The sequence below is a fragment of the Ornithorhynchus anatinus genome, chromosome 21 (genome assembly GCF_004115215.2).
Source record: "Ornithorhynchus anatinus isolate Pmale09 chromosome 21, mOrnAna1.pri.v4, whole genome shotgun sequence".
Taxonomy (NCBI): domain Eukaryota; kingdom Metazoa; phylum Chordata; class Mammalia; order Monotremata; family Ornithorhynchidae; genus Ornithorhynchus; species Ornithorhynchus anatinus.
This window is the reverse complement of record NC_041748.1, coordinates 1,502,613-1,609,762: the sequence shown is the minus strand read 5'-3', so window position 1 is coordinate 1,609,762 and position 107,150 is coordinate 1,502,613. Positions and strand designations below refer to the sequence as shown.

General features: G+C 63.6%; 4 protein-coding genes across 5 annotated transcripts in view; 2 read left to right on the top strand and 2 right to left on the bottom strand.

The window, feature by feature from the left end:
* The first annotated feature begins 8,175 nt into the window (after nucleotides 1–8,175).
* TGM2 (transglutaminase 2) lies at nucleotides 8,176–31,619 on the top strand. The gene is made up of 13 exons (XM_029048753.2): nucleotides 8,176–8,437; nucleotides 10,653–10,832; nucleotides 16,201–16,443; nucleotides 18,417–18,535; nucleotides 20,017–20,145; nucleotides 21,169–21,349; nucleotides 22,541–22,676; nucleotides 23,365–23,468; nucleotides 23,604–23,846; nucleotides 24,685–24,957; nucleotides 27,894–28,054; nucleotides 29,572–29,708; nucleotides 30,570–31,619. The coding sequence occupies exons 1-13, from the start codon at nucleotides 8,428–8,430 to the stop codon at nucleotides 30,724–30,726; spliced, it is 2,073 nt and encodes a 690-aa protein (XP_028904586.1). The 5' UTR covers nucleotides 8,176–8,427; the 3' UTR covers nucleotides 30,727–31,619.
* On the bottom strand, nucleotides 22,464–76,111 carry RPRD1B (regulation of nuclear pre-mRNA domain containing 1B). Of its 2 annotated transcripts, none has more exons than XM_029048756.1 (7): nucleotides 75,900–76,111; nucleotides 66,788–66,917; nucleotides 62,452–62,588; nucleotides 61,364–61,479; nucleotides 57,007–57,133; nucleotides 54,217–54,392; nucleotides 22,464–22,750 (listed from the first exon to the last, which is right to left on the bottom strand). In XM_029048756.1, the coding sequence occupies exons 1-7, from the start codon at nucleotides 76,048–76,050 to the stop codon at nucleotides 22,727–22,729; spliced, it is 861 nt and encodes a 286-aa protein (XP_028904589.1). In that variant the 5' UTR covers nucleotides 76,051–76,111; the 3' UTR covers nucleotides 22,464–22,726. The 2 variants fall into 2 exon arrangements, with proteins under 2 accessions (XP_028904589.1, XP_028904588.1); XM_029048755.2 differs by lacking the exon at nucleotides 22,464–22,750 and adding an exon at nucleotides 46,112–46,569 and having other exon boundaries at nucleotides 75,900–76,110.
* A 460-nt stretch (nucleotides 76,112–76,571) lies between these two features.
* On the top strand, nucleotides 76,572–92,040 carry TTI1 (TELO2 interacting protein 1). The gene is made up of 8 exons (XM_039910060.1): nucleotides 76,572–76,597; nucleotides 79,837–81,915; nucleotides 82,126–82,384; nucleotides 85,112–85,260; nucleotides 86,200–86,340; nucleotides 87,229–87,433; nucleotides 88,291–88,378; nucleotides 91,653–92,040. Exons 2-8 carry the CDS (start codon nucleotides 79,855–79,857, stop codon nucleotides 91,834–91,836), a joined length of 3,087 nt encoding a protein of 1,028 aa, XP_039765994.1. The 5' UTR covers nucleotides 76,572–76,597; nucleotides 79,837–79,854; the 3' UTR covers nucleotides 91,837–92,040.
* A 6,816-nt stretch (nucleotides 92,041–98,856) lies between these two features.
* The window catches only part of VSTM2L (V-set and transmembrane domain containing 2 like), an 18,187-nt gene continuing 9,893 nt past the window's right edge, over nucleotides 98,857–107,150 (bottom strand). Inside the window, exons 2-4 of the mRNA XM_029048681.2 lie at nucleotides 102,010–102,182; nucleotides 100,883–100,933; nucleotides 98,857–99,196 (exon numbers count right to left, since the gene is read on the bottom strand). Coding sequence (XP_028904514.1) covers nucleotides 98,894–99,196; nucleotides 100,883–100,933; nucleotides 102,010–102,182 — 527 coding nt within the window. The 3' untranslated portion in view covers nucleotides 98,857–98,893. The remainder of the gene's footprint in view (nucleotides 99,197–100,882; nucleotides 100,934–102,009; nucleotides 102,183–107,150) is intronic.

The window sequence follows — 107,150 nt, the reverse complement described above, 5'->3', positions numbered from 1 at the left end:
TACCCGCCCACGATGAATTTAGGGTCTGGGGGGGTGGGGGCCACTGATAGACATCGGGTGACACTGTAATAATAACGTTGGTATTTGTTAAGCGCTTACTATGTGCCAAGCACTGTTCTAAGCGCAAGGGGAGATACGAGGTCATCAGGTTGTCCCACGTAGGGCTCAGGGTCTTCATCCCCATTTTACAGAGGAGATGACTGAGGCGCTTGGGAAAGAAGGCTAAGGCAAGCTCCTGCTCACAAGGAGCTAGTGGTAGTCGGAGCATTTACCGAGCGCCTACTCGGTACGGAGGACCGTACCGAGCGCTCGGGAAAGTGTAACAGAAGCGTACTAAGCGCTTGGAAAGTACACTTTGTTCCTGGAGGAGTAGCTGGAAACGAGAGGAAGCTACTCCTCTTGTGGGTTTGAGAGGGTTTAATCGCCTGGAGAACAGGGTTGAAAGCCCGACCCAAGGGGTCTTGTAATAATAATAATGATGGGATTTGTTAAGCGCTTACTGTGTGCGAAGCACTGTTAATGATCCCGTGTTGTACTTTGATTAATTTAGACGCTGTCCTGGGTAAAAGAAACTCTGGTTTATCCCAAATGGAACTGGCCTAGACTAGTAGGGGGAATCTCTGCTGCTCTGACATACCCTTGCGGGCAGGGGATGTGTCCGTTTATTGTTCTATCGCCCTATCCCGAGCGCTCAAGACAGTGCTCGGCACATGGGAAGCGCTCGGTAAATACAGTGAATAAACGAATGAAAGGTCTTTAGTTTGAGCGATAATAAGCGCGGGAGAAATCAATCTCTGCTACTGACTGAGCGCCCTTGTAGACAGGAGAAACAACGAGGCCTAGAGGAGCGAGTCGGGGCCTGGGAGTCGGTTCCCTCATCTCTAAAAGGAGGATGAGGACTGAGCCCCACAAGGAACAACCTGATGACCTTGTAATAATAATAATAATGATGGCATTTGTTAGGCGCTGACTACGTGCAAAGCACTGTTCTAAGCGCTGGGAGGGATACAAGGTGCTCAGATTGTCCTATGTGGGGCTCACAGCCTTCATCCCCATTTTCCAGATGGGGGAACTGAGGCCCGGAGAAGTGAAGTGACTCGCCCACAGTCACACAGCCGCCAAGCGGCAGAGCCGGCATTCGAACCCGTGACCTCTGACTCCCGAGCCCGGGCTCTTGCCACTGAGCCGCGCTGCTTCCCTCGTATCTCCCCCAGTGCCTGACACTTAAGAGGCACTTAATAAATACCAAAATTTATTCTTCTTATCATTACATGAGACGAGCCGATCGACAGGGTGGGATGATGAAGGGATAGTTAGAAACAATAACAATAATAATAATGGTACTTGTTAAGCGCTTACCACGTGCCAAGCATTGTTCTAAGCACTGGGGTAGATAGAAGTTAATCGGCTTGGACACGGCCCCGTCCCACATGGAGCTCGCACTCTTATCCCGGTTTTACAGCTGAGTAACCGAGGACCAGAGAAGTGAAGTGACGTGTCCGAGGTCACCCAGCGGACGAGCGGCGGAGCCGGGATTTATAATGTTGGTGTTTGTTAAGCGCTTACTATGTGCAGAGCGCCGTTCTAAGCGCTGGGGGAGATACGGGGTCATCAGGTTGTCCCACATGAAGCTCACGGTCTTAATCCCATTTTACAGATGAGGGAACTGAGGCACAGAGAAGTGCCCGGGTCCTCCTGACTCCCGGGTCCGGGCTCCACCCTCCCAGCCGCGATGAACGAATGCGTCAGTAATTATTAGCTTTAATTTATTCTCCACCGATAAATACTATGATTACTACCAAGTCCCCTCCCACAGTAGGGGGTTCTCAGGCCAAGAGGGACGGAATCATGTACAACCTAATGGAAAGAGCCCAGACCTGGGTGTCAGATGACCTGGGTTCTAATCCCGGCTCCGGCACTTCCCGGCTGCGTGAACCTGGGCAAGTCACTTCCCTTCTCGGCCCCTCCGTTGCCCTTACCTGTCAGATGGGAATTCGATCCCTGTTCTCCCCCCAACGTAGACTGTGAGCCCCGTGTGGGACGGGGACGGGGTGTTCTGATGATCTTGGATCTGCCCCAGCGCTTAGTACAGAGCCTGGCAGAGAGCTAGCAACAACAGATTATTAGCAGCAACAATCATGACACAATTACCGGGAAATCAGCGTGGCCTGGCGGAAAAAGCCCGGGCCCGGGAGTAAGATGACCGAGGTCCCAGGCCGAGCCCCAGCACTTGCTTCCCGTGTCACCCTGACCGTGGGCAAGTCACTTCACCTCTCTGGGCCTCGGTCACCTCACCTGTAAAAAATGGGGATTTCAGAGCGAGTCCAGTGGGGGACAGGTGCTGCGTATCTCCCCGAGCGCTTAGAAGAGTGCTCGGCACATCGTAAGCGCTTAACCGGCACCGTACTCGGCATTATTATTCCCCCGTGCCTCCATTTCCCCCTCCGCAAATTGGAGATTCAATGTTTGTCCTCCCCGCTCCTTAGATAGGGATCTCCATCGGGGACAGGAGCCTGTGTCCACACCTGATGATCTTGGATCTCCCCCAGGGCTTATTCAGTGCTTGGCACGTAGTGAGCGCTTAACGGAAATCGCAGTTATCATCACTGTTATCATTGGCGGCTGTCTGGGTGTCACTCTCTCCGTAGTAAACAAGTCCGGAGCCTCACGCTGGACGTGGAAGACCAGAATTCAAGGGGTCAGGAGGGTTGAGAGGCTGGAAGAAGAGGAAATAGCCTCGGAGTGTTACATTCCCCCGGAGAACGCTAGCCAGGACCGGCCTCCGGCCTCACGTCTGCCTCTCGGGCCGAATAAATAAAGACGGAGCACGGCGTGTCACCTTCGCTTCCCTGGGTCTCGGTTTTCCTCCTCCGTGAAGTGGGGGGTTCGATCCCCGTCCTCCCTCCCCCTCAGACCGGGAGTCCCAAAGTGCTCCATAGATGCTACCGACTGAGAAACTGGTCGTCCAGACTGTCAGCTCTTCGTGGGCGGGGAACGTGTCTCCCAACTCTGTTATATTGCGCTCTCCCAAGCGCTTACTACAGTGCTCTGCCCCCGATAAACGCTCAATAAATCCGATCGATCGATTGTCAATGACGGCCAGCGGGTCACCCATTTTCCAGAATGCACCCGGAGTCGCTGTAGCTCCGTCAGCCAAACTGGGAACCTGACGAGCCAAGCTGTAAAAGTCTTTCAGTCGGTGGATGCATTTTACAGATGAGATAACTGAGGCCCAGAGAAGTGAAGTGACTTGCCCAAGGTCACACAGCAGACAAGTGGCGGAGCCGGGATTAGAACCCACGCCCTTTGACTCCCAAGCCCGGGCTCTTTCCATAAAGGCAGGTCGAGTGTGAGCCCCAAGTGGGACAGGATCTGTGTCCAATCTCATTAATTTGTATCTATCCCAGCGTTTAGAACGGTGTTCGGCACATAGTAGGCGCTTCGCAAGTACTGTTATTATAATTATTACTGTTAAGTGGCAGAGCCAGAATTAGAATCCAGATCCTCTGACTCCCAGACCCGGGTTCTTTCCACTAGATCACTCAGGTTCCTGGATGTGCCCCTCCCTCAGTGGTATTGTGGTCTAATGGGTAGCGCCCAGGCCTGGGGTCAACTCCGCCACTTCTCTGTTGTGTGACCTTGGGTAAGTCACTTCACTTCCTCTATGCCTCAGTTCCCTCATCTTTAAAATGACGATTGAGACTGTGAGCCCCACGTGGGTCAGGAACTGTGCCCGACTCAATTACCTTATATCTACCCCAGCGCTTAGTCCAGTGCCTGGCACACAGTAAGCACTTCACAAATGCCACAATTAGACAAACTAACCGCGTAAATGCTTCCCGAGAGATGATTTCCTTGCGGTGCCTGGGCAAACCCTTTAAATAAATAATAATAATTTAAATACATAATCTTTTCAGCTCCGCCAGCTCGCATGTGCATTTTCTGGTTCCTTCTTCCTCCTTTCTGTAATTTATAACGGCGTCCGTCGCCCCCGTAATAATCACGGTACTTTTTAAGCGCTTACTACGTGCCAAGCACTGTTCTAAGCCCTGAGGTAAATACAAGTCAGGTTGGACGCAGTCCCTGTCTCACGTAGGGCTCGCGTTCTTAATTCGCGTTTTCCAGATGAGGGAACTGAGGCCCAGAGAAGTGAAGTGCCTGGCCCAGGGTCACCCAGCAGATGCGCGGCGGAGCCGGGATCAGAACGCATGACCTCTCGATTCCCGGGCCCGGGCTCCATCCACAGAGCCACGTTGCTTTTCCGTGAGACTGAATCTCGTCTACTAACTCTCCTGGATTCTTCCAGGGGCTTAGTTCATCCTCGCGGGCTTTAATTCTGCCCTCTCTTCTACCCGACAACATCGTTTCTCCCTCCTTATTGCCCTTATCGGTCGTTCCAGACGTTTAACTCCCTCCTCAATCCCCCCGTCCCCGGGCCTCCCCCATCTCTTGCCCCCGATGACCCGGCCACCTACCTTACTGAGCGAACTGACGCTATCAGGCACGATCTCCCTAAAATCTCCCCTCTTTCTCTCCAGCCCCCCACTCCTGCTCCTCTTTCAACTCTCCCATCTTTCCCAGCAGTAAGTATCTCTAGAGGAGATCTCCTGCCTTCTCTCAAATCCACCCCATCCACCTGCACATCCGACCCCATTCCTTAAAGCCTTATCCAAACGCTCGCCCGCTCCCTTCATCCCTCCCCGACTGCCATCTTCAACTGTTCGCTCTTTAACGGCTTCTTCCCCGTTGCTTTCCAACGGGCCCGCGTCTCCCCCAGCCTAAAAACCCCGTCCCTCCACTCCACGGTTCCCTCCGGTTCCCGCCCCATCTCTCTCCAACCCTTTCCCCTCCCAACTCCTCGGGCGAGCCCTCTCCACCCGCGGTCTCCATTTCCTCTCCTCCCATTCTCTCCTCAAGCCCCTCCAATCTGGCTTGGCTAAGAGCAGTGACTCGCCCCAGGTCACGCAGCAGACAAGTAGCGGAGCCAAGATTAGGACCCTGGTCCTCCGACTCCCAGGCCGGGGCTCTGGCCTCTAGGCCACGCTGCTTTTCTAAGAGAAATGACCGGCCCAAGGTCACACAATAAGCGAGAGGGGAGCCAGAATTAGAACCCGGGCTCTTTCCGTTGGGTGACGTCGGCTCCCAGGTGAACATCGCCAACGGTGGGGTCTTAGACGACCGACAGGTCTCCGCATAAATGCTTCGCTAGAAATGATTTCCATTCGGCGGTGGGACAGAGCCTTTAAATAACTTAATTCTCTTCTCTACCAGCTTGTGTTTCATTCGTTCGTTCGTTTTTTCATTCAATCGTACTCATTAACGGCTTCCTGTGTGCGAAGCCCTCTACTAAGCGCTTGGGAGAGAACAATATAACAGTAAACAGATGCATTCCCTGCCCACGACGAGCTGACAGTCTCTGTTTGCAATCCCTGGCTCCCTTTTTTAATGGCATTTGTCAACGGCTCACCACAATACCAAGCACTGGAGTAGACACGAGTTTATCAGGTTGGAAACAGTCCGTATCTCACGTGGGGGCTCACAAGCTAAGAAGGAGGAAATAGGATTTAAACCCCATTTGACAGTTGAGGAAACCGAGGCTCCGAGAAGGGAAGTGACTGGCCCGAGGTCACTCAGCAAGCGCTTGGAAGAGCGGGGATTAGAACCCAGGTCGTCTGACTCTCACTTCCGTGGTCTCTCCGCTCCGCTCCGCTGCTTCCCGCTGGTTCCTCATTCCTCCGACCTGTAATTTATTTTAGCTCCGGTTTCTCCGACCTCTCTCTTAGGACAGGGATGGTGTCTACTAACTGGATCGGACTCTCCCCAGCGCTCAGTCCAGCGCTCCGCACGCAGGAGACAATCAGCTCCCTGAGGACAGGGATGGTGCCTACCGCCTCTTTTGAACCCTCCCAAGCGCTCGGCACAGCGCTCTGCACACAGTAGACTGCCAGCTCCCAGAGGGCGGGGATCGGGCCTACTACTGGACTCTCCGAAGCGCTCAGTACGGTGCCTTGCGCACAGTAGGTGCTCAGTATATATTATTGATTGATTTGTTGATTCAAAACCTGAAGGCAGAGGTCTTATCTGCTTGAATTCTCCCAAGGCAGAATTCAGTCAACATTGCTAATGGATTAGTTCTCGACCGCGTAGTAGAGTCCTCCGCCCACAGTAGTTGCTCAGTAAATAGTACCGATTAATCGATCCCCAAATGCTACCAGTTTATCAGTCGGCAATATTTACCGAGCACCTATTGTAATGAAAACACTATACTAAGTGCTTGGGAGAATACAATTTCTCCCCGTAGCGTGGCCTAGTGGATCGAACCCGGGCCCGGGCATCAGAAGGACCTGGGTTCTAGTCCCAGCTTTGCTACCTGTCCGCTGGGTGACCTTGGGCAAGTCATTTCACTTCTCCGGGCCTCGGTGACCTCATCCGTAAAATGGGGATGAAGACTGGGAGCCCCACGTGGGACAGGGGCTGCGTCCAACCCGATTAGCTTGGATCTGCCCCAGTGCTTGGAAAAATGCTTGACCCGTAGTAAGCATTTAACAAACGTCATTGTTGTTATTATTATTATTATTACTATTACTGTGGGCTCCTTCTCAACAGGGCTCGTGGCCACCGATTCTATCGCACTGTAATAATAATAATAATAATAACGTTGGCATCTGTTAAGCGCTTACTATGTGCAGAGCACCGTTCTAAGCGCCGGGGGAGATACAGGGTCATCGGGTCGTCCCACGTGAGGCTCACGGTTCATCCCCATTTTCCAGATGAGGCCCAGAGGCCCAGAGAAGTGAAGTGACTCGCCCACGGTCACACAGCTGCCGAGGGGCAGAGCCGGTATTCGAACCCATGACCTCTGACTCCCAAGCCCGGGCTCTTTCCACCGAGCTACGCTGTACTTTTCCAAGCGCTTAGCTCAGCGCTCCGCAACCAGTAAGCGCTCAACAAATACCCCCGAAGGATTGATTAAAGACAAAATGTACCAAGGAGGCGATGAGATTGTTGGTTTTTCGGATAGCAGAGGGCTGAAGCCCCCTCCCCATCTCACATCCCCCACGGTGAGTGGCAGAGAAATTTGGCCTCCTGCCCCCAATACCTCTGGGATAAGACTTCCTGTCTCAAGCGCCTGAGCAAAGGTTCTGGCTTAGTGAGAGAAAAAGGGGGATTTCCTTTACTTTGATCTTCCTCAGAAACCAGTGCTTGAGAAAGAAACAGAAAGAGATATTAGTTGCCACTGGAGGGACGAGCTGTAGTCTTATAGTGAGGCCCCGTGACAATTCTGGACTCTCCATCAATCAATGGTATTTACTGAGCGCTCACCGTGCGCGGCGCGCCGGAATAAGCCTTCGCGGGAGCCCGATAAAGCAGAGTTGGTAGACGCGCTCCCCGCCCACAACGAGCTGACGGTCCAGATGGGGAGACGGACACGAACGGAAATAAAAATCTGACCGACTGCGGACGTAAAAGTTGTGGGACTCAGCGTGCTGGGAAGAAAGGACGCAAAGCGTCGATGGGAACGGGCCGGGTTGGGCGCGTGAGGCCGCTCTATCTGCCGATGATAACAGTTTGTGAGTGTGGTTGTCTTACGGGATTTCTTAAACTCTTACTACGTGGCAGGTGCTGTACTGAGCGCTGAGGTAGATACAGGTCATTGAGGTTGGACACAGTCCCCGTCCTACATGGGCTCACGGTCTTAATCTCCATTTGACCCATCAGGTAACCAAGGTGCAGAATAGTGAGACGACTTCCCCCAGGTCACACGCGAGACTAGGGACGGAGCCGGAATTAGAACCCAGGTCCTTCTGATTCCCAAGCTCCGGGCTCTACCCACTAGGCCCTGGTTTCTCATCCCGGCTCTCTGCCTCAGTTTCCTCAACTGTAAAGAGGCCTTTCAATCCCTCTTCTCCCTCCTGCTTCGACCGTGAGCGCCCGTGTGGGATCTGACGATCTTGTCTCTCTCCCAGCGCTCAGTACAGTGTCTGGCGCGTAGGGAGCACGTAAAAAAAAAGGAGGCGTCCTGTAGAGAGTTCTGCCCACAAGGAGGAGTCCAGTAGATGGAGCTATTGTCTAAAAGAGGGCTCCCCCCAACGCAAAACCACCCGTCCCGCTCGTCCCCCCCTAAACCCACCCACAGGCCTCGCTGTTCTTCCAGGAGATAAATGAAACCTGGACGACATCAATGCCGAGTTGAGAAAGTGGGTGGTTTTCCTGGAAGCCAGAGACCTCCTCCTCTGGGTCTCTGGCCCTCCTCCTCCTCCTCTTCTTCCTCCTCCTCCTCTCCCCCAGTGGGGTGGCGGGAGTGGGAGGGCGGAGGCCGGCAAGCCGAAGGTTTATAAGCCGGGGCCCCGAAAGCTTCACCTCAGTTTCCCCCTCAGCACCGCAGAGAGACAGGAGTGTTCACAGCTCAGTGTCGGAGGCGTCCAGATGACTGAGGGTGAGTCTCGGGGGGCGGGGGGGGGTCCCCAGGAGGAGGTTGGGGGGGGTCTGTCTGTCGACCGGCGGATGGAGGGCATTTACTGGGGTCCCGCTTTTCCCTCCCTGGTCCGGATGGGGAAGGCTCCCGGACTAGGCCCGGTCAGGACCTGAGGCAGAGCCGGGGTTTGCGGGACAGAGGCGGGGGGCGGTGAGAGGAAGGACTGGGTGGGGGGGGGGGGTCTCTATCATTTTGGGAGGGTTCTGGAGGGGCTGGGGGGGGATGTCAAAGGCTGAAGTCGGACCTGGGGGGGGAGGAAGAGAGGGGAAGAGGAGGGGAGGGGGAGAGACAGAGAGAGAGAGAAAGGGGAGAAAGGCAGAGATAGGGAGAAAGAGGGGGGAAAGGGAGAGATGGAGAGAGAGAGACAAGCAGAGGGAGACGGGAAAGGAAAGAAAGAGAATGAGAGAGTGAGAGAGATAAAGGGAGGGAAGGAGGGAGAAATGGAGAGAGGGGGAGAAAGGGGAGGAAAGGGAGAGGTAGAGAGAGACACACGCAGAGGGAGACAGGAAAGGAGAGAAAGAGAAAGAGAGAGGAAGGGAGAGATAGGGAGAAAACGGGGGAAAGGGAGAGATGGAGAGAGAGAGAGAAGCAGAAGGAGACAGAGAGGGAGGGAGAAAAAGAGAAAGAGAGTGAGAGAGATAAAGGGAGGGAAGGTGGGAGAGGGAGAAATGGAGGGGGGAAAAGGAAAGAGAGAGAGAGAGGGAGAAAAGGAGAGGGACAGAGAGAGGGAGACAGGGAGAGATAAGGACAGTCAGAGAGAGGGCCCAAGGAGAGAGAAAGAGAGAGAGGAGAGAGTCAGACACAGTCAAAATGAGAAAGAGAAAGACCAAATCGAAAGACAAAACAAAGAGAAGCAAACTTCACAGGAGGGGAAAAATACAGACAACTTCTCATTCAAGCCTTTCTTCCTGTTCTTGAACGGGTTCTGAACGGACCGATCGACCAATCGGCCAACAGCATTGACGGTCTCCTGCGGGCCGTATTATAATAATAATATCGGTATTTTTTAAGCGCTTACTGTGTGTCAAGCACTGTTCTAAGCGCTGGGGGAGATACAAGATAATCAGGTTGGACACAGTCCCTGCCCCACGTGGGGCTCACAGTCTTCATCCCCATTTGACAGATGAGGTAACTGAGGCGCAGAGTAGTTGAGTGGCTTGCCCAAGGTCACGAAGCAGACAAGTGGGGGAGCCGGGATTAAAACCCACGTCCTCTGACTCCCAAGCCCGGGCTTTTTCCACTAAGATACGCTGCTTCACTGTATTATTCTGTAATGAACTCTGTGCTGAGCGCTTGGGGGAGTCCAATAGCGTCGACACGATCCCCGCCCTCGAGGAGCAGAGCATCCGTCAATTAATCGATCCATCAAAGAAGTTTCTCGAGTTTCTCACCTTCGGAGGTTAGGGCTTGGGGGAGTCCGACAGAGTCAGGAGACACAGTCCCCTCTGGACCGTCAGCTCTTCATGGGCAGGGAACCTGTCTGCCGATTCTGCTGTATTGGACTGTCCCAAGCGCTTAGTACAGCTCTCCACACATAATAAGCTCTCAATAAATACCATTGATTGATCGATTAACTGACCCCTGGCCTCAAGGAGCTTTTACAGTCTATCAATCAGTAATTTATCAGCCGAGCGCTCTGCGCGCAACAGGCACCCAGGACAGCACCCTGCACACAGTGGGCGTCCGGTACAGTGCTCTGCACATGGCAGGCATCCAGTACGGAGCTCTGGTCCCGGCAGGCATTCAGGACAGCGCTCCGCACACCTGAGGCGATGGACAAGCGGTGTTGCTGAGTTTTAAGCTGTCGGGAGGGAGCATTCATTCATTCATTCATTCGATGGTATTTACTGAGCGCTTACTGAGCGCAGGGGACTGGACTAAGCGCTTGGGAGAGTCCAATCGAACAATAAACAGACGCATTCCCTGCCCGCGATGAGCTGACAGTCTAGAGGAGGAGAGGGACGTGAATAGAAATGAATAAATGAGGGATGCGGACGTAAGCGGCGAGGGGCTCGGACGGGGTGACGAAGAAAGGGAGCGAGTCGGGACGACGCAGAAAGGAAGGGGACAAGAGGAAAGGCTGGGGGGGCTCGGTCAGGGAAATCGGCCGTCCGGATTTGGGGGACCCCCCCCAGAAGGAGACCCCTGACCCCCCGCCGTCTCCGCCCCTCCTCAGAACTGCAGCTGCAGAGATGCGACCTGGAGTTGGAGAACAATGGACGGTGCCACCATACGTCCGAGCTGTCGGCTGACCGGCTGGTGGTCCGCAGGGGTCAGTCCTTCTCCGTCACCCTGCATTTCGAGGGCCGGAGCTACGAAGAGGGGGTGGACAACCTGACCTTCACCGTGGAGACGGGTAAGGGCGGAACCAGCGAAGACACGAGGAAATGGGTCCAACTCGGGGCGGGATTCGTTGGAGCGCTGGGTGCTCGACCGAGCGCTTGGGAGGGTCCGGTATGACAGGGTTAAGAATAATAACTGTGGTATTTGTTAGGCGCCTACTAAATAATAATGGCGTCTATGTGCCGAGCAGCGCTTACTAAATAATAATGGTATTTGTTAAGCGCTTACTAGGTACCAAGCACTGTTCTAAGCTCTGCGGGAGATCCAACCTAGTCAGGTTGGACCAAGTCCCTGTCCCATGTGGGGTTCGCAGTCTTCATCCCCTCTTTGCAAGAGGTGGAAACTGAGGCAGAGAGAAACGAAGCGACTCGCCCCGGGTCACCCGACGGGCCGGCGGCGGAGCCGGGATCAGAACCCATGACCTTCTGACTCCCAGGCCTGTGTTCTATGCACCACACCGTGGAATAGTGGTATCGGTTCAGTGCTTACTGCGTGTCAGGCACTGTTCTAAGTCAGGGCGCGGCAGAAGGGAGTGGGAGGATGGGAGAGGAGGGTGCAGTCAGGGAAGGCTTCTTGGAGGAGGAGATGGACCCTCGGGAAGACTTTGAAGGTGGGGAGGGTCACTGTCTGTCAGATTTGAGGAGGGAGGGTGTCACAGGCCAGAGCGAGGACGCGGGCGAGGGGCCGGCGGCGAGATGGACGAGCCGGAGGGACGGGGAGGTGGTCGGCGTTAGAGGGGCGAAGCGTGCGGGCCGGGCCGGACTAGACGACCGGCGAGGTGAGGTCGGAGGGGCCGAGGGGATCGAGGGCTTTAGAGCCGCCGGTGACCGTTTCCGTCCGCTGCCGAGGTGGACGGGCAACCGCCGGAGGGTCTCGAGGAGCGGGGAGATATGGACTTAACGTTTCTGTAGAAAAAAGGATCTGGGCAGTTTACATCTGCGGGAAGGGTAAAAGTCCAGCTTTTGTTCGTTGTTTTTATGGTATCTGTTAAGCGCTTACTATGTGCCAGCCGCTGTACTAAGCACTGGGGGAGGGTCGGACCCAGTCCCTGTCCCACGTGGGGCTCACCGCCTCCAAACCCATTTTCCAGATGAGGGAACGGAGGCCCAGGGAAGTGAAGTGACTTGCCAAAGGTCACCCGGCAGCCAAGAGGGGATTATTCATTCAATTCGTGCATTCATTCGATCGTATTTCTTGGGCGCTTACTGTGTGCAAAAGAACCGTACTAAGCGCGCGGGAGAGTATAATACAACAACGAAGACTCTGCCCCCGACGAGCTCACAGTCTAGAGAGGGAGACAGACACGAGCATAGGTGCAGACGTACATGAATAAATTAGATTGGGATTAGAACCCAGGTCCTCTGACTCCCAGGCCCCGGCCGTTTCCCCTGTGCCGCGCTTGCTGGTGAAAAGGCACGTGTCATGTGAAAAGGGAATGTAATGGTCTGGGATGAAACAGGAAGCGGGAGACGGACAGGAAGCCGGACGTTGGAGGGAAGTGGGTCCGTTTGCTTCTTTGCCCTCCCGTCCGGAGCCTCCTCGCCCGGCGAGTCGGAGAGAACGTCAGGGAGAGCGAGCGGGGTGGCCCGGCAAGCGGCCAGTCGATCACTGCTGTTTGTCCGGCGCCTACCCCGTGCTAAGCGCCCGGGAGGGTCCAGTGCAGTAAGGGAGCCGACAGTCCGTCAGTCCATCGGAGGGACTTACCGAGCGTCTACTGGGTGCAGGGCACCGAAGCCAGCGCTCGGGAGAGTCCGTTACAACAGAGTCGGCAGTCGAGGAGCCCAACTGTACTTTGCAAGCGCTTAGTACAGCCTCCGCGCACCGTAAGCGCTCAGTAGGTCGAATGAATGAATAAAGGAGTAACGTCGGCCGCGTGGACCCCCGCCAAACCGGGAGGCCGGGGCTCTGAGCTGACCGCGGACCGGGACCCCCCTCCCCCAGCCCCCACCCACCCCCAGCTGGATTGGCTCCTCCTCGGGGCCCAGGCAGAAAGGGTCTCTGATGGAGGCTTATCTCCCTACCTCAGGCCAACTGGTCTGGCACCTAAGTCAACGGAAGCAGAAGAATTATGCCCGGCTTCGGGGGGGAGGGAGGGGCTCTGGGGGAATAGTAATAATAATAATGTTGGTATTTGTTAAGCGCTTACTATGCGCGGAGCACCGTTCTAAGCCCTGGGGTGGACACAGGGGAATCAGGTTGTCCCCCGTGGGGCTCACAGTCTTCATCCCCATTTTACAGATGAGGGAACTGAGGCCCAGAGAAGTGAAGTGACTCGCCCGCAGTCACCCAGCTGACGAGTGGCAGAGCCGGGATTCGACCCCACGACCTCCGACTCCAAAGCCCGGGCTCTTTCCACTGAGCCACGCTGCTTCTCAGCAGTCTCAGGGAAGACTGGGGGGCACTGGGAAAGGACACGGAGCACTGGGGAAGACTGGGGGGAACTGGGGATGCTGGGGAGGGAAAGTGGAAGAGAGGCACCCTGTATGCTCCGAAGTCGAATCTCCGGGAAAGGCCTCCCGGGAACGGCAGGAAACGGTGGGGGGCGGGCGCACGAACAGATGGACGGACGGAGAAAAGGGGTCCGCCCTGACCCCTTTTTATGGTATTTATTAAGCGCTTTCTGGGTGTCAGGCCCTGGGGTAGATGCCAGCATGTCGGGTTGGACACAGTCCCCGTCAAACAGGGGGCTGACGGTCTTCACCCCAGACTGAGCCCTCCCTTTCCCTCTGCTCCCTTCCCTCTGCTCTTTCCCCTTCCCCTCCTCACAAATGATATTATTTATTACTCTATTTTATTAATGATATGTATACATCTATAATTCTATTTATCTATTTTGATGGCATTGATGCCTGTCTACTTGGTTTGTTTTGTTGTCTGCCCCTGCCCGCCCCAGACCGTGAGCCCGTTGTTGGGCAGGGATGGTCTCTACCTGTCGCCCAGTTGTACTTCCCAAGCGCTCTAAGGTACAGCGCTCTGCACACAGTAAGCGCTCAATAAATACGATTGAATGAATTGTGCGGATGAGGGAACTGAGGCCCGGAGAAGTGAAGTGACTTGCCCGAGGTCAAACAGCAGACAAGTGGCAGAGCCGGGATTAGAACCCATGGCCCCTGACTCCCAAGCCCGGCCTCTTTCCACTGCAGTAGAGAAGCAGCATGGCGTAGTGGCTAGAACCCGGGCCTGGGAGTCAGGAGGTCCTGGATTCTAATCCTGGCTCTCACACTTGTCTGTTGGGTAACCTGGGGCGAGTCACTTCACTTCTCTGGGCCTCAGTTCCCTCATCTGGAAAATGGGGGTGGAGACCGTGAGCCCCAGGTGGGACAACGTGATGACCTTGTCGCTCCCCCAGCGCTCAGAACAGTGCTTGGCACGTAGTAAGCGCTTAACAAATACCAACATTATTATTATTATTATTGAACGAATAGCAGCGCGGCAGCAATAGCAGCAGGAGGAGGAGCACTTTATGATTTTATTGCATCGACCTCGGTGCTTGGCACACAGTGAGCGCTTTGCGGATCCAGTGGTGATTGATTACGACTTCCGAATTACGACAGGGACACCGCCCCTACCTACGAGGAGCTTCACGCGGTAACAGCGGAGACAGACGTAGAAATATTTTCAAATCAAACGGTCCGGGTAATTGAGCGGAACTAAATCTGCGAGGTAAAATAAGTTCTCTACCCAATCTGTCGCAGCGAGCTCTCCCAAGCGCTAGGTACAGTGTTGGGCACACGGTAGGCGCTCAGTAAATACCATCGATCGATTCTCCGGCCTCAGGCTCTCCCTCTGAAAAACGGCCCTGATTCTTTGCCCTCGAGGTGTTTACAGTATAGCCCGATAAATAGGCACTAGAGTAATTTAGGGAGGAGGAAAAAAAGAAGATCGGAAAAATGGTTTACGCGGATGAGTAAGTCGTTAAATAAGAGAGCGTGTGAGTCAATCCGTCCGGCCTTGTCTGGTGGAAAGAAACCGGGCTGGGAGTCGGACGACCTGGGTTCTCGTCGCGGCTCCGCCCCTTGCCTGCTGAGGGACCTCGGGCAAGTCATTTCACTTCTCTGGGCCTCGGTGACCTCATCTGGAAAATGGCAATTAGGACTGGGAGCCCCACGTGGGCCGGGGACTGGGTCCAACCCGTGTCCCTCCTCCTCCGCACCTTCTCCTCCTCACATCTCCCTTCTTCTCCTCCCTCCTCCAAGTTCTCCTTCTCCCCTTTTCCTTCTCCCTCTCTCCTTCCTCCTCGGCCCCCTCGTCCTCCTCCCCTCTGCACCCCCCGACCCCCCCCCCCCCGCCTTCCCTGCGGTCAGACTGATCCCCGATTCTTCGGCTCCGTCTGTGTGGGACGGGGGGCTCCCCTCTCCCGGGGCCGTTTGGGGACGGGAAGGGGGATCTGCGGTCCCCTCTGCTGTTTGCCCCCCCCCCCCATTCGCTCCCGGCCTGTCTGCCCCGTCCTCGCCCCGACCATCTGGCTCTTCTGGATCCCGGCCGGCCTCTCCTCTCCTCAAGGGCTTCTGTGAAAAGCAAACTGCGACAGCTATTTTAAGACGGAGGGGAAGCCCCCTCCCCTCCTCCTGCCCAGGAGGGTGGGTTTTGGGGAGCGGCGTCTGTCCGGGCTGGGGGTGGGGCGGGGAACATCCCGTCACAGCCGGTCGTTTCCAGACTGGGGCCGGCCCGCGGTCAGTTGGCCAACCTGGGCAGAGGGAAGCTCGGTGTCACTGCCCTGAGGTCACGGCTATTCTGGGACGGCCGCTGGCCTCTCCCCCACACTGCACCGGCCCGAGGCCCCGAGCCGGACTGACCGTTACTCACGTGGGGAAGGGGCGGGGTTACCCAAACCACTCCACTTGCCTGCCGTGTGACCTTGGGCCAGTCTCTCCACTTCTCTGGGCCTCAGTTCCCTCATCCGGAAAATGGGGATCGAGCCCGTGACTCCCATGTGGGACAGGGACTGGGTCCAACCCGATTTGCTCGTATCCACCTCGGCGCAGAGCGAGCCCTTAACAGAGACCACGGTTACTATTATTGTCACTTCCAGAGCACTTGGGAGACTCCACTAGACCAGACTATAATGTCCCCGGGCCATTCCCGCTTAACCAGCGAGGCCTAGTGGCAAGAGCACCGTCTCGGGAGTCGGAGGACGTGGGTTCTAATCCCGGCTCCACCTACTCGTCCGCTGAGTGACACCGGGCAAGACACTTCACTTCTCTGGGCCTCAGTTCCCTCACCTGAAGACCGTGAGCCCCACGTGGGACAGGGACCGTGTCCAACCCCGTCGCCTTGTATCTCCCCCGGGGCTCAGAACAGTGCTTGGCCCATAGTGAGCGCGTAACGAGTGCCGTTATTGTTATGGTTTCTCTGAACCCGCCTCTCTTTCCCCTTCGCAGGACCCGAGCCCAGCACGGAGACCGGTACCAAGGCCCGCTTCGCCCTCTCGGCCGAAGAGCCCGTGGGCTGCTGGTCGGCCTTCCTGATGAACCAGGACGACGCCAGCCTCTCCGTGGCCCTCTGCTCTCCGCCGGACGCCCCCGTCGGGCAGTACCAGCTGACCCTGGAGACGGACATCGGGACCCAAGGGAGCCGCTTCCCGGCCGGGAAGTTCATCCTCCTCTTCAACACCTGGTGTTCCGGTCAGCTGGTCTCCCCTTCCCCAGGCTCCCTTTCCCCCCGAGAGAACCACAACTCCCCTCAGGCTGAAGCTAGGATGGGGGTGATTGATAAAAATAATAACAATGACGACGATGACGGGATCCGTTGAGCGCTTACCATGTGCCGAGCACCGTTCTAAGCGCTAGGGTGGATACGAGGTGATCGGGTCGTCCCCCGTGGGGCTCACCGTCCTCATCCCCATTTTCCAGATGTGGTCACTGAGGCCCAGAGAAGCGAAGTGGCTTGCCCAAGGGCACGCAGCAGATAAGCGGCAGGGCCGGGATTCGAACCCACGTCCTCTGACTCCCCAGCCCGGGCTCTTTCCACTGAGCCACGCCGCTTCTCTGTCGCTTAGGAGCGACAGAGCGCGGCCTGGCCCACTGTGCGACCTCGGGCTGGCGGCTTCACCTCTCTGGGCCTCGGTTTCCCACCCTGTACGACTGAGGTAGGAGAGACTGGGTGACGAGGCCCTTCCGAGCCAATGGCCTCGGATCCCCCCACACCCCGCTCGGGGTTTAGCACGCGGTGAGTGCGGGATCCGTGCTGTAATCGTCCAACTTAGACGGGGAGTCCTCCGTGGGACGGGGCCCGTGTCTGACTAGATCGACTTGTGTCTACTCCAGCGCCTAGTACAGTGCTTGGCACAGAGTAAGCGCTTCCCAAGTCCTATTAAATAAGATTGGGGGGGCAGGGGGTTCCCCATGACCTCTGACCCACCCTTGGTCTCAGGCCTGGGGGACACGTCTGCCCCTCTCCTCGCGCATGGGGGTGTCTCTGGAGGTTTAGGGGGTCTCCCACAGTCTCCCTAGTGACCTCGCCCCCGGCCACTGTCCCGTCCACCGCCTCCTCCCGCGGGGTCCAGTCAGGGAACGGACAGGAGGGTCACCCCCCGGGGGGGGGAGGGCAGGGGCCGGCCGGGGGGGGGGGGGGGGGTCTCCGTCCCACCCGTCCGCCTTCAGTTCGTCCGTCCGTCTCCGTCCTCTGAGGGCGGCGTCAGCCTAGCCCGGCGCGGACAGAAGAGATGTGACCTGTGTCCGCGGCGGGGCGAGGGCGGGGGTGGGTGTCCGCCCCCGGCCTCGGGGCGCGGCCCCAGCCGGTCCCGGGCGTCGGGCCGGGCACGGGGGCGGGCCGGACCCCACGGGGGGGGGAGAGGGAGGGGCCTCCGGGCCACCCTCCCGTCCCGCGTTGACCTCTCTAGCTCTGCAGACCGGTCCGGCTCCGGCCGGGACCCCGGCGTCCCGAGCAGACCGGGGGGCTCTAGACCGGTGAGGCCTAATGGTTAGAGCCGGGGCCCGGGAGTCGGAAGGACCTGGGTGCTCATCCCGTCTCCGCCGCTTGTCTGCCGTGTGACCCTGGGCGAGTCGCTTCACTTCTCTGGGCCTCAGTTCCCTCATCTGTCAAATGGGGATTAAGGCCGTGAGTCCTACGTGGGTCCCGCCTGAATAGCTTATATCTACCCAGCGCTTAGACCAGTGCTTGGCACGTAGTAGACACTTAACAAGCACAATAAAAATAATTAATATAGTATATATACTATGTATGTAATAATTATTATTATTAGGTCACACCCCAGGTATCCAAAACAGACCCCCCCCCCCGGGCTCCAGGACAGAACCCAGTGATCCAGAACGGACTTGGAGCCCCCGAAGAGACCCCTCCCCGCCCCCAAACTCCAGAGCAGACCCTGGGGCTCGAGGATAGACTGCTCTCCCACCCCTCGGGTTGGGTCCGGGCCCCGAGCATTTAGAGGACCGGCGTTTAGCGGGTCGGCTCACTCACCGCCCATCTCAGACGGTCACCACGGTCACTCGGCCACCGGTTCGGCCTAGTCCGGGGCCCGGAAGGACCCGCGAATGTTTTTCTCACCCGCCTGGCGGGGCCTAGGCGTCCCAGACTCAGGGGGAAGGGAGGGAAGGGGCTCTCTCTGACCACCGCCCCTTTCTCCCCCACACAGAGGACTCGGTCTACCTCGACGACGAGAGGGAGCGGGAGGAATACGTGCTCTCTCAGTATGGCATCATCTACCAGGGCTCGCACAAGTTCATCAACCCCACGCATTGGAACTTCGGCCAGGTGAGCCCGGCCCGGACGGAGTCCCGCCGCCCCCTTCCCGCCACCCCTCTCTGAGCCCCTCTGGACGCCGGGGAGACCCGCACCCCGGGCCAAACGCTGTGCCGAGCGCTGGGAGAGATACGAGATCGTCGGGTGGGACACAGTCCCCGTGCCCGTGGGACTCCCGGCTAAAGGGGGCGGAGGAGTCGGGGCCGAAAGCTGGTCTGGATTATCCACAACCTGGATAACCAGGAGAAGCAGTGTGGCTTAATGGGTAGAGCACGGGCCCAGGAGTCGGGAGGTCATGGGTTCTAATCCCAGCTCCGCCACATGTCCGCTGTGTGACGTTGGGCAAGTCGCTTCACTTCTCTGGGCCTCAGTTCCCTCATCTCTAAAATGGGGATGAAGACTGCGAGCCCCACGTGGGACAGGGACCGTGTCCAACTCGACTGACTTGTATTGACCCCGGCGTTCAGAACGGTGCTCGACACAGATTCGCTTAACGGGTGCTACAATAACAGTGACAACGATAATAATGATAATCTACAATCTGGATAATCCACAATCTGGACAGGCCACAACCTGGAAAATACACAACCTGGGTAATTCACACTCCAGATAATCCACCACTTGAAGGGCCCATTCTCTGCGGAGCCGGGCCCGGCACCCGCGGGTCAGGCTAATCACAGATTCCAGCTCCTCCCCGCCTCTGCCGGGTGTTTTCCATATTTTCATGCCAGCTGCCTCTTAGTTATTGGCGAGCGTGTTGTTCAAAGGTGGATTATCCACAACAGCCTCCCCATAGAGGGGAGAGAGGAGGAGAAAGAGAAGGAGGAGGAGAAAAAGGAGGAGGAGGAGGAGGAGAAAAAAGAGGAGGCAGAAAAGGAGGAAGAGGAGGAGGAGAACGAGAGGAGTAGGGAGAGAAGGACGCGGAGGAAGAAAATGAGGATGGGGGAGAGGAAAAGGAGGAGAAAGGGGAAGAGGAGGAGGAGGAAATTGAGAAGGGGTGAAGGAGGAAGAGAGGGAGGAAAGGAGGAAGAAGAGGAAGATTAGGAGAGGAGAAGAAGGGGAGGAGGAGGAGGAAGAAAAGAGGAGGCAGCGAGGAAGAGGAGGAGAAGGAAGCAGGAACTGCAGTTGCAGTCCCTCTCGGATGTCCCCGTACCGAGGATCGGGTATTAATATCGATGAGGGAGTGGCTGGCGCCTATCAATATTGACGGGTTTGGCTCCCTCGGGTTGAGTCGGTCCCGAACGATTCCCCCAACATCCTGGGGGATGGTGGGGGTGGGGAGGGAGGAGGGATGGATGGTGTGGGGGGGGGGGGTTACGGAGCCTCGGCGGAAGAGATCTCTGCGGGGGGGGGGCGGTCTCTCTGCGGTCTCACCCGTGTGGCCTCCCTTCCCGTCCTTCTCACCCCTCCTTCTCGGCCTTCCTTCTTGTCCGTTCCACCCTCCTCGCCCTTCCTCCTCACCCTCCTCGCCCTCCCTTCCCTCGCGGCTCCAGTTCGAAGACGGGATCCTGGACATCTGTCTGCACGTGCTGAACCTCACCCCCAGGCCGCGCCAGGACACGGAGGGCAACGGCTTCTGGAGGCAGAGCCCCATCTACGTCAGCCGGGTGGTCAGCTCCATGGTGAGTGGGGACACCCCCGACCCCGGCTTTCCCAAAGCTGGACCTCCCTGGGGGGGCCCCGACCTCCTCCTCCTCCTCCTCCTCCTCCCCGCTCTCCCCCACCCAAATGAGGTCGCGATGGAGTTTATTGAGCTCCCCCTGGGAGACGGGGTGGGTACGAGGCCCGGCTGGGGAAGAACGGAATAGAGAGGGGCCCCGGCCGCTGCCCACCGGGAGCTTCCGATCTAACCGTCTAATAGGGGTGATGGGATTTTTTGAGCACCCCCCGCGGGGAGGGAAGCAGCGTGACCTAGTGGCTAGAGCCCGGGGCCTGGAGCTCCGAAGGACCTAAATTCTAATCCCGGCTCTTCCGCTTGTCTGCCGGGTGACCCTGGGCAAGTCACTTCACTCCTCTGAGCCTCGGCGACCTCCTCTGTAAAATGGGGACGAGGACTGTGAGTCCCATGTGGGACCGGGGCCGCGGACAACCTCATCAGGTTGGATCTTCCCCAGCGTTCAAAGCGGTACATAGTAAATGCTTAACGACCACCCTCGTTATTTATCCGTTCATTCAATCGTATCGATCGAGCCCTCCCTGCGTGCAAAGCACCGTACTAAGCTCTCGGGAGGGTACGACAGCAAACGGACGTATTCCTGCCCACAGCGAGCTCACATCTTAGCAAAAACCATCCAGTAGGGGTGACGGGATTTATCGAGGGTCCCCCCCATCCCCCACCCCGGGGGCATCTACATAATAAACGCTTAACGAACACCATCGTTATCCGTTCATTCGATCGTATTGCTCGAACGCTCCCCGTGCGAAGCACTGTACTGAGCTCTCGGGAGAGTGCAACAACAAACAGACGTATTCCTGCCCACGACGAGCTCACAGCCTAGCAAAAACCATCCAGTGGGGTGACGGGATTAATCGAGGACCCCCCCCCAAACCACCCCGGGGGCGCCCGACCAACGAGCCGGTCGGCCCGGTCCCCCCGGAAACGCCAGAACGCAGCTGGGCGACCTTTCCCCCGCCTCTGGTTCCAGATCAACAGCAACGACGAGGACCACGGCGTCCTCCTGGGCCGCTGGAAGGAACCCTACGAGGACGGGACCAATCCCAACTTCTGGACCGGGAGCGTCGCCATCCTGCGCAAGTGGATGGAGTCGGGAAGCCAGCAGGTCCGATACGGCCAGTGCTGGGTCTTCGCTGCGGTCGCCTGCACGGGTGAGGCGGCCCTCTCCCCTCCCGGGCCCCGCCCCTCCTCGCCTCAGGCGATCGATCGGTTATCGGGATCCGGCCACACCGCCACCTCCCTCCTCGATCGATCGATCGCACTTACTGAGCGCTTGCTGCGTGCGGGCTATCGGGCTGAGCGCCAGGGAAGGTCCAGCGTAACCGCGTTAGAAGACGCGCTCCCCGCCCACAACGAGCTCGGGGTCAATCGGTCGATCGGTGGCACTAATTGAACGCTTACCGTGTGCAGAGCACTGCACTGAGCGCTCGGGAGAATACGACAGAGATGGTAGACACGTTCCCTGCCCTCAAGGAGCTTCCGGTCTACGGTCCTGAAAGGGAGGCTAAATGAATCTGTGCCGCCTCGCGGAAGGAGCCCGGGCCTGGGAATCCGAGGACTTGGGTTCTAATCCGGCTCTGCCGATTGCTTGCCCTTCCCCGCGCCTCAGTTTCCTCAACTGTGAAATAGCCATCCGATACCCGTTCTCCCTCTTCCTTAGACACCGAGCCCCGTGAGGGACAGGGACTCCGTCTGACCGGTTAACCGGCTCCTACCCCAGCTTAACAAATACTGCAAGAAAAAAATTAGGCGGTGTTCGAAAACGGTTGTATTTATAGAGCCGAGCGCTGTACTAAGCACTTGCGGGGGTCCGACGTGAGTCTCCCTGGCCCAGACAAGCTGACGGTCTAGAGGACAATCGATGAGTGGTTTTTATTGAGCGCTTACTGTGTGCCGGGCGCTGTACTGAGCGCTTGGGAGAGTCCGAGCCAAAAGAGCCGACAGACGCGTTCCCAGTCCATACGGAGTTGACGGTCCAGAGGGAGAAACGAACGTTAATATAAATAAATAAATTCCGGTTCTGGACTTGAGGGTTGTTGGGCCTGGGGTCGGGGGGGGGTGAATAAAGGGAATAAATTCAAGTCCGAGGGTGACGCCGAAGGTGCGACTGGGACCGGGTCCAACCCGATTTGCTTGTATCCTCCCAGCGCTTCGTACGGTTCCCGGCACATAGTAAGCGCTTAACGGGTACCGTAATTATTATTGATATTAGCTTGTATCTACCCCAGTGCTTAGAACGGTGCTCGATACATAGAAAGGGCGTAATAAATGCTATTATTATTATTACTTATCATGAATACAATCGACTCACTGTTCCGTTGCTCCGTTCCTTGCTCCCACAGTGCTCCGGGCCTTGGGGATTCCTACCCGTGTGGTCACCAATTTCAATTCGGCCCATGACACCGACAGGAATTTAGTCATTGACATTTACTACGACGCGTCTGGCCAACGGCTGGAAGGCCAGAGAGACTCCATCTGGTCAGTAGCTCTCTTCCGTCCCAGAGTCTTCTTCTAGATACGATATTCGTTCAGCGCCTACGACGCGCCAAGCACTGGGGGAGATACAAGTTAATCAGGTTGGATACAGAGCCGGTCCCACATGGGGCTCACGGCCCAAGTAGCGATCAACGATTACGGTGTTTACGGGGAACGTGTCCGGTTATCGTCGTGGCGTCCTCGCCCAAGCGCTTAATACAGCGCTCCGCACGCAGTTAGCCTTCGTTCAATGCGACCGAAGGGAGGGTGGAAAAGGGCTTACTACGTATGAAGCGCTGTACAGAGGAGTAAAGGGAGCAAGTCAGGGCAAGTCTGCAGAAGTGAGCAGGAGAAAATGAAAAGAGGGCTTTAGTCGGGGAAGGCCTCCCGGAGGAGATGGGGCTTCAGGAAGGTTTCGAAGGGCCGGGGAGGGACGTTCTGTCGGATACGAAGAGGGAGGGCGAGAGGTCGGCGGTGGGATGGACGGGATCGGAGGGACGGAGCGAGCCGGGAGGAACGTCTCAGGCCCTCGGGGCCTGCCGCGTCCTGGTCTCCATCTTGGATTTCCCGGACGCCTCCCCGCCGCGGCCCAGGGCAGGCCGGGCCCGGCCCCGGGTCGGGCGGGGGTCCGGCCCGGGCCCCCCCCCCCCCCCGCCATCCCGCCCATCTCGCCCTCCTCTCCCTCCCCAAGGAACTACCACTGCTGGGTGGAGTCGTGGATGACCCGGCCGGACCTCCAGCCCGAATACAACGGTTGGCAAGCCATCGACCCCACGCCTCAGGAAAAGAGCGAAGGTAGGAGGGAGCCGCCTCCCCACCCGACCTCCCCGACCCCCGGCCACCCCGGGCTCCCCCGGGCGCGGGGTCCGGTGGGCGCTCGGTAGGTGGGCCCCCGCCGGATGAAGCGAGCGCCCGCTCTCCCGCCCTCAGGGATCTACTGGTGCGGACCGGCCTCGGTCAACGCCATCAAGGAGGGCGACCTGTCGGGCGGGTTCGACGTGCCCTTCGTCTTCGCCGAGGTCAACGCGGACGTGGTGCACTGGTTCCAGGAGAGCGACGGCAACCGCCGGAAGTATTCCTCCGACCCCCGCTTGGTGGGCAAGAACATCAGCACCAAGGGCGTGGGCACGGACCACCGCCAAGACATCACCCACTGCTACAAGTACCCGGAGGGTGGGTGCCCAGCCCGGGGGACGGGCCGAGGGACCTCCTCCCCCAAAACGGGGGGCTCCTGGTGGTCCGGGGGGCAGGTCTGTAGCCTCCTGGGGGGGGGACGGGTGGTTCCCCGGGTGGGGAAGGCGCTCGGCACAGTACGCATCGCACAGCCGGCGCCCCGTAGAGCGCTCCGTGCTCAGAAGTCTTCTGCCCGTAGTAGGTGCCCATTATTTCTCCGCCCAGAGTGGGCACCCGGTAGAGCCCTCCGACCCCAGTAGGTGTCCAGTACAGCCCTCTGCTCTCGGTAGGAGCCCGGTACGGCGCTCTGCCCACAGTAGGTGTCCGGTACAGTTCTCTGCCCGTAGTAGTTGCCCGTCAATTTTCTACCCACAACAGGCATCGGGTACAGCGCTCTGCACGCAGTAAGTGCCCAGTACGGTTCTCTGCCCACAGTAGGTGCCCCTTAGTTTTCTAGCCGCAACAGGCATCCGGTACAGCGCTCTGCACACAGTAAGTGCCCAGTACGGCTCCCTGCCCACAGTAGATGCCCGGTACAGTCCCTGACCACAGCGGACACCCAGTACGGCACTCCGAACACAGTAGACACCCAGTAGCTGTCCACATAGACACCCACAGAGGGCATCCAGCACAGCGCTCTACACACAGTAAGCGCCCAGTAGATCCTTCTGCCCGCAGGGGTCCCCTAGTTCTCTGCCCACGGTGGGCATCCAGTACAGCTTTCTGCACAGAGTAGGCGTCCAGCACAGAGCTCCGCGCCCGGCAGGTGCCGAATCCAGCTCTCTGGACAGGGGAGGTGCCCGGCCATCCTGAGAGGAGGCCCGCGTGTCCTTGGCAGGGTCCAGCGAGGAGAGAGAGGCGTTCCGCAAAGCCGACCGGCAGCTGGAGGAGCCGGAGCCGGAGCGGGCGGGCTTGTCCGTGAGGATCAAGGGGTCCGAGCACATGGACAAGGGCAGCGACTTCGACGTGTCGGCGCTGGTGACCAACGGCACGGACGGGGACCTGAGCGCCCGGCTTCTCCTCTGCGCTCGCACCGTCTCCTACAACGGCATCCTCGGACCCCCCTGCGGCTTCGTCGACCTGCGCGACTTCAGTCTCCCCGCCCGGAACGGTAATGACGATAATAATAATAATAATAATCCGGGTGATGGGTAAGCACTTACTATGTGCCAGGCACTATATTAAGCACCGGGGTGGAATAATCAGGGTATTTGGTAAGCGCTCGCTAGGTGCCAGGCAAATGGGGTTGGACGCAGTCCCCGTCCCACACGGGGCTCACAGTCTCCGTCCCCATTGGGCAGAGGAGGGAACCGAGGCCCAGAGAAGCCAAGTGACTGTCCCAAGGTCACACAGCAGTCAAGTAGACCGACGGCCCCAGCCCCCTGTATCGCCCCCCGACGGCATCCCCCACCCTATATACCCCCCAGCTTCCCCCTCTAACGCCAACCTTCTCGCTTCCCTTGATCTCATCCATCTCCTTCTCCTCCTTTCTCCTCCTCCTCTTCTCCCTCCTCTCCTTTTTCCCCTCCTCCTCTTCCCCAGCTTTTTCCTCCTCCCCTCCTCTTCTTCCCCCCCCTTCTTTTCCTCCTCTTCTTCTTCCTTCTCTTCTTCCTCCTCCTCTTCCCCATCTCGTCCTCTTCTTTCCCTCCTTCTTCTCCTCTCCCCTCTCCCCTTCCTCTCTCCTCCTTGTTCTCCTCCTCTTCCTCCTCTTCCACCCCCTTCCCCCTCCTTCCCTTCTCCTCCTCTTTTTCCTCCTCCTCCTCCTCCCCCTTTTCCCTCTTCCCCTATTTCTTCTCTTCCTCCTCTCCTCTTCTTCCCCCTCCACCTCTTCTCCCCTTCTCCCTCATCCTCCTCTTTCTTCTCTTCCTCCTCTCCTTTCCCTCCTTCTTCTCCTCCCCCCTTCCCCCTCCTCCTCCTCCTCTCTTCTTCCTCCTCCTCTTCCCCCTTCTCCTCTTCTCTCCCTCCTTCTTCTCCTCCTCCCTCCCTCCTCCTCTTCCTTTCCTTCCTCCTCCTCCTCCTTCTCCTCCTCCTCCTCCTCCTCCTCCTCCTCCCCTTCGTCCCCCTCCTCCTCTCCCCCTCCGCCCCCAGCAGGGCTTGATTCAGGGATTCGCCATGTACGGTATTAGTGACTTGGGGGATTGAATACAAGCTCAGCAGACCCTGCCGCCCCTCCCCGCCCCCTTGGCCCCCCTCCACCGCCCAGGGACTCCTTTCCAAGCCCCAGAGACCTCCTTGGTAGGGACGGGGAGGAGGGTCTGCAGGCCAGGCTGGGCCCCGGAGAAGCCACCGACAGTAGGAGGGAGGGACGAGGGCGGGGAGGGGTCTCTGTCCCATCTCTGGGGGCTCGGGGAGCTCGGAGCGGGTCTGAGGGGGGCGGCCCGGGGGACCCCTCGAAGCCAGGATCCGTCCCCGGACCGGAGGCAGGGTGACCCACGCCCCTTGGCCCCACAGGAATTCCAGTGTCCGCGGGCCAAGGTCAACCGGGGCTGTTTGGAAACCGTGTGCCTTCTTGTGTAAATATTTTGGAAGGCCGGGCCGGGGCCCAGCCGAGGCTGGACGGGACGTCGGGAGCCGGACGGACCGAGGCCGGCCGGGGGGCCCGGGAGGGAGGGAGACCCGCCCTCTCCGTCCCCCGAGGGACGGCGGGAGGAAGTCTGTGGCGTTCTCTGCGCCTGACTCAGTCGGTCAGCCGGTCGATCGTCTTTACTGAGCGCTTGCTGTGGGCAGAGCACTGTACTAAGCGCTTGGGAGAGGATGACAGAACAAGATTGGACTCTGAGGATGAAGGAGACCGTGTGTAGAAAGGGGGAGGGGTCTGCCTGGGGGAGACTTGGGGTGGGGGGTGGACTGGGGGCGGCCAGAGAGAGTTGAAAACAGCTTCGCTTTAACCTCAACGAGGGGCACAAAACCCCCTGTGGATATCAATCAATCGATAGTATTTATTGAGCGCTCATTAATAATAATAACGGTATTTGTTAAGCGCTTACTATGTGTCAGGTGCTGAGCGCCGGGGTGGACACGAGCAAATCGGGTCGGACACAGTCCCCGTCCCACACGGGGCCCGCCGTCCTCATCCCCATTTTACAGATGGGGGAACCGAGGCCCGGAGAAGTGAAGCGGCTTGCCCAAGGCCACACAGCAGACAGGTGGCGGAGCCGGGATTAGAACCCGTGACCTCCCGACTCCCAGGCCGGCGGTCTGTCCGCTCCGCCGGCCCGCCTGCGCGGAGCGCCGGACCGAACCCTTGGGAGAGCGCAGTACGACAGAGTCGGTAGACACGGTCTCTGCCCACGGTGGGCTGACAATCTATCAGTCAGTCGATAGTATTTACCGAGCGCTCACTGAGCGCTCGGGGGAGGATGACAGCCGGCAGACCCGTCCCCTGCTCTCAAGGAGCTGACGATCTATCGATCGATCCATCTGTCCGTTACACCACGCCGCTCCTCTAAGTGAAAAAGTCACCTTGCTTCTCTCCCTCCGTTCCCTCGCCTGGAAAACGGGGGTGAAGTCCGGGACCCCCGAGAGAGACAGGGTCTCTGCCCAACCCGATGAGCTCCTCTCTCCCCCGGCGCTTAGAGCAGGGCTTGACACATACTAAGCGCTTAACAAATGCCATTACTCTCATTAGGGTCAGCGCCTTGAACGGGGCTTTGCACATAGTAAGCCACTTGGCAGCTGTGGGACCTCGGGCAAGGCACTTAACTGCTCTGGGCCTCAGTTCCCTCATCCGTAAAACGGGGATGAAGACCGTGAGCCCCACGTGGGACCACCGGATGACCCTGTATGTGCCGCAGCGCTCAGAACAGTGCTCGGCACGTAGTAAGCGCTTAAGGAATACCAATACTAGTATTGAACGGTCGTTATTATTATCATTCTTTTTACTCTCCCAAGCGCTCAGCAGAGTGCTCCGCACGCAGTAAGCGCTCGATACAGTCCACCGTCCGGATGACACGGCCCGCTCCTCCGGGACAGCCCCGCCCGGCCTCCCGTTGTCCCCACGGGGGTCCGCGCGGGCCCCTCACCCACGCCGGCCCTTTCCCCTTCCAGACCAGACGGTGCCCCTGCGCATCCGGTACCACGACTACAGCCCCTACCTGACCGAATCCAACCTGATCAAAGTGATGGCCCTCGTCACCGAGCCCCAGAGCGACAGCTACCTGATGGCTGAGAGGGACATCTACCTCAAGAACCCGGACATCAGAATCAGGGTAAGGCCCGGGGGGGGGGGGGGGGTGGGCCGCGGGGGAGACGGTGGGAGAAGAGCCTCGGGGAGGGGGACCCTGATGGCCGAGAGGGAAGTTTCTCTCAAGGACCGGGATAACAGGGTCAGGGTAAGGCCCAGGTGTGGGGAAGGTGAGGCGGAGGGGGACAGAGGCATGGGAAGGGGGGTCCCGGTGGCCGAGAGGGATGCCCGCCTCAAGAACCCGGATGTCGGGGTCAGGGCGAGGCCCGGGGCGAGGGGGTGGGGGGCAAAGCCGTAGGGAGGGAGACCCTGCTAGCCGAGCGGGACGTTTACCTCGAGAACCCCGATGTCGGGGGCGGGGTGAGGCCCGGGGCGAGGGAGTGGGGGGCAAAGCCGCGGGGAGTGGGGGCCCCGGTAGCCGAGAGGAACGTTTACCTCGAGAACCCGGATGACGGGGTCGGGGTGAGGCCCGGGGAGAGGGTGTGGGGGGCCCCGGTAGCCGAGAGGAACGTTTACCTCGAGAACCCGGATGTCGGGGTCGGGGTGAGGCCCGGGGAGAGGGAGTGGCGGGCAAAGGCAAGGGGTGAGGGGCACGGGTAGCCCAGACTGACGTTTACCTCGAGAAACTGGGAATCAGGGGTCGGGGGGCAAGGAGGAGGGGGTGCCCTGGAGCCGAGGGAACGGACCCCCGTCTAGACGGTCGGCTCCCTGTGGGACACGTCTACCAAGTCTGTTGTGTCGGACTTTCCCGGGAACTTGGTACAGTTCTCTGGACCCAGGAAGCGCTCCGTAAATACCGCCCATCGATTGCTCGATATTACTGTCCGTCTCCCGCTCTAGACCGTCAGCTCGTTGCAGGCAAGGAACGTTTCTCCCCAACCCTTTCGTATCGGACTCTCCCAAGGGCTTAGTACAGTGCCCTGCGCACAGTAAGTGCAGACGGATCGAGTGCGGGTTGGCCATCGGCAGGTTTGATCTGCCGAGCTCCGCGGAGCTCTGTCCTGGGCGCCTGGGAGAGTACGATAGAGTTGTGATCTCTGCCCTCAAGAAGGTGACACTGCTGTGTGCAGAGCACCGAGAGTAGGTGGCTGGGAGCGTCCAATAGAGTTAGCAGATATCCCTGCCCTCAAACGGCTGACGATCTACTTTGTGCCAAGCGCTGTGTTGAGTGCCTAGGAGAGACAAGGAACCGACGGTCTAGTGTGGGAGAGGCACCAGATGTAAGAAAGGGACAGGGAGGGTTGGTCTGGGATCCCAACTCCACCACTTGTCTGCTGCGTGACCTTGGGCCGGTCGCTTCACTTCTCCGGACCTCTGTCCCCTCATCTGCGACATGGGGATGAGCCCCGTGCGGGACAGGGACTGGGTCCGACCCGATTTGCTTGTATCCACCCCAGCGCTTAGTACAGTGCCTGCCGCATAGTAAGCGCTTAACAAATACCACGATTATCATCAGTATTATAAGGGGCGCGGGCGGACCGGGGGGCTGGGAGACGGTCCGGCGGGCGCCGGGGCTCAGGATGGACTCGCCGTCCGTCCTAGATTCTGGGGGAGCCCAAGCAGTACGAGAAGCTGGTGGCCGAGGTGTCTCTGAAAAACCCCCTGGAGACCCCCCTGCTGGACTGCTGCTTCACCCTGGAGGGAGCCGGACTTACCCTCGGTCAGCAGGTCATCCACCTGTAAGTCCCCCCTCCATCATCGCGGGGTGCCGGCGAGGAGCGGGAGGGAGAGGGGAGGCCCGTGGGAGGTCTAACCCAACTCCCTCTCGCTGCAGGGCTGCTCCTCTCAGGGGGCTGGTGGGAGGGGGGGAGCACTATGCGAGAAACTCTGTGCTGAGCCCTAGGGGAGAATCCCAAACCGACGGCGTGATCACCGTCACCGAGGAGCTGACGATCCCCGAGAAATCGGGGAGTCCTTAGAGCCAGGACCGAGATAGGGCTTGGGGGGTCTCTGGGGTCATCTCGGACTCTCTCTCATATCTCCCTCCCTCTCCCTCTTCCTTCCTCTCCCTCCCTCTTTCTCCCCTCTCTGTCTCCCCATCTTCCTTTCTTTCTCTTTCTCTCCCTCCCTCTCTTTTCCTCTCTCTCTCGTTTTCTTTCCCTCCCACTTTCTCCCTTTCTCTCTCCCCCTTCTCCCTCCCTCCCTTTCTCTCCCTCTTCCTCCCTCCCTCCGTTTCCCCATCTCACTCCCTGTTTCCCTCTCTACCTTACTTTCTCCCTCTCCCGCTTCCTTCCCACTTCCTATGTCTCCCTCCCTCTCTTTCTCCCTTTTTCCCTCCCCCCTTCTCTTTCTCCCTTTCTTTTTCTCCCCCCCTTCTCTCCCTCTCTTTTCTTCCTTCCCTCCCTCCCTCCCTCTGCCTCCCCTCTTCTGTTTCTCTCCCTCTCTTTTTCCCTCTCCCTCCCACTTTCTCTGTCTCTTTCTCTCCCTCCCTATCTTTCTCCCTTTCTCTCTCTCCCTCCCTCTCCCTCTTCCTCCACCCCTCCCTCCCCGTCGCTCTCTCTGTCTCTCCGCTGGGCCATCCCCGCCTCTCCCCACCCTAGCCCGGACCCAGTGGCCGGCGGACAAGAAGCCAAGGGGCGCTTGGCCCTGTGCCCTCAGCAGTCAGGTCTGCGTAAGCTGGTGGTGGATTTTGAGAGCAACGTGCTGAAGGCCGTGAAGGGCTTCCGGAACGTGATCGTGGCTCCCGTGCCCAAGTGAGCCAGGCGGGGAGGGGAAAGGGCCGTGAGAGTGGGCCCGGGGTCCCCCGTCCTCCCTCACGCCCCCCACAAAAGCTCGGCCACCCGGAGACGACTCCGGGCCTCAGAAACGCACGAAGCCTCTTTCTCACCAAGCCTCTTTCTGGGCATCTCCTGCCGCCCGCTCCCTCTGCTGCTACACTGAGCCACCCCAAGGGACGAAGACTGACCCTTCGCTCCAGTTCGAACCGACCCCCCCAAATCCGGACCACCTCCTCATCTCAACATCTGACACCCACTGTCCACTCTTCCATGGTGCACCCGGACTCCTCCGCACCGACTCCCTGAGGCCTTTCACCTCGGGCAAACCCTCCTCTGGCTTCCATCTGGCCCGACGGTGCCCGACGGGACCCCCCCACTGGGTCACGGGGCCCCGTCTCTCCCCCGAGATGTGCCCCCGGACCCAGGGCCCCTCCAGAGGTACCCCATGTAGCCATAACCCGGCCCTGAAAATAAGCACCAGCCCACGGGCCAGAGGAGGCCAAACGAAGATCAGTCTTCCTCCCACAGAAGACAGCAAGCATTGCTTCCCTCCGACCGCCTCCTCTCCGCTCAGTCCCGTTTGGCCTCGGTCCCCTTGGTCCCGGGGGAGCTGTGGACCAGGGGTCAGGGTGGGCGAGGCTGGAGGTTGGGAGGACCTGCTTTAATCCTCCCTACACCTGCTCTGCCCAGAGAAATCACATCCTCCGGTGTCCCGTCCCGCCCCCCCCCCGCCCCGTTTCCGTCTCCAACAGAGAACTGGAGGATTTGCCAAAAGCTCTGTGGAGGCCCTGGGGTCGTGGAGAGGACAGATTGACGGAGGGAGACAGAGAGAAAGACAGATAGAGGAGGAAGACAGAGAGACAGAGACAGGAGGGAGACAGAGAGAGAGACAGCGAGACAGAGGGGTCCCTTCCCACACCCACCTTCCATGCCCCGGCACGCACTTCCGCACACATGCGCACCGAAACGCACACATTTGCACACCCCCTCCTCCTAGCTTCCCCCCCCCACCCCAATGTCCCAGTGACCTTTCACCTGCAGACACCCCTCAGATATTGATGCGGAGGGTTCCCGCCTGCCTTCCGGATCCTGGAGAACTGTGGGTTGGGGCCCGAAGGGATCCCAGAGAACCTCGGGAGACAGCGGGGCGAGCGGGGGACCGGCTGTGAGGGGATTGAACAGAAAGGGGACGTCTACCCCGGGAGAAGCACCCCCTCAAAAAGAGACCGGTAGAGCCCCCGCTCTGTCCTCCCATCCTCTCAGACCCCCAAACCCGGGAAGCCGGCGAGGGGAGGGGGCGGCCCGGACCCCCGGCTGCCCGCCGGTTGGAGAAAACCAGCCCCGGCCCCTCGAGGGAGGGATCCAGAGGTCACTCCGGAAAGCACCGAAGACTCCGAAGCAGCACCCGCACCCCTCCCCCGCGGATCCCCACCCCCGGGTCAGCTTCCCCGAGGAGGAGGGGAGACCCCATGCCCGGTAGCCCCGGGGAGGCTTCCGTCGGTCACTCTGGGCACGGGGGTCCAGCGGGGGTCCGACTCCCTGCAGCACTGCAATAAAGACCTGTGATCTTTCACTTGCACAAGCACGAGCGTCATCGATCCATCGATCGATCCGTCGGTCAGCGGCATCTCATTCACCTTAGCGACGCCGCGAAGGTAGAAGCGACGCGTCACGGATTGAATACGTGGGTTGAACGAGAGAGGGGGTCGAGAACAACTCCGAGGTTACGGGCTCGTGAGACGGGAAAGATAGCGGTGCCGCCTTCGGCGATGGGAAAGTCAGGGGGAGGGAAGATGCGGTTTGACGTGTTTAGTTTGAGGTGACGGGAAGACCTCCAAGTAGGGACGTCTCCAAGTCGGGAAGGAATGCGAGACCGGAGAGCGGGAGAGAGATCGGAGCTGGAGCCGGAGATCCGGGTGTCATCCTCCGAGAGGAGGTCCACCGCAGCAGGCGAGTGGCGGAGCCGGGGTTAGAACCCAGGTCCTCTGACTCCCAGGCCCGGGATCTTTCCCCCCGGCTTCTCCGTTATCGTCAGTCGGAAGGTAGAGAAATAGCGACTTCATTTCTGCCGGCCTTCTCGGAACGGATCCCCGCCCTCACCCGCTCCCGCTCCCGACTTCCCGAGTCAGGCACCGGTCAGGGGGCGGATGCCCACATCCTTCGCAATCTCACTTCCCCCTTCAGGGGAGCTCTGGCGGGAAGCCGGAATACCTGGGCCGGTCTCCTTCCAGAACCCTCCAGCATCCTCCCCTGGGGGACGAGGGCTTCGAAGCCCCTCCGACATCAAGCGGCGATCAATACGTCCATCCGCGGAGCCGTCGGCTGGCCCCCGGACCCCTGCGCGGCCTCCCTCCGTGACCCCGCTGCCCCGAAATAACGCCGGTGCTACTCGTTAAGCGTTTCCCCTGTGCCGGCCACCGTACTAAGCTCTGGGGAAGATCCGAGCTCGTCAGGTTGGACGCCGTCCCTGTCCCCACGTGGGGCTCACGGTCTCAATCCCCCTTTTACAGACGAGGGAACCGAGGCTCAGAGAGGCGAACTGACTTGCCCAGAGTCGCTGGCATTTGTTAAGCGCCCACAACGTGCCGGGCGCTTGTGCTCATCGTCGGGGGAGATCCAAGCTCATCAGGTTGGACGCCGTCCCTGTCCCGTGGAGGACTCGCAGTCTTAATCCCCTTTTCTGAATCCCCGTTTTGCAGACGGGGAACCGAGGCGTGGGGAAGTGAAATGACTCGCCCGTGGTCAAGCGGCCGACAAGCGGAGGAGCTGGGATCAGAACCCAGCTCCTTCTGATTCCTAGGTCCCGGCTCCATCCATTAGGCCACGCTGCTTTTTTAAAAATTGATACGGCATTTGTTAAGCGCTTACTACGCGCCCGGTACCGAGCACCGGAGTAGACACAAGCTCGTCAGGTTGTACACGGTCCCGGTCCCACTTGGGGCTCGCAGTCTTAATCCCCGTTCTATAGATGAAGTAACTGAGGCCCAGAGGAGGGAAATGACTCCCCCAAGCTCGCACAGCAGGCGTGAGCTGGAATTAGAACCCAGGTCCTTGTGAACCCCAGGCCTGGGCTCTAGCCATTAGGCTGGGCTGCTTCCCAGGTCTATGAGAGTCGGTAGCCACATTCCCCGCCCGCAACGAGCCGATAGTCTAGGCGGGGGGACGGACGTTAATATAAATAAATTCGGGATGGCTAAGGGTCGGGGGGGGCTAAAGGGCCATTTCCAAGTGGTAGGACTCGGTTGTAAAATGGGGGCGAAGTCCGTGAGCCCCAAGTGGGACATGGACCGTGTCCAACCTGCTGACCTTGGATCTCCCCCAGCGCTTAGAACAGTGCCCGGCACCGAGTCGGCGCTTAACAAATACCACAGTGATCATTATCATTATTGTTATAATGTGGGACACGGGCACCGTCCATGGAATCGGTCCAACTGATTGGCTTGTATCTCCCCCAGTGCTTAGAACAGCGTCTGGCGCATAGTGAGCCATTAACAAATACCGTAATTATGACGACGATGATGATGATGATGATGCAGGACAGGGACCGTCCAACCTGATTAGCTTGAATCTCCCTCAGCGCTCAGGGCAGTGCCTGGCACATAATAAGCGCCTAACAAACAGCACAGTTAGGATTACGATTGCGTGGGACACGGTCTGGGTCCGACCTGACTAGCTTGAATCTCCCTCAGCGCTCAGAGCAGTGCCTGGCACATAATAAGCGCTTCACAAACAGCACAGTTAGGATTACGATTGCGTGGGACACGGTCTGGGTCCGACCTGACTAGCTTGAATCTCCCTCAGCGCTCAGACCAGTGCCTGGCACATAATAAGCGCTTCACAAATAGCACAGTTAGGATTACGGTTGCGTGGACGCGGTCTGCGTCCAACCTGGGTTCGCTTCTACCTCCCTCAGAGTTTCAAACAGTGCCTGGCACATAATAAGCGCTTCACAAACACCATGATTATGTGAGACCCGGACTGTGTCCCACCTGGATCGGCTTCCATCTCCCTCAGCGCTCAAAGCAGTGCCTGGCACATAATAGGCGCCTAACAAATACCCCAATTACGATCACGAGGGACACGGACTGTGTCCGACCCGGATCGGCTTCCATCTCCCTCAGCGTTTAAAGCAGTGCCCGGCACAAAGAGAGCACTCAACGAGTACCATAAAAAAAATGGGTGACGCCGAAGGGAAAGGGAGGAGGGCGAGATAAGGCCTTCGTCGGCTTCCTGGAGGAGATGGGATTTTAATAAGGCTGCTTTTCTCTCCCCTTCAGCCCCCTCCAACCATGGAGGTGCCCACCCCCCCCATTTTGGGAATTTCCCCCCCTCCATCCCCCTCCCTTTCACCCTCTTTCAACAGCAAAGCTGAGAGAACAAGGAGAAGTTCCGGGACCGGGGCCAAAAGCAACAGAGCGGAGAGCCTCTTATCAGGGACCGTGGATCTACCCCTCCAAACACGCGCCGGATAAATAAGATTCCCGTTCCAGACGGGCCCAGGTGTCGACTTGTTTCGGGAAATGGCCGGCCGGGCCCCCCGACGTCCTGAGGGTAAGGGGCGGCCCGCGGCCCAGTGGAAAGAGCCCCCGGCCCGGGAGGCGGAGGACCCGGGTTCTAATCCCGGCTCCGCCGCCAGCGTGGCTTAGTGGAAAGAGCCCGGGCTTGGGCGTCAAGGGTCGTGGGTTCTAATCGCGGCTCCGCCGCCCGTCAGCTGGGTGAAGTCGCTTAACTTCTCTGGGCCTCAGTTGCCTCATCTGGAAAATGGGGATGAAGACCGAGAGCCCCACCCGATTACCGTGTATCTCCCCCAGCGCTTAGAACAGTGCTTGGCCCATAGTTAGCGCTTCACAAATACCAACGTAATTATTATCATCACCGCCTGCTGTGGGACCTTGGTCGAGTCACGTCACTTCTCTTAGAGAAGCGGCATGGCCTAGTGGAAAGAACCCGGGCCTAGGAATGAGAGGACCTGGGTTCTAATCCTGACTTTTCCACTTTCCATCTCCCCAACTTTTAGCAATCCCCTCCAGACAACTTTTGGACAAGCTAAGCACTGGCGTTCTCACCCCCGCAGTACAGACCTTCCTATAGAACATAGGCCCAGACTTTTTTTTTAAATTCACTGGCATTTGTTAAGCTCTTACTATGTGTGAGGCACTCTAATAATAATAGCGATGGTATTTTTTAAGCGCTTACTAGGTGACCAGCGCCGCATTAAGCGCTGGGGTAGATAATAATAATAATAATAATGATAATGTTGGTATCTGTCAAGCGCTTACTATGTGCAGAGCACCGTTCTAAGCACTGGGGGAGATACGGGGTCATCGGGTCGTCCCACGTGAGGCTCACGGTTCATCCCCATTTTCCAGAGGAGGTCACCGAGGCCCAGAGAAGCGAAGCGACTCGCCCACGGTCACCCGGCTGCCAAGGGGCAGAGCCGGGAGTCGAACCCATGACCTCTGACTCCCAAGCCCGGGCTCTTGCCACTGAGCCGCGCCGCTTCCCGCCGACAGGTCGATTCCCGGGGTTCCGACGGGTTTGAGCGAGGCGCGCTCCCCTCCCCTCCCTGCAGACACAGAAGAACGGAGCGCACATGAACACGGAGATCAAAACCAGCTCCCTGTTCTCCATTTTATGGTTCGCCGGGAGAGGAAAGATTCCTCGCTGCCAACATTCCTGGGTCTGGGAACGTCGGAGCTGGAGGGCACGAGGCGATTCCGGGAACATCGGCGATAACGGCTGAGACTATCGAAGACGGCGAGGCCTCCGCGGATACCAGTGGGCCGTAAAGTATCGGACCTGACGGACCGATTTTAATTTAACCGGTCTCCCCGGGGACACGTTTATTCTGAGCAAATGAGGTCAACCTTCGGCACTGGCGGCAGACGGGGCCTAACTGATTGAGGCCGGGCCTGGGAGTCGGAAGGACCCGGGTTCTAATCTAGGCCCCGCCCCTTGTCTGCTGTGTGACCTTGGGTCAGTCACTTCACTTTTCTTAGAGGAACAGCGGGGCCTGGTGGATAGAGCCCGGGCCTGGGAGTCAGAAGGATCTGGGTTCTAATCTAGGCCCCGCCCCTTGCCTGCTGTGTGACCTTGGGCCAGTCACTTCACTCTTATTAATAATGTGGGTAATAATGTCGGTATTCGTTAAGCGCTTACTATGCGCCGAGCGCTCTTCGAAGCGCCGGGGTGGATACAGGGGAATCAGGTCGTCCCACGTGAGGCTCACAGTTAATCCCCATTTTACAGATGAGGTCACTGAGGCCCAGAGAAGTGAAGCGACTCGCCCACGGTCACCCAGCTGACGAGTGGCCGAGCCGGCATTCGAACCCATGACCTCTGACTCCCAAGCCCGGGCTCTTTCCCCTGAGCCATGCTGCAGAAGCAGCGAGGCCTCGCGGACAGAGCCCGGGCCTGGGAGTCAGAAGGACTCGGGTTCTAATCCCAGCTCCATCCCTTGTCTGCTGTGTGACCAGTAAATACCACTGACTGATACTGGACTCTCCCAAACGCTTAGTGGAGTGCCCCGCACGCAGTAAGCGCTCAGTAAATACTATCGATCGATGGAAATGAGGGGTTGGTCGGGAATGACTCCATTTTAGAGATGAGGAAAGTGAAGGCCAGAGGGGCGAGGGTCACTCGGTAAGCTCGCTGTGGGTAGGGAACGTCGTTACCAACTCTGTTATAGTAGACTCTCCCAAGCGTTTAGTACAGTGCTCCGAAGAGAGTCGGCGCTCAACAGACACCACCGATAGACCCAAGCAGTGCCGGAGCTGGGATTCGAAACTGGGACTCCTGACTCTAGCTGACTCTATTTAATCGTATTTATTGAGCACCTACTCTGGGAAGAGCCTCTTCTGAACATTTGGGAGAGTCCAACAGACTCAGACGTGATCCCAGCCCTCGAGGAGCTGAGAGCCTATCCTACCCGAAGCACTGTACTGAGCGCTTAGCAGACACGATTCCTGTCTAAAGTACTTACTGTGTGCCAGGTGATGCACTAAGCCTTGGGGTGGTTACCAGCTAATCAGGTTGGGCACGGTCCCCGTCCCACGTGGGGCTCCCCGTCTTCATCCCCATTTACAGATGAGGGAACTGAGGCCCAGAGAAGGGAAGCGACTCACCCAAGGTCACACAGCAGACAAGCGGCGGAGCCGGGATGAGAACCCGGGTCCTTCCGACTCCCGGGCCCGGCCCCAACCCGCTAGGCCGCCCTGCTTCTCCGAGACACGTGAGATGACTTAACCGAGGTCACACGGCAGACAAGCGGCGTGAGAACCCGGGGCTTTCGGACTCCCGGGCCGGGCCTCTAACCACCGGACCGCACCGCTTCTCTAGGGTTTCGATCGCGCCCGGGCAGGGGTCGGGGGACGGGAGGACTGCGGGGTCAGGCCGGAGGCCGGCGGGGGGCGGAGGGGACCGGGAACCAGGCCACTGACCCGCTGACCTCGAGGGGACGGGAGGTTCATCCTTCCAGGGCTTTTAGAAATAAGCCGGCCGTGTTCACACCCGTCGGATGAACAGGGGCTCTTGGGTCCGCCGATGTCCGTCAATCCGATTTATCGAGCGTTTACTGCGTGCCCAGCGTTGGAATAAGTGCTCGGGAGAGTGATAATAATAATAATGTTGGTACTAGTTAAGCGCTTACTACGTGCAGAGCACTGTTCTAAGCGCCGGGATAGATACAGTGTAACAATCTAACAGACACATTCCCTGCCCACGAGGAGCTGACAGTCGAGAGGGGGAGGCGGACAGGAAGAGAAATCGGTAAATGAGGGATGTGGACGTGAGCGGCGGCGGGGACGGGACGGCGGGGATAATAATAATAATGATGTTGGTATTTGTTAAGCGCTTACTATGTGCGGAGCGCCGTTCTGAGCGCTGGGGGAGATACAGGGTCATCGGGTCGTCCCGCGCGAGGCTCACGGTTAATCCCCGTTTTACAGATGAGGGAACCGAGGCCCAGAGAAGCGAAGCGACTCGCCCACGGTCCCGCAGCTGACGAGAGGCGGAGCCGGGATTCGAACTCATGACCCCTGACTCCCAAGCCCGGGCTCTTTCCACTAAGCCACGCTGCTTCTCACGAAGAAAGGGAGCGAGCCGGGGGTGACGCGGAAGGGACGGGAAGAAGGGGGAAGGAGGGCGCGGTCGGGGAAGGCCCCGTGGAGGAGGAGATGGGCCTTCGGTAAGGTTTTGAAGGCGGGGAGCGGGATGGTCTGGGGGGTTTGAGGAGGGAGGGCCTTCCGGGCCCGACGAAGGGATCGGCGGCGAGACAGACGAGACGGAGGGACGGGGAGGAGGTGGGCAGTAAGCGTGCGGGCTGGTTTGGAGTAGAAGGGCAGCAAAGTCTTCGGGTTCTAAAGTCCATCCCCTTCCCGTAGCCTCCTCCGCCCAAGACCTCCCCCCGTCTCGGGCCACGAGGGTCCATCCGGTGCTGGACCCGTCATTTCCAGGACAGGAACTCAACGTCCCCCTCACGATCAAGCGCTCAGCACACGGGAAGCGCTCAATAAATACAACGGAATGAATGGCAGGGCTAGAAATGCAAGCAGGGAAGACAGAGGGTCCCCCCCCCCCCCGGGAGGGAGACTTTAACGTTATTTGTTAAGCGATTATGTGATTATGTGTCAAGCGCTGTTCTAAGCCCCGGGGGAGATACAAGCTAATCAGGTCAGACACAGTCCCGCCAGGCATGGGGTTCACAGGAGGGAGAACAGGAGTCGAATCCCCATTTTCCAGATGAGGAAACTGAGGCCCAGAGGGGTGAAGCGGCCGGCCTGAGGTCACACAGCGGGTGAGTGGAGGAGCCGGGACCAGGACCCAGGTCCTCTGACTCCCGGGCCTGGGCTCTTTCCATTAGGCCACGCTGCTTCTCTAATCCCCGTGTTCCAGATGTGGAAACTGAGGCCCAGGGAGGTGAAGTGGCTGGCCGAAGGTCACAAAGGACGCTTAATACAGTGCTTGGCACCCAGTAAGCCCCTAATAAATTCCATTCGTTATTATACATCTGTCCTCTCCCCCGCTTAGATGGGGCGGCCCATGTGGGATGGGGGACCACGTCCAACCCGATGACCTTGTTACTGCAGCGTTTAGCACGGTCTGAACACATAGTAAGCTCCTAAAAACTTCCATCATAATAATAATGATGATGATGCTACGGCTCGGGGTGCGGTCACCGAAGAAGGCGGTAAAGTTAGGAGAGAGTGGGGATTTGACGGATGTCGGGGGAGGGGGGCCTGGTGGATTCATTCGATGGTATTTATTAAGCGCTTACCGTGTGCAGAGCACTGTATTCGACGCTCGGGGGAGTACAACAGTAAACAGACGCGTTCTCTGCCCACGACGTGTTTAGAGTCCAGAGGATGAAGGCGCAGCTCCTCGCCCAGGAAGGGCGTGGGTGAGAAAGACGAGCTCGGCGTACAGAGAACGGGCCGGTGTTAGGGGAGCAAAGAGTGCGAGCTGGAGTATGGTGGGAGAGGAGCAGAGGGGCCCGGTGGCCAGGGCCCGGGCCTGGGAGTCAGAGCCCGTGGCTTTTCATCCCGGCTCCTCCGTTTCCCTACCGGGTAACCCTGGGCAAGTCACTTCACGTAATAATGACGATAATGGTAACAGTAATAATAGTAGTGCTTACTATGTGTCGAGCCCCGTTCTAAGCACTGGAGTAGATACGAGTTAATCGGGTCGCACCCAGTCGCCGTCCCCCGGGACGCTCTTCATCCCCGTTTTCCAGATGAGGGAACCGAGGCCCAGAGAAGGGAAGTGACCGGCCCAAGGTCACACAGCCGGGGTGAGGACCCCGGTCCTTCTGACTCCCAGGCCCGGGCTCTACCCACCAAGCCAGGTTGCTTCTAGACACTTCTTTTACCTCATTTGCCAAACGGGGATTCAATCCCTGTCCTCCCAACCACTTAAGTCTGTGAGCCCCGTGTGGGCCTCGGTTATCTAGCTCAGCGCTTGGCGCAGTGTTTGGTACCTATTAAGCGACGCTCAATGGTTACCGCTGTTAGAGGAGCAAGGACCGGGGCTTGCCTTCGGCAGGGAGTCTTTTGAGGAAAACTGTAAGCCTTGTGAGATGAATAATGCCGGCGGTATTTAAGTGCTCGAGCGCCAGAATCGTGAGAAGCGGATCAGACGCGCGCCCCGCTCCACACAGTGGAGGACGGGTGTCCCATCCCCGTTTCACGGACGAGGAAACCGAGGCGCAGAGAGGTGAAGTGACTCAACCAAGGTCACCGAGAGGGTGGGGGCGGAGCCGGGATGAGGGAGCCTTTCGACACCCGGGCCCGGGCTCTCTCCCCGCTGCTTCTCTAAGAGAAGTGAAGTGACTCGACCGAGGTCTCACAGCAGGCGGGGGGGAGGAGCCGGGATGAGAACCCAGGTCCTCCGACTCCCAGGCCCGGGCTCTACCCGCTAGGCCGCCCTGAGTGCCACAGCAGACGAGTGTGACCGGGGGCCGGTCACTTTGCTTCTCTCTGCCTCGGTCCCCTCGTCTTTAAAACGGGGATTAAGACCGTGGGCCTTTTATTGGGCGGGGATTGGCTCTACCTGTTGCCGAACCGTCCGTTCCAAGTGCTTAGTACAGTGCTCTGCACATAGTAAGCGCTCAGTAAATACCACTGAATGACCGTGGGGCCCCACGTGGGACGTGGACTGCGTCCAGCCTGATGATCTTGTATAATAACTGAGGTATTTCTTCAGCACTTACTGTGTGCCAGGCGCTGTTCTAAGCGCTGGAGGGGACACAAGCAAATCGTGACGGACCGCGGTCCCTGTCCCACAGGGGGCTCACGATCTTAATCCCCATTCTACAGATGAGGTGACTGAGGCACAGAGGCGTGAAGTGACTTACCCAAGGTCACGCAGCAGACAAGTGGCGGGGCGGGGATCAGAACCCAAGTCCTTCTGACCCCCAGGCCACCCTGCTTCAACGCAATATTTAATACAGTAAAATACCATCATTAATACTAATAACGTTGGTAATTGTTCAGCGCTTACTACGTGCAGAGCACTGTTCTAAGCGCTGGGGGAGCTAGAGGATCATCGGGTCGTCCCACGTGCGGCTCAGTTAATCCCCGTTTTACAGATGAGGTCACCGAGGCACAGTGAAGCGACTTGCCCACAGTCACACAGCTGACAAGCGGCAGAGCCGGCATTCGAACCTCTGACACCCAAGCCCGGGCTCTTTCCACTGATTAGTACAGCGTCCGGCACATAGTAAGCGCTTCAGTACCTTTTTTAAATTAAAAAAAAAAAAGCAGCAGAGCCGGGATTAGAACCCCAATCCACTGAATCCCGGGCCCGGGTTCTTTCTTCAGGGCTGCTGCGTTAGTTTGCGAGTTTCAATCCGCTGTCCTCAAGGTGAACAACTGGAAATTCTTTCAGTCGTGAAAGTACCTGCCCGAGGGATTGTGTTGGCCTGGATAATTAAGGGAAATGAGGCTCTCGAAAATATGTAAACACAAACCATTCCTTTGTTGCGGAGGCCTCACGACATGCTGGCTTTTTTGACAGGGCGATGGCTGAATTTTTGTTTTGGTTGTTTTTAATGGTATCCGTTAGGCGTTTACTACGAGCCGGGCACTGGTTTAAGTCCCGGGGAGAGCCAAGCTAATCAGGTCGGAGTGTCCCGGTCCCACGTAATAACCGTGGTATTCGTTAAGCCCTCACCACGTGCCGGGCACTGTCGTAAGCGCTGGGGTGGATCCAGGCTACTAAGGTTGGACACAGTCCCCGTCCCACGCGGGAATCAGTCTAATCCCCATTTTACAGATGAGGGAACTGAGGCCCAGAGATCATTCTTCTCCCCTCCTTCAAAGCTTTATTAAAGGCCCATCTCCTGCAAGAGGCCTTTCGGCACTAAGCCCCTCTCCTCCTCTCCCTCTCCCTCCTTCCCCCCTCAGCCCCACACCGCTCATGTCCCTCTCTTTCACTTTATAAGACTGTCGGTATTTGTTAAGCGCTTACTACGGGCCAAGCGCTGTTTTATTACAAGGTCGTCAGGTTGTCCCACGTGGGGCTCACGGTCTTCATCCCCCTTTTCCAGAGGAGGTCACTGAGGCCCAGAGAAGTGAAGTGACTTGCCCAAGGTCACCCAGCTGACAAGCGGCGGAGCCGGGATGAGAACCCACGACCTCTGGACTCCCAAGCCCGGGCTCTTGCCACTGAGCCATGCTACTTTCGTGTTCACGTCTCTCTCTGACCGGCGGCTCGTTGCGGGCAGGGAACGCGACTGTTTATTGCCGTACTGCACTCTCTCGGGCGCTTAGCGCGGTGCTCGGCGCACAGTAAGCGCTCACCGCCGAACGGACGAATGAAAATGACTCGCCTGAGGTCACCCAGCGGGCAAGCGGCGGAGCCGGGATTAGAACCCGGGTCCTCCTGACTCCCGGGCCCGGGCTCTACCCACCGGACCCCGCTGCTTCTCTGCGGGAAATGAAGTGATTTCCCTAAGTGAAATCACACAGCAGCAACGGGCGGAGCCAGGACCAACAATGATGATATTATTTACGGTTTTTGTTAAGCGCCTACCACGTGCCAGGCACTGTACTAAGCACCGGGGCGGATACAAGCGAATCAGATTGGACGGTCCCTGTCCCACGTGGGGCTCACAGTCTCAACCCCCATTTTCCAGATGGGGGTTATACCGAGGCCCAGAGAAGCGCGGCGACTTGCCCACTGCCACAGAGCAAGCAAGTGGCAGAGCCGGGATTAGAACCCAGGTCCTTCCGACTCCCGGGCCCGATCCACTAGGCCACACCGCTTCTCTGTCACACCCTTCAAAATCGAACCCGGGCTTCTGTGGAAACGGGGAGGTGGAAGAGACAGGGTGAAGAAGGCATCACTCTCTTTCAACAACACCCTGTTTATTCAAAAATATATATCTATGAGACATTTCAGAATATACTGCCGTCCAAAAAGACAGCCTATGCTTCTAAATAAAGTCCTAAATTAATGTACAAATTTAAGCTTTAAAAAATACTCTTTTTCTTTAAAAAAAAAAAAGAGAGAGAGAGAGAGAGGAGAGAGACAAAGTCGGGACTTCTTTTTTCTTTGAAGGGATTTTTTCAAGATCCACAGCTGCCCTTTGCGAAAACAAAACCCACCCGGAAAAAAATCAGATCAAATCAGCATTGCACACAAACACACACACACGCTCACGCACGCACCAGGCTTCATTTAAATTAGACGAACGAAATCCCCAACGGAACTTCTTGCTTCAAGTAACGGTTGTGAGATGTCAACATCGCTAGGTCATCGAGAAGGTTTCTGGTTCCTTTCCTTCTTCTGTCCTCTAAGACCGGAGAAGGCGGCCTAAGATTATACTCTTCCGAAAGAGTGTGGAAAGGATGGAAAGCGGGGGCTTCGGAAGCGAGACCCCGGGGCTGGAAATGGAAGTTTTTGCCCGCGGCGGCGGGCTGCCTTCTTATTGAGGAAAAGAGAGCGCAGGGGAGGGGTCCCCTTGCCCAGAAACGAGAAGATCCGGAACCTGTCGCTCGACGGGGCTAAAACGGGGGACGGCGACGTGTCCGCCGCTCTGAGCTTCGCGGGGTGTTGGCCGAGCCGGCGGGGACCGGTCCGGGGTGGTGGTGATGGGGGGAGAGGGGACGGCTCTGAGCCCCCTTCCCCGGTCCCCCCCCCGTCCCCCCCACCTCCACGGTGACGGTCCCCTTTGGGGTGAACGGCTAGTGTTTCTCGCTGGCGGCAAGGGGGCCGTTTGTCGTGCGAGGACAGTTAGCCGGTGACCCCCGTTGGGGGGTCTGAAATCCCTATGGAACCGTACCTGGTGATAACCAGCCCGGGGCTCTCGGGGGGAAAGGGGTCCCCGGCAAATGGCCCGGAGGGGGGCACCGAGGGGGCGTGAAGTAAAACAGGAATTAAAAACATTCAGGCCTCTCCACCGCCGGTCTCCTTCCGCGCGGAGTGAACCGCTCTAGTCCGGACGGCCAGGCTCGCGTCTAAGCGCACGAGCGTGACCACGAACCGGCCGGCCTGCGTGCGTGCGGGGTCGTGCGTGCCGGCCTCGAGAACACGAAGCCCCCGGCCCCGACCCACCAATCCGTCGACTGCGCTCGGGACGCACCCTAAATCTGAGGACCTTAGAGTTCCGAAACCCGAGTCCCTCTCGAACATCTAAGCGTTTCGGAGGGGAAGGGAGAAAATGAAAGGAGACTTGGGTCACCGCTCCACAGAAATCACAGCGTCGTGGTCTTCTCCTCGGGGGCACCAGGGGACACTCATCCTCCCTCGGACTGGTCGGCCACGTGGACCAAACGATTTAACGCCAGGGACTCTACGTCGATGCAACAGTACGTGAGCGGGGAGGGGAGGCGGGAGGGAGAAAGGAGGAAGAGGAAGGGGTGGGGGGGGAGAGGGGAGAGGAAGGGAGGAGGAGGAAGAGAAAGGGGTGGGGGGGGGAGAGGAAGGGAGGAGGAAGAGAGGGAGAGAAGGAGAGGAAGGGAGAGGGAGGAACAGAGGGAGGGGAAGAGGAAGGTGAGGAGAAAGAGTGGGAGAGAAAGACAGAAGGGGAGAAAAAAGGAAGATAGGAGAGGAGGAGAGGTAAAAGGAAGAGAGAGGGAGAGAAAAGGAAGAGGGGGAGAAGAGGTGAAAGGAAGAGAAAGGGAGAGAAAAGGAAGAGGGGGAGAGCAAGACGAGGAGGGACAAGGGGGAGAGAGGACAGCAGAAGGGAAGAGGGAGAAGAGAGGAGAGAGAAGGAGAGGTGAAAGGAAGAGAGGGGAGAGGAAGATGAGGGGAAGTCAGGAAAAGGGGAAAGGAAGGGAGGGGAGAGATGAAAGGAAGAGAGAGAGAAAAGGAAGAGAGGGGAAAAGGAGGCGAGGAGAGAGGGAGAAAGAAGGGGGAGGGAGAGAGGAAGACAGAAGGGGAGAGGAAGAAGGAAGAGAGAGGAGAGGAAGACAAGGAGAGGGAGAAGGGGGCGAGAGAGAGCGTGCGTGCGTGTGTGTTACCTTGTGTTTGTGCTTTATTTCACGGGGGCTGGTAACAGGAAGGCCCCACCCTCTGAAACAGCTGTTGCTCCCCCCCCCCGCCCCCCGTGACCCGTCTCAAGTTCCCGCGGCGTGGCCGGCGGCCCTCCCCCACCCCCCCCCGCCGCCCCTCCTCCGCCCGGGCCCCCGGGACCCCCTCCGTCGCCGAAGGGTCCCAACAGCCCCCCGGGGCCGGCGAGGGGAGTGGGAGACGCCAGGGGTCGGTCGCGAATCTCCCAGAGGCCGCGTGGTCTTCCGGGGTCAACCGGAGCCCCGCCGGGAACGGGAAGAAGGGGGCCGAGGCCTGGATTCCTTCCCCGGTCCATCTCTCTCTCTCTCTCCGTCTCTCTCTCTCCGTCTCTCACGCTCTCTCTTTCTATATAAATATATATATATATATATATATTTACTCAGATACAGCGCGACTCCGGGACGGTCTTCTCAACGCACTGTACAATTGGAGCTGAACAGTGAGACGGAGGGAGGAGGAGGGAGCTGGGGAGAGCGTGTGCGAGGGTGCGAGCGTCCGTCCGTCTGCGTCTGCGTGTGTGTCCGTGTGGACCCGGCAGATCTTCGAAGCCCGGGACGAGGAGGGTCCGGCCCTCGGGCGGTCTGTCCGAGGGGGACGGGGACGGAACCGCCCCCCGCCTGCCGCCGAGGGGGGCCGGGGGGACCGTCGGGGGCCGCGGGGCGGGCTAGTCGGTGGAGAAGAGGTCGCCGGCCGAGGGCAGGGGGGCCAGGCCGCCGGTGACGTTGGGGAGGAGCGAGAGGTCCGGGAGGCTCTGGATGTGGGATTTGAGTTCCTTCCGCACTTGGGTGACCCTGGCCAGCTTCTGCTTGTACTCCTGTGGAGAAAACGACCCCGGGGCGGGGAGGCCCGGTGAGGGGGGGACGCCCCTCGACGCCGTCAGCCCGCCGCGGCGACCCACTCTCTGATCTCGGACTCTCCCGAGCGCCGAGTCCAGTGCTCCGCCCGAGGTCGTTCGGCCGGATCTATCCTCCCCCCGTAGCCGGTGAACTCGTCGTGGGCGTGACGGGGTCTGTCTGTTCTTATGTCGGACTCTCCTACGCGCTTCGCCCACGGTAGGCGCCCAGTAGATACGGTCGGATGAACCAACGCGGTGAGCGCTCGTTAAATACCACCGATCGCCCACGGCGAGCTCACGCTTCTCCCTCCCCTCTCTCGGTCTCCGGCCCCGCCGCCGGCCGCGAGACCTCGGGTAAGTGGCTTCGCTCCTCTGAGCCTCGGTATCCTCCTCGGTCAGAAGGGGATTCGATCCCCGTTCTCCCTCCCCGCTTGACGCCGGGAGCCCCGCGTGGGACAGGGACGGCGTCCAAACCGACGACCTCGCATCTCCCCGGCGATTAGCAGACGTTCCTAACGACTCCTCTCGTAGCAGACTCCGCCGAGCGCTCAGCACAGTGCCGGGGAACGTGTCGACCCACTCCGTCGTACTAGACCCTCCCAAGCACCGAGTACGGCGCCAGGGAACGCGGCTATCAACTCTGTCGTACTGGACTCGGCCGCGCGCCCAGTCCCGCACACGGCTCCCGCGAGAAGCAGCGTGGCTCAGCGGCAAGAGCCCGGGCTCGGGAGTCAGAGGTCCTGGGTTCTGATCCCGGCTCCGCCTGTCGGCTGTGTGACCGCGGGCCGGTCCCTTCGCTCCTCTGGGCCTCGGTTCCCTCATCTGGAAAATGGGGATGAAGATCGGGAGCCCTACGTGGGACACCCTGAAGACCTTGCATCGCCCCAGCGCTCAGCTCATAGTAAGCGTTTAACAAACACCGACACTAAGAGCCGCTCTGCAACACCACCGGCGGCTCTGCATTCGGGAAGGAGGTGGAAACACCTGGGGATCCCCGCCTTGGGGGGGGGCGGGGCGGTTAGGGGAAAGGGCACGCCGATAAGATGGCGGGAAGCTCTATCTCCCCAGGGGGCGGAGGAGCAGGGCGGCCTAGCGGATTGGGTGCGGGCCAGGAGTCGGAAGGACCCGGGTTCCGATTCCTCTTGGGCCACCCGCCCGCTGGGTGAATCGCTTCACTGTGCCCCGGTTCCCTCATCTGTAAAACGGGGATTGAGACCGTGAGCCCCGTGGGGGACGGGGGCTGGGTCCGGTCCGCCTGGATCCGCCCCGGCGCTTACTACAGCGCAGCGAGGCGGCGAGCTCCGGGTGGGACGGGGCCCGTGGCCAGTTGGATTTGCTTATATCCACCCCAGCGCTTAATACGGTGCCCGGCGCCTAGTAAGCACTTGACAATACTACAGTTGTTATTATTATATCATCCCCGACTCCACCGCCTGCCTGCTCTGTGACCCCGGGCCGGTCACTTTGCCGTTCTGGGCCTCGTCGATCTCATCTGTGAAACGGAGAGACCCGTCTCCCCTCCCCGCTTAGGCGGTGAGCCCCGGACGGAGGGGGGCGGCGCGGCCCGGCCGACAGAACCGGGACCCGGGTCCTCACCCGGGCTCTGCCACCTGTCTGCCGTGTGACCTCGGGCCAGCTGCTTCACTTTTACTCTCCCCCGGCTTCAAAGACCGATCGAAGGCGCGCCTCCTCCAAGGGGCCTCCCCCCGGTTACGCCCTGTTTTCCCACTACCTTCCCGCGTCGCTCCGATCTGCTCTTTCGATCTCCCCCTCGGCTCTCGTGTCCGGATCTGTCATTTATTTATATTCACGTCCGTCTCCCCCTCTGAACCGTCCGCCCGTTACGGGCGGGGAACGTGGCTGTTCATTGTCCCGCTGGGCTTTCCCAAGCGCTCGACAGACCGCAGAGTAAGCGCTCGATAAGCCCCGTTGACTGATTCACTTCCCTGGGCCTCAGTTCCCTCTTCTGTAAAACAGGGACGAAGACCGGGAGCCCCGCGGGGGACAAGGACCGCGTCCGACCGGATCGGCGTCAATCTACCGCGGTGCTCGGTAAAGCACCTGACACGTAGGAAGTGCTTCGATGCCGTTCAAAAAAAGCAACAGAGGAGGAAAGGGCCGGCCGGGGTTGGGGGGCTCTGAAGTAGCCGGGTGTCACCCGGAAGGGGGATTTTAAGGAGGTCGGACTCTCCCCGGAGCGGCAGCTCATTAGGGTGTTTCTCGGATTATCTGCACGGTATTTCCGGGGGGCGGGCAGCGCCGGGTTGGAGCCGGGGGATCTGCGCCGGAGGCCCTGGGTTCCCGGGGCCGGCGGGAGCTTTTTCCGGCGCGGATTAACGGGTGCCCAAAAATAAACACGGGAGTCGGGAGGAAGGAAGAGGGCGGAGGGGGTGGGGGGGGGAAATGCTTTCCCCGTCGACGTTCAGGCGGAGGGTTTTCGTGCGCAGCGTTGGGGGGTGGGAGCCGCGGCTCCGTAAATCACCCCGGTGGGTGGGGCGGGGGGGGGGGGGGCCCGGGCCCCGCTCCGCACTGACGCGGAGGCCCAAATCCCGGAACCCGCTCAAGCGTGGCCTTGACCTCGGCCCTCTGGGGAGCGGGAAGAGGTGGGGGGGTGGGGAGGAGGAGGAGGAGAGAAGAAAGGAGAGGAGGAGGACAGGAAGGAATGAGGAGGAGAAGAGAAAAGAGAGGACGGGAAGGAGAGAGGAGAGAGGAGGAGAGGTAGAAGAGACAGGAGGAGAAGAGAGGAGGAGGAAAGAGGAGAGAGAAAAGAGAGGAGAAGAGAGAAGAGAGGAGGAGGAGAAAAGGGGGGGGAAGGAGAGGCAGGAGAGATGAGGATAGAGGAGAGGAGATGAGGGGAGAAGAAGAGAGGGGAGGGGAAGAAGAGGGGAGGAGGAGAGAAGGGAAGAGATGAGAGAGAAGAAGAAAGGAAGAAGGGAGAGGAAGAAGAGACAGAAGAGAGGAGGAAGAACAGAAGGAGGAGAAGTGGGAGGAGAGATGAGGAGAAGAGAGGGGAGGAGAGGCAGGAGAGAGGAGGAGAGAGGAGAGAAGAGAGAAGAGAGGACAGAAAAGATGCGAGAGGAGGAGAAGGACAAGAGAGAAGAGAGGAGGAGAGAGGAGAAGAGGGGAGGAAAGAGGAGACAGGCGGAAAGAAGGACAAGAGAGGAGGAGGAGGAGGAGAAGAGAGGAGAGATGAGGAAAAGAGAGAGGAGAGGGAAGGGGGGAGGGCTCCTGGTTTTAACACCGAGAGGCCACCATATTTGGCCACACTCTCCATCCAGGCCCCAGGAAGGAGGTCACGGGGGCAAAGAGGGGAGGGGAAGGCCGGCTCTGTGTGTGTGTGTGTGTGTGTGTGTGGGGGTGGGGGGGGGGGGGGGGGGGGGGGGGGGGGCTATACCTGCTCTAATCCCAGCTCCGCCACTCGTGTGCCCCTCTCGTCTCAGACTCCCGGGAGCTGGGAGAAATCAAGCCCCCAGAATCCCACGACAAGATCCTCCCCCCGCCTCCCTCAGTCCGACGGAGTTATTTATTGAGGGGCTTCCTGGGTGCGGGGCGCCGTACCGAGCTCCTGGGAGAGTCCCACCGAGTTGGCAGACACGTCCCCTGTCCTCATCTTCATTATCGACAGTATTTATTGGGCGCTTACGGTGCGCGGGGCACTGTCCTGACCCACCGGGGGAGACCGATCAAGTTGGCAGGCACATTCCCTGACATCACTGATAGGATTCACCGGGCGCTTACCGTGTACGGGGCACCGCACCGAGCGCTCGGGAGGGTCCGCTCGAGTCGGCGGACGCGTTCCCCGTCATCGTCATGGATGGTATTTACCGAAAGCTCACAGGGCGCGCGACACCGCACCGAGCGCTTGGAAGAGTCGGATCGAGTTGGTAGAAGCGATCCTCAGCAACGAAGGCATTTATTGAGCGCCCGCACCGTACTAAGCGCCCGGGAGAGTCCGATCCAGAGCCGGCAGACTTAGTCCCTGCCCACGGCGAGCCGACGGCCCACGGGGGATCGAGGGTACGTTCGGGGGGGGGGAGCCGCGGGCGTCCCCGCTTTTGAGGGTGCAGAGGCATCTGGGGGGGCCCCCGGGAGGAGGGGGGCAGCGCCCGTGACACCCTCCACCCACCCCATCCGTCCTATGGAAGCAGGAGTACCTGGTGAGCCCCCTCCACCTTCCCCCTCGGCGCCAAGCCCTCCGCAGGCCGGTTTCCCGGCAGGCGCCGGGCTCGAGCGTGCGGACGGGAGCCGTGTCGGTGGCGTTTATCGGGTGCTCGCTGGGCGCAGAGCACTGTACCGAGCACTTGGGAGAGTCCGAGCTACCGATAGAACGGCCACATTCCCCGCCCACGACGGGCTTAGCCGGCGGGAGGGTCTCGGGTGGGGGGGGGGGGGGGCGCCCTTCCGAGCCGCGGATAACGGCCGCCGCTGCCGCCGGGGTAGACGCGGGGCGCTCACTACATGCCAAGTGCCGTACTAGGTGCCGGGGGGAGGGGTTTGGAAGCTTCCACCCGGAAGGGTCAGCCGGGCCTCAAGAGCCAGGTTGCGGGGGGGGGGGACGGGTGAGATGATGGGGGACGGACGCTGACCCCTCCGGGCGGAAGGTTCCGAACCAGCGGGGGAAAGCACTTCACCCGGCGGGCGGCCGGAGGGCCGGTCCCCTTCCTACCAGAGGAAGGTGGGCACGCCGGGAGCACTGGGACGTCCCACCGGGGGGCTTGGCTACTCTCTGGCCTCACTGGGAGGGAGGGAGAGAGAGGGAGAAGGGCAGACATGAGAGGGGAGAGAGAGGAGGAAAAAGGCGAGGCGAGAGGGAGAGGACAGGAGAGAGATGAGGAGAGGGAGGAGAGGTGAGAGATGCGAGGAGAGGGAGGAGAAAGAGGAGAGGAGGGACGAGAAGAGAGAGAGAGGAGGAGAGGGAGGAGAGAGGAGATGAGAGACGTGAGGAAAGGGAGGAGAAAGAGGAGAGGAGGGACGAGGAGGAAGAGAGGAGAGAGATGAGGAGAGGGAGGAGAGAGGAGATGAGATATGGGAGGAAAGGGAGGAGAGAGAGGAAAGGGGGGACGAGGAGGAGAGGAGAGAGGAGAGAGATGAGGGGAGGGATGAGAGATGAGAGGGAGGAGAGGAGAGAGCCGAGGAGGAGGAGAGGCACGAAGAAAGAGAGGAGAGGACAAAGACGAGGAGAGGGAGGGGACAAGGAGAACGGTGAGAGAGCTGAGAGGGAGGAGAAAAGAGAGGCGAGGAGGAGAGGGCGGAGGGAAGAGAGACGAGAGGGAGGAGAGAACAGAGGAGAGCGGAGAGAAGTGAGAGGGGAAGGGGAGAGGGGAAGGGGAGAGGGGGGGAAGAGACGGATCGATGAACGACGGCTCTGGGGCCTACCTTCCGCCCTCGGGGTCCACCGGGGCGAGGGTGCCCCCCGCGTCGACGGCCGCGTCCCCGCGCACCGTCCCCGTCGGGGCCTTCGTTTCCCCCGCCCCTCCCTACCCCCCCCCCCCCCCCCGCTACTCTCCCACCAAGCAGGGCAACGCGGCCCAGTGGGTAGAGCCCGGGCCAGGGAGTCAGAAGGACCTGGGGTTCTTATCCCGGCTCCCCACCCGTCTGCCAGGTGACCCCGGGCTAGTCGCTTCACTTATCTGGGCCTCAGCTCCCTCATCTGGAAAACGGGGATGGAGACGGCGAGCCCCGCCGTGTGGGACAGGGACCGTGTCCGACCCGATCTGCTCGGGTCCACCCCGGTGCTCAGTACGGTGCCCGGCACATAGTAAGCGCTTAAGTACCATCAGTATTATTATTATTACCCCGAGCCGGCCCGCACCCCTGGCTCCTCCGATGCCGACCTCCTCCCTGTCCCTCGACCTCACCTCCGGCCTCTCGCCCTCATCCCGCCTCCGGCCCGGGACGCCCTCCCCCCTTACATCCGACAGACGATCACTCTTCCCTCCCTCAAAGCCTTATCGACGGCACACCTCCTCCGGGAGGTCTTCCCCCGAGCCCCCCCCCTCCTCTTCCCACGCTCCCTTCTGCGTCGCCCCGATCTGCACCCTTCATCCGTTCCCCCGTCCCGGCCCCCCAGCACCCCTGTCCGGACCCGTCATTTATTTATTTCTATTCGGGCCCGTCTCCCCGTCTCGACCGACTGCTCTCTGTGGGCGGGGGACGCGTCCATCCTATCGCGCTGGACTCTGCCGAACGGTCCGCACACAGTAAGCGTCCGACAGGTACGACGGACTGACCGGACGGGGTGGGGACAGCCACGGGCCGGGACGCCTGATGACGTAGCCCAGGGGCCCCCGCGGTTCCCGTCAGCCCCGGGGCGGCATCCCGACAGAGCATTCGCGTGGCCCGGCGGACACAGCCCGAGCGGCAGGGGGACCCGGGTTCTAATCTCGGCTCTGCCCCTTGCCCGCCGGGTGAGCTGGGGAAGTCACTTCACGTCTCTGGGCCCCAGTTCCCTCGTCTGGAAAACGAGGTTGGAGATCGCGACTCGGGGCTCGATTACTCTTAATTCTTACCGTCTCCCCGCCCACTCCTGGCTTTCCTCTTCTCCCACTGGGGAGTTTCGTCTGTACTAGACGCCGGGGAGAATCCGATCCAACGGAATTAGCGGACACGTTCCCCGCCCACAGTAAGCCGGCGGTCGAGGGGGAGACAAGATATTACTAGAAATCAAGCCGTCGGTGGTATTTATCAAGCGCTCGCTACGTGCCGGGCACCGGACTGAACCCTCGGGAGAGCCGACGGACGCGTCCCCCGTCCGGGACCAGCTGACGGTCCCGAGGGGGAGACGGACGTTAACGGAAAGCAATCCGTCGGAGGGACCTATCGAGCGCCTGCTCCGCGGAGAGCGCCGAACGGAGCGCTTGGGAGAGTCCACTAGAGAGTCGGCGGACACGCTCCCCGCCCACGGCGAGCCGGCGGTCTCGAGGGGGAGATGGGCACGGACGGCGATCGGTCCATCGGCGGTATTTATCGAGCCCTTCCTCCGCGCGGAGCGCCGTACTGGGCACTCGGGAGAGTCCGATCCGACAGGATCCGGGGACCCTCTCCCCGCCCTCGACGACCCGACGGGGATCGTCACCGAGGAGCGGCGCGGCTCAGGGGAAAGAGCGCGGGCTTGGGAGTCGGAGGTCACGGGTTCTAACCCCGGCTCCCCCCTCGGGCGGGTCACTTAACGTCTCTGTGCCTCGGTTAGGTTACCTCATCTGTAGAACGGGGCTTAAAAAAACCGCGAGCCCCCCGCCACGGGACAACCCGATCACCTTGCAACCCCCGGCGCTTGGAACAGTGCTTTGCACATAGCAAGCGCTTAACGAATACCGCGATTTATTTTTTATTTGTACGGGAGGCCCCGGAGGTACCCTCCTCGTTATCACCACCCCCGCGGGACGGGCTTCGCGCCTTCGACGGCTGCCGTGAGGATCCCGGCCGTCGCCGGCACAGCGGGCGTAAGATACCCGTCGGGCGTGAGCGGCGATCCGGCGGGCTGACGCCGGGCACGCCCGTGCCCGCCGGAGAGGAGGGGGAGCGGGCCGGGCCCCCCGGGCGCCAGCTAGAGAGGAGGGGAGAGGGCCGGGCGTCTCTCTCCCTCATCTCCCTTCCGGGGAGGGAGGCGGGCGGGGCCGGACTGACCTCGAGCTTCTTCTCCTTGTCGGCGAGGACGTCCTTCTGGTTCTGCGTGTACTCGACCAGCATGCGGGCCAGCTGGCGCCGGTCTTCCAGCTCCGCCGCCAGGCGCCCGTTATACTCCGCCAGGAGCAGGCACGCCTCGTCCACCGTCTTCGACAGACGCTCGGCCGCCTCCTTGTCTGCGGACCGACGCGGGGGGAGGGGAGAGAAGGAGGATGATGGTCCTTGTTGGGCGCTCACTAGGTGCCGAGCGCCGTTGGATCCGGTCCCCGTCCCACAGGGGCTCGGAGTCTCCGTCCCCATTTCGCGGACGAGGGAACGGAGGCCCGGAGAAGCGAAGTGACCGGCCCGAGGGCGTCCGGGAGGCAGGTGGACGAGCCGGGGCGAGAGCCCGGGGCCTTCCGCTTCCCGGGCCCGGGCTCCACCCGCTGGGCCGCGCCGCTTCTCTGGGAAATGGGGGATGTACTGTCCCTTCCTCCTCCCTCCCAGGTGCGCTGGACACCGTATTGAGCGCCGGGAGAGAAGAGGCAGGAGGGAAACGTCCCTCGGGCGGCGGGGGGGGGGGGGGGGGGCGTTCGCCATCTAGCACGGTGGCCTTCCAGCTCTGCCGCTTACTGCCGGCGGCCTCGGCGGGTCGCTTCATTTCTCGGCGCCTCCTTCTCCTCATCCGCGAAATGGGAAGTCGACCCGTGTTTTGGGGGCTTTTCTCCGTTGTTGTCGGGTATCGGTTAAGTGCCTATTACGCGCCAGACGCGGCACTAAGCGCCGGGGGAGAACCGAAGCCGATCAGGTTGGGCGGGGTCCCCGTCCCACCCGGGGCTGGGGGGTCCGATCCCCGTTCTACGGACGAGGGAACCGAGGCCCAGAGAAATGAGGCGACTCGCCCAAGGTCACCCGGCAGACAGGCGGCCAGAACCCGGCCCCGGGCTCTTCGCCGCGCGGAGGCCGGCCCATCTTCAAGCTGGGCGGTGCTGCTTTTGGGGGGGGGGGGGGGGAGGGGGGGGGCCTAATTTCGGCTCTCCCCGCGGGGCCGGCGGGGGAGGGTCGACCGGAAGGCGTGGGCCTGCCCTAGGGTCACCGTCTCCGGCCCAAAACGTCTGACGTCCGGTGGTCCGAGGCCAGAGGGAAACCACACCGTCTGAGAATGCGGGAACGGCCGCTAGGGACCGGCTCGGCGGTCTTTTTTTTGTTTTGTTTTACGGTACTTGTTAGGCGCTTACTACGTGCCAGGCACCGTGTGCCCCTTGTCTGCTGTGCGACCCCGGGCTAGTCAGTTCTCCGGGCCTCAGTTTCTTCATCCTTAAAACGGGGATCGAGACCGTGAGCCCCACGGGGGACGGGGGCCGCGTCCAACCCCATTCGCTTGGATCCACGCCGGCGGTCAGTACGGCGCCCGACGCACGGTACGCGCTTAACAGATGCCACAGTCGCTATCGCTAAGCGCCAGGGTAGGTCCGGGATCGTCAGGTCGGATCCAGTCCCCGTCCCCCGGGGGGCTCACGGTCTTCAGCCCCACTTTCCGGACGAGGGAACCGAGGCCCAGAGAAGTGAGGTGACCTGTCCGCGTTCACGCGGCGGGGCCGGGATTGGGACCCGGCTCCTTCCCACCGGGCCGCGCTGCTTCTCCCGTCAATCCACCGGCGGTATTTAGGCCACCCGTCAGCTGCGCGACTGTGGGCAAGTCACTTCACTCCTCTGTGCCTCAAATGGGGAACGAAGACCGTGAGCCCTGCGTGGGGACAACCTGACCACCCCGCATCCCCCCCGGCGCTTAGAACAGTGAGCGCTTAACGAACACCAACGTTATCATCATCGAGCGCTTTCTGTGCGAAGACCGCTGTGCTGGGCGCTGGGGAGGGTCTGCTCCGCAGCAGAAGCGGAGGACGACCACAGAACGAGGGATGGCGCTCCCCCGCCCGGATCCCCCTCCCCGATTAGTTCAGGATGAGCGAGCTTTCCCCCTCGGGATCCACCGTGGCTCTCCCGACCCTTCGCCGAGCGCGGGGCGCCGTCCCGAGCGCCGGGGAGAGTCCGGTCTGACAGAGCGGGGGGAGACGCCCCCCCCGCCCGCGAGGACCCAATCACCCCGGATCGCAAATCCCGCCCCCGGGTCGAGCCTCTCCGCCGCCACGTAAGATCCCGCGGCTACGCCGGAGTCGCTTCCCGTTAAAGCCCAAACCGACCCGCGGGAGAAGGCTCCGCTGCCCTTCCCCTCCGTGTCCGACGGACCACCGCCCGCCCCCTCTTCGGAGCTTCCTCCGGGGCACGCCGCCTCCGCGAGGCCCTCCCCGACCGCACCCTCCGTCCCCCCTCCGCGCCGCCGTGATCTGCTCCCCTTCCCCGCCCCCCCCCTAACGTCCGTATCCGCCGTTCATTTCTTCACGCCCGTGTCCGCCTCCCCCTCCAGGCTGGCCGCTCCTCGAGGGCAGGGACCGGGTCCGTTTACTCTTATGCCGTCCTCTCCCAAGCGCTCAGTCCGGCGCCCCGCGCCCGGTCGGCGCTCCATCGATCCCGCGGGCGGATCGGTTTCGATCGGCGTCCCTCTCCGCCTCCAGACCGTCACGTCCTCGTGGGAGGGGGGACGCGCCTACCGACCCATTACACCAGCCTCTCCCGAGCGCTCAGCAGAGCGTGGGGCGCTGACGACGGGGGGTCGGACATCCCCGGGGCCTCGCCCCCACTGGACCCCGTGATTCGGGCGGGGGGGCGGGGGGGGGGGGGTGTCGTCCCCGGCGCCCGGTGACCGGGGGGAGCGGGCGTCCCCCGGGGCCACGCGACCGGGGGCGGGCGTACCTGTGATCTTCTCCAGGAGCGAGACGTCCTGCACCTCCTGGGGCAGCGAGGCGATCTTCTGGCGCACGGTGGCATCGCCGGAGGCGGCATTCTCCAGGTCCTGCAGGGCTTTGATCAGCTCCTCCGTCTGGCGCCGGCCGGGGGGACGACACCGTGGGGAGAGGGGGAGGCGGTAAGGGGGAGGGGACCCCGGACGACCCCGTCAGCGGCCCGCGTTCCCAACCGAGGCGCGGCAGGGGACCCCCCCCCCCCCCCCCCCCCCCCAGCCCTCGCGTCCCCTTCCACGCCAAAGCCGGACGCTGGGGTCGCCGCCCCTCCATCTCGCCCGCCTCGCCGCCACCCCCCCCGGCCCGGGACCCCCTCCCTCCTCACACAATAACGTCGGTATTCGTTAAGCGCTTACTCTGCGCAGAGCACCGTTCTAAGCGCCGGGGGGGATACGGGGTCATCGGGTCGGCCCACGTGAGGCTCACGGCTCATCCCCGTTGTACGGACGAGGTCACCGAGGCGCAGAGAAGTGAAGTGACTCGCCCACAGTCACACAGTTGACCGGGGGCAGAGCCGGGATTCGAACTCATGACCTCTGACTCCCAAGCCCAGCGCCCCCCCGTCCTCAGAGCCTTATTGCAGGCCCAGCTCCTGCAAGGGCCTCCCCTGACCGCGCCCCACTCTTCCTCCTCTCCCGCTCCCTTCTCGTATCTGTTAAGCGCTCGCTGGGAGCGGAGCCCCGTTCTAAGCGCCGGGGGGAGATACGGGGTCTTCGGGCGGTCCCCCGTGAGGCTCACGGTCTCCATCCCCACTTTCCAGAGGAGGTCGCCGAGGCACCGAGGAGAAGCGAAGTGACTCGCCCCCGGTCACCCAGCCGGCAAGGGGCGCAGCCGGCATTCGAACCCGTGACCGCCGACTCCCAAGCCCGGGCTCTTGCCACCGAGCGGCGCCGCTTCCGCCCCCGTTAACAATAACGGGGCTGTCCGTTAAGCGCTCACCCTGTGCCGGGCGCCGTACTCGGCCCGGGGTAGATCAAAATAAAAATAATAGCCATTACGGTAGCGGTTAAGCACTCACTACGGGCCGAGAACCGTCCTAAGCGCCGGGGGCGGGCCACCTGTCTGTTGTACGACCTCGGGCAAGTCGCTCCCCTTCTCTGGGCCTCAGTCTCCTCATCTGGAAAATGGGGACGGAGACCGCGAGCCCCACGGGGGGGACGGGGACCGGGTCCGACCCGAAACGCCCGAATTCACCCCAGCGCTTCCTACGGTGCCCGGCGGATAATAAGCGCTTAACAGATATCAGGGTCGTAAGGTCACCGGCCACCTAAAGGCCCTCTTCGGGGAGAGCGCTCAGTACGGCGCCCTGCCCACGGTAAGCGCCCGATGAGTGCGACCGAATGAACCAACGGCCCCCCTCCCCTCTTTCGGGGCTACCTGCCGAAGCCCCCGGGGCAGATTTTGCTTCCGCGAGATGGCCACGGCACCTTTGGCTTTTCCAGCGTCGGCCGGGTGCAAGCGGGGCGGCCCAGCGGGTGGAGCTCGGGCCCGGGAGTCAGAAGGGCCTGGGTTCCGATCCCGGCTCCGCCCCTCGTCTGCCGGGTGACCCCGGGCAGGTCGCTTCGCTTCTCCGAGCCTCGGGTCCCTCATCCGGAAAATGGGGACGAAGACTCCCGAGCCCCGCGCGAGGGGGGCGGGGACTGGGTCCAGACCGACTTGCTTGGACCCACCCGGGCCCTTACCACATAGTGAGCCCTTAAGTATCACAATCGTCATCATCATCATCATCATCATCATCAAGCAGGGAGAGCCCGGGCCTGGGAGTCGGTGAGCGGGGGGGGGGGGACGGGGGGCGCGTCCCGGGTTCTAATCCCGGCTCCGCCGCTTGCCTCCCGAGTCACCTCCGGGCGGGTCGTCTGGCCTCTCTGGACCTGTGCGTATTTGTATATATTATTTCTCTCTTTATTTTATTAACGACGTGCCTACATCCGTGACTCCGTTCATCTGTTTCGACGGTACTGACGCCCGACTACTTGCTCCGTTTCGCTGTCGGTCTCCACGTTTTAGACCGCGAGCCCGTCGTCGGGCGGGGATGGTCCCTACCTGTCCGTTCCAAGCGCTCGGCACAGCGCTCGGCACGCGGTAAGCGCTCCGTAAATACGACCGAACGGATCAAATCCCCGCTCTCCCTCCCGCTTCGACCGTGAGCCCCGTCCGCGGCGGGGGACGGCGTCCGACCCGATCGACTTGGATCTACCCCCGTGCTTCACACCTAGTAAAGCGCTAGACGAACGCCACGAAAATAAAATCCCCATCTTAAAACGGGGGTAGGGACCACGTCAGACTGGACTGGCTTCCGTCTCCCCTCCGGCGGCCAGCGTTCAGTACAACGCTTAGCACGCGTCGGGCACTTAAGTACCACAATCCTTCCGCTTATCCTCCGGGTCTCCGTTCCCTCATCTGTAAAACGGGCGTTTGAGCCCGGGGGCCCCGGGTGGGCCGGGGACCGCGTCAGCCCCGGCCGGCCGCCATCTCTCCGCAGAGCTTGGGACGGTGCTTGGCACCGAGCGGGCGCTTAAACACCACGGTGCTTCTTCTTCCTCCTCTCCGGGCCTCGGTTTCCTCATCTGTAAATGGGGATTCGATCCCACTTCTCCCTCCACCTCCCAGCGGGAGCTCCACGTGGGGGGGGGGGGGGGACGGGGACCGCGTCCGCCCGGATAATCTCGGATCCGCCCCGGCCTGACCGACACCGATCCCTTCCGCGGGCCTCGGTTCCCTCGTCTGGAAAATGGGGACGGAGCCCCACGTGGGACGAGGATCGGGTCCAGCCCGAGTTCCCTGTACCCACCCCGACGTTTAGTTCAGCGCCCGGCATGCGGTCGGCTCTTAGATATCGTCGCCGTAAGAACACGACGAGACCGTAAACACCGACCCTCTCCTTTCCCCGGCGTCCCTCGGCCTCCGACGCCGACCAGGAAAAGAGGGCCGGGTCAGGAAACATCCGACTCCGCCCCGGTCACGGGGCCGCCCGTGAGACGATCGGAAACCCGACTCCCGGACGGTAAAACCCAAAGCCCACCGCCCCGGTCTTTCCCGCAAAAACAAACGCCACCTCCCGCGGTGATCCGTCGCAGCGGACACCGTCCTCCGTGGTGTCCCGTCGCAAAAACGCCATCCCGCGTGGTATCCCGTCCCCAAAACGCCGCCGCGAGCTTTCCCGTCCCCAAAATGCCACCCCGGGTGGTAGCCCGCAATAAAAACGCCACACTGAGCCATTTCCCGCGACGACTCCCCCACCCCCCCCGCCCCCCCCGTAGTTTCCCACAAGAACGAATGCAACCCCCGTGTTTTGCCGCAACAAAAATACCATCCCGTGTAGTATCACGCGACGAAAACGCCACCGTGTGGTATCCCGCCAGAAGAAATGACACCGTGTGGTATCCCGTGACAAAAAGGCCCTCCCGGGTGTATCCCGTGACAACGAAAGGCCGGCCCGCGTGACGCCCCGCGACGAAAAGGCCGGCCGGCGTGGCGCCCCGCGACGGAAAAAGGCCGGCCCGAGTGACGCCCCGCGACGGAAAGGCCGGCCGGAGGGGCGTCCCGCGACGGAAAGGCCGGCCGGCGGGGCGTCCCGCGACGAGAACGGCACCCTGTGTGATGTTCCCGCAATAAACACACCACCCTGTGCGATATCCTAAGACAAAAAAGGCCATCCCGTGCGGTATCCCGCGACAGAGAGGCCATCCCGCGACCAAAGGCCGCCCCGCGTGATAACCCGCCACAAAAGAAGCCACCCCGTGTGCTAACCCTCGACAGGAACGCCACCCCGCGGGCCACCCCGCGACAGAAACCGCCTTCCCGCGCGGTATCCCGCGACACAGAGGCCGCCCCGCGTGATATCCCGCGACGGAAAGGCCACCCCGCGTGACATCCCGCCACAGACAAAGCCACCGTGGGCTATCCCTCGACAGGAACGCCACCCCGAGCGCCACCCCGCGACAGAAACCGCCTTCCCGTGCGGTATCCTGGCACGAGAAGGCCACCCGGTGCGGCGTGCCGGGACAAAGGCGCCATCCCGCGTGGCGTCCCGCGACGAGAAAAGCCACCCCGCGCGTTACCCCTCGACAAAAACGCCGCCCCGCGACCCCGGACGCCCCGCCGCGACGGCGACGGCGCCCCGCCCGGCGGGCGGCCGGCGACACCGGCGCCCCGCCGCGGGCTGGCCCCGCCGGAACGGCCGCCGGCCCCGGGATTCCCGCGAGGGGGAAGGGCGGGCCGGGGCCGCCCGCCGCCGAGGGGGGCGGGACCGGAGGCCGCTGGGGCGCCGGACGCCCGGGGCCCCCCGGTGACCGCGGGCCGGGCCTCACCAGGAGGGGACCGCCGGAGGGGTCCTGGGGGGAGTAGCTCCCGGGGTAGTCCTCGTCCTCTTCCTCCTCCTGGATCTGCTGGAACGTCCGCTTCAGGGACTTCTTCTCGTCCGCGGCTGGGGAGGGAGAGACGGGGGAAACGGCGTCACGGCCCGGGCGGGAGGGGACCGCGTCCCTTCGCCGTCCCGCCGGCCCCTCCCGGGCGCTCGGTACGACGCCCCGCCCTCGATCCCATCGATCGCTAGGAAGCCGCCTCGTCTCCGGCCCCCGATTCGACCGCGAGCCCGTCGGCGGGCGGGGACGGTCTCTCTCTGCAGCCGAGCCGTCCACCCCCAGCGCTCGGTCCGGCGCTCCGCACGTAGTAAGCGCTCGACGGGAGCGGCTCTCTCCGCCTAGGACGGTGTGGGGCCCGGGCTCGGGAGTCGGGGGTCACGGGTTCGAATCCCCGCTCTGCCCCCGGGCAGCTGCGTGACCGCGGGCGAGTCGCTTCCCCTCTCGGTGCCTCGGTTCCCTCATCTGCAAAAATGGGGACGAAGGCCGTGAGCCTCACGTGGGACGGCCCGACGACCCCGCATCGCCCCCGGCGCTTAGAACGGCGCTCGGCGCGCGGCGAGCGCCTGACAGACGCCAACGTTACTGTCGTTAACAGCGCGGGCTCGACAGATGGCACCGAACGAACGGCTACGGTCTTATTTAGCTCGACGATACCGACGCCGGACTACCTGTTTCGCTCCGCTCTGTCGTCCGTCTCCCCCGCTTGATAACGTCGGGGTCCGTTAAGCGCTTACTACGCGCCGAGCGCCGTTCTAAGCGCCGGAGTGGATACGGGGTCATCGGGTCGTCCCACGCGAGGCTCACGGTTGACCCCCGTCTTACGGACGAGGTCACCGAGGCACAGGGAGGTCAAGTGACCTGCCCGCGGTCACGCGGCCGCGAGCCCGTCGTCGGGCAGGGACGGTCTCTCTCCGGCGCCCGGCTGTACGTTCCCGGCGCCCGGTACGGCGCCCCGCGCGTAGTCAGCGCCCGATAAATACGGCCGAATGAACGACCGCGCCGGGAGCCGCTGAAAACCAGGAGGTCGGGCCTACCTTTGGAGGGCGGGGGGCTGCCGGAGTCTTCCATCGACAACTTCAGCTGGTGAATGAACTCCCCGCCGTAAACGCTGCGCTCTTGCCAGATGCTCAGCAGCCGCTCCAGGGGCTTCTTGCACCCTTCGTCGGCCTCTCTGCCCCGCGGGGATGAAAAGAAATCCGAAGTCGGCTTAGAGTAATTTTTTAAAAGCCGGGGGGACGTTAAAAACGGTGACGACGGCGTCCGTCGAGCGCCTACTACGCGTCAGGCGCCGTTCCGATACCGGCTCGTCGGGGCGTGGGGCAGACGAGGTCACGGAGGCCCGGGGAAGGGAAGCGACTCGGCCCAAGTCCCCCAGCTGACAGGCGGCGGGAGCCGGGTTTGGAACCCACGACCTCTGAGTCCCCGGCCCGGGCTCCTGCCGCCGTTCCTCCGAGGGCGTGGGTTCGAATGCCGGCCCGGCCCCTTGGCAGCTTTGTGACCGCGGGCGAGTCACTTCACTTCCCCGGGCCTCGGCGACCCCACCTGCAAAATGGGGACGACCCGATGACCCCGTGTCCGCCCCGGCGCTCAGAACGGCGCTCCGCGCAGAGTAAGCGCTTAGCGAACACCGACGTTATTATTACCTGTCAAATGGGGACGAAGACCGGGAGCCTCCCGTGGGACGACCCGATGACCCCGTATCTCCCCCGGCGCTTAGAACGGGGCTCCGCGCCTAGCGAGCGCTTAACGAGTACCAGCGTCGTCGTTATGTTGTTCTCCAGCTGAGGTTCGAGCGTGGAATACTTTCGAGTTTCATCTGCTATCGTTTTAACGAGACGTCCTTCCCCTCGATCCTATCTATCGCCACCGTTCCCGTCCGTCCGTCTCCCCCGACCGGACCGGGAGCCCGTCGAAGGGCGGGGACCGTCTCTCTCCGTTGCCGATCTGTCCGTTCCAAGCGCTCGGTACGGTGCCCCGCGCCTGGGAAGCGCTCAGTGACTACTCTCGAATGACCGAACGAACGACCGGGTTCGGGGAGGGACCAGGCGGGGGTCCCGGCTGAGGAGGGGGCTGGGGGGGGGGGGGGGGGGGGGCCACGTGACCGGTCCGGGGTCACACGGCGGACAGGCGGCGGGGCTGGGGGCGGAAGCCCCGGGATCTAAGGATGCGAGTGACCCGGGTCGGACGCCGCGGGGTTCGCCGTCCAAGACGGGACGGTCGCTCTTTTTTTTAAGCGCTCACTACGTGCAGGGCACCGTTCTGAGCGCCGGGGCAGATGCGGGGCCATCGGGTCGTCCCACGTGAGGCTCACGGCCGATCCCCGTTTTACGGACGAGGGAACCGAGGCCCGGAGAAGCGACTGGCCCACGGTCACCCAGCTGACGGGTGGCAGAGCCGGGATTCGAACCCATGACCCCCGACTCCCAAGCCCAAGCTCTTTCCCAATAATATCGGCGCTCTCCGGAGAGCCGAACGCTAACGACGTGGCCCAGTGGGCGGGGCCCAGGTCTGGCAGTCGGAGGAGCCGGGTTCTAAGTCCCGCCCCCGCCGCCTGCCCGTGGCGTGACCCGGGGCCGGTCACTTGGCTTCTCCGGGCCTCGGCCCCCTCCTCTGTAAAATGGGGATGGAGACGGTGAGCCCCGCGCGGGACACGACGGACCGCGTCCGACGCCATCAGCTGGGGGCCGACCCGGCGCTCAGTACGGGGCCCGGCACGTAGTAAGGGCTCAACGGACACCTCGTTTAAAAAAAAATTATCCGACAACAGAGGGATTACGTCCGTAGGTGGGGCGGTGGAAATGACCCGTTGCTTATTTTCTATCTCCCCTGGGAAAAAACGACCGCGAAACGAAGAGCGGTACGGCTTCGCGGATGGAGCCGGGGCGCCGGAGGCCCCGGGTTCTAATCCCGGCCCCGTCGCCCGCCTCCCGGGTGATGCCGGTCAAACCGCTTCACTTTTCCGGGCCTCGGTTTCCTCAACCGCAAAACGGGGATGCGACGCCCGCTCTCCCTCAGGCTGCCGGCCCCGCGTCCGGTCCATCTCCCCCCGCGCTTGACGCGTAACGAGCATCTAACCGGTGCCGTGAAATTTTCTCTTCGGTTGATTTTTTGTGTCCATTCGTCCGGTCGTATTTACCGAGCGCTGTGGGCTGAGCGCTTGGGGGAGTCCTACACGACAGAGCGGGTAGACGCGTCCCCCGCCCGCAGCGAGTTTACAGATATAACGAGAGCGTCCTCACGACGGGACCGGTCGGCCGGTCGACGCCATCTGAACGCCCCCCCCCCCGGGAGCCGGGCACTGTCCCGGGCGCTCGGGGGCGTCCGATAAAGCGGAGCCGGGAGTCCGACGCCGCCCACGGGCCGGCCGGGGGGCGGGGGGGGGAGACTCACAGACCGGAAAAGACCCCTCGGCATCGAGGGTCCCGTTGCCGGCGGTTGTTTTCTTTGAAAAATCCACCGCGCCGCCATCACGTCCCTCGGGACTAGAGACGCAAATGGCAACCAAACCTCGCCGCTGCGGCGTCGGGCGGGTTTTCGGCTACAGGAACGCCTCGGCGGCTGGGAAATCCTCCGGGCTCCCGAGGTGAACGATCTAATTACGGCAGAGGAGCTGAGCTCGATCTCGGGCGACCAAATCGGAGTCATTTAGGGAAGACGGGCGGTGCGAATAGGCGGCGGACTCGAGAATCGAGCGGCCCGAGTGGGAATATCGACAGATCCCGTCTTTAATGGGATCGGAGCGACAGATCCTTCTCGTCCGGGGCCCGGTTCCCGTCTCTCCCGGCCCGGGACTCTCAGCCCGGAGAGGCAACGTGGCCCGGCGGGCGGCGCCCGGGCCGGGGAGTCAGGAGGACCCGGGTTCTCATCCCGGCCCCGTCACGCGTCTGGCCGGGCGGCTTCGCTTCTCCGGGCCTCGGTTCCCTCGTCCGGAAAATGGGGATGAGCCCCACCCACGTGGGATCTGCCTAACCGGTGCCTCTCCCGCTGCTCAGAACAGTGCTCGGCACACAGCGAGCACTCTGACACCAAGAGAGCCCCGCCCCGACAACCTCCTTCGATCGACCAGCGGTATTCACTGAGCGCTTGCCGGGCGCCGAGCCCGGACCGAGCGCTCGGGAGAGGACAACGCAGCAGAGTTTCTGGGTTCTAATCCCGCCTCCGCCACTCGTCTCCTCTGTGTGACCTCGGGCGCGGCCCTTTCCTTCTCTGAGCCTCGGTCGCCTCCTCTGTAAAATGGGGGTCTTTAAGACCGCCAGCCCCGTGTGGGACAGGGACCGCGTCCAACCCGACTGGCCTGGATCTCGGGTGCCCCGACACGGAACGGGCCCTTCCCCGGACCGAAAGGAGAAAGACAATACAATCCCCGCCCGCAAAGTCTTGGGAGCCGGGGGGGGGAATGGCGACTTCTCCGGAGGAACATCCGATCTCCTCCTCACGCTGATTAAACCCCAGAACGCGCCACCGGGGCACCCCCGAAACCACCCGACTCAGACGTAGCCTCTCTCGGATCGTTGCTCGTCCACGTGCGACCCGCCTCTCCCTTCTTCCTCCTCCTCCTCCTCCTCCTCCTCCCTGTCATCTCGCTCGACGCCTGCCTCCCCCCGCGAGGCGATAATCTTCCCGAGGGCCGGGGATCGCTTCCTCCAACCCCGCCGGACGCTCTCGCGCGCTCGGTACGGCGCTCTCTACGTCCCGCTGACGGACCCGGACCCCGTCGGCTCCTCTGGGGACAGGGATCGGGCCCGTTCACTTTAGCGGACCCCTCCGCGCTTCCCCTCCCGGCGCCGTACGCGTTTTTCGGGGCGGCGTCCGGCGGGCGCTCCCGACGAGCCGGGCGCCCAACCCGACGCCGGGGCGGACGCGAGCCGGCGCCCGGTCTCCGCCCCCATTTTCCAGAGGAGGGAACCGAGGCCCGGGGGGGGGGGGGGGGGCGCCGCGACCGGCCCGAGGTCGCCCGGCGGGACGGCGGCGGAGCCGGGCCCCTTCCGCTAATAACGGTAACGTTGGTATCTGTCGAGCGCTCACTACGTGCGGAGCGCCGTTCTGAGCGCCGGGGGAGGCGCGGGGTCAGCGGGTCGTCCCGCGGGAGGCTCCCGGTCTCCGTCCCCGTTTTCCAGATGAGGAGAACGAAGCCAGGCGACTCGCCCGCGGTCAGGCGGCTGCCAGGCGGCGGGGCCGGGGTTCGCGCCCACGGCCTCTTTCCGCCGAGCCGCGCCGCCTCTCCGAGACCGCGTCGGGCGGGCGGGGCGTACTTCCCGAGCGCCCGGTGCAGCGTCCCGCGCGCCGGGAGCGCTCCGTAAATCCGACCGAATGAACCGACGGCCCCCGGCCCCGCGGCCCCGGCGGGAGACGGGGGGGCCCCCGACTCACCTGGCGACGTGAGAGAAGGCGTCCACGAGGACGGACTCGAACTCGCGGGTGAACTCGGGCCCCTTCCGCTTGCTGTTCTGGATGACATCGTTGGCCAGGTAGAGGAAGGTCAGCTTCCGGCTCGACTTGGCTGGGGACAGACAGACGGGGTTCGAGGGCGGGGGGCGTTCAGCCCCGAGCGGGACGCTTAACGGGCCGCCCCGGCCCGGGTTCCCCGCCGACGTTGGCCTCCGAGCGCCTGCTGTGCGCAGAGCACCGTTCGAAGCGCCGGGGGAGGGACGGGGGCGTCGGGCGGTCCCACGCGAGGCTCACGGTCTTAATCCCCGTTTCCCAGATGAGGGGACTGAGGCCCGGAGGAGCGACCCGCCCACGGTCCCACGGCCGAACCCGTGACCCCTGACTCCCAGGCCCGGGCTCTTGCCGCTGGGCCGCGTTGCTTCCCCGCTCCTCTCCGCCCCCGTCCCTTCGAAGCCTTCCCGAGGGCCCGCCTCCTCCGAGAGGCCTTCCCGGACCGCGCCCTCCTCTCCTCCCGCGTCGCCCCGACTCGCTCCCTCTCTTCCTGCCCCCCCGTCCCGCTCCCGTCCGCGTCCCTCGTCCGTTCATCTCTCTTCATTTCCCTCTCCCCCTCTAGGCTGTCGGCTCCTTCTGGGCGGGGAACGTGTCTGTCGGATGACAACAATAATGACAACGACGATGACGACGATGGCATCCGACGGGGGAAGCGGCGCGGCTCGGCGGAGAGAGCCCGGGTTTCGGAGTCGGGGGTCATGGGTCCGACTCCCGGCTCTGCCGCCGGTCAGCCGTGGGACTGTGGGCAGGTCACTTCCCCGCGCCTCGGTTCCCCCATCTGGAAAAGGGGGATTACCGATGACCCCGTCCCTCCCCCGGCGCCCCCAACGGCGCCCGGCACGTAGCGAGCGCTCACCCGACACCGACGCCACCGTCCGTTAAACTCTCACTCCGTGCCGGGCGCCGTTCGAAGCGCTTGGGGGGGGGGGGTGCAAGGTCGTCGGGCGGTCCCACGGTCTCAGAGGAGCGGCGGGGCTCGGCGGCAAGAGGCCGGGGTGGGGGCGGGGGGGGGTCGGAGGTCGTGGGTCCTAATCCCGGGCCCGCCGCTTCTGAGCCGCGCGACCCCGAGCGAGTCACTTCGCCTCTCCGTGCCTCGGTGGCTTCATCTGCGAAACGGGGACGGAGACCGGGGGCCCCACGGCCCGATGACCCCGTACCTCCTCGGCGCTTCGGACGGCGCCCGGCGCCAATCGTTGTCGTCGGTCCCCACTGTCCACACGAGGGGCCCGGAGAGGCCAAGGGCCCGGCCCGAGGCCGCGCGGCTGCCGGCCGGCCGGGGTCCGAACCCGCGGTCCCCGCCGCTCCTCCCGGCGAGGTGCCCGGGCGGCGGGGCCGGAATCGGAACCCGGGCCCCCCCGCTCCCCAGAAGGCGGCGGCGCCCGGGGGGATCGGCCGCCGGGGCCGGAGGGCGGGAGAGATTCCCGGTACCGCGGAAGGGAGGAGAAAAAGAGAGATCCTAAGCCCGGGCGCCCTCTATATCAAACGCCGAGACGCTCCATTGAACGCGGCGTCCCGGGGGAGGCGGGGGGAGCGGTTTACCCGCGCGGGGCAAGTCGGGGAGTCTTCCGGGATGGCTCCCGGGGGGAACGTAATTCTCTCCCTTCACGGGCGCGATCCGTATTATCTTCCATCACCCGACGCGGCGGCCCGTGCTGTATCGTCGAATCCCCGGCCCCGGGAGCCGAGTGACGGGGGCTCGGGGAATCGGGCCCGCGCCCGTCCCTCCGGTCGCGTCCGCGCCCCGGCGCGCGGGACGCCGGCGGTCTATCGAACGGCGGGGCGCGTCGAGCGTTTCGTGCGCCGTGCCGGGCGCTTCGGGGAGTCCGGTGGAATCGACCGGGGGGGGGGGGGGGGGGGAGGCGCGAGCGGAGATGAAGACGTCTACAGACGTCTAGAGGAGCGGCCCGGCGGAAAGAGCCCGGGCTCGGGAGTCGCAGGTCACGGGTTCGGATCCCGGCTCGGCCGCCGTGCGACTCGGGGCGCGTCACTTCACTTCTCCGGGCCTCCGTGACCTCATCCGGAAAACGGGGACGGAGGCTGTGAGCCCCACGGGGGACGGCCTCATCAGCCGGTATCCCTCCCGGCGCTTACGACGGCGCCGTGCGCACGGCGGGCGCTTAACGGAGACCGGCATTTACTCTGAGGTGGGCGCGAGGGGCGTGGGGGCGACGCAGAAGCGAGGCGGAGAAGAGGGAAGGAGGGCGCAGTCGGGGAGGGCTCCTCGGAGGAGAGGCGGCCACTCCGGGGACCCCGCGACTCCTCCGGTCGTACCTACCGAGCGCCTAGGGCGTGCGGACCGCCGCGCCAAGAGCTCGAGGGCCTACACCACCGCCATTAACGGACGCGTCCCCTGCCCGCGCCGCCGGTCCACGGGACGATCGGTGGTACCTACTGGGTGCCCGGCACCGTGCTAGACGCTCGGGAGAGTAGACGGGAACGGAGAACGGACCCCTCCGCCCCTCCCCGCTCGGATCGGCGACCCCGGGAGTCAGAGGGTCGCGGGGTCCTAATCCCGGCTCCGCCGCCCGTCCGCCGGGTGACCCCGGACGAGCCGCTTCGCCTCCCCGGGCCTCGGTCCCCTCGTCTGGAAAACGGGGACCGAGACGGCGGGCGCCGGGGATCGGGTCCAGCCCCGTCTGCGTCGATCCGCCCCGGCGGTCGGGACGGCGCCGGGCGCGCGATGGGCACCTAGACGCCGTTCATTCATCCGGCGGTATTCAGCGAGCGCTTGCCGCGCGCGGAGCGCCGTGCTAAGCGCCGATCGATTATCGTTTCCACACCCCTCCGTTCCGTATTGCAAACTTCTGATGGATATCACCGTCCGCCTCCCCCCCGCCTCCGATCTACGGTCCGGAGGGGGGGAGGCGGCCGTGAATATGGAGAGGCGGCACGGCTCGGCGGAAAGGTCACGGGCCCCCTCTGGAGTCGGGGGGGCGCGGGTTCGAATCCCGGCCCCGCCCCTCGTCAGCCGCGGGACCGTGGGCGGGCCGCTTCACTGGGCCTCGGTTCCCTCGTCCGTAAAATGGGGATCGAGACCGGGAGCCCCGCGGGGGACGACCCGATTCCCCCGCGTCTACCCCGGCGCTCAGAACGGCGTCCCGCACGTAGTCGGCGCTTAACGGCTACCAACGTTACTGTTGTTATCAGAAATGACTCACGGTGCGGATTTTTGAGATCTCCACCCGACTGCCGCGGCGCTGAGGGCAGACGCTCGCTGGGTGCAGAGCGCCGGGTTACCCGGTCATCTCGGCCCCAGCCCCCGCTCCCACGTGGGGCTCAGAGTTTATGACGAAGAAAATTAAGCCCCGGGGAAGGGTAGCTAATGAGCACCTGCCGCAGGGCACTGTGCCGAGCACCTAGGAGAGCGCGGCCGCCTTCCCTCGAGGAGCTGAAAGCCTGTCGGTCGACGACTATCTACTGAGCACCTGCCCTCGCGCCGAGCGCCGGCCTAAACCCCCCCCGGGGGGGGTGGGGGGGTCCGACGGTCGGGAGCCGCGGGCTCCGCCCTCCGAGACCGCCTGCTCTCGACGAACGGTGACGCTGGCGTCTGTTGAGCGCCGTTCTGAGCGCCGGGGCGGACGCCGGGGAATCGGGTCGTCCCCCGTGGGGCTCCCGGTCTCGATCCCCATTTTGCGGACGAGGTAACCGAGGCCCAGGGAAGCGGCTCGCCCACGGTCCCGCGGCTGGCGGAGCCGGGACTCGAACCCATGACCTCGGACTCCAAAGCCCGGGCTCTCTCTTTGCGAGTGCCTACTTTCTGCAGCGTCCTGGGCGCTCGGGATCGAGGAGCAGCTCGAGGAGCCGCTTGAGAAGCGGCGCGGCGGAAAGAGCACGGGCCTCGGAGACGGAGGTCACGGGTTCGAAGCCCGGCTCTGCCACTCGTCAGCGGTGCGACCGTGGGCGAGTCACTTCGCTTCTCTGGGCCTCGGTTCCCCCGTCTGCAAAACGGGGATCGAGACCGTGAGCCCCACGTGGGGCATCCTGATTCCCCCGTGTCTCCCCCAGCGCTCAGAGCGGTGCCCGGCACGTAGTGAGCGCTCAACGGATACCGACATTATTATTATTGGGATTAATTAACGGGATTCACCGAGCGCTTAGGACGGCGCTCCGCACACAGTGAGCGCTTCACAGATACCGACATCCTCATCATCGAGGACTAGCCGGGGGTTCTCAGTGGCGAAAGAAAAAGCGTCCCGCCCTCCCCCGTGCCCCTCTCGAACAAGAGAGACCGCATCTACCAAGCCAATGAATCCATCGATGGTACTTAATACTAGTAATTGATCATCACGGTATCTGTTGAGCGCCTACGACGCGCAGAGCGCCGTCCTAGGGGCTGGGGGAGATACGGGGTCATCAGATCGCCCCACATCTTTCAATCCCCATTTTTACAGATGAGGTCACCGAGGCCCGGCGAAGCGACTTGCCCGAGGTCGCCCGGCCGACGGGGGATCCGAACCCGCGGCGCCCCCCCCCCCCCCCGACTCCCGAGCCCGGGCTCTTCCCGCCGAGCCCCGCCGCTTAGCTGACGGGCCAGACGGGGAGCCGGACGTTTATGAATTTCTTCCAGAGACAGAATCGGGACCCGGGCGTGAGCGCCGCGGGGCCGAAGCCGCGCGGCTCCGCGGCGAGAGCCCGGGCTCTGGAGTCGGGGGTCGCGGGTTCGAATGCCGGCCCCGCCCCCCGGCAGCCGGGCCCCCCGTGGGCGGGTCACTTCGCTTCTCGGCGCCTCGGTCCCCTCATCTGGAAAGCGGGGACGAAGACCGTGAGCCTCACGGGGGACGACCCGACGCCCCCGCATCTCCCCCGGCGCTCAGGACGGGGCTCGGCCGCGCACGGGAGGCGCTCGAGGCCGACGCTGTTAACGTCATCGTTCAATCCGAGGGCCAGGGCGACGCGGAAGGGCGGGGGAGAAGCGGAGGGCGCAGTCGGGGAAGGCTTCTCGGAGGAGGAGCCGGGCCTTCCGTACGGTCTTTTAGAGCGGGCGGGGGAGGGACGGTCCGGGGGGGGGGGGGGGGTCTGAGGGCCGCGGGCGAGAGGTCGGAGGCGAGACGGACGAGGCGGAGGGACGGGGAGAAGGTCGGCGCGCGGGCCGGACCGGACGCCCGAGGGCTTTAAAGCCGCCGGCGACCGGTTCCCGTCTGCCGCCCGGGGGGGGTCACCGGGGACGGGGACCCCCGTTCTCACGGAAGAACGATCGGGGCAGCGGAGCGGAGTCCGGAGCGGCGGGGAGGCCGGGACGGTCGCCGAGGCGGGAGAGGAGGAGCGTTCGGGATGGCGAGGAGAGGACGGGGGACCGACGGGATCCGGGGACGGATCGGATCGGCGCGACGAACCGGACGCCACGACTCCCTCCTAACGGGTGCGGTGGACTCTCCCGAGCGCTTGATTCCGCGCTGCGTCCACACACGGTAGGCGCTCAGTAGATACCGCGGGTCGACCGATCTTTCGGGTCTCTCGCCGGTCTGTCGCCAGGGACGGGGACTAAATTTTGTCCTCGTCCGTCCGTCCGTCCGTCTCCCCCCGATCAGACCGTGAGCCCGTCCGACGGCAGGGACCGTCTCCGTCTGTTGCCGACTCGTTCGTCCCAAGCGCCCGGTACGGCGCTCCGCGCGTAGTAAGCGCTCAATAGGTACTGTCGAACGAATGAATTTACCCAAGGTTTGGTGCGGCGTCCAGACCCAAGGAGGGAGGCGTTGACAGACGCGACTCCTCCGGGTCGCCTCCGCTCACTCTACCGGAGTCGCGTCACCGGTCAGTAATGATAACGACGGTACCTGTCAAGCGCTTGCTGACAGTGTGGGTATTTATTAAGCGCTTACTCTGTGCGGAGCACCGTTCCAAGCGCCGGGGGGGGGGGAACACACGGGGTCGTCGGGTCGTCCCCCGTGAGGCTCACGGTCTTCGTCCCCGTTTTCCGGATGAGGGAACCGAGGCCCGGAGAAGCGAAGCGACTCGCCCTCGGTCACCCGGCTGACGGGCGGCGGAGCCGGCATTCGAACCCACGACCTCTGACTCCCCAGCCCGGGCTCTCGCCGCTGAGCCGCGCCGCTCCTCGTACAGATGAGGGAACCGAGGCCCAGGGAAGTGAAGCCGCGAGCCCCGACGGTCTCCCTCTGTGGCCGGACTGTCCGTTCTGAGCGCTCAGTACAGCGCCCTGCACATAGTAAGCGGCGCTCGACGAATACGACTGTATGAATGAATAAACTGACTCATTACCAAGCGCGGCTCAGTGGAAAGAGCCCGGGCCCGGGGGTCACGGGTTCGAATCCCAGGCCCTGCCACTTGGCAGCCGTGGGCGAGCCACTTGGCTTCTCTGGGCCTCGGCGACCCCGTCTGGAAAATGGGGATGGGGACCGGGAGCCCCACGGGGGACGGCCCGATCCCCCCCGTCCCCCCCGGCTCTCAGGACGGCGCTCGGCACGTATCCGACGGTATCCGTCGGGCGCTTACGACGCGCGCAGCGCTGTACCGAGCGCTCGGACCGCACAGGCTGGCAACAGACGGAGACGGCCCCTGCCCTTCGACGGGCGCACGCTCTAATGGAGCGCTTAGCAAATGCAGAGCGAGCGCTTAGCAAACGCCAACGGCATTACGAAGAGGGGGAGGCGGACGGCCAGGCGAAACGGAGTTTCAGCGAGGTGGACCGACGGAACCGTCGACGGATAATTAACGATGACTACGAATGAATGAGCACCGGGCTCGGGCTCGGGGAGGCTCAGTCTGGGGAGGCCTCCCGGAGGAGGCGAGGCCTCACTTTGCAGGTCTGAGGTACCCAGAGGAGCGGGGACCGGCCCCAGGTCACCCAGCGACCGGGATCAGAACCCGGGTCCCGGGCCCGGGCTGCAGCCGCCGGACCCGAGGGGACGGGGTCCTCTCCCCCGCGCCCGGCGCTCGGCACAGTGTTCTGTGCCCCCAGGAGGCGCTCAGCCCGGCCTCCCTACCCCCCGAGGGCGCTCGGCACAGTATTCTGCCCCCCAAGGGGGCTTCGGCCCCCCCCCCCCGCCCCCCCAGAGGGCGCTCAGCACAGTACTCCGCTCCCAGGAGGCTCTCGGCCCGGCCCCCTGCGCCCAGAGGGTGCTCAGCACATCACTCTGACCCCAGAGGGCATTCAGCCCGGTCTCCGGTCCCCAGAGGGGGTTCGGCCCAGCCCCCAGCCCCCCCCCCCCCGAGGCGCTCGGCCCAGTTAATAATAATAATAATAACAACAATGTGGCATCTGGTAAGCGCTTACCACGTGCCGAGCACTGTTCTGAGCGCTGCTGGGGCAGACGCAGGGGAATCGGGTGGTCCCAGGCGGGGCTCCCGGTCTTCATCCCCATTTTCCAGATGAGGGAACGGAGGCCCCGAGAAGTGAAGCGACTCGCCCACAGTCCCCCTGCTAACGAGTGGCAGGGCCGGGATTGGAACTCGTGACCTCGGACTCCCAAGCCCGTGCCCTTTCCACTGAGCCACGCGGCTTCGGTTCGGCCCCCTACCCCCAGAAGGCGCTCAGCACGGCCCCCAGAAGGGGCGGGGCCCGGCACCTCACCGCAGAGGGCGCTCAGTCCAGTAGCCCACAAAGGGCATTCAGTCCAGCCTCCCAGCCCCCGCAGGGCGCTCGGTCCGGCCCCCCCCAAGCCCCACAGGGCGGTCGGTCCAGGCCCCCAAGCCCCAGAGAGCGCTCAATCCAGCCCCCCCCAAGCCCCAGAGGGAGCTCAGTCCAGCCCCCTAAGTCCAGAGGGCGCTCAGTTCGGGCCCAAACCCCACAGGGCGGTCGGTCCAGGCCCCTAAGCCCCAGAGAGCGCTCAATCCAGCCCCCCTAAGCCCCACAGGGCGCTCAGTTCGGGCCCAAACCCCACAGGGCGGTCGGTCCAGGCCCCCAAGCCCCAGAGAGCGCTCAATCCAGCCCCCCCCAAGCCCCAGAGGGAGCTCAGTCCAGCCCCCTAAGTCCAGAGGGCGCTCAGTTCGGGCCCAAACCCCACAGGGCGGTCGGTCCAGGCCCCTAAGCCCCAGAGAGCGCTCAGTCCAGCCCCCCTAAGCCCCACAGGGCGCTCGGTCCAGGCCCCCCAAGCCCCAGAGGGCGCTCAATCCAGCCCCCCCCAAGCCCCAGAGGGCGCTCAGTCCAGCCCCCCCCAAGCCCCAGAGGGAGCTCGGTCCAGCCCCCTAAGCCCAGAGGGCGCTCGGTCCAGCCCCCCTAAGCCCCACAGGGCGCTCGGTCCAGCCCCCCTAAGCCCCACAGGGCGCTCGGTCCAGGCCCCTAAGCCCCCGAGAGCGCTCAGTCCAGCCCCCCTAAGCCCCACAGGGCGCTCGGTCCAGGCCCCTAAGCCCCCGAGAGCGCTCAGTCCAGCCCCCCTAAGCCCCACAGGGCGGTCGGTCCAGGCCCCTAAGCCCCAGAGAGCGCTCAATCCAGCCCCCCTAAGCCCCACAGGGCGCTCAGTTCGGGCCCAAACCCCACAGGGCGGTCGGTCCAGGCCCCCAAGCCCCAGAGAGCGCTCAATCCAGCCCCCCCCAAGCCCCAGAGGGAGCTCAGTCCAGCCCCCTAAGTCCAGAGGGCGCTCAGTTCGGGCCCAAACCCCACAGGGCGGTCGGTCCAGGCCCCTAAGCCCCAGAGAGCGCTCAGTCCAGCCCCCCTAAGCCCCACAGGGCGCTCGGTCCAGGCCCCTAAGCCCCCGAGAGCGCTCAGTCCAGCCCCCCTAAGCCCCAAAGGGCGCTCAGTTCAGGCCCAAGCCCCAGAGGGCGCTCAGTCCAGCCCCCCTAAGCCCCAGAGGGCGCTCAGTCCAGCCCCCCTAAGCCCCAGAGGGCGCTCAGTCCAGCCCCCCTAAGCCCCAAAGGGCGCTCAGTTCAGGCCCAAGCCCCAGAGGGCGCTCAGTCCAGCCCCCCTAAGCCCCACAGGGCGCTCGGTCCAGGCCCCTAAGCCCCAGAGAGCGCTCAGTCCAGCCCCCCTAAGCCCCACAGGGCGCTCGGTCCAGCCCCCCCCCCCCCCCCAAGCCCCCGAGGGCGCTCAGTCCAGCCCCCCGTGCAAGCAGGGCGGCGGGAGCGCGGCGCGCGGCTCAGGGCGTCGCACCTTTCCGGAGCTCGCGGTGCCAGACGGCGACGATGGGCCCGGCGTGCTTGCGGTGGTGGATGAGCCACAGGGACAGGGTCTGCACGCTCTGCTGAGAGTTGCTCAGCTCCGACAGCTTCTTCTCCAGCGCCGATTCCGAGAACGACGACATGGCGGGGGAGGCCGAGGTGCGGGGTGCGAAAGCTGCGGCGGGGGGCGGGGGGAGGGGCGGGGTCAGAGGTCGGGGGGGACGGGGCGCGGCTGCGGCCCAACGGCCCCCCGAAGCCGCCCTTGGGGGGTCGGAGGTCGGGGGGTCACGGGGGGAGGGGCCGGGGAGCCCCCAAGGCGCGCGCGCGCGCGCCCGCCGTCCGATCCGGCGCCCCGAGCGCGCGGCCGCCGCGTCCCCAGGCCCGCCAGGCGGTGGCGGGGCCGGCGGGCGCGGCGCAGGCGCGGGGCGGGCGGCCGGGCGCGGCGCAGGCGCGGGGCGGGCGGCCGGGCGCGGCGCAGGCGCGGGGCGGGCGGCCGGGCGCGGCGCAGGCGCGGGGCGCACGCCCGGGCCTTTTTTCCCGCCGGCGGCGCGGGAAACGCGTCACCCCGAGGGGAGGGGGCGGCGGCGGCGCGGGGGGATGGCGTCACTTCCGGCGCGGGCGGGGAGGGGGGCGGGGCCCGCGCGGCACGTGGCCCGCCCGGCGGAGGAGGAGGAGGAGGAGAAGGAGAAGGTAAGCGGAGGGCGGGCGGGGCGGCTATGTACTGAGCGCCTCGGAGGCCCTGGCGCCTTTCCTGCCGACGTTGACCCGGGACGGCGTCTGCCCGGGGCCTCACCCTGCGCCAAGCGCTGCGATCGGAGGCGAGGTCGAAGGGCCGGGCCCACGTGGGCTGCCGCCCTGCCTTCATTCATTCGTTCGTTCGTTCGTTCATTCATTCATTCGGCGCGGCTCAGGGGCAGGAGGCCCGGCTGGGGAGCCGGCGGCCCCGGGTTCGAATCCCGCCCCCTGCCCCTCGCGGGCGACCCTGGGCGAGTCACCTCGCTGGGCCTCAGTGACCTCATCTGGAAAATGGGGATTAAACGGGGGCCTCAAGGGGGACCAGCTGATGCCCCCGGATCTCCCCCAGCGCTTAGGACAGTGCTCGGCACCTAGTGAGCGCTTAGTAAGGACCGTCATGATGATGACGACTTGTGGAGCCTAGTAAGCGCTTAAATACCGACATTAGGAGGATGACGACTTGTGGAGCGTAGTAAGCGCTTAACAGATACCGACATTAGGAGGAGGATGATGACTTGTGGAGCCTAGTAAGCGCTTAAATACCGACATTAGGAGGATGATGACTTGTGGAGCGTAGTAAGTGCCTAACAGATACCGACATTAGGACGATGATGATTTGTGGAGCGTAGTAAGCGCTTAAATACCGACATTAGGAGGATGATGACTTGTGGAGCGTAGTAAGTGCCTAACAAATACCGACATTAGGAGGATGATTATTTGTGGAGCGTAGTAAGCGCCTAACAAATACCGACATTAGGACGATGATTATTTGTGGAGCGTAGTAAGCGCTTAACAAATACCGACATTAGGACAATGATTATTTGTGGAGCGTAGTAAGCGCTTAACAAATACCGACATTAGGAGGATGATTATTTGTGGAGCGTAGTAAGCGCTTAACAAATACCGACGTTATGATTATTATTGTTGAGCGTAGTAAGCGCTTAAATACCGACATTAGGAGGATGATGACTTGTTGAGCGTAGTAAGTGCCTAACAAATACCGACATTATGATGACTACTTGTTGAGCGTAGTAAGCGCTTAACAGATACCGACATTAGGAGGATGATGACTTGTTGAGCGTAGTGAGCACTCAACAAATACCAACGTGATGCTTATTAGTAGTAGAACGGTGCTCTGCACAGAGCAAGCGCTTAATAAATACCAACATTACTGTTATTTGTTGAGCGTAGTAAGCGCTTAACAAATACCAACGTTATTATTATTGGTTGAGCGTAGTGAGCACTCAACAAATACCAACGTGATGCTTATTAGTAGTAGAACGGTGCTCTGCGCAGAGCAAGCGCTTAATAAATACCAACATTACCGTTACTCGTTGAGCGTAGGAAGCGCTTTACAAATACCAACGTTACCATTATTTGTTGAGCGTAGTAAGCGCTTAACAAATACCAACCTGATGCTTATTAGTAGAACGGTGCTCTGCGCAGAGCGAGCGCGTAATAAATACCAACGTTACCGTTATTTGTTGAGCGTAGTAAGCGCTTAACAAATACCGACGTTACTGTTATTATTTGTTGAGCGTTGACTCCGCGCAGAGCACTGTGCTAAGCGCTTGCAATGGACGGGGGGCCCCAGTTGGAGACGATCGCTGCCCGACGACGGGCTCATCGTCTAGAATCGTCATCGTCATGGCACTTTTTAGGCGCTTACTATGTGCCAAGCACTGTTCTAAGCGCCGGGGAGGAGACGAGGTGATCGGGTGGGCCCGCGTGGGGCTCACGGCCTTCAGCCCCATCTTCCAGATGAGGTCACCGAGGCCCGGAGCAGTGAAGCGACTCGCCCGCGGTCACACAGCTGACGGGGGGCAGAGCCGGGAGTCGAACCCGTGGCCTCTGACTCCCGAGCCCGGCCTCTTTCCACCGAGCCACGCTGCTTCCCTAGTAAGATAACAGTGATGATAATGGATGGTGCTCGTTAAGCGCCTACTATGTGCCGAGCACTGTTCTAACTGCCGGGATGGATGATGATAGTAATAATGATGATAACGAGTTATTCGTTGAGCTCTAACCCCTGCGGCAGATGATAACAATAAGGTATTTGTCGCGCCCCAACTGCTGCGATAGATGACGACGACGGTACTTGTTAAGCGCCTATTATGTGCCGAGCACTGTTCTGACCGCCGGGGTAGCCGATGATGATGATAATGTGGTATTTGTTAAGCTTTAACCGCCGCGGTAGATAACAATAATAATACTAATGACGCTAGTGCTTACTGTGTGCCAAGCACTGTTCTAACCGCCGGGATAGATAGTAATAATAATGAGCTATTTGTTAAACTCTAACCGCTGCAGTAGATAAAAATAATAATGACGATGGTACTCTTTAAGCGCTTACTGTGTGCCGAGCGCCGTTCTAACCGCCGGGGTAGACGATGATGATGATGATGATAAAGAAATATCCGTTAAGCTCTGACCGCTTAATAATGACAACGGTACTCATTAAGCGCTCACTGCGTGCCGAGCACCGTTCTAACCGCCGGGGTAGATGATGATGATGATGATAATAATAATAATAATAAGATATCTGTTAGGCTCTGACCGCCGCGGTAGATAATAATAATTACAACGGCGCTCGTTAAGCGTTTACTGTGTGCCGAGCACCGTTCTAAACGCCGGGGTAGAGAAGAATAATAATAATAATAATAATAATAATGAGATACTTGCTAAGCTCTAACCGTAATAGGGACGATGATACTCGTTAAGCGCTCACTGCGTGCCGAGCACCGTTCTGACCGCCGGGGTAGATGATGATGAGATTTTTTTTTTAAGCTCTAACCTCCGCGGTAGATAATAATGACGACGACGGCACCCGTCAAGCGCTCCCCGCGCGCCGAGCGCCGTGCTAAACGCCGGGGCGGGCGATGATAACCACGAGACGCTCGTCGAGCCGTGACCGCCGCGGTAGGCGACGGCGCCGAGCGCCGCTGGGCACGCCGGGGCAGAGGATGATAACGATACTAACGATAGCGACGAGACACTGGTCGAGCCGTGACCGCCGCGGTAGACGGCGCCGTCCCCGCAGCCGAGGCGGACGGCGATGACGACGGCCCTCGCCGCGCGCCGCCGGAGGAGGGGACGCGAGGTGCCCGGGCGGGGCCGGACGGGCTCCCCCCGGGCGCCGGGGGGCGGGGGGGGGACGCCGGCGGCGCGCGGCTGAGGCCTTCCCGTCCCCCCAGGAGGCCGAGCCCGCGGCCATGGCGACCCTGGCCACCCCCAAGGAGGCCTTCGCCCACCTGCGCCCGGCCTGCGTGGGGCTGACCCGGACCCCGACGGTGGAGAGCGTGGGGCGGCTGGAGGCCCGGCTGCGGGCCGTCGGCGGCGCGGCCCTGCAGGAGCTGCAGGAGTACGTCCTCTTCCCCCTGCGCTTCACCCTGAAGACCCCCGGGCCCAAGCGGGAGGGCCTGGTGCGGCGGACGGTGGAGTGCCTGACCTCGGTGCTGTCGGCCACCCGCGTGCGGGAGCCGGCCCTCCTGACGGAGCTGCTGGCCGAGCTGTGCCTGTGCCTGGCCCCCCGGGCCCCCCGCCGCCCGGCCGCCGCCTCCGAGGAGCTGCAGCTGGCCGTGGCGGCCGCCCTGGGGGCCCTGGTCCGCTCGGCCGAGGGCCGCGCGGCCCTGGCCCTGGTGCGCCCGCCCGCCCGGCCCCACCTGGGCTTCGCCGTCTGGCTCCTGCTGGGCCTGGCCGAGCGGGAGGGGCCCGGGGCCGTGCGGGCGGCGGCGCTGGACGCCCTGCCGGCCCTGCTGCTCCAGGGCGACTGCCCCGGCCACCCCCGGGGCCCGGCCGAGAGGGAGGAGGCCGCCGCGGCCTCGGCCGCCTTCCTGCCGGGCGTGGCCAGCGCCCTGGCCCGGATCGTGGCCGGCGACCCCCGGCAGGGGCACGCGGTGGTGGTCGGCGCCCTGCGGGCCTTCTCGCGGACGGTGGCGGCGGCCATGGCCGACGGGCGGGCGGAGGGGCCGCCCCCGGGGGCGGCGGAGAGGCTGGCCGTCCTGGCGGAGCGCATCGCCGCCGCCGCCGCCCCCCACCCCCACTGGAGGGTCCGGGCCGAGCTGGCGGACCTGGCCGGGCGCCTGCTGGGCGCCTGCCGCCGCTCCCTGGAGGCCGCCGCCGGGCCCCTCCTCGGGGCCCTGGCCGCCCTGGCCGCCGACGAGCACCCGGACGTCCGGGCGCGGGGCCTGGCGGCCCTGCCGGCGGAGGCGGCGCCGACGGACGGCCTGTGGACGGGGCTGCACGGCCTCGCGGCCGCCCTGCCCCGCCTGCTGGGCTCGGGGGACGACCGGCGGGAGCGGGCCGCCCTCCTCCGCCTCGTGGGCTACCTGCGCCTGCTGGGCCCCGGCCTGCCCGCCTTCCTCCGCTCCGGCCCCCACCTGCGGCGCCTGGCGTCCGCCCTGGTCCAGGCCGTGGACCCGGCCCCGGCCGGCCCCGCCGGGGTGGAGGAGGAGGGGGAGGGCGGGGCGGGGGGCGGCGGGCGGGGGGCCGCCGGGGCCGCCCCGCTCCTGCTGCTGGCCTGTCGCCTGGTGGGCCGCGGCGGCGACCTCTACCTCCTGGCCGACCACTTCACCGACCTCTACGTGCGGACCCCCGCCCTGCGGACCCAGGCGGCCGCCGTCCTCAACCAGCTGGTGGCCGGGGCCGCCGGGCTGGGCCTGGACCCCCCGGACCGGGCGGCCGGGGGCGCCGCCCCCGAGGAGCTGCGGGACGTGGCGGCCTCCGTCCTGGAGGAGTACACCGCCCGGGACCGCTGGTGGCCGGACGCGGCCGGCGGCGGGGCCCGCGCCGCCGCCGCCGCCGTCCGGCAGCTGCGCGTCCAGCTGGAGGGCGTCGGGCTCCTGGCGGAGGCCCTGGGGCCCGGCTTCCGCCCGCTGCTGCCCCGGGCGCTGTACCCGCTGCTGGAGAAGGCCGGGGACCGCGCCGGGCCGGTCCGCCGGGCGGCCGGGGCGGCCCTGGAGGCGGTGGGGCGGGCCTGCGGCTACGCCTCGGCCCGCGAGCTGGTGGGCCGCAACGCCGACTACCTGGCCGACGGCGTGGCGCTGGGGCTGAGGCGGGGGGTGGGCGGCGCGGGGGTCCTGGCGGCCCTGCTGGGGACGGCGGGGCCCGAGGCGCTGCCGCTGCTGGACGAGGTGGCCGCCGCCGCCCTGCGCGGCCTGGAACGCTCCCCGCTCGACCGCGCCGCCCTGGACGCCCTGGACGCCCTGGACGCCCTGCTCCGCGCGCTCGGTAGGGCCGGGGGCCGGGGGCCGGGGGGGCGGGCCCGGCGCGGCGTTCGGACGGGGCCCGGCGCGGAGCGGGCGCTTGACGGGGAGAGAGAGACCGGGAGAGAAGACCCCGCGGCCCGAAGACGACGACGACGGCGGGACCCGTGAAGCGCCCGCTCCGTGCCGGGCGCCGTGCTGCGCGCCGGGGGGCCGGGGGGGGGGATACCGGGCCGTCGGGCGGTCCCGCGCGGTCCGCGTCCCCCTCTCACGGAGGAGGTCACCGAGGCGGGGGAGGGTGAGGACGGCGGCGGGCGGCGAGCGGGAACGACGCCGCCGCCTCCGGTGGCGACCGGGTGCCCCTTTTCGGTCGTAGCCCGGTGGTTTCCGGAGGAAGAGGAGGCCGAGCCCGGGGCGGGGGCCGGACCCCCCGCCCCCCCGACCCCCACGGCGGAGGAGATCGAACGGTTCGTGCTGGACTACCTGCGAGAGAAAGACGTGGCGGAAGGACTCGTCCCGGACTCCCCCGGGGAAGGAGGTACCTCGGCCTCTTTAGTGACGGCTCGAACCCGGGCCCGGGAGTCCCGGCTTCTCGTCCCCGCTCCGCCGCCCGCCCGCCGGGCGACCCCGGGCGAGTCGTTCCGCCTCTCGGCCTCGGGTCCCCCGTCCGCGAAGCGTAACGACCGTCCGGTGTCGGCGAAGCGCCCGCAACGGGCCGGGCGCCGTCCCAGAAACGCTGGGGCGGGTCCGGGCCGACGGGGCCGGACGCGGTCCCCGTCCCGCCGAGGTCACCGAGGCCCGGGGGAGGGAAGGCGCCGGCCCGGGCTCGCCCGGCACACGGGCGGCGGAGCGGGGATTGGTGACGCTGGGGTCGTTAGGCGCTTACTCTGCGCGGAGCGCTCCTCTAAGCGCGGGGTCGTCGGGTCGTCCCACGTGAGGCTCCCGGTCTTCATCCCCGTTTTCCAGAGGAGGTCACCGAGGCCCAGAGAAGCGAAGCGACTCGCCCGCGGTCCCCCGGGCCGACGCGGGGGGGGGGGGGGGGGGGGCCGGCATTCGAACCCGTGACCTCCTGACCCCCCCCCCCCAGGCCCTTTCCGCTACCCCGCTTCCCTCTCGGTCACGCTCGTTTCATTCGTTGGTTCCGGTCGTGTTGATTGAGCGCTCCCTACGTGCGGAGCGCTGCCCCGAGCGCTCGGAATGGACGGTTGGGCGACGGGTAGAGGCCGTCCCTGCCCGACGACGGGCTCGCGGTCCGAACGGCGTCGCCGATCCGCGGCGAGTGACCCCGGACCGGTCGCTTCACCCCTCCGGGCCTCCGTCCCCCCCAGCCTCAAGCGGGGATCCCCCGTCTCTCCCTCCCGCTGAGGCCCCGAGCCCCGGAGCGGGCGACCGGGGGGGGGGGGGGGCGGCTCTGCGTTAAATCTGTTTCGTTTCCGCCCACCCCGACGCTCTGGCGTCTGACCCCCGGCGAGCGGCTCAACCGCTCCCGTGAAAATACAAGAAACAGCCGTGGAGATGAAAGAAAAAAACCGGGGAATTCATTCCGAGGGAGGGAGAATTCACACCTCGGCTGGAGGGGGCGCGTTCTCCGATGCGTCTGCGTCATTTTCCGGAGAGGGGGAGGTCTCGTTCGGCGCTGCCTGACAAGGAGCGGGGTGAGAGATTAGCGCCCCGCCACCCGGCGCTAATCAGCCGCTCTTCTCGCTAATGAATACGGCGCTTCGGGGAGCGGGGGGGGAGGAGGGAGGGAAGAGTCCGAGCCTCTCGCGGCCTCCCCCTCCCTCCCCGGCGAAGAGAACCGGGGCGCGGAGCCGAGGAACCGGAGCCCGGATGCGTTCCATTCGTTCGGTCGCGTTTACCGAGCGCTCGCCGCGCGCACGGCGCCGAGCGCTCCCGAGAGAACGATGGACCCGTTCCCTCCGCCGACGGTCCGGAGGGGGAGACGGGCGTGAGGCTGAAGAAACAAATAAATGAGGGACGGGGACGCGAGCGGGGCCGGGATGGGGGGGGGGGGGGGCGGCGAAGAGAGGGAGCCGGGTCGGGGCGACGCGGAAGGGAGGGGGAGACGAGGCGCGGTCAGGGAAGGCCTCCCGGAGGAGGCGGGCCCTCGACGGGCAGCAGCGCGGCTCAGTGGAAGGAGCCCGGGAGTCGGAGGTCGCGGGTTCTAATCCCCGCTCGGCGGCCGGGTGGCTCCGGGCGGGTCGCTTCACTTCTCCGGGCCTCGGTTCCCTCATCTGCGAAACGGGGGTGAAGACCCGGGGGGGGGGCCCCACGGGCGACGGCCCGCCGATCTCCCCCGGCGCTTAGAACGCGGCCTTGCGCGTAGTAAGCGCTTGACAGGTGCCGTCGTCGTCCCTGTCGTGACGAGGCTTCGAAGGGACCCGCTCCGGTGGCCGCGGGGCGACGGTTAGGAGCCGGGCCCGGCCCCGTCTTATTTCTCTCACGGTACTCTTCTAAGCGTTCGTCGTGCGCCAGACACCGTTCCGAGCGCCCAGGTGGATACAGAAGAATGAGGTCGGACGCGGTCCCCGTCCCCGGCGCGGTTTTAGTGGATTGGACTGGTTTTTTTTTTTTTTCCACTGGCGCGTGTTAAGCCCTTACTAGGTGTCAGACGCCGTCCGGTCGTATTTATTGAGCGCCCGCCGTGTGCCGAGCGCCGGGCTAGGCGCTGGGAACGGACGGTTCGGCGACAGGCGGGGACCCTCCCGGCCCGACGACGGGCTCACGGTCTGATCTAAGCAAGGGAGGGGGGTAGACAGAAGCGGATCGGGTCGGCCAGAGAGCCCGTCCCGCGTGGGGCTCAGAGTTGTAGGAGGGGGCGGAAGGGGAGGGCCGAGGCCCGGAGAAGCCAAGTGACTCGCCCGCGGTCCCCCGGCCGACCGGTGGCGGAGCCGGGATTAGAACCCAGAACCCTTCCCGGCTCCCGGGTCCCGCTGGGCCACCCCGCTTCTCATCGCCCTCGTTCTTTGCCCGGCTCCCCCGATCGGACCGCGAGCCCGTCAGAGGGCAGGGACCGTCTCCGTCCGTTCCCGATCCGTCCGTTCCGAGCGCTCCGTCCAGTGCCCCGCCCGCGGTGAGCGCTCGACACGTACCGTGGGATGAGTGGATAGCACACAGCCGAGTACCCGGTCATCCTCGATCAGGCCGTCGGATCGCCGTCCTTATACCGTTTTGCGATGATGTGGTTGGGTCTGATTACGTAACGTATAACAGAACACTTAAGAGGAGGCAGTGATATCATCCCTGGCCTCCTCCTGTCTTCCAGAGGAAGCCCCGCCCCCAGCCGAGGGGGAGAGGGGCGACGGCCGTCGAGACGGGGAGACCCCCCTTCCGCCGCAGATCCGGATAGCCGAGGACGTGATGGAGAGATGCGTCCACCTGCTGTCCGATCCGGATCTCCCCGTCCGCCTGAAGGTGGGTGGGCGGCGGGCCGGACCCCCGGAGCCCGCGCCGGGGGGGCCCCCCGAGAGACCGACCGCCCCCGGGAGGAATTCCGGGCGCCGGAAAGGGCCCGGGACGTTGGGCGAGTCCCCCTCCTTCCCCGCGCCGCGCCCGAGAGGCAGCTCGGCGGAAGGAGGCCGGGCTTGGGGTATCTGCGAAGCGCTCGCCGGGTGCGGGGCGCCGTTCTGAGCGCCGGGGGGGGGGGGGGCGGATGCGGGGGCGTCGGGCCGTCCCACGGGGGGCTCCCGGTCTCCGTCCCCGTCTGACGGATGAGGTCACCGAGGCCCGGAGAAGCGAGGTGACTCGCCCACGGTCCCGCCGCCGTCGGGCGGCGGAGCCGGGATGCCGGGAGCTTAACGATGACGACGTCGGCATCTGTTAAGCGCTCACTCTGCGCAGGGCACCGTGCTGAGCGCCGGGGGGAGATACGGGGGCATCGGTTGGTCCCACGCGAGGCTCCCGGTCTCCATCCCCATTTGGCAGACGAGGGGACCGAGGCCCAGAGAAGCCGAGTGACTCGCCCGCGGCCGCCGAGCGGCGGAGCCGGGCTTCCGGGGTCCGAACCCGCGACCTCCGGCTCCCGGGCCCGGGCTCTTTCCGCCGAGCCGGGCCGCTTCTCTGGGCGTGTAGTCGGCGCCAGCGGAGACCGCAGTGAGCTCCGAGGGAGTATCTTAATCACCCGTTCCGCTCCGACGGCACGCGGCGAGCGGCTGCCGGGCGCCGAGCCGGGCGCCGGGGTCGCCCCGGGTCGGTCGGGCCGAGGGGGGCGTCCGAGCGGCCGGGAGCCGGAACGGGCGCCCGCTTCCCCGGGCGGGACGGCGGAGGCCCGGAGAGGCGAGGCCCCGGTCCCGCGGGCCGCCCCGCCCCCCCCCCCGGGACGGTGACGGAGCCCCCCGTCTCCGCCCCGGCCAGGTCCTCGACGTGCTGAGGAACTGCGTGGTCGTCCTCCGCTGCCACGACCGCCTCCTCCTCCCGCTGGTTCATCGAGCCTGGCCCCCCCTGGTGCGGCGGCTGACCGACGACGACCCCCTGGCCGTGCTCGGGGCCTTCGAGGTGGGCGCGGGGGAGCAATCGTCTCGCGGTGATGATAGCGACGCGCGCGGGCGGCCGAGCGCCCGGAGCGTGCCGGGCGCCGGGGCGGCTGATGATGACGACGGTACTCGTTAAGCGCCCGCTCTGTGCGGAGCGCCGTTCCAAGCGCCGGGGGAGATCCGGGGTCATCGGGCGGTCCCCCGGGAGGCTCCCGGTCCGTCCCCGTCTTCCGGATGAGGGAACCGAGGCCCAGAGAAGTGAGGCGACTCGCCCGCGCTCGCCCGGCTGACCGGGGGGCGGGCGGAGCCGGGAGTCGAACCCGTGACCTCCGACTCCCTGGCCCGGGCTCTTTCCACCGGGCCACGCTGCTTCTCCGTAAGCCCGTCAGAGGGCAGGGACCGTCTCTGTCCGGTACCGATATGTACCTTCCAAGCGCTTGGTACGGTGCTCTGCGCATAGTGAGCGTTCAGTAAATAACTACGGAATGAATGAGTACGGTATAACGGAGTCGGCAGACACGTCCCCTGTCCACGGTGAACTCTCAGTCCGGGGGGGGGGATAGACGTTAATGTAGCAACTGTACGTATACGTATGTGATAATAATGGAATCTGTTAAGCGCTTCCTGCGTGCGGAGCACCGTTCCGGGGGAGACGCGGGGGAACCGGGTCGTCCCGCGTGGGGCTCCCGGTCCCCGTCCCCGTCCTCCAGGTGAGGTGACCGAGGCACGGAGAAGTGAAGCGACCCGCCCGCGGTCCCCCGGCTGCCGAGGGGCGGAGCCGGGATTCGAACCCGTGACCCCCCGACTCCCAGGCCCGGGCTCCGGGACTGGGGGGGGGGGGTTGACTGGAGCGTGCAAATCCAAGCGTCCGACCCAGCGCGCGCCCGTGCCCCCCCCCCGACCCCGGCAGGCGCTGCGGACCTTGGGCAGACACTGCGGCGACTTCCTGCGGAATCGCTTCTCCAAAGACGTCCTGCCCAAGCTGACGGACTCCCTGGTCGCCCGCGCGCCGGTCAGCGGCCGAGCCGGCCCCGTCTACCCTCGCACCCTGGCCTTCAAGATCCAGCTGGCGCTGCTCCTCGGCCTCGGGCCCCTGTGCGTGAAGCTGGACCTGGGTACGCACCCGGAGGCGGGGAGGCCGGGGCCGCTCCCCCGCCGCTTCCGCCGGGCCGGCCTCCGGCCGGAGCTCCCCCGGGCGCTTTCCGCCTGCGCCGCGCCGAGCGGTGGGGAGGGGACGCCCCGACGGGGGAGCGGCCGTTAACGATGTCGCTGTCCGTCAAGCGCCCGCTAGGTGCCGACCGCCGGGGCGGGCCCGGGGTCGTCCGGCGGTCCCACGGGAGGCTCCCGGTCTCGTCCCCCGTCTTCCAGGTGAGGGAACCGAGGCCCAGGGAGGCGAAGCGACCCGCCCGCGGTCGCCCGGCTGCCCGGGGGGGGGGGGGCGGGGCTGGGATTCGAACCCGTGACCTCGGACTCCCAGGCCCGGGCTCTCGCCGCCGAGCCGCGCCCCTTCCGCGGCGGCGGCGGCATTTACGGAGCGCCGACCGCGGGCGGAGCGCCGCCTCGGGCGCCTGGGAGGGGACGGTGCCCCGGCGGCCGCGGCCCCCGCCCGCGGTGTCTCCGAATTGGCCGAGATCCGTCCGTGTAGGGAGGCGGCCCGGACCTGGGAGGCGGGGGTGGCGGGTTCGAATCCCGCCGCCGGCCGGCCGGGCGACCGCCGTCTCGCCGCCTCGGTCCCCTCCTCCGTCGAATGGGGACGGAGACCGGGCGGTCCCGCGCGGGACCGCCCGGCGACCCGGCGTCCGCCCCGGCGCTCCGAACGGCGCCCGGCGCCCAGCGAGCGCTTAACACGTAGCGTCGTCGGGTCGCGGGCGGGGCCGGGTGGTCCGGCGGCGGCGCCCGGCGCGGCCCCCTGGGCCCGGCGGGCGCTCGGTCGAACGGAGGGAGCCGAGCGTCTCCCTCGGTCTCTCCCCAGACGAGCGAGACCTAAACAGAGTCGCGGCCTCCTGCTTGACGTACCTCAGCGCCCGGCAGCCCGTGAAATTGCAAGAAGCCGCCAAGAGGTGAGGGAGCCCCCCGCCTCTGTCCCCGACAATCGACGAGTCGGGGGTGGCGGGCCGGATTCCCCCCCCTCCCCCGTCCTCCGTCGGATCGGACGACCCCCCCGAGCGTTCGGCACAGTGCCGTGCGCGCCGTAAATGCCCCCGCCCCCCCGCCCCCGGTCCCGTCCGGATCGGTAGCCCGTCGATGTCCGGCATCCCCCCCCACCCCCCCCCAGACCGCCGGGCGCGTCGTGGGCGGGGAACGTCCGTCGTCGCGCTGCCCTGTCCCGGGAGCTCAGTAGGGTGTCCCGCGCACGGTGAGCGCCCGGTGAATACGGCCGACCGACGGGGGTCGGCCTCCTCGCCCGTCCCGCTTCCCCGTTTGAACGGGAATAAGACGGACGACGTTGACATGGAGGCCTCGGGGGAAGCGCTCGCCGCGGGCCGGGCTCCGCATCGAGCCCCGGGGTGAGGCGGGTCGGGCACGGTCCCCGGCCCCGGTCTGCAGATGGGGGAACTGAGGCCCGGAGAAGCGACTCGCCCGGGGTCGCGGGGGAGCCGGGATCGGGCCCCCGGGTCCGGGCCCCGTCCGCCTGGCCCACGCTACCTCTCCGAGAGGTGAAGCGGCTCGCCCGAGGTCCCACGGTCGGTCGTACCTATTGAGCGCCTGGCGCGTGCAGAGCACTGGACTCTTCGGACGCATTCCCTGCCCGCCGGGAGCTCGACGGTCCGGAGGGGGAGGCGGCCGCGAAGCGGCGGCGCGTCGCGGGTTCTAATCCCGGCTCCGCCGCCTGTCGGCCGGGTGACCGTGGGCGAGTCACTTCGCTTCTGTGCCTCAGTTCCCTCAGCTGGAAAACGGGGATGAAGGCTGGGAGCCCCACGTGGGACCGCCTGATCGCTCCGTCTCCCCCCCCCCCCCCCCCCAGCGCTCAGAACAGGGCCGTGCCCGTAGTAAGCGCTCAACGGATCCCATCGTTAGCACGAAGGGAAAGGAGTAAACGAGGGAGGTGGACGTGAGCGGGGCCGGGCCGGGGTGAAGAGAGCGAGCGGGTCGGGGCGCCGCGGAAGGGAGGGGGAGAAGGGGAAAGGGGGGCCGCAGTCCGGGAAGGCCTCCCGGAGGAGCAGACGGGCCTTCGCTAAGGCCTCGGAGGCGGGGAGGGCGATGTTGGGTGGGATACGACGAGGGAAGGCGTCCCGGGCCAGAGGCGGGATGGGAGCCACGGGGCGGCGGCCCCATGGCCGAGGTGGAGGGACGGCCCCTCTCCCGATTCCGCCGTACCTTCCCGAGCGCTCAGTACGGTATACGGCGCACGTAGCGGGCGCGCGGTACGGCCGACGGCCGACGAGGGTGACGGCGGCAGACCCCGCTCCCCCGTCCCCGGGCTCTTTCCGCTAGGCCGCGCCGCCGCTTCTCTAAGAGAAGGGACGTTGACGAGGCCCCACGGCGGTGGGGCGGCGGAGCCGGGAGGAGGACCCGGGTCCCCCGACCCCCCCCCCCCTCCCCCCCAGGCCCGGGCTCTAACCACCGGGCCGCCCTGCTCCCGCGGAGAAATTCGATCGATAACCACCCCCCCGCTTTAAAGTGGGGGGAAAAAAAAGAATCAGGTGGAGAGGCGGGCAGCTTTGCCATGGAAACGGAGGTTGCTTGGGAACTGGCTTCCCAGCGTGGTCTGCGAGTTATGGTTTAAGCTCCCCCGGCCCCCTCCCCGGGTGATTGAGAGATAAATGTTCTCGCCCCCCACCCCACCCCACCCGAGCCCCGAAGAGCCGCCGCCGGCGGGGCCGGGAACCCGCCGAGTGCCCGGAGAGCCGCTCCCTGAAATGGAATTCCGGCATCCCGGCCGGGAGGGGAGGGGGAGGAGGAGGAGGAGAAACGGGAGAGGAAGAATAATAATGTTGGTATTTGTTAAGCGCTTACTAGGGGCCGAGCACCGTTCTAAGCGCGGGGGGGGGGAGACACGGGGGAATCGGGTCGTCCCACTTGGGGCTCACAGTCTTCATCCCCGTTTTCCAGATGGGGTAACTGAGGCGCCGAGAAGTTAAGGGACTCGCCCAAAGTCACACAGCTGACGAGTGGCCGAGCAGGGATTCGAACCCATGACCCCCGACTCCAAAGCCCGTGCTCTTTCCACTGAGCCACGCCGCTTCTCTGTAGGGGGAGGAAGAGGAGGTGGGAGAAGGAGGGAGGAGAGGAGAGGAAGAGGAGGTGGGAGGAGAAGAAAGGGCGGGAGGAGGAGGAAGGGGAGGAAGAAGAGAAGAAAGGGGGAGAAAGAAGAGAAAGGAGGAGGAGGGGGAGGAAGAGGAGATGGGAGGAGAAGAAAGGGCGGGAGGAGGAGGAAGGGGAGGAAGAAGAGAAGAAAGGGGGAGAAAGAAGAGAAAGGAGGAGGAGGGGGAGGAAGAGGAGATGGGAGGAGAAGAAAGGGCAGGAGGAGGAGGAAGAAGAGAAAGGAGGAGTAGGGGGAGGAAGAGGCGGTGGGAAATGGAGGGAGAGGAGGAGGAAGAGGAGGTGGGAGGAGAAGAAAGGGCAGGAAGAAGAGAAAGGGGAAGAAGAAAAGAAGGGGGGGAAAGAAGAGATGGGGGAGAAAAAGGAAGAGGGGAGGAGAAGGCAAAGGAGAAGAAAGGGGAAGAAGGGAGGAAAAGGAGAGGAAGACGGAGGAGGAGGAGGAAGGGTAGGAGAAGGAAGAGGATGGGAAGGAACAGGAGGGGGGGGGGGAGAAAGAGGAAGGGGGAGGAGGTCAGTCGATGGATCGCATCGAGCCCTCACTGTGCGCCGAGCACTCTACCGAGCGCTTGGGAAAGGACGAGAGCCGACACGTGGACGCGAGTGCCGTGGGGCTGAGGGAGGGGGGATGAGGGGAGCGAATCCAAGTCCGAGAGCCCCGCGCCAGGGAGAGGGAGAAGGGGAAGTGAGACCTTGGTCGGGGAAGGCCTCTCGGAGGAGGAGGCGGCGTGCCTTTAGCGGGGCTTCCAGCGGGGCTGGCAGATAGCGAAGAGGGAGGGCGCTCCAAGCCAGAGGGGGTTTGCAGCGGTGGCGCTACGTACCTAGCGCCCCTCCGGGAGCCGCGGACACCGTACCGAGCGCTCGGGAGAGGCCCGGGACGCCTTCCCCTCCCAGGGGCTTCCGCTCCGACGGTCTAGCGCCGGCGGTTGGCCCGGAGTAGACGCTCCGCAGACGCCCCCCCCCCCCCCGCGATGGTCATCCGCGCTGTCGGTCGAGGGCCGGGCGGACGGCGGGAGACGCCCGAGGAGAGCGGCCGCGCGCCCCGCCCCGCCTCTGAAACCCGTGTCTCCGCAGCGTCTTCCGCCAGCTGATGAGAGCGGACCCGGACGCCACGTGGCTGGTCCTGAACGACGTCCACTGCCCCGCCGACTACCGGCCCCCCGACCCCCGCCTCCGCCCGGTCGCCCTCCGCGGCCGGGGCCTCCCGCGGGACGCCTGCGCGGCCAACGTGGCCCAGCTGCTGGGGGAGCTGCGGTGACCGCCGCCCGGCCGCTCGGAGACACGCGGCGAAGCCCCCCGCGCGGCACGGGAGACCCGTCGACGGGTCGGATTCGCTGGACGCCGGGGGGGGGGGCCGGGCTCTGGGCCGAGGATACTCGGCGTGATGATGTCGACGACGACGAGAGCGGTGTGGGTCCTCGGCCGGCGCCGGGGGGCCGAGGGCCGGGGGGGAGGTAAGAGGCGCCGGGGTCCGCGGGCGGGCGGGCGGGCGTCCGAGGGCGGCGTGCCGGAGCGGCCGGGCCGCCGGCCCCCGCCGCTCGTCTGCCCCGTGACCTCGGGCGAGTCGCTTCGCTTCCCGGCGCCTCGGCGACCGCGTCCGTGAGACGGGGGTGGAGACCGAGGGCCCCCCGTGGGGCGGGGATTGGGTCCGTTGGCCCGTGTCCGTCCCAGCGCCTAATACAGCGCCTAATTCGTGGTGAGCACGTGACGGACACCGTAATGATCATTAACCGCGACGAGAAGAGTTGAGGGAAGCGGCGTGGCTCGGTGGCAAGAGTCCGGGCTTGGGAGTCGGAGGTCGTGGGTTCTGATTCCGGCTCCCCCGCTTGTCCGCCGCGTGATCTCGGGCGAGTCGCTTCACTTCTCTGGGCCCCGGTGCCCTCACCTGTAAAAATGGGGATTAAAAAATGTGAGCCCCACGTGGGACAATCTGACGACCCCGTGTCTGCTCCGGCGCCGCGAACAGCGCTCGGCACAGAGTAAGCGCTTAACGGATGCCGTCGTCATTGTCGTCGTCGGCCGGGGGACTTGGGGAAGTCGCTTCGCTTCTCTGGGCCTCAGTTCCCTCATCTGGAAAGATGGGGATGAAGCCCGGGAGCCCCGCGAGGGGCAACCTGATGACCTTGTATCCCCCGCCCCCCCCCCCCCCCAGCGCTTAGAACAGTGCTTGACACGTAGTAGGCACTGAACAAGTACCAGCATGATTAAAGGGATGTGTGTGGGTGTTTAAAAGGGTGGGTGGAGGGGGGGGGGGGTGTATGTAAAGCGTTGTGGCTCAGGGGAAAGAGGCCGGGCTTGGGAGTCAGCGGTCATGGGTTCGAATCCCGGCTCGGCCCCTTGTCTGCTGTGGGACCGTGGGCGAGTCACTTCACTTCTCTGGGCCTCAGTGACCTCCTCTGTAAAATGGGGATGAAGACTGGGAACCCCACGTGGGACAACCTGATGACCCATTATTATTATTATTATATTATAATATTATTACTGATATTATTAAAAACGGGGCAGAAATCCCGCTTTAATCCACCCTGGCGTGCCGGGAGCGGCTGCAGGGCGGCGGGCGCGCCTGCAGGTGGCGCTGTGGCCGCGGTTGGGCCCGAGGGGGCGGGGATACTGCGGGTGACGTCACCCCAAGGAGAGCCAATAGGGAGTGTGGCTCCGGGTGGTGACGTCACCGTCCCGGGGGGCGGGGCTGAGGGCGCCCGCCGGGGGGCGCTGCTCGCCGACACGCGCATCCTTCCTCAGTGTCCTCATTCATTCATTCGTGCATTCATTCATTGGTATTTACTAATAATAACGTTGGCGTTTGTTAGGCGCCTACTAGGTGCCGAGCACCGTTCTAAGCGCCGGGGTCGGTCCAGGGCCATCAGGTCGTCCCACGTGAGGCCCCCGGCCTTCATCCCCATTTTCCAGATGAGGGAACCGAGGCACCGGGAAGTGCAGTGACTTGCCCGCGGTCACCCAGCTGCCAAGTGGCGGAGCCGGGATTCGAACCCATGACCCTATCGAGCGCTTCCTGTGTACAGAGCACTGTGCTAAGCGCTTGGAATGGACAATTGGGCAACAGAGAGAGACCATCCCCGCCCGGTGATTGGGCTCGCCGTCTGGGGGGGAGACGGGCTACACGACAAGTAGGCGGGAATCTCAGTACTATCCAGACAGATGATAATGTTGGTATCTGTTAAGCGCTTACTCTGTGCAGAGCACTGTTCTAAGCGCCGGGGGAGATACAAGATCATCAGGTTGTCCCACGTCGGGCTCACGGGCTTCATCCCCATTCTCCAGAGGAGGGAACCGAGGCCCAGAGAAGCCAAGCGGCTTGCCCAAGGTCACCCAGCTGACAGGTGGCGGAGTCGGGATTAGGACCCACGACCTCCGACTCCCAAGCCCGGCCTCTTGCCACCGAGCCACGCAGCTTCTTGGGAGAATCCAATCCAACACAGTTAATAATCACGACAGATAACAGAGTTAGAGAAGCGGCGCGGCTCGGCGGGAAGAGCCCGGGCTTGGGAGTCGGAGGTCACGGGTTCGAATGCCGCCTCTGCCGCCGGGCAGCCGTGCGACCGTGGGCGAGTCGCTTCGCTTCTCTGGGCCTCGGTTCCCTCGTCTGTAAAATGGGGACGAGGACCGTCGGCCTCACGTGGGACCGCCCGATGACCCCGGATCTCCCCCAGCGCTCAGGACAGCGCTCGGCACGTAGTAAGCGCTTAACGGATACCGGCACCGTCGTCGTCAATAGCATCTGCGAAGCCCGTACTACGCGTCAAACACCGTTCTAAGCACCGGCGGAGATTCGGCGGCGTCAGGTTGGACGCCGTCCCCGTCCCGCGTGTCTTCCCATTTTCCAGGCGAGGGAACCGAGGCCCAGAGAGGGGAAGTGACCTACCCAAGGTCACCCAGCTCCTCCTGAGGCCCCACTAGGCCGCCCTCAACTGAGCTGACCGGCGGCGCGGACTCGGCCTCCCCCTCTCCCGGCGTCCCTTCGCCTGGGAAGAATCCCGTTCCGTCTCCGAAGGGGAGCTCAGGCGCGGGGAGAGATTGCCGACGAATCCGGCCCTCCCCCTGCATTCGCACTTTCACGCGAAGAAGGGATGCGGCGGCGGGGGGGATAAAGAGGGAGGAGGGGGAGGAAGAAAATAAAAAATGAAGGTTGCTCACTAAATTATTAACCGCCAAGCTATGGGCTAAATCAACAGAACGGCAACTGCCGCAGTAAAGGGAGTCAGCACACCCTCGATCGCTCCAAGGGCATTTACATATTAAATTGGAACTTTTATGTAGTTGCTGCCTAGAAAATATCCCTCTTTAAATTGGGCCAGGCCTTAACTCTTCCCTCTCTGCGACTCCGGAAGCGTCTGCCCCGTCTGCCGCCCCCCCGCTTCGTTGGAGAGCAGTAATAATCCTAATAATGTTGGTACCTGTTAAGCGCCGACTACGTGCCGAGCGCCGTTCTAAGCGCTGGGGGAGACGCGGGGTCATCAGGTCCCACGTGAGGCTCACAGTGAATCCCCATTTTCCAGATGAGGTCGCTGAGGCCCAGAGAAGCGAAGGGACTCGCCCACGGCCGACACGTGGCAGAGCCGGGGGTCGGACCCATGACCTCGGGCTCTTTCCACCGAGCCACGCTGCGAGCCAACTGAGGCCCGGAGAAGTGAAGGGACTTGCCCAAAGTCACACAGCTGACGGGGGGGGGCGAAGCCGGGATTGGAACCCACGACCTCTGACTCCTGAACCCAGGCTCTGTCCATTCATTCAGTAGTATTTACTGAGCGCTTACTATGTGCACGGCACTGGACTACTGAGCCATGCTGCTTCTCTAAGCGTCCGCCCGGTTTGCCGCCCCCCGATCCCTTGGAAAACAGCAATAACGATGGTGATGATAACGCTGGTATTTGTTAAGCGCTTATGATGTGCCGAGCACTGTTCTAAGCGCTGGGGTCGATAGAAGGTGGTCCCACGGGAGGCTCCCGGTCTTCATCCCCATTTTACAGATGAGGTAACCGAGGCCCAGAGAAGTTGAGTGACTCGCCCAGAGTCACACAGCTGACGAGGGGCAGCGCCGGGATTAGAACCCGCCACCTCGGACTCCCAAGCCCTGCTGTCCAGTTCGACCCAATTGCCGAGCGCTCGCGGGGCGCGGGGCGCCGTGCCGAGCGGCCGGGAGAGTCCAGTACAGCAGCCGGTCCGACGCCTTCCGTCCAGCGGCGGAGACTTGCAGTTTGCCGGGCGGAGGTCAGTCTGGCAGTGGGGTGTATTGAGCGCTTCACTGTGGACAGAGCGCTGTGCTGAGCGCTAGGGAAGCGTGAGAAGCAGCGTGGCTTAATGGAAAGAGCCGGGACTAGGGAGTCAGAGGACGTGGGTTCGAATCCCGGCTCCGCCGCCTGTCAGCTGTGTGACTTCGGGCGAGTCACGGCACTTCGCGGTGCCTCGGTGACCTCATCTGGAAAACGGGGATGAAGACCGGGAGCCTCACGTGGGACGACACGACGCCGCTGGATCTCCCCAAGCGCTTAACAGATACCAACGTTATCGTTGTTATTATTCTCTGGGTCTCAGTGACCTCGTCTGGAAAATGGGATTGAAGACTGCCAGCCCCAAGTGGAACAACCTGATCACCTTGTATCCCTCCCCCCGCCCCCAGCGCTTAGAACGGTGCTGGGCACAGAGTAAGCGCTTAACAAGTACCCCCGTTATCATTATCATCCCGCCTCTGCCTCTCGTCTGCTGCGTGACCTCGGGCAAGTCGCTGCACGTCTCCGGGCCTCGGTTCCCTCGTCCGTCAAATGGGGATGAAAACCGTGAGCCCCACGTGGGACGACCCGGTGACCCCCGTACCCGCCCCGGCGCTTAGAACGGTGCTCGGCGCGTAGTGAGCGCTTAACCGACCCCTACGTTATCATTGCTGTCGTTATTGTTGAGCGCTTACCGAGCGCCAAGGAGAGTCCAGCACATCCAAGTCGGGAAGAACGATCCCTTCCCGCGTCTCGGGGTCTCGCCTCCTCCCTCTGCCCTCGTGCACGTGCGTATGATCGTCGACACGGGTCATTTCTTGCCTGCGATTCGTCTTCCTGCACGGAACGCCGAGTACAGCGCTCAGCGCAGTGAGCGTTCGACGCACGCCACTCACTGGTCGCCGTTTTCGCCGTCGGAGCCATTTCGCGTCGGCAGGGAACGGGTCTCGTGCCCGGGCTGCGTCGGTGAGCTTCGCGGTATTTCAATCATTCGGTAGTATTTATCGAGCGCTTACTACGTGCGGAGCACTGTACTGAGCGCTCGGAACGGACAGTTGGGCGACGCGTAGAGACCGTCCCCGCCCACCGACGGGCTCACGGTCTAGTCGGGGGAGACGGACGGACAGGAACAACTTACGGTAAATCGAATCGGGGCATCGAGTGCTCGCTTATGTGGCAGGCGCCGGCGTTCCTTCCTTCGGTCGTACCTACCGCGCGCTTACTGGGCGCAGAGCACCGTACTGAGCACTCGGCAAGTGCAAACCGGCAATAAAGAGAGACGATCCCCGCCCCCGGCGGGCTCGCGGTCTAGCGGGGGGCTACAGTCTCCGCGCTTAACCCGAACTACGACTGGGATTCGTTCTTTTTAACCTTCCCTTTTCCCAGCCTCATCCGTGGTATCGATTATTCTTAACCCTCCCCGTTCCCACTCCCGTCCACGTTCCTATCGTCGTCGATCCCCTTTCCCATTCTCGTCCGCGTTCCTATTACCTAGCGTCAACCTTCCTCTTTCCCCTTCTCGGCCCCGTTATTATTCTTAACCCTCCCCTCTCCCCTTCTCGTCCACGTTCTCATCCCTATCGATCCCCCTTCCCGTTCTCGTCCGCGTTCCCGTTAATTGTCATCAACCTTCCCCCTTCCCATCCTCGGCCCCCGTTGCTCTTCCTGACCCTCCCCTTTCCCGTTCTCGGCCATCCTGTCGTTAATCATCGTTAGCCTTCCCCGTTCCCGTTCTCGGCCACGTTCTCGTTGTTATTAACCTTCCCCTTTCCCGTCCTCGTCCACCTTCTCGTTAATTATTATTAACCTTTCCCGTTCTCGGCCACGTTGTTGCCGATTCTCGTTGACCTTCCCTTTTCCCGTCCTCGTCCGTGTTATCGATTATTAACCTTCCCCGCCCGCGTCCGCGTCCTCGGCGATCATCCTCGGCCTCCCCCTCCCCCGCTCTCATCCACGTTCCTATTGATAATTATTAACCTTCCTCTTTCCCGTTCTCAGCCACGTTATCGCTCCCGATTATCGGCCTTCCCTGCTCCCGGCCTCGGCCACGTTATCGATCATCATTCGCCTTCCGGGTCCCGTTCTCGGTCATCTCCCGAACCCTCCCCGAGGATTCTCCGGCCGTTTCCCCGGCCGTCGCCCCGTTCCCCGCCTCTTCCTTCGTCGCCCAACTCCCCGGAACCCCTTCCCCGGCCCTCGCCCCGTTATCCCCCGCCTCGGTTTCCCCAGCCGACCCTGCCCCTCTCCCCCGAGGGCAATCCCCCCCCCCCCCCCGGCCCCGGCCCCCAGAAGGAGAGTCTCCGGGACGTGCGGAAATCATTTAAACGGGTTTATTCGCTTCGGCGGGGCGGATCGTCGCGGGGTCGACGGGTCGGCCGGCGGGAGCCGGGCCGGACGCCCCCTCCCCTCGGCTCCCCCGGACCCGGGTCGCGTGAGCCGATCCGAGGGCCCGTCCCCCCGACGGGGTCTCGGGTCACACGGGCCTCTGTAGTAGCCAGTAGAAATATTTACAAACCACGGAGGATGGGACGGGGAGGGCGGCCGGGGGGAGCGGGGCGTCCATCCGGTGGTCGGAGGACGGTTCGGGAGTTGGCTCGGTGGGCCCGGACTCTCCCAGGCGTCCGGCACAGCGCTCGCGCACCACGGCGAGCGCTCGATAAATACCGCCGGTGGGTGGAGGAGGCCCGGGCCGGGGTCCTGGACGCCCTCCGGAGGGGGTGGGGGGGTGGGAGGGGGGCCCGACGGGGGGAGGGTGTCCGGTGACGGTCGTCACGGCCTCTCCCCGACGCTCAGTCCGGTGGTCCGCGCGCGGGAAGCGCTCGGTAGAGACGCCGCGAAGCCCTCGGGGAGGAGGACGGAGAAGAGGTCGGGCGCGGGGGGGCGACGGGCTTCGGGGAGGGCCCGGCCCGAGGACCGGGGGGGGGGACGACACGGGGGTCCGGGCGCTCTTCACGCCGTCCGGGGGCGGAACCCGACGGGACCGGATCACGAGGGGCGACGGGGCGGGGGGGGGCGCTAAAGCAGGAGGGGGTCCGGGGGCGGGGGGCGTTCGGGGGAGGGGGTCGGCCCGGAGACCCCCCCCCCGGCCTACGGGGAGCAGGCCCCGTCGGCCCCGTCGACGGAGCGTCTCTCCGGCTCCTCGGCGGGCTCGGGGGGCGGGCGCCGCCGGGGGCCCCCCCCGCCCGGCGGCCGGGTGTCCTGCAGGTGGGAGGCGGGGGGGGGGTCTCCCGGCCCGGGGGTCCGCACCCTGAGGTAGGCCTTGACCTTGTGCGGGCGCGCGGGGCTGGCGCTGAAGTCGATGACCCGACATTCGTAGGTGCCCTCGTCCGACCCCTTCACCCGCGACAGCCGCAGCTTGTGCGAGATGTTCCCGCCGGACACCTTCACCACCTGCAGCCGGGAAGCGGAACGGATCGCGCGAATCCCGATGACGTCGGTATCCGTTAAGCGCCCCGCCGGGCGCCGGGCGCCGCCCTGGGCGCCGGGGGGGATGCCGGGTCATCGGGCGGTCCCGCGTCAGGCTCCCGGTTCATCCCCGTCGGCCAGAGGAGGGAACCGAGGCCCGGAGGGGTGAAGTGACTCGCCCACGGTCCCCCGGCTGACGAGCGGCGGGGCGGGGATTCGAACCCGCGACCTCTGACCCCCAGGCCCGAGCGCCATCCGCCGGGCCGCGAGCTACCCCTCGTTCTTCACTCGTTCGACAGCGTCCGTCGAGCGCTTTACCGTGTGCACGGCGCTGTGCTGAGCGCTAGGAGTTCTTCAGCCCCGCCAGGCTCCAACGGGGCCATGACGTCCCCGGCCCCTCCCCGCTCCCACCGCCCCGTCGTTCTGAAGAGTGATAGGAACACCGCCACCGGTGATGATGTTTCGGCGGCGCCTACCGGGCGCCAGGCACCGTGCTAAGCGCCGGGAGCCCCGCCGGGGTCCGGCCTGTTTCGCCGGGATCTGCCCCGGCGCCTGGCGCGCTCGAGGGGCTCCGGCTGTAAGCCGTCAGCTCGCGATGGGCGGCGAAGGTGTCCGTTCGACGACGACACCAACGTCGGTATCCGTTAAGCGCTCGCTCCGTGCCGGGCACCGTTCCGAGCGCCGGGGGCGGGGGTACGGGGGCGCATCGGGCGGTCCCACGTGAGGCTCCCGGTTCATCCCCGTTTTCCAGATGAGGGAACCGAGGCCCGGAGAAGCCAAGCGACTCGCCCGCGGTCACCCAGCTGACGAGCGGCAGAGCCGCGAGTCGAACCCGGGACCTCTGACTCCCGAGCCCGGGCCCCTCCCGCCGCGCCGCTTCTCCGCTGACGGCTCGACCGTCCTCTCCCAAGCGCCCGGCACAGCGCCCCGCCCCCAGTAAGCGCGCGATAAATACCGCCGACTGCCCCCTGGACCCGCGGCTCCTTGCGGGCAGGGCCGTGTCCGACGTCTCTGTCGGTCTGCGATCTCCAGACCGCTCGGCACGGCGCTCTGCCCGCAGGAAGGCTCGAGGTTATCCTCTGTTCATTCAGTAGTATTTATTGAGCGCTTACTATGCGCGGAGCACTGTACTAAGCGCTTGGAATGGACAGAGGGGTAACAGATAGAGACGGTCCCTGCCCTTCGACGGGCTTACGGTCTAATCGGGGGAGGCCTTTTACCCTGTTTATTACCCGATTCATTACCCTATTTATTTTGTTAACGAAATGTACGTCGCCTTAATTCTATTTATTTGCTATTGTTCTGACGAGATGTCCATCCCCCTCGATTCTGTTTATCGCTACTGTCCTTGTCCGTCCGTCTCCCCCGATCGGCCCGTCAGCCCGTCACAGGGCAGGGACCGTCTCTATCTGTTCCCGATCTGTCCATCCCAAGCGCTTAGCGCAGTGCTCCGCACATAGTAAGCGCTCAGTGAATACTGTTGAAGGAGAAGAGACGGACAGACAAGGACAGCAGCGAACTGTCCGCCCCTCACGGGCAGGGGATGCGCCAAGCAGCTCGGTTGGATCGGCTTGGTCCAGCGCTCCGCGCCACGGTGGGCGCTCAGTAAGTACCACCGACCGAGGAGCTTAACAGATACCGCGCAGAAAACCCCAAACGCCCCAAACTCACGCTGATTTTGTTGGCCTCCTTGCCGGTCTCCTCGTGCTGAGACGCTCTGAGCTGGAGGGGTCGGAGGGGAGGAAAGGGAGAGAGAAAAGGAGAGAGGGAGGGAGGCGCGGATTAGGTCGCCCGAGAGCGTTAAGGAAAGGGAGGCCGGCCACCCCGTGTCTCCCCCAGCGCTTAGAACGGCGCTCTGCACGTAGTGAGCGCTTAACCGATACCGACGTTATCATCATTATGAAGTTTCACCTCGGGAGGCCCAGGGCGAGGGGCTACGGGAGGGGACCCGGCCCCCCCCCGGGGCGGGCGCAGATAAGGCGGGGGAGGAGACGGGGCTCGATCGGGGGGCTCGCAGTCTCCGTCCCCATTTTACAGACGAGAGGACTGAGGCCCAGAGAAGTGAAGTGATTTGCCCAAGGCCCCGCCCGACGGTGACGGCGCCCGTTAAGCGCTCACTACGTGCCAGGCACCGTTGGAAGCGCCGGGGGGGGGAGACGGGGTCCTCAGGTGGGCCCCCGGGGGGCTCCCGGGCTCCCTCCCCCTTTGACAGATGAGGTCGCTGAGGCCCAGAGAGGTGAGTGACTGGCCCGAGGTTGCACGGCAGACGGGTGGCGGGGCCGGGATTAGAACCCACGACCCGTGACTCCCGAGCCCGGGCTCTTGCCGCCGAGCGGCGCTGCTAATCTTGAGCCGCTAAACCACGTCAGACGGGGGGCGGGGGGGCGGGCAGGGATCAGAACCCGTGACCTTCTGACCCCCCCAGGCCGGCTGGGCCGTGCCGCCGCTGCGGGGGGGGGGGGGGGAGGAGAGAAGAGGGGCATTCCGGGAGCCCACCCGACGGACCACCCGAAGGGGAGAGAGGAGAGGGGGATTCCGGGAGCTCACTCGGCCCACCCAAGGGGGGGAGAGGAGGATTCTGGGAGTCCACCCGACGGACCACCCGAAGGGGAGAGGGCAGAGGAGCTCGCCGGGAGCCCGCCCGACGGGCCGCCCACGGGGGGACGAGAAGGGGAGGATGCCGGGAGCCCACCCGACGGACCGCCGGGGGGGGGGGGGAGAGGAGAGGAGGACGCCGGGAGCCCACCCGCCGGGCCGCCCCCGGGGGGGACGAGAAGAAGGGGATCCCGGGAGCTCACCTGACGATCGGCGGCCCAGGCCCGCTTGTCGGCCCAGTCCCCGTGGTTGCGGACGTACCACCACTGGATCTCCAGGGCGTAGGAGGGCGAGCTGCTTCCCCGGAAGGAACAGGACATCTCCACGTCCTCCCCGGCTAGGGCCGTCACGTCGTGGGGCGTCTCCGTGAACAGGGCTGCCGCCGCCGGGGGGGGAGGAAAGAGAGGAGGCCGGTCGGCTCCGGGCGCTCCGTCGTATCGGTCGAGCGCCGGCCGCGGCACCGGCCCCAGCGCCGTGCGGCCGTCGAGAGAGACACCCGCTCTCCCTCTCCGGACCCCCGTCCCGCCCGGGGGCCCGGAGGGCAGCGGTTGAGGCCCGGCGGGGGACGGGGGAACCGGCTCTCTCCCCCCGGCCCGCGGTGGCGGGCGCCGGATCTCCACGGCCGCCCGCCAGCCCGCCGCCCCGACCCCACGGCGCTTACGTCCCTATCCATCGATCACGGGTCACGCGTCATCTCTCGATACCGCCGGCCGATCCCCCTCCGGCTCGTTAACGGGCAGGGGACGTCTCCGCTGTTTCTGTTGGGCCACGGTGCTCCGCACGTAAAGTGCTCGACAAATACCCCCGACCGAGGGATCCGCCGGACGGCGGAGGCCGCGCCCTCGTGTCTCGGGGGCTTGGTTGGGGGTCTCGTGTTCGGGTATCGGTCGAGCGCCGACTACGTGCCGGGCACCGTCCTGAGCGCCGAGGGAGGTCCGGACTAATCGGGCCGGACGCGGGAACCGAGGCCCAGGGAAGCGACTCGGCCAGGGTCCCGCGGCGGACGCGGGACGGAGCCGGGATGAGGACCCGGGTCCTTCCGGCTCCGAGGCCCGGGCTCCGGCCGCTAGGCCGTGGGGCTTCTCCGGGGTGGCGTCTTCCCCCCCGCTGCCGGGCCCCTGACCCCGGCGGGACCCCCGGGATCGGCGGGACCGCCAGGGTCCCGGGAGGGGAAGGCCTCCCGCTTTCCGGGACCCCGACGCGGCTCCTCTCCTGGGCCTCGGGATAATCGCGATGAAGACGGCGGGATTTCTTAATAACGGTCGTAAGAACGGTGGTGTCCGTTAAGCGCTTTCCGCCCGTCGGCCACCGTACCAAGCGCCGGGGCAGACACGAGCTGATCGGGTCGGACGCGGCCCCGGGTCGGTTCCTCGTCCCCGTTCTCCAGATGAGGGGACCGAGGCCCGGAGACGTGAGGCGACCGGGCCGAGGCCGCCCGGCGGGCGAGCGGCGGAGCCGCGGTGAGGACCCGGGTCCTTCCGACTCCCGGGCCCCGGCCCCTGCCCGCTCGCGAGGCGCTGGGGGCCGCGGGGTCGGACCCGGGGCCCGTCTCGCCCCCCGTCCCAGGGACGAGGAGCCCGGGGCCGCGCCGGGACCGGCCCGGGGTCGGCCGGCGGGCAAGTGGCGGCGGCGGCGGGTCTCGAACCCCGGTCCCCCCGGCCCCCCCCCCACCCTTCCGCCGCGGCGGCCCTGCTCTTTCACGGAACGTGCTTCTGTGGTTATTTGCTATTGATTGATTCGTTCTCTGGGGCTTCTTATTTTTATCTCTTCTCACATTCTCTTAACTACTGCCTGTTTTCGATCTTCTGTGTGTTCGTCTTCCCCGCTGCGGCGCCGTAGAGGTCTCGGGAGACGGAAGAGGGCCTCTGGCTTTTGCCTCCGACTGCGCCCCACGGCACGCCCAGGGCGGGCCTTGGCCTCCGAGGTACCAGCTCGGGGCCGGTGCCTTGTGCTGGCGCCGGTGGCGGTCGAGGGACGGAGCCCGGGCAGCCGATAGCCACGTGAGCCGGGTCTGCCCCTTTTTCTCCTCCTCCCCTTCCTCCTCCTTCCCATCCTCCTCCTCCTGCTCCTCCTCCCCTTCTTCTTTCTTTTCCTCCTTCTCCTCCTCTTCCTCCTCCTGTTCCTTCTCCTCCTCCTCCTCCTCCTCCTTTCCATCCTCCCCTTCTTCTTTCTTTTCCTCCTTCTCCTCCTCTTCCTCCTCCTGTTCCTCCTCCTCCTCCTCCTCCTTTCCATCCTCTTCCTCCTTCTCCTCTTCTTCCTCCTCCTGTTCCTCCTTCTCCTCCTCCCCCTCTTCCTTTTCCTCCTTCTCCTCCCCTTCCTCCTCCTCCCTTCCTCCTCCTTCCCATCCTCCTTCCCTTCTTCTTCCTTTTCCTCCTTTTCTTCCTCCTCCTCCTCCTTCCCATCCGCCTCCTGCTGCTCCTCCTCCCCTTCTTCTTCTTCTTCCTCCTCCTCTTCTTCCTCCTCCCGTTCCCCCTCCTTCTCCTTCCCATCCGCCCCTTCCTTTTTCTCCTTCTCCTCCTCCTCCCCCCCATCCTCCTCATCCTCCCATTTCTCCTCCTCCTGTCAGTCAGTCGTAATTCCTGAGGGCTTACTGTGAGCGGAGCACCGTGCCAGGCACTTGGGAGAGTCCAAGGGAACAATAAAACGGACACGTGCCCTGCCCACCAGGAGCTGACAGTCTAGCGGAGGGGACGGACAGGAAGAGAAATAAAGAGACGAAGGGACGTGGACATAAGCGGTGTGGGGCTGGGAGGGGGCAGATGAAGAGGGGGAGCGAGTCAGGACGACGCAGCTTCCGGGCTTGAAAGGCCACCTCACCCGCCCCGCTCCCACCGTCCCCTAAGCGCTTAGGTATCCACCCCCAGCCGTCCCCTCTCAGAGTCTCTATTTAGACTGTCGGCTCCTCGAGGGCAGGTATCCTGCCCACAGCCACACGCACGTCCACGCGTGCGTACGTTCGCGTGCCCCCATCCGCCCCCCCCCCCCCAATACGCGCACACTCACACACGCGTTCAAGCCTGGGCTCGGAACCCCCAAATTCATCCACCCCGTTCGACGTTCCTCACCCCGTCCGCGAAATGCCCAGTGCCCGGCTCTGGTGTGTGGGTGGCGGGGAGAAATTTCCTTCAAGATTCCTCCAAGGGTCGCGGGGTTGAATCGCAGATGGGGACGAAGCTCCGACTGGCCTTTCCAGCCCGGGGTCTCAAGCCCGAGGTCTGCGTGGTAGGGGCAACGCGATTTGGGGATATCTGGGCTTTTTTTTTTTTTCAGTTTTAATGGGGCGGGGGGGGGTGGGGAGAGTCAACGCTAAAGAGGAATGACTGCCGGCCTGGAGACTCATAAGAGACGGTTCATAAAATCATGGAGGAGAGGCAACGGACAGTGAAGCCTGAGCTATAAATAATTACTGACAGCAACGGGACCGTGATTAGATTTCTCTTTCTCTTGCTTCTGTGCTCACGCTTTCTTCTCCCCTCCTCCTCCTCCTCCTCCTCGTTCTCTCAACCTCTTCTTTCTCCTCCTCCCTTCTCTTTCTTCCTCCCCCCCTCCTCTCCCTCCCGCTCCCTCTCTTTCTCCCCCTCCTCCATTTCCTCCTTTCTCCTGCTCCGCTCTCTCCTCCTTCCCCTTCTCCTCCTCCTCCTAGTCCTCCTTCCCCTTCTTTCTCCTTGTCCTCTTCATTCTCCTCTGTCTCCTACTCTCTCCCTTCTCCCTCCTCTCCTCCAGCCTCCTTTTCCTCCTCTTTTCCCTCCTCCTCCTGCTCCTCACCCTTCTCCTCTCCCTCTCGTTTCCTCTCTTTCTCCCCCTCCTCCATTTCCTCCTTTCTCCTGCTCCGCTCTCCCCCCCTTCCTCCTCCTCTCCCTCCTGCGTCCCCCTTCCTCCTCCTCCTCTTTTTCCTCCTCCTCCTCTTTTTCTCCTTTCTCCTGCTCCACTCTCTCCCCCTTCCCCTCCACTCCTCCTCCTAGTCCTCCTTCCCCTTCTCCTCCACTCCTCCTAGTCCTCCTTCCTCCTTGTCCTCTTCATTCTCCTCTTTCTCCTACTCTCCCCCTCCTTCAGCCTCCTTTTCCTCCTCTTTTCCCTCCTCCTCCTGCTCCTCACCCTCTCCCCTCCCTCCCGTTCCCTCTCTTTCTCTCCCTCCTCCTCCTCTTCCTCCTTTCTCCTGCTCCGCTCTCTCCTCCTTCCCCTTCTCCTCCGTTCCTCCTCCTAGTCCTCCTTCCCCTTCTTCCTCTTTGTCCTCTTCAGTCTCCTCTTTCTCCTCCTCCCCCTCCTCCTCCCTCCTCTCTTCCATCCTCCTTTTCCTCTTTTCCCTCCTCCTCCGGCTCCTCGCCCTTCTCCTCTCCCTCCTGCACTAGGGTGGATACGTAGTCCCCGTCCCCCATTGGAGCTCACCGTCTCCATCTGACGGATGAGGGAACTGAGGCCCAGAGAAGCGAAGCGACTCTCCCCAGGTCACCCAGCAGACGAGTTGGCAGAGCCGGGAGGAGAACCCGTGACCTCCCGACTCCCGGGCCCCAGCCGCTAGGCCCTGCCGTCTTCTCAGAGGGCAACGGGCCTCCGGGGGTGGGCCTGGGGGGGGCGGGCGACAGGACCCCCCGCCCCCCAGACGCCGTCCACCCCGGGCACGAAGCCCGGCGATCGCGGCCTCCGCGGCCCGATGGGGGGAGACGGCGGCGGAATTACAGGTCCGGGGAGATTTAGGCCGGGAGGATACGTCTTCCGCTACACGCCGGGCTGGCCCGGGGCCAAACCGGGCTTCCCCGCTAGGAGACTTCCCGGCCCCGAGGGAGGCCTCCGCGGGAGACGGATCCGGAGACGGAGAGACCCCGAGAGACGGAGCCGCACCGAGAGAGAGTCGGGCGGCTAGAGACGCGGGAGAAAGGGACAGACGGGAGAGGCGGACGGACGCCGTCCCCGACCCACCGTGATAACGATGACGGCCGGGGGCGTCCGTTGGGCGCCTACTGTGTGCCGGCTACTGTCCTAAACACCGGGGAAGATACGAGATCGTCAGGTCGGGCACAGTCCGTGTTCTGCGCTATAATAACGATGAGCCCGTCACTGGGCGGGGACTGTATCTGTTGCCGAATTGTCCGTTCCAAGCGCTCAGGACAGTGCTCTGCACATAGTAAGCGCTCCATAAATACTACCGAACGAGTGAAGGAACGGACGATGACGATTCACGGCGGTATTTAAGAGGTTCGGTCGTCTTTAATGAGCGCTTACTGCACGCAAAAGACTGTACTAAGCGCTTGGAGAATACAGTATAAGAAGAAGCGGACATATTCCCTGCCCACGACCATCTCGATTAAGCTGTTTCTCCCCCAGCGCTTAGAACAGTGCTGTGCAC

Coding starts and splice junctions, on each gene's coding strand:
- TGM2 (XM_029048753.2), top strand. Junction 10,833..16,200: donor GACCTTCACCGTGGAGACGG/GTAAGGGCGGAA, acceptor TCCCCTTCGCAG/GACCCGAGCCCAGCACGGAG. Junction 20,146..21,168: donor GCCGGGTGGTCAGCTCCATG/GTGAGTGGGGAC, acceptor CTCTGGTTCCAG/ATCAACAGCAACGACGAGGA.
- RPRD1B (XM_029048755.2), bottom strand. CDS start 76,050: ATGTCGTCGTTCTCGGAATCGGCGCTGGAGAAGAAGCTGTCGGAGCTG. Junction 62,589..66,787: donor GCCTTCTCTCACGTCGCCAG/GTGAGTCGGGGG, acceptor CCCGCGGGGCAG/AGAGGCCGACGAAGGGTGCA. Junction 54,393..57,006: donor GCTCCTGGAGAAGATCACAG/GTACGCCCGCCC, acceptor GTCGGTCCGCAG/ACAAGGAGGCGGCCGAGCGT.
- TTI1 (XM_039910060.1), top strand. CDS start 79,855: ATGGCGACCCTGGCCACCCCCAAGGAGGCCTTCGCCCACCTGCGCCCG. Junction 85,261..86,199: donor ATCTCCCCGTCCGCCTGAAG/GTGGGTGGGCGG, acceptor CGCCCCGGCCAG/GTCCTCGACGTGCTGAGGAA. Junction 87,434..88,290: donor GTGCGTGAAGCTGGACCTGG/GTACGCACCCGG, acceptor GTCTCTCCCCAG/ACGAGCGAGACCTAAACAGA.